General features: G+C 39.7%; 13 protein-coding genes and 1 pseudogene across 22 annotated transcripts; 5 read left to right on the top strand and 9 right to left on the bottom strand.

The window, feature by feature from the left end:
* Positions 1-26,138: 26,138 nt before the first annotated feature.
* LOC112177687 lies at positions 26,139-27,495 on the top strand (annotated as a pseudogene).
* Positions 27,496-38,358: 10,863 nt separating this feature from the next.
* LOC112176614 lies at positions 38,359-38,837 on the bottom strand. Its single transcript, XM_024314635.2, has one exon. The coding sequence runs from the start codon at positions 38,823-38,825 to the stop codon at positions 38,538-38,540; it is 288 nt and encodes a 95-aa protein (XP_024170403.1). The 5' UTR covers positions 38,826-38,837; the 3' UTR covers positions 38,359-38,537.
* LOC112176612 (phosphoacetylglucosamine mutase) lies at positions 38,757-44,542 on the top strand. 4 transcript variants are annotated; one of them, XM_024314629.2, is made up of 11 exons: positions 38,757-39,052; positions 40,576-40,618; positions 40,862-40,957; positions 41,039-41,301; positions 41,412-41,531; positions 41,613-41,755; positions 41,859-42,107; positions 42,711-43,129; positions 43,220-43,395; positions 43,619-43,715; positions 44,077-44,231. In XM_024314629.2, the coding sequence occupies exons 3-11, from the start codon at positions 40,897-40,899 to the stop codon at positions 44,229-44,231; spliced, it is 1,683 nt and encodes a 560-aa protein (XP_024170397.1). In that variant the 5' UTR covers positions 38,757-39,052; positions 40,576-40,618; positions 40,862-40,896. The 4 variants fall into 4 exon arrangements, with proteins under 4 accessions (XP_024170397.1, XP_024170396.1, XP_024170399.1 ...); XM_024314628.2 differs by lacking the exon at positions 40,576-40,618 and having other exon boundaries at positions 44,077-44,542; XM_024314631.2 differs by lacking the exon at positions 38,757-39,052 and having other exon boundaries at positions 40,608-40,672.
* Positions 44,543-44,718: 176 nt separating this feature from the next.
* Positions 44,719-53,178, bottom strand: LOC112175511. 2 transcript variants are annotated; one of them, XM_040510318.1, is made up of 2 exons: positions 52,791-53,178; positions 44,719-45,090 (listed from the first exon to the last, which is right to left on the bottom strand). In XM_040510318.1, exons 1-2 carry the CDS (start codon positions 53,114-53,116, stop codon positions 45,081-45,083), a joined length of 336 nt encoding a protein of 111 aa, XP_040366252.1. In that variant the 5' UTR covers positions 53,117-53,178; the 3' UTR covers positions 44,719-45,080. The 2 variants fall into 2 exon arrangements, with proteins under 2 accessions (XP_040366252.1, XP_024168948.1); XM_024313180.2 differs by lacking the exon at positions 44,719-45,090 and adding an exon at positions 50,793-51,119 and having other exon boundaries at positions 52,791-53,177.
* Positions 45,097-49,738, bottom strand: LOC112176613. Of its 2 annotated transcripts, none has more exons than XM_024314634.2 (2): positions 48,961-49,738; positions 45,097-48,019 (listed from the first exon to the last, which is right to left on the bottom strand). In XM_024314634.2, exon 2 carries the CDS (start codon positions 47,943-47,945, stop codon positions 46,491-46,493), a length of 1,455 nt encoding a protein of 484 aa, XP_024170402.1. In that variant the 5' UTR covers positions 47,946-48,019; positions 48,961-49,738; the 3' UTR covers positions 45,097-46,490. The 2 variants fall into 2 exon arrangements, with proteins under 2 accessions (XP_024170402.1, XP_024170400.1); XM_024314632.2 differs by having other exon boundaries at positions 45,097-48,102; positions 48,961-49,737.
* An 8,307-nt stretch (positions 53,179-61,485) lies between the features above and the next one.
* LOC112177686 (zinc finger MYM-type protein 1-like) lies at positions 61,486-65,472 on the bottom strand. The gene is made up of 4 exons (XM_040511403.1): positions 65,281-65,472; positions 63,546-64,939; positions 62,813-63,389; positions 61,486-62,016 (listed from the first exon to the last, which is right to left on the bottom strand). Exons 2-4 carry the CDS (start codon positions 64,876-64,878, stop codon positions 61,524-61,526), a joined length of 2,403 nt encoding a protein of 800 aa, XP_040367337.1. The 5' UTR covers positions 64,879-64,939; positions 65,281-65,472; the 3' UTR covers positions 61,486-61,523.
* A 1,848-nt stretch (positions 65,473-67,320) lies between these two features.
* Positions 67,321-68,111, top strand: LOC112175505 (DPH4 homolog). The gene is made up of 2 exons (XM_040511402.1): positions 67,321-67,468; positions 67,566-68,111. The coding sequence occupies exons 1-2, from the start codon at positions 67,427-67,429 to the stop codon at positions 68,109-68,111; spliced, it is 588 nt and encodes a 195-aa protein (XP_040367336.1). The 5' UTR covers positions 67,321-67,426.
* A 1,272-nt stretch (positions 68,112-69,383) lies between these two features.
* Positions 69,384-72,517, bottom strand: LOC112180330 (eukaryotic translation initiation factor 3 subunit B). The gene is made up of 4 exons (XM_024318858.2): positions 72,330-72,517; positions 71,981-72,221; positions 70,978-71,121; positions 69,384-69,780 (listed from the first exon to the last, which is right to left on the bottom strand). The coding sequence occupies exons 1-4, from the start codon at positions 72,515-72,517 to the stop codon at positions 69,613-69,615; spliced, it is 741 nt and encodes a 246-aa protein (XP_024174626.2). The 3' UTR covers positions 69,384-69,612.
* Positions 72,518-73,119: 602 nt separating this feature from the next.
* On the bottom strand, positions 73,120-76,870 carry LOC112180331 (vacuolar protein sorting-associated protein 55 homolog). The gene is made up of 5 exons (XM_024318859.1): positions 76,678-76,870; positions 74,078-74,209; positions 73,926-73,965; positions 73,682-73,763; positions 73,120-73,573 (listed from the first exon to the last, which is right to left on the bottom strand). The coding sequence occupies exons 2-5, from the start codon at positions 74,174-74,176 to the stop codon at positions 73,381-73,383; spliced, it is 414 nt and encodes a 137-aa protein (XP_024174627.1). The 5' UTR covers positions 74,177-74,209; positions 76,678-76,870; the 3' UTR covers positions 73,120-73,380.
* Positions 76,871-82,575: 5,705 nt separating this feature from the next.
* On the bottom strand, positions 82,576-83,909 carry LOC112177792 (transcription factor MAMYB). The gene has a single exon (XM_024316047.2). It carries the CDS (start codon positions 83,877-83,879, stop codon positions 82,929-82,931), a length of 951 nt encoding a protein of 316 aa, XP_024171815.1. The 5' UTR covers positions 83,880-83,909; the 3' UTR covers positions 82,576-82,928.
* Positions 83,729-87,674, top strand: LOC112177790 (pentatricopeptide repeat-containing protein At1g32415, mitochondrial). Of its 3 annotated transcripts, XM_040511108.1 has the most exons (3): positions 83,729-83,932; positions 84,064-86,538; positions 86,979-87,674. In XM_040511108.1, the coding sequence occupies exon 2, from the start codon at positions 84,197-84,199 to the stop codon at positions 86,276-86,278; it is 2,082 nt and encodes a 693-aa protein (XP_040367042.1). In that variant the 5' UTR covers positions 83,729-83,932; positions 84,064-84,196; the 3' UTR covers positions 86,279-86,538; positions 86,979-87,674. The 3 variants fall into 3 exon arrangements, with proteins under 3 accessions (XP_040367042.1, XP_024171814.1, XP_024171813.1); XM_024316046.2 differs by lacking the exon at positions 83,729-83,932 and having other exon boundaries at positions 83,969-86,538; XM_024316045.2 differs by lacking the exon at positions 83,729-83,932 and having other exon boundaries at positions 83,969-86,538; positions 86,957-87,674.
* A 168-nt stretch (positions 87,675-87,842) lies between these two features.
* Positions 87,843-89,610, bottom strand: LOC112177793 (expansin-like B1). Its single transcript, XM_024316048.2, has 5 exons — positions 89,403-89,610; positions 89,198-89,304; positions 88,839-89,020; positions 88,580-88,712; positions 87,843-88,242 (listed from the first exon to the last, which is right to left on the bottom strand). Exons 1-5 carry the CDS (start codon positions 89,548-89,550, stop codon positions 88,039-88,041), a joined length of 774 nt encoding a protein of 257 aa, XP_024171816.1. The 5' UTR covers positions 89,551-89,610; the 3' UTR covers positions 87,843-88,038.
* A 19,110-nt stretch (positions 89,611-108,720) lies between these two features.
* LOC112180161 (mannose-6-phosphate isomerase 1) lies at positions 108,721-111,857 on the top strand. Of its 2 annotated transcripts, XM_040512083.1 has the most exons (5): positions 108,721-108,855; positions 109,724-110,086; positions 110,185-110,352; positions 110,731-110,943; positions 111,027-111,857. In XM_040512083.1, the coding sequence occupies exons 2-5, from the start codon at positions 109,751-109,753 to the stop codon at positions 111,612-111,614; spliced, it is 1,305 nt and encodes a 434-aa protein (XP_040368017.1). In that variant the 5' UTR covers positions 108,721-108,855; positions 109,724-109,750; the 3' UTR covers positions 111,615-111,857. The 2 variants fall into 2 exon arrangements, with proteins under 2 accessions (XP_040368017.1, XP_024174435.1); XM_024318667.2 differs by lacking the exon at positions 108,721-108,855 and having other exon boundaries at positions 109,288-110,086.
* Positions 111,858-113,151: 1,294 nt separating this feature from the next.
* LOC112180160 (disease resistance protein RUN1) lies at positions 113,152-118,108 on the bottom strand. 2 transcript variants are annotated; one of them, XM_040511591.1, is made up of 6 exons: positions 117,917-118,108; positions 117,359-117,886; positions 115,918-117,025; positions 115,152-115,418; positions 114,063-115,028; positions 113,152-113,974 (listed from the first exon to the last, which is right to left on the bottom strand). In XM_040511591.1, exons 1-6 carry the CDS (start codon positions 117,937-117,939, stop codon positions 113,399-113,401), a joined length of 3,468 nt encoding a protein of 1,155 aa, XP_040367525.1. In that variant the 5' UTR covers positions 117,940-118,108; the 3' UTR covers positions 113,152-113,398. The 2 variants fall into 2 exon arrangements, with proteins under 2 accessions (XP_040367525.1, XP_024174433.1); XM_024318665.2 differs by having other exon boundaries at positions 117,359-118,107.
* Between the last annotated feature and the right edge of the window lie 23,975 nt (positions 118,109-142,083).

The raw sequence follows: 142,083 nt of genomic DNA, 5'->3' as shown, positions 1-142,083 counted from the left end.
CTGGTTCCCGATTTACTTTCCCTCGATCACTACTGTGACCCTCGGTCCTCAGACCCTCAGTACAAAGACCAAAACATTTAAATAGATCACGCAAGACCCAAAAATGTTACACAAATCACAAGTAAATTATTTTTACCACTCCCGGTCACAGTATCGGTACGAAGACCAAAATATTTAAATAGATCACGCAAGACCCAAAAATGTTACTCAACTCGAAGCTCTTTTTCAAAGCAATACAAATCACCTACAATATATTGCTTTCCTCAAAAAGTCAAGTCTCAATATATTGCTCTCACCCTACAATATATATATATATATATGTATATATATATATAGGGTTTAGGTATATCTTGGTGAATTTGTTGTGCGGTGAAAGCAATATTATTTTAGTGAATTTGTTCATATTATTTATATATATATATATATATATATATATATATATAAACCCTATTTAGGTATATCTTGGTGAATTTGTTGTGTGGTGAAATATATATATCTTAGTGAATTTGTTGGTGAATTTTGTTGTGTGGTGAAAGCAATATTTTAGTGAATTTGTTCATACACGTAAACAAATTCACTCAGGAGTGTCTTGGTGGATACATGTGTCTGTGTGTACACACGTAGTCATCCACTCAGGAATGTTACTAGTTGAGACCACCCAAGGTAGCCGCTGACGTAGTTATTCAACTAGTCATTCACTCAGGAATGTCACAGTTAAAATGACAAAGCAATAAAGTAACTCTGTTCATAAAAGAGCATCGTGAGATTTACTCACCTCAATATCTCGCTACGTCTTCACACAGAATGAGATAACTTACATAACACACTTTGTTAAGCACCTGATGAAAATAAGTTCAGGACTCAATACATCAAAAAATAAAGCAATTTAAAGTTCGAATTCTGCATTTGAACTAAAAACGGAAAGTTACGCCAATCGGGACGAATCTTCATCCGAGACCACCCAAGGTTGGCCTGGATCAGACTAAATAGCCGCTGAAAGCTAAAAACTTCAAATCAAAAATAGGAGCTCCACAGATTGAATCAAGCTTCAAGACTGCTATGGTTGGAATCAGTAAGAGGAGAGCTTTAAAATCCTGGTGGTTTCGAGCCTTATCATTGCTGAAATAGGCCAGAGCAACGTTAGTGGTTCTCTGCCATTTTTTGGCCCTTGATCTGTCGTGTACGGTGCGATTCGGCAAAAACTAAACCGATAAGGAGGACGACGAACAAGTCTGGGCTGGAGGCATTGCCGAAGGACCCCAGACGGCGAAGATGGTCTTGGGTTGGGTCAGACGGGTTCGGGTCCGATTGCCTAGATTCTAGAGAGAAAATAGGGTTTCTGATTTGGGAAACTTTCCAAAAATGGCAACTCTGATATTTTTTTTTTCTATTTATAAGAAATTTTCTAAAATTGTAAAAACTTTTGCTAACCATAACTTCTTCATACGATCTCCTATTTTCGTGTGCCACATGTCCACGAACTCGTCTCTACGCGCTCTATGATTCTATGGAGAAAGTTTCCACAAAATTGTAACGAATAAAAAGTCAACCTTTGAGATCTCGAAAACGAAGAGTTGCGAGTAATTATTTGTCCGAAATAAATCTATTTCACAAAAACAAGGCACAAGAATAAGAATTAGTACGAATTGATCCTTTATTAATTTTGAAAAATTAATAACAAAAATCAAGGTCATTGCACAAAAATAATAATTTGTACAAACTGATCCTTTATTAATTTTGAAAAATTAATAACAAAAATCAAGGTCATTACACCAGAAACCTCAAAGCAAAACTCTAACATATAAGGAGCAAAAACCTAAACGAAAACAAACGAGAAGTAGCAGGTAAAGAGATAAGATCTTTGTGCTAGCTGCATGCAAGAACCACAAGTAGTGAAGGAAATAGCTCAAAGCTCTTGGGGGGCAATTACATTCTTGTTCAAAAATTTCAGAAAAAATCATAAAAATGTCATCCTATCAAAGTAAGCCATATGAAGCTTGGGGGTTTCAGGGTCACCTTGAGCACCAAGGTGGCTCCACCACTGACTATAAGAGAGGTAAAATGGAGAACTCGATTCCCCATAAAAAGTACTCATCTATGTGATTGTGATATATTATATACCTCACAAGAACAAGGAAGAAAGAACACAATTTCTTTTGTATTGAAGAAAGTGCGCATTATTCAAGTACTAAGTATGTGCGCGATGTTGTAATCAGGGGTTTTGACTCAATATCCCTCCCTTATATTTGACAGTTTCATTAATCAAGTCTTGAGGGCAGTCGTACCACCCTTTATTCAAAAAGAAAAAGAAAAAGTATGTGCGCGATATTAGTAAAGTTTTATAATTCCATAAATCAAATAAATTATGAACTTTAATTTCAAACTCTGACATTTTGTATGAGAGTAAACTTTTGAGAAAGAAAAAGTTTAATTACGTACTTTAGTTTCTTTGTCTTCTAGGAGGATTTTGATTTAGAATTTGAGATTTAGATTATATGGTAGTTGATTCCGAAAATGCTATTTTCATATTCTAAGCCATTCTACTGATCATTTTCAATCTCTTGTTTTGATCTTCAACTTTTGAAAATACAAGGACAGAATATGATTTTTTGGAAAACGGGGATTGCAGTGCACTGATCAATCCTTACTGGGCAGCAGAAACCAAAATAACAAACTAAACACCAGATTTTGGTTACGCAGTGAAAACGTCAAGTATGAGATTAAAAACACTGCGGGGCTCTTACTCTTGAGAACCCAAAATAGAGATCATCATATTGAAAATGATATGTTCTTTTACAAACTTTGAATAGCACTAGCTCGGCTATAAGATTCACACAAAATCTAATACAAAGTTTGTCTTCCTTCTAGAACTCCTTCACTTGAACGATCTTCAAATCTTGTTCTTCTTTCTTCACAGTCTCCCTACTGATCTTGAGAGAGTATTATGCATATGAAACTATGATCACAAACACTTATACATGGACCAAGTGTTTTGGCTCTTTGTGAAGACACAAACTCAAACAAACATGCAAGACTCAAACCAAAAATTCTTGCGTATATCAAGTGCCCTTTTGCCGAGTATATTCCTGCAATTTATATTCAACCAGCGGCTACCACTCAAACAAACCAGAAACAACCCTAATTAGACTTCTATTAGGAAAGAGCTTTTATTCCAAGATATCCACAAAATCCTAAAAACCCTAGGGAATCAAATACACAATTTCATAAACAGAAAAATATCTTTAAATAAAGAAAGTTAAACCTCAAAGATATTTTCCCGTTTTGTATGGAATGCCAACACACTAAGTTAATCAAAACTTGTACCTACAACTTTCATTTGAAAATATATTTATAATAGATTTTTCAATTTTTATTTGGATTTCTAATCAATCCTCTCCCTATTTTCTCTCTTCACCTATTGCAGGGCATTTTTCTTTCTCCACCTTCATCATCATCACATGCCTTTTCCTCTTGAAAACAAATAGATCAGGCGTGAATTTTTTTTATTTTTTTTTAAATTAGAAAGCAGTTGAGGGTTGAAATAGGAATATAAAAATTTTCAAAAAAATAGGATATGTTAAATCTAGTAAAAAGGGATGTGTATATAAAATTTCTCATCAAAAATTAAAAAATGACTAGTAATTTATACGAATTTATAGTAATAACTTTAAATTATAAACAAAATAGGCACTTCCTTAAAAACTGATTTCCTATTAAACTGTTCCAATTAAGCCTTCATTTTCCCATCAATTCTCTTTCTGCCCTTAAACTCCAGCCCAGTGCTATAAGCCTAATTTTTGGTGCATTTGATGACCAAACTACCCTTAGTTCTTAACCATCTTGCTCTGACCACCTCGACACCAACACAGCTAAGTCAAGCCGAGTCAAAATGGAGGAAGATGATCTCACCCGACGAAATCACTTCCTTCAGCGGCGGCAAGGCATGGCTTGAGAATTTCCCTCCTCGACGACGATTTTGGTGAGGCCTCGAGGAGCAACGCTAGACGAAGATGCCTTCCCTAGATTAAGTTCCCGCCCTAGCTGATAATCCTGATTCACCAGCAAACCGAGACGAACAAGATAGCGCCGTTCTGGCGCGGGCACTTGCAGAGGCTGAGGACAATGAATGCGGTGGCGATAACAACACTCGCGACTCCATGATTAGGTGCTGAGAGAGAGAGAGAGAGAGAGAGAGAGAGAGAGAGAGAGAGTTCGGTTAATGTTGTTGTGGTTTCAATTTCAAAAGGGATTACTGCTAGAGTAGTAATAATATTGCCACATCTGATTATATGGAAAATTTTTGAAACAATACATGAACTTTTGGCCACTGATAATTATGATTCATGAATTTAGTCAAATAACACTTTGTACCTGGATTACCAAACCTGACTCAATTTAAATACACGCCGTTAATGACTCCATTAGTTGGCATGTCACCTGGCATATTTTCACTAAACTTGTCTTTTCAGATTTTTACTCTAGACACCCATCTCTTTCTCTCCTACTCTGGGCACCCAGCTCTCTCTCTCTCTCTGACTATTTTCTTTCTTCTTCATCTATTTCTCTCTCTTCCATTTTTCAAAACTCCACCACCAGACGAACACCGAACTCCACCACTTCCGATTCTTGATCAAAATCCAAATTCCTTCTCTCCTACTCTGGGCACCCAGCTCTCTCTCTCTCTCTTTCTGACTATTTTCTTTCTTCTTCATCTATTTCTCTCTCTTCCATTTTTCAAAACTCCACCACCAGACGAACACCGAACTCCACCACTTCCGATTCTTGATCAAAATCCAAATTCTTCAACACCATTGGAGATAAAACCCTAACACCCCCATTCAAGTCCCAAGACCCCTTTCTAGTTGGCTTTGAATTTGACACTTGCGTTTGTCTATTTTGTCTTCTCCCTTGTCTCAGACTTATCAACGGCTCCGGAGTACCTATCAAAGTGTGGTAGCTCGGGAGTGGCTTAGCCCTTTTGACCATTGGAATCGGCAACGCTGGCTCCAGCTTGTCTAGGCTTCAATGTTGGGCCTACTGCCTGACCCTCCTCCTTTGCCTCAGCTGCCATGTGGTCGTCATCAACATGCCCTTCCAGACCCATCAACTACGGCTTCCTACCAGAGATAGCAGCAGCCGGCCCAGCAACAACACCAACTTTTCCTCAAGAAAAACCAAAACCTTGAAGGTGGTGCCCATTTGATGGTTTAAGGTGGTGGTGGGAATTTTGGTGCCTCGACGGCATCAGCATCGACATTGGCATGTTGCAAGAGCCATGGTATTGATTGTGCCATGGATGTGAAACGCACGTGGGTCCCAACAACTAGACGGGGGGAGAGAGAGAGAGAGTGAAAATACCAAAGTACCCTTTGAAAGATGAATAATGACGTAAGGTTAACGGAGTCATTAATGGCATGTACAATAATTGGGTCGGGTTTGGTAGTTCATGTACCAAAGTGTTATTTGTCTAAATTCAGGAACCTTAATTATCAGTGGCCGAAAGTTCATGTACTGTTTCTAAAATTTTCCCTTGATTATATGCTTGGGTATTCTGTATCGCATACTACCCATTGCCTAATACTGATGCAGATGTATTTTATTTTATTTAGTTTTTCCAGCTAATTTAGATTTTTTAGTTCTCCACTTTTTTCAATAACTTTATACTATTAAAATATTGATATACACTTCCATACTTGTCATTTTTTTCTTTCTTAAAAGGAGTAAAGAATGAAATAAAATAAAGGATTAATTTCAGTTTAGTACCCTGTGGTTTGGGGGTAACATCATGTCAGTCCCTGCTCTTTCAATTTGATCAGCAACACCCCTGTGCTTTCAATTTCAATCAGCCGTACCCAAATTTTACTTTGTCAATTCAGTCAAAGTTAACGTTCAAATTGGATGGAACAGTAAAATTTGGGCACGGCTGATTGAAATTGAAGCACAGGGGTGTTGCTGATCAAATTAAAAGAGCAGGGACTGACGTGATGTTACCCCCAAACCACAGGGTACTAAACTGAAATTTATCCTAAAATAAAATAGGAGAAGTGCGATGCATGTTGGAAATTTTATGATTTAAAATTAAAATATATTTTATTTATTTCTTTATTTATTTTGGGAGTTATTTTCATTTTGTGTTTATTAGTCTATTTATGGTTTAACGGTTTTATGTTTTAAATATATGATTATTATTTGACCATTATATGGTAAATGAGGCTATTGATGGTATGGTAAGTGTGCCCTATATAAGAGTACGTGCCTATGGTTGGAAGGCATATGGTGAGATATGAAACATGCACATGTGTGAGAGTTTAGATTGTCGGATAATGAGAGTATACATGACGGTATAATCCACCATAGTGCAACCACTCTAGCTAGCACAACACCCTATCCACCTAAAGTCTTATTCCATATTATACATATATCTATTTTAAGTATATACCGCTTTGAGTGCACGGGTGATAAAGGTTCAATGGGGCTTCTTAGCTGCACGACAGAGCTCGAAGAGTTGTTGTATCTTGGGGGAAGTTCGTCATTCAACCCTGTGCAGAAGGGGACGAATCTTCTCTTAGGACAGTGCGCTTGCACGCCTCGACTCGATAAGTTTTCCTATATAAAATCTATATATTATCTTATTTTCTTACTTTATTTTATCTTCTCATCTGTATCATTATTCTTATTTCCCAAGATATTATCATATTATTTTGTGTTTTATTTTACAGGAATTTCATCCCATATTTTTTACTACAATCTAAGAGAAGATTCGAGCGGAATTTTTGACAAAGACGGACAATATGAAGTTCGAGGAGTCATAATCAATATCGTACATTTGGCTTCTTCTTTATTTCTCAACTTATGAATACCTTAATATTTTTCTTTCAATTATTAGTTTATATTGGCCTTGAATATGCTAATTGCATTTTGCTTTGCATGTATACTAATTAATAGTTGAATATCAACTAATTCTTGATAGGAAAAATCTCTCAAATACCAAAGTTGATGGAGGAATTAGTGACGCAATATACATACACTAGCCTCTACCATGACGAAGGAATCCTAAACCACTTCTACGGCATAACTAACTTTTGTTCCGTAAGAAATATATCTTTTTTTTTTTTTTTCATATTATCATTTTGTAGTTACAATTATATCATTCGGCATATAAATTCATATTTAATGCATATGAGTTCTTTCCCATACATAAGCAAATTAAAAGATCGTGATTAAAATACATATATGTTAGTAGCCAACAAGCAAGTACGTATATGTGCATGTTACAGTTAAGTATATATATATATATATAAGCTTATTTTCCATCAAGTCATATTTGCAAATTAAATTTGCTTTCAATGACAATTAATCTGCCATGAGATCAGGTTGGCTATACTTATGATTTGTTGACTGTTATATGAAATTGATAATGCCTATAATATATAAAACGTTGTTACTTGAGGTACATACTTGATTACTGATTTTATGAGTTATTCCATTGTATTTATATACATACTAGTAATTGTTTTGCTTACAGCGTACCATTGAAAATATCAATTATATTATGAATGCAATAGAATGCAATTGACCTTAAAGTCTATTGCAGCGCTTTATATGTTATCAGGTCAGTTACAAATGACCTTTAATTTGCCTTTTGTTTCTAGGAGAAGCATATATTTCATTCGAGTTGCATATCATAATTAATGATTACTTATCTTTCTTTCATATCTAAAATAATGCTGCTTCAAATTGTGGTGATACTATTAATTTTGTCTCATTATTAAAATTTAGTTGATGTCACGCCCCTGATTTTTAATTAACACAAATAAAAATCGATATATAATCTCATAATTACATATGCGTAAACGTTCAGCCATCAATACAAATACCTAGAAACCTTTTTCCATTTAACCCAAGTACAAATTGATGCCTTGAACCCACTATGTCAATATTGACCCGCCCACAGAGCAGACCCGGCCCTAAGGGCTGCTGCCTGAGGTAGCCGTCTCAGGCCACCGGTTTCCGGGGGGCCTTGGAGAAATTTAATTATGTATATATGTTATATATAGTATATATATTTTCTTTGCTATCATGAACCCAAAAAGATGTGTTGCGCCAGCGGCAAGTTGTTTGTCTCTTTCTAAGCCAACCAGGTTTCGAACCTCCTAGGCGTATTCTAGTTTCACTTCTTCTTTTTTTTTTTACCTTTTCCATATAAAAACTGACAATTAATAATTGTCTTTTCCTTTTTCATATCAATAATTCATTTCTTTCTCCATATAAAAATCTTTTCCTTATGAAAACTGATTTTTTTTTCTTATCCTTTTTCATATAAAAACAGATAATTAATTCATTTCCTTTTCCTTTTTCATATAAATAACTAATTCATTTCCTTCTCCATATAAAGATTTTGACCAAAAATCCTAGCCTATATATTAATTATTTTTAACTACTTTTTGTATTTCAGAAATTTATATACGAATCAACATTCATATATTTTTGTTTTGTTATTTATTCTATACAAATTTTTTTACTGCGTTTTGGCGATACACACACACACACATGAGGGGCCACATTTTATTTCTTCGCCTCAGGCTGTTAGAGTCTCAGGACCGGCCCTGCCACAGAGTCATATATTACATAAGCTTACGAATTAAATTGTCAACAACAAGATAAAACGTAAAAGCTTCTCAGAGTTTACTATATAGCGGAAGTCATAACAATGGCAAAGCCAACCAAATTTGCTTCCTACCTGTTATGCTGCCAACAAGTTACCTCATCTTTAGTCACGATTACCCTGACCTGCAGGATTAACCCCTACACCGTTTGAATAGTGCACCGGATTGTCACACAACAAACCCGGTAAGCTTTTGCAAGCCCGTATGAGTAACTCAAAACAACTCACACCAAAATTACGGATGAACCCGCACGTTTCAATCAAGAAACCAAATCACGCTTTGATCCCTTAAAACACGAAATAAAGGAGAACAACTCACACTTTAATTTCCATTCAAATCGAAATAAAAGAAAGCAACTTACACCGTGGTTTCTTTTAAAACAAAACATAGAAAACAACACACTCCTTGGTTTCTATCAAATATAATATAGAAAACAACTCACACCTTGAATTCTATCAAATATAACATAGAAAACAACTCACACCTTGAATTCTATCAATCGTACCAAATCGTATCATAGAAAGCAACTCACACCTTGATTTCTATCAAATATAACATAGAAAACAACTCACACCTTGAATTCTATCAATCGTACCAAATCGTACCATAGAAAGCAACTCACACCTTGATTTCTATCAAATATAACATAGAAAACAACTCACTCCTTGAATTCTATCAATCGTACCAAATAGTACCATAGAAAGCAAGTCACACCTTGATTTCTATCAAATCGTTAATAAGGAAAAAAACTTGCACCTTGTCCCCTTAAAAACCATTAATAAGGAAGCAACTCACACCTTGTTCCCTAAAAACACGTAATGTCATGAGATATCAATAACCAATTCCCGTTACCCCATGAATTACCTATATGGCAGACAGACTAGAGCTCTAACTGAAACGTAACCACTCGTCCGGCCAAAGACTTGATTACCTGATATTCTGCCCAAGGTCATAGACCTTCGTTCCTTGGGCCGCACAGTCCCTTGGAGCAAATCATTAAAGCAGTCGCACAGGACTCAAAAACATTACATAAATCGCAACGCTTTTGAAAACAATCGAAATCAACATTTCCACAATCATTGTTTTCCGAAAAGCCAAAACACAAACAATAAAAAGCATCATTCCATGCATATTGTTTTCATACACAAATCTCAACACTTTTCAAAACAAATTTTCCAAAAGCCACAACCCAGAACAATAAAACGCATCATTCATGCCTATTGTTTTCATAAATCCACAAAACCCACAAATACATATATATTTCACGTAAATATATATATATATATATATATATGTAGTCATCCGCTCAGGAATGCATACTAATACAAACTATAGTTTGCAGTTAAATAAATAACTCTTAAAACGATAAGGGTATTTGGTTCATTAATGAACCTTGTGAGATTACTCACCTTGAAACTCCCGCTGCGTCTTCAGTACATAACAAAGCATCCAAACCACCCAAAATAGCTGTCCAAAGAATACCTCATCACGTACCTAAGGAATTACAGCTCTGATTCAGTCAACGAATCACAAGGAATAACGTTCGAAACCCTAAATCGAACCAAAATTCCCAAGGTGATGCCAACTGAGGCGAAACCACATCTAAGACCACCCAATGTCTCTGGAATACTTATATGATCGATATGCCAAAACCACAAGTCGATCGGATAGTCGGATCCTCACGGATCGAATCATCGAACGGTTCGAAACCGTAAAAACCTTAACATGTTCATATGATATCCAAAAATTTCAAACAATATATCGAAATGCTCGTATCGACGAGTAGATCGAACTCAGGAACAGAAACTATCCCTGAGGTGGCCGAAAACCACCGGAAAACACCACCACTGTGGCGGCGGCGGCGGCGGCCCAAAGTTTGAATTTGACAAAACTTCCAACACCAAAGTTCTTCATCTCAACTCCAATTGAAACTTTCAAAACTAACAAAAAGTCTGAATCAAAGCCATTTGGCCGGAATTTACCTCACAAGTTTTGAAAACCGATGAACCCTAGATTCCCAATCTTCCAAATTCGAGCTCCACAAGTTGAATTGTTGCAATCCACCTTGGGAGAAGCATCTACATCCTCTAGGCTCCAAAAGCCCTCAAGAAACACCGACTATGGTGGTCGGAATCAGAAGTTTCGATCTGGGTCGAAGCATCGCCGCCGCCAAACTTCCCAGCGTTGTAGCCGTCTACGGTGCTTCCCACGACGAATCACCACCACAGACGTGTAGGGGGGACTAAGGAGAGCAGGATTCCCTTTGGAATCGAAGCATTTATATGAGTTTTTCTATTGGAAATCTTTAAATTTACTCACTTACCTCCTATATTTTTTTAGTGCGGCTATTGTCACCCTACTATTTTCTTAGTTCACCCTACAAACATTTGAATTATTGAAAGACTATATTACCCAAATGCAAAATGACTAATAAGTACACTAATTTTATAAAATCTAAATTTTTAAAGAAAACTAAATACATAACCGGTTAATTAAATACAAAAAATACTTAATTTCTCATTGGATAACATTAATCTTCTTCTTCTCCACCTAAATTTGAATTTATTGCTTTTTTTTTTGTTTTTTTGGTCTCTCCTCATGGTTAATTCGTTATTCAATTCACAAAATCATTAGTGTTAACTTTATCAAAATCTTTGAAATATTCTTTATGAACACTGAAAGTAAAAAATTAAAACACAAGAAAAAAAAATATTTTCTTCGTTGCTCATAGTTGTTAACTCACTAATCTTTTTTTTTTTTTTTTTTTTGAAAGGGGTTTGGAACCCAGCCTAGCTGGGAGGCTCAGCCCCACGCCCGGTTTCATTTATTATATTAATATTAGGGTTGTGCATCGGGGGGACATAAAACCTGAACCCCGAGCTACATAGAAATAGTTACATTGATTATCGTAGAGAATATCCTGAATGATTACAGGCATCTCATCTAACCACAAATCATCAATATCACACCCACTAGCAAGGTGAGCAAGCCTACCTGCTACACCATTTACTTCACGGTAAATATGTCGAACTCTAACTGATTGAAAAGCACACAAATACTCTTTACAATCATCTAAAACTCGACTTACCTCAGAGAAAATTTTCTCTTCACTGTTGAGAACAGCAATCAGAATGGCAGAGTCGCTTTCAATATCAATGTCAGTCCAGCCTTGGTGAATACCAAGAAGTAAACCAGCTCTACACGCCTCCGTTTCCATATTAAGGACCGAGTGTGCATGTAAAAAAGGCTTAGCCAACGCAGCAATACCCATACCAGTTTCATTCCTAACTACTACTCCAATACCTCCACTCCCATCTTCAGCTCGAAAAGCCCCATCCACATTAATTTTCAGACGACCACTAGGAGGATTTTTCCATTTGGTCTGAGGTCTCCTCTGCTTCCTCACCGTCTTCGGATGGTATTTTTGGAAATTTTCTAACAGTTTACTAGTCCATTGAATCATGTTCATAGGTTGAAAACTTGCACCCTTCCAGATTAAATTATTACGCTCCGTCCAAATTGCCCATAAGCTCATGAAGAAAACTAATCTTTTTATATAGATTGAAATAGACGAACATTGAAACTGAAAGAAAAAAAAATGGAGGTAAATCAAATTATGATTTTAGGAAACTGTACATACATGTACATTTGCAAACATAATTAGCTATAATGGGCCACGCTCATTGTACCGCCAAAGGTACTAATTCCAACTAAAGGAATGACACGCAGACACACCGCCAGGAAAGCTACAGCCTCAGCTTCGGACCACCTCCAGATCACCGTCGACGGGCCGCCACGCGCCACGCCACGATGGCATCAGAAGCTTCTGAAACTGGGAACTGAAGTATATCAGTCCCACATCGAAAACAAAGAGAAGATCAACCTCTTCCTCACCTATAAAAGGTTCTCTCCTCTCTCCTCATTACGGACGCATTCAATACTTATCTACTGTTACTTTGTCAACACAAATACATTGACTAACTTAGGCATCAGAGAGGAGAAGACCGCCCGACGCGGTCTCCCTCTGACGTCCGTTGTATTTCACTTGACAGGTAACGGGAGCTTCGAGAACAACACAAGTACCAATCCGTCCACCGGATCAGCGTTAGCTAGGGTCCAGTTACCGCTGGACCTTCAGATATCAACATTGGCGCCGTCTGTGGGAACCCTTGAACAGAAGGTCATCCCGCTACAATCACCATGACTAACGGTAGCGGGGGAAACGCTGAGGAGCAGGTAGAACACCCCGCCATCCCCCAACCCTCCGACCCCGCGATCGGCGTTAACCGCGCACTATTCACAACCCCGGCCAACCCCGGCGGTGAGGCAAATCCAGGCGGCAGCCGTCCATCAGGCCAAGATCTCATCACCATGTACGAGCTAGCACTGGCGGATCTTCATAAGGCAAACAGAGAACGTGAGGAGGAGCGCAGGGAAAAGGCTGAAGCCCAAAGACAGGTGGCTACACTAATGACACGTTTTGAGGAACTAAAGAAGACGCTGGCGGCCACCGACCGCCCAGCACAGAGAGAGCAGTCACGTAGCACCAGGCGTAGTCGACCCAGCACCGGAACATTGGTACCAGGGCCGGTCGTACAGATGCAGGTACCGCTGAACCCACCTGAGTTGTTGGGAATGGGACCGTCGCCCATACCTCAGCTAATGTTAGAGCAAGTGGCGGAATCACTCCCGCACACCAACCGCTCAGAAACCAGGGCGAGGACAGAAGGTAGTCCGCCTGTGCCGAGGTGCAGGCCAACCCAGCGGATCATCCAGACCGATTCCGCCGACGAGGCAACCGCCCAGCTATTGGAAAGGATGCACCAACTGGAGCAGAGATTGATCCGAGCGGAGTCGGGCGTCCCAGCGCCAACTCGGAATCCGCTCTTCACTTCCAGACCCGAGCCCTTTTCTGCTGCAATTCTGCAGGCTGTCAGACTAGCATATGCAAAAACCCCAAAGATGCCGCACTACGGCGGAATGTCCGATCCCTTCGTCCACATGGACACCTTCAAGAAGGTCACCAACAACAAGGGTTTCGACGACGCCACCTTGTGCCATTTGTTCAGCGAAACGTTGGATGGCGAGGCAATGAACTGGTTCTTTGAATGTCCGCCAGGTTCTGTCGGCTCATTCCATGCACTATCACACACTTTCCTCTCCCGTTTCATCTTATTGTCCGCTGGGCATCACAACACAAGTCAGCTGTTCAGCGTTAAGCAGGGGGAGGACGAATCACTGAAGGCCTTCGTCACAAGGTGGCGGGCGGCAGCGTCTCAGTGCCGCGACCTAGACAAAACTATGGCATCAGCGGCCTTCAGGAAGGGACTTCTCAAGGGACCGTTCCTCTATCACCTCAACTACAGTCATCCCAATGCGACGTATGACCACGTCATGAGTGAGGCGGTCATTCACACCCAGGCAGAATTCATCACATATGGAGAAACCCCACCACCACCAGCAACGCCAACAAAGTCAACACAACCATCCTCCAGTCACCAGGAAACCGCTAACAAAACCCCCCCAGCACCGCCAACTGACAAGAAAAGGGAGTGGCAGCAGGGCCACCACCAGAACAAGCGGCAGAAGGACCAGCATTACAACAGGGGAAACCGCCCAACCCATGGAGATAACCGTAACAAGCAGGCGGAGTCCTCGCAGCGGTATGCAGTTTTCACGGTCTTAACGGCCTCGTATGAAGATATCTATAATCAGTGCAAGGATCAGATTCCGCCGCCACCCCCTCCAAAGTACCCAAAAACGGGTAAACCCAGGAACACCGGCAAGTGGTGCAAATACCACGAGGACAGCGGCCACAATACCAATAGCTGCAATGCTCTCAAAACAGCCGTTGAGACCTTGTACCGTGACGGCAAGATGGAATAGTTCAGGGTGCGCCAACCACCACCAGTAATTGCCAACGTCGAGACCTTGGGCCGCATCAACACCATCGATGGCGGTGCTCCAATCACCAACATGTCCCACAGGGCAAGAAAGCGCTATGCACGCGCTAATCATCCGAAGGAAGTCTGCAACATCCGCTACGAAAGATCCGCCAAACTCCCAAGATCAGGTTGGGAACCTATTACCTTCTCAGAGGAGGAGGAACGCGGAGTGCATTTACCCCATGATGACCCATTCTTGGTCGATGCCATTCTTGGAAAATTCTCAGTGGGGAGAATCTTAGTGGATAGCGGATCCGCTGTCAACGTTATCTTCAGCGGTTGCTACGACCATCTCAAGCGAAACAAAAAACTACTCCAGGATCACGAGCCACTGCTCAGCTTTTCCGGTGACCTCACACAACCGCTAGGGTCGGATTACATGCGCTTGGTTATTGGCACTAGTCCGTGCATGGCGGAGGTGCATACGGAGTTCATTATCGTCGACTGTGTCAGTTCATACAACGCCATCATTGGTCGACCAGCGCTTAACAAGCTCAAGTGCATCATTTCCGGGTACATGCTTCTCATGAAGTTCCCCACACCCAACGGCACGGGCTGTGTGAGGGGAAGCCAGCAGCTGGCACGAGAATGTTATTCAACGACTATAACACGGTCAACGCGCCGCCATGAAATTTTGACAGTGGGTAATGAGGCACCGCCACCAAACATCTTTGAGGATCCTAGGGATGAGGAGGAGAAATATGTAAGGAAGGAGCCGGTCAACCCGGGCACGTCGTTAAAGGTTGTCTGCATCTCAGACGAACACCCTGAGCGAACAGTCCGCATAAGCGCCCAACTAGATCCAGAGGTGGAGGCAGAACTCACTCAATTCCTGCGTGACAACGCCGCCGTCTTTGCATGGTCCTACGCGGACATGCCAGGTATCTCCCCTGAAATTATCACTCATAAGCTGACCATCAAGCCCTCCTTTTACCCTATCAAGCAGAAGCGGAGGGCCTTTGATGAGGAAAAATACTGGGCAGAAGCTGACCATCAAGCCCTCCTTTTCCGCTGTCAACGTTATCTTCAGCGGTTGCTACGACCATCTCAAGCGAAACAAAAAACTACTCCAGGATCACGAGCCACTGCTCAGCTTTTCCGGTGACCTCACACAACCGCTAGGGTCGGATTACATGCGCTTGGTTATTGGCACTAGTCCGTGCATGGCGGAGGTGCATACGGAGTTCATTATCGTCGACTGTGTCAGTTCATACAACGCCATCATTGGTCGACCAGCGCTTAACAAGCTCAAGTGCATCATTTCCGGGTACATGCTTCTCATGAAGTTCCCCACACCCAACGGCACGGGCTGTGTGAGGGGAAGCCAGCAGCTGGCACGAGAATGTTATTCAACGACTATAACACGGTCAACGCGCCGCCATGAAATTTTGACAGTGGGTAATGAGGCACCGCCACCAAACATCTTTGAGGATCCTAGGGATGAGGAGGAGAAATATGTAAGGAAGGAGCCGGTCAACCCGGGCACGTCGTTAAAGGTTGTCTGCATCTCAGACGAACACCCTGAGCGAACAGTCCGCATAGGCGCCCAACTAGATCCAGAGGTGGAGGCAGAACTCACTCAATTCCTGCGTGACAACGCCGCCGTCTTTGCATGGTCCTACGCGGACATGACAGGTATCTCCCCTGAAATTATCACTCATAAGCTGACCATCAAGCCCTCCTTTTACCCTATCAAGCAGAAGCGGAGGGCCTTTGATGAGGAAAAATACTGGGCAATCGGAGAGGAGGTCGCCAAACTACGGGACATTGGGTTCATCCGCCAAGTCATCTATCCCCAGTGGATCTCAAATTTGGTAATGGTAAAAAAGCCCAGCGGCAAGTGGCGGATGTGCGTCGACTTCAAAAATCTCAACAAGGCATGCCCAAAGGATAGTTTCCCGCTACCTCGTATCGATCAGTTAGTCGATTCAACTGCCGGACACGAGCTCCTCAGCATGATGGACGCTTTCTCCGGATACAATCAGATCAGGATGCACCCCAGCGACCAGGAATGCACCACCTTCACCACCGACAAAGGCCTCTACTGCTACAATGTCATGCCTTTCGGTCTGAAGAACGCCGGTGCAACTTACCAGCGGTTGATGAACGCCATGTTCGCGGAGCATCTGGGCAAAATCATCGAGGTCTACGTGGACGACATGCTAGTTAAGAGCATAAAGGCCAGTGGGCATGTGGCAAACCTCAGGATCATAGTAACCATCCTCCTGGCCTATGATATGCGCCTCAACCCAGAAAAATGTTTCTTTGCAGTCACCGCTAGCAAATTTCTCGGTTACATCGTTAGCGAGCGAGGTATCGAGGCTAACCCGGATAAGGTACAGGCCATCCTTAACCTAGCGAACCCCGAGTATAAGGTGGACGTCCAGTGCCTCCAGGGCAAGTTAACCGCCCTTTCTCGATTCATCTCTTGACTCACTGATAAGTGTGCCCCATTCTTCAAACTACTCAAAACAACTCACAAGAAGGTCATTGACTGGAACCCAGAGTGTCAGGCGGCGTTCCAGGGCCTAAAGGAATACCTGGCGGCAATCCCTCTCCTTTCTGTCCCTGTGCAAGGAGAAACACTGTTCATCTATCTAGCGGTCTCGGCAACGGCGATAAGTTGCGCCATTGTCCGGCGGGAGGGCCAGGATGAGCTCCCAGTGTTCTACGCCGGCAGAGGCATGAACGGAGCAGAAACAAGATATACACCGTTGGAGCAACTGGCCCTCGCACTTATCGTTGCCGCCAGACGCCTCCCGCAATACTTCCAGGCTCACACGATCCATGTGTTAACCAATCAACCGCTGAGGCAAGTGATGCAGAACCCTGAACACTCGGGGCGCCTCAGTAAGTGGGCCATTGAGCTCAGCGAATTCGACATAGAGTACAAGCCAAGAACCGCCATGAAGGGCCAGGCAGTGGCGGACTTCATCGCTGAACTTACTGAGCGTCAGCCGGAACCCGGTACTCAAACAGAGCCCGGAACAGAAATAGTAAACGGCAAGGAGACAACTCCCCTACAGTCAGATTGGAGCCTGCATGTGGACGGCTCCGCTTGCGCCAAGGCCAGCAGCGCCGGAGTCATCTTAACAGGACCCGGGGGACTGAACGCGGAGTACGCGTTGAAATTCAACTTCAAAGCTTCAAACAATATGGCGGAATACGAGGCACTTGTCGCCGGTCTACTCCTTGCCATTGACTCAGGAGCTAACAGCGTCAACATATTCAGCGACTCGCAACTAGTCGTTAACCAGGTCAACGACAGCTTCCAGGCCAAGGACCAACAGTTAGCGGCATATTTGGGGTACGTCAAAACCTTGCTAAAAAAGTTCAAATTTCACACCATCACACAAATCCCCAGGGAAAAGAACACTAAGGCTGATTCACTGGTGAGACTGGCAACCGCCCAACCACATCAGAGTCCAGCGGACACAAGGGTGGAATACCTTGACAAGCCAAGTATCACAAAGACCCTGGCGGAGATTTTAAACATTCAGGTCAATCCCAGCTGGATGGATGAGATCATTGCATATAAGCGCAGCGGCACATTGCCAGAAGATAAGGTACACGCAAGACAGCTCAAGCGCAGGGCAACCCGCTACAACATCCAGGACGGCAAGCTTTACCGCCAGGGATTCACCCATCCCAACCTCCGCTGTCTAACCCCAGAGGAGGGAAAGGTCGTCCTATCAGAAATCCATGGCGGGGAATGTGGAAACCACTCGGGCGCCAGATCCTTGGCCAACAGCACAATGCGACAAGGTTACTTCTGGCCCACGCTTGGTGATGACGCCCGGCGGATTTCGAGGTCTTGCCACAAATGCCAACAGTTTGCAGATCTCCCACACGCACCGGCGGAACCACTATCGGTCATCATCGGCCCATGGATTCATTCCACGTGGGGCCTTGATTTGATGGGAAAATTCCAAACCGCCAAGGACCAGTTCAAATACATCATTGTCGCCATCGACTACAACAGTAAGTGGGTAGAAGCGGAGCCACTGACAGCAATAACTACCGCAAAGGTAATTCGCTTCCTTTGGAAGAATATCTACTGCCGCTATGGCGTCCCACATACAATCATTACAGACAACGGCACACAGTTCAACAATAAGGTACTCATCTCATTTGCCGCCAACCTGGGCACCAAGTTAAGTTTTGCATCTGTCGCCCATCCCCAAACCAACGGCCAGGTCGAAGCAGCAAACAAGATAATCAAGAAGCTGCTAAAAAAGAAGCTCGACGACGCCAAGGGTTTGTGGGCGGAAAAACTTCCAGAGGTCCTATGGGCCATCCGGACCACTCCAACTACCGCCACTGGCGAAACCCCTTTTTGTATGATGTTCGGCACAGAAGCTGTCCTTCCTATTGAGGTAACTCAGCCTACCGCTAGGGTTAACGGCTACTGCCCAGAGACCAACAGCGACGACGTCAACTTGGACAGGGACCTCCTAGAAGAAAAAAGACACAAGGCCCATTTACACAATTTACAAAACAAACAACGGGTATCGCGTTTCTACAACGCCAGAGTCAAGGCCCGGAACCTCCAACTGGGGGACTCGGTCATGAAGGAAGTCATCCCGCCACCAACAAAACTCCGCCCAACATGGGAGGGCCCGTATAGAATTGTGGAAGTCGTTAGCCCAGGCACCTTCTACTTAATGGACAAAGACGGCGTCACATCGACCCACCCTTGGAATACTGAACACCTTCGGTATTACTACAAATAGTCAAACCGCTACCCAAGAGCATCTTGACTTAGCTAAATTTTTGTTCAAATATTTAGCTAAGGGAAGCTACCCAACGGGTACTACCCCACTTTTGTACACTGATCCGTCAGCTATCAATGAAACGAGGAATTATTCAAACCATTGTTACCAAGTCTAGCACTGAGGGCAATTGGCAACGCCAGCAAGCGTCGGCGGACCTCGTCCGCTACGTGGTGCACTTGGACCAATCTTAATTCCTTTAATGTTTCATTGATCGACAGAAATATATATAACTCAAAACACTAGCACTGCAAACACATCATGGCAAACCAATTCAGAAATTTATTTCACTTCCCAACATTCTTTACAAACTGTTGTGCCTCAGCGGCCACAAAAAAAAAAAAAAAAACAAAGGTAGGAAAGTCTCCAGCGGCCTCGGCCGGCTTCAGGGGTTGCCTTCGACATTCTCTGCTTCAGCGGGTGGCGGCACGATCGATCGACTCGCTTGGTCGGACCCTCGCGCTGTCGGACTGGGGGTCTCCATGGTACCATCCGCCCGGGTGTGCGCCTCCAGGAATCCAGCACGTGACACCTCCGACGGGGTGGGGTGGGGAGTCTGCTGGGACCCTTCCGCCGGATGAGCGCCACTTTCTCCGCTGCCCGAGCAAGCACCTCCAGCTGGGGCAGGCACAACGTCTGTCTCCGGCGGGATACTCTCAGCCGGCGGCGCGTCAGGCTGTGACGCTTTGGCGAAGTCAATGGCGCCCTTCCGCTTCAGCATATCTATGTTTGCTCGGGCCCTAGCCTTCGCCGACTCGGTCATCGCCTTCTTAAACTCCGTCGATTGCTTGAACGCCTCAACGGCGGCGGCTGCAGCGGTACTCCCTTCAGCCCTCAGCCGGGTAACCTCACCCCCCAGCCGCTTCACTTCTGTCATTCTTTCGGCGGACTCCCGCTGCACAATAACGAGTTTTTTATCCTTGGCGGCTATCCGCTCCTGCAGCAGGACGATGTCTTGCTCCAACTTGGAGACATATTCATTCCTCTCCAAGTCCCGCTCAATGGCTACGTTGAGCTTACCGCGGACGTCGACATAGTCACATTCCGCCTTAGCAAGCCCCTGCTCTGCCTCCGCCAGCCTCTCCTTCGCCTCCGCCAACTCCCCTTGGAGACCTTGGATTTCATCCCTGAGCTCCTCCTCAATCAGGGGCCGCTTCGACGCCGCCACGAAAATGTCGTGCAGTCCCGCCGATATCTGACCAAACGCCGAGCTGAAGGGCGATTGGTCAATTGCCGTGGGGCGCGAGATACCCGCTAGGCCGCCGAACCCTAGCCGTTCGTATAGATGGAAGAGGAACTCCCGCTCACCATCTGTCATGAACGCAGCATACTCGCCAAACGAGTCCAGGTCACTAGCGGCGGGCGCCTCTCCATCCACCGCAACAGTTTTCGAAGGAACTTGTCGAGCCTTCTTCTGTCGGCGGGCCCCAATCACCTCCACCTCCTCTCCCTCTTCCTCGTCAGGAGAATCAACCTGCCGACGTTTTCTTTCCAGCTCCTTTTGGTTCCCGGCGGCGGTCCTCGTCACTCTCACTGGCGGCTCCTCCCTTGTCACAATGACACTATCCGCCGCTTGCACCACCTTTCCCTTTTGGAGGCCACGCCTTTGGGCAGGCATCCGCTCCTTCTGTTGCCCAGCTGCAACGCTCCCCCTCACCCCGCCAGCAGCTTCGGTCCCCGCCTGTACTTCCGGCAGACCATCCTCACCAAGATGGGAGTGGTGCGGCATAGGCAGCACCACAGGAACCTCGGACTGACTCAGCGCCAGTGTTTCGGGGTTCACCAGTGTCTGTTGGGCCGCCAGACCCTCGGCGTACATGGCCTCTAGAAAGTTGTCTATCTCGGCGCGGTCCATGGCCTTTTCAAAAGCGTCGCGACTTGATTTATTACCCGGCGGGGTTTCTAAAAAAAAAAAAAATTTTACCAGTCAGTCCGGATCACACTTACAAAAAAAAAAGAAAAAAAAAAAGAGAAAACTGCCTGGCGGAGATTTCTCACCAATGGAACGCGTCAACCGCTGGTCGACCAGCAACTCCCAACCGGTCAGAAGTCGGAAATCTAGCAAGTTGAGGTTCCGCCAGCAACCTCTGATCCTCGCTACGCGACACTCTTCTTCGAGCGTTAGCGTGTACCGCAGTCCCGCTGCACAAAAACGGTAATCATTAGTGATAATACAAGTGAAAATACGTAAACCCGCCAACTACGTACAGCGGAAACCGGCTACCAACCTCGAATGGGTTGGAACTCCGAATTAATCCTAAATGTCGGCCCTTCCTCGTTCGACCTGGCATGATACTCCCAACCCTCTGTGGCGACGCAGAAGGTCCCCCGCCAGTAGGACATTGAGTCCCTTAGATTCTCGATCAGCTTGGGCGCTCCCTGCCGGCGGCTCAAGTTCACTTGCCCTTTGCAACCTCGGCGCTTCACATACACCAGCTCGTAGAAGTGAAGCACTTCCACCACAGTAGGCCCCTCGCACCCGGACAACCGCCAAAGTGAGTTCATGGCCAACATCAACCGCCACATGTTGGGGCAAATCTGACCAAAAGCAAGGCCAAAATCGCACACCAAGATTTGGAGGTTTGGCACCAGCGGGAATGTCACTCCTTGGCGAAATATCGCCTCGTGAACGGCAGCAAATCCCGCCAGGAGAATCGAGGCCTTCTCATCCGCTGTCGGCGGGCGCAGCTTCACGGAGCCCGGCAACCGAAACGTCTGCTTCATTCGGTTAACAGCGGCGGCGTCCATCCGCCCTCCTGCCTCGTTGACGGCGGTGCCATCCGAGAAGAACCACGCCGACTCAGCGTTCTGCCCTGCTACTTCTCCTTCTCCAGCGGAGCCGCTAGCAGCACTATTGCTCGCCAAACGCTCATCGCGCCTAGCTTTGGCAGCAGCGGCCTCACCCGCCATTGAGCTCTCTGGACGCGAACCACGACCCATAGCTACTTCCCAGGGGATGGTCTGGAGTGGCTCAACTTCTAGCGGTTCTGGCAGTGAGGTTCCTGCATGGGCAGACGGACGCAACGAATCAATAAAAATCCTATCCGCCGCGCTGAACGACACGTCAGACCCGGAATCCTCACTGCTCGAAATCTCTATGACTTTAGCCATCCCAAACCCTAAAACCCACATCAGTTAGCACAAACACAGATCTAGCCTATTCTCACATCAGTTATAGCCAAGGATATCAAGAACAAAACCCAGAAAATGCCAAAATAAGAACAAACACACTCAACCCAGATTCGGCCATCTAAATCCCTAAACACTAATGCTTTGCCAACCACAATTCAACCCCCCCCCCCCCCCCCCCCCCCCCCCAAAAAAAAATCTCATTTTACACCTCAGAACACGCCCAACAAAACCAGCAATCATCCCAGAAAGACAAAAACAAGACCCAGAAAATAGCAAACCCACTGAAACAAAAAATAAAAGAGGGGAATCCAGGTACCAACCTCGGTGATGAAGTATACGACACGGTGGTGCACGGTAATCTTAGGGGGCTGCGATCGTCGTCTCTCCGAGAACGGTATCCCCAAGCTTCGGCAAACTCCTTCGGTATCGGACAAACTGAGCTTGAAGACGATGACTAGGTTTTCAAATTTTCACAGTGGTGAAATCTCCCAAAGTTCCCCCCCCCCCCTTTTATGTCAACATCAACGCGTCCTAAGCCGTCCGCTCTATAACGACATCACATACCAGCCGTACACGTGTCGTAAGTCTCTACTCACTCTCCGGAGTACCCGAGGCGTCACCTCGGTTACGAAACCCACATTTACTATCATTAAATGCAAGAAGACGGACAGGCTTAGGAGACAAGCCTACGCACGCTAACCCTCTATGGGTTCGACGCGTGTTAACCACCACGGGGACGACTTCACAATACCGTCTGAAGTTTCCGCTGAGCGAAACCCCGCCAGCGGAACTTCTCACCGGTTATCTTCCGGGTGATGAAGTCTCCGCTGAGCGAAACCCCGCCAGCGGAACTTTTCACCGGTTATCTTCCGGGTGATGAAGTCTCCGCTGAGCGAAACCCCGCCAGCGGAACTTCTCACCGGTTATCTTCCGGGTGATGAAGTCTCCGCTGAGCGAAACCCCGCCAGCGGAACTTCTCGCTATCTTCCAAGACACGAAGTCTCCGCTGAGAGAAACTCTGCCGGCGGAACTTCTCCCTATACCGTCCTGCAAGCTGGGTATCTTCCGCTGTACAACTCTGGCGGAACCCACGTTCATCTTGCAAACTGTGTGCTTTGTTTAAACGCAATGTCGTTCAAACAAAATACCGCCAGGCACGTCTGACGGACGCTGCTTCCTGCTACATTTAGCGGGGGGATATCTGCCAAACCGCGTATCCCAAGGCCACGCCTCTCTGACAACGACCGCCATGCGGCGTTACCGTCAGACCGTCCCTACGGGACACGGGGACTAGTCAACAGTCTACGACGGCCCTGATCAGGCACGTTGACCCCCGTCATCTGGGTGCTAAACGTTGGGCTCGCTACCCAACACCCTCTGCTCCGTTCAGCTCCCCCTCAAAAAACAACTTGCCGACCATCCGGAGGTCTATCTTCGCCGGGGAGTGGGGGACTCCCTGGGGGGCCCAGCAGGGGCCCACCCGAAAGGGTATAAAGCGTTTGCTCAGTAAAACCAACGGTTGACAACGCACTGACGCTAATTATGCTCTTGCAAAGTCTAGCGGAAGAAAACGCTTCAAACCGCCGAACAACTCCCCAACCAAGATTGCCCTCCTTGACTGGGGACTTGGGGGACTTGTACATACATGTACATTTGCAAACATAATTAGCTATAATGGGCCACGCTCATTGTACCGCCAAAGGTACTAATTCCAACTAAAGGAATGACACGCAGACACACCGCCAGGAAAGCTACAGCCTCAGCGTCGGACCAACTCCAGATCACCGTCGACGCGCCGCCACGCGCCACGCCACGATGGCATCAGAAGCTTCTGAAACTGGGAACTGAAGTATATCAGTCCCACATCGAAAACAAAGAGAAGATCAACCTCTTCCTCACCTATAAAAGGTTCTCTCCTCTCTCCTCATTACGGACGCATTCAATACTTATCTACTGTTACTTTGTCAACACAAATACATTGACTAACTTAGGCATCGGAGAGTAGAAGACCGCCCGGCGCGGTCTCCCTCTGACGTCCGTTGTATTTCACTTGACAGGTAACGGGAGCTTCGAGAACAACACAAGTACCAATCCGTCCACCGGATCAGCGTTAGCTAGGGTCCAGTTACCGCTGGACCTTCAGATATCAACAGAAACTTTAATATATTTTAGTTTTGTTATTGGTATGAACTAAATGAGAGATTTTCGTTAAATTTTTTTTAATTGGATATGTCATATAAGGATATTTCTGGAAAGAGAAATGAGTTAGATAAGTAAACTTAATAATTGAAATTAAATGATAAGGTGGCAATAGCCGCACCCTACTTTTTACACATCCTATCAAGTTTTCAAATACTAAATTTACTCACGAAACCTCACTCAAGTTCCTTAAATAACCTCACTCATATAATTGCAAACAAACTATTATCTTTAAAAATTTGGCCATTTCAATGATTTAATTATTAGATCTTAATTATATCTCCATTTATTAATCAGACAATATAAATCTTCTATCCAATAAAAAAAAAATCAAACACAAGCTATTGGGTTTTAAAAATTAATTTCTAATTAACAAGAAAATGCTTTAACATGAATTATTTTGTGTTTTTTTTTATATTTTTTATCTTTTAGCTGTGCAAAAGAAAATGAAGAGTAATTATTTTTTCTTAATGTTTATTTTTGGGTTATTATCACAAATGGTACCCGAACTATACCTCAATTTTATAGATGGTACCTGAACTTCAATTTTTATCACAACCAGTACCTGAATTTTTCGATTTCATTTTAAATGGTACCTAGAGCCACCTCCGGTCACTATTCCTACTAAAAACGGCATGGGAGGGGATCATAGTGATGATTTTTGATGATTTCAAGGGTTGCGATCATATATAGTGATGATTTTTTGGTAATAGACTTGGCTTGAACTTGTTTTTTTGCTTTTTATTTTTTAGATTTGGGTTTTTTTGGCCTGAATAGTGACTGAAGGTGGCCTTAGGTACCATTTAAAATGAAATCGAAAAGTTCGGGTACTGGTTGTGATCAAAATTGAAGTTCAGGTACCATCGATAAAATAGAGGAAAAGTTCAGGTACCATTTGTGATAATAACCCTTTATTTTTTTTTCTCTACCTCATGATTAATTATTTGAAATTTCTTTAATTTTTTTGTTGTTGCAAATATAATGAATAGACTTAGATTTATGTCATAATAGGATTTCTTTTGTTCTCCCTCACCAATATCCGTTCAACGTGCATGTATGATGATACATCATAATTTTAATTATTATTAAATATATATAAATGCTTTAATGAGTATGTAGTGAAATTGGAAAATGAAAATAGATAAAGAAACTAATAAAGAATGCAATCTAATATTATTGAATTGGAAAGTCTACAAAAAATAAATATAAGAACTTATGGTATAATTATTATCCTTAATAGTCATTTTATAGGAGGTTATATATGTTACTTAATAATTCATATTAGAGCAAAGTCAAGTGAACAGATTTGAAGGTTTCAATAGAAATTACTTTATTTATATATCCATGGGTTGTTCCAAATAAAGTTTATGTATGCTTGATTGTCACATATGAAATTCATGCATGTTTGGTTGTGGAATTTGGCATATATGCTTGGTTATAGCAAGTGGTGTGCATGCATGTTTAGTTGTCCCAAGTGGCGTGCATGCATATTTGGTTGTCCGAGGTGGCATTCATGCATGCTAAGTTGTCTCACGTGGCGTCCATGCATATGCTAGGTTGTCTGAAGCGGTGTCCATTGGTTGCATCTTCAAGAAAGTTTCTCAATAGAATATATATATGTCACTTCATCCCCATTAAAACTGAATCTATCAATGGCTTGTTTTGCACTAAGCATTGTTATTTTCAGCATACTAACTTGTGCATGGAGAGTGCTGAACTATGTGTGGTTAAGGCCAAAAAAACTGGAAAGTTGCTTAAGGAAACAAGGCCTCAAGGCAACTCCTACAAGCTTTTGATCGGAGACATGAAAGAGAGCTTTATAATGCTGAAACAAGCACAATCTAAACCAATCAACCTCTCATCCTGCCATGATATAGCACCACGAGTCATCCCTTTTGTGCATCAAACTGTGAAAAACTATGGTATTCATGCTAATATTTCAACGAATTATTAGTCGGTTCTCTTCTTCTTTTAATTAAATAATGCCCCAGATATGGTTGGGTCTGTGTGCACTATGCAGGTAGGGATTCTTTTACTTGGAATGGCACCATACCAAAGGTGAATATCACCAAGCCAGAAGATTTAAAAGAAATCTTCGAAAAACATGATGATTTTCATAAGGTCGTAAGCCCAATTACAACTTTGCTAATATCAGGTTTTGCAATCTATGAGGGTGAGAAATGGGCTAGACATCGAACTATTATCAACCCAGCATTTCATTTAGAGAAGCTAAAGGTAGTACATTCACACTCTTATCAATATATATTCATTTATTTTCCTTAGATTTAGCACTAATTTAGGAATCTTCCTATGATTTAATGTCGTATACATCAACGCATATGTGGTGTGAAGCTACTCTTGTTGATCTATAAATATATATTTTCTTGTTTGGTGAGATGCTATAAAAAAAGTGGGAATTGAAAATATATTTATAGCTCAACAAGAGCAGTTGATGGTACAAATACTTGAACTTGTACGTGATTAACTTTAAAAAAAATGATTCCCCTTTCTTCTGTCTTCCTCTTGTTTTGTATATACAGTCGTATAGCATCACTTGGTCTGGACTTTGGAACACAAATACTAAATATGGAAAAAGATACATACATATTTGGACATATTCATTTTGAGGAGAAACATGTCAATTGATTGAATATGATATAGTAACACACCCTTAGAGCATCTTTAGCAAACTCTCTATCTTGGCTCTTTAGCTATTTTAAAGAGCATGTTTAGCTTTTTATCAGTTTTAACTTTTAACAGCTACACCAAACTCTTAAGTAGCTCCATTTTAACTTTTAGTTATCTCGCTCCTAAATATAGAGAGCGAGATGAGACTCTATTATTTTTGTAAATTTAAAACCTTCATTTTAAGTTATTCTGTGTAATTTATAAATGCATTTAAACTTATTTTATTTAATAAATAATATAAATTTAAAACTAGTTAAAATAGAGAGAACTGATACAGATGTATTTCTAAAATAGCTAGCCAAAATGACTTTTTAGCTACTTTAGCTAAAATTTGACTAAAACATAGCTAACATTGCTAAAGATGCTCTGGCCTCATTTGGTTCACGAAATTTGAGCATTAGGAAAGACAATACAATCCTTCCTTATATTAGGGATGCAAAAGAAATGAAAACACTTTCTTGAAGGAAGGGAAAGACAATACAAAGAGTTTCTTCCGCGCCCCTAAGGAATTCATTATCTCTCTTCTTTTTTTGCATTTATCACTTACATTTTCTTGCATTAATTACAATTTTTTTTTTAAATTTTCTTGACAATAATACAAACATACATACATAATAATAATAAAAAAACCACTGCAAGTGGCCTAGTGATTTTTGCCTAGTTGGGTGTGCTCCCCAACCTAGGTTCGAACTCTGAAGCTGTCAAAGTGGCCAGACACTGTGCTGCAATGCATAGTTGGAACATTTCACATGCGCTTAAGGGGTTTATCTTGGGCCTAGGAAGCCTTTGGGTTCCCCTTGATAAAGTAAAAAAAAATAGAAGCCTAGAGGTCCCACTAAATAAGACCCCAAAAGAATGCCATAATAGGTTAACATTATAGCACTATACAATATACACTGCCCACCAGAGATGTCACGCCTCTGATTTTTAACACAAATAAAAATCGATATACAATCCCATAATTATATATGCATGATCGTTCAGCCATCAATACAAATTACCTAGAAACTTTTTCCCTTTTGACCCAAGTACATATTGATGCCCTGAACCCACTATGTCAATATTGACCCACTCCACAGAGTCATATATTACATAAGCTTACAAATTAAATTGTCAACAACAAAATAAAACGTAAATGCTCCTCAGAGTTTACTACAATGGAAGTCTTTATCAACGGTAAAGTTACAAAAATGGCTTCCTACCGTAAAGCTGCAAAGACGCTACCTCAGCTTCAGCCCTGATTATCTTAACCTGCAGGATTAACCCCTACACCGTTTGAATAGTGTACCGGGTTGCCACACAACAAACCTGGTAAGCTTTTGCAAGCCCGTATGAGTAACTCAAAACAGTTAACACAACTCACATCAGAAATAAGGAAAACAACTCACGCTTTGATTCCCTAAAACATGAAATAAAGGAGAATAACTCACACTTTTCCTTTCAAATCAAAATAAAAGAAAGCAACTCACACCTTGTTCCTTTTAAAACAAAACATAGAAAACAACTCACGCTTTGATTTCTATCAATTATACCAAAATCGTACCATAGAAAACAACCCACACTTGAATTCTATCAATATAACATAGAAAGCAACTCACTCCTTGATTTCTATCAAATGTACCAAAATCGTACCATAGAAAACAACCCACACTTGAATTCCATCAATATAACATAGAAAGCAACTCACTCCTTGATTTTTATCAAATGTACCAAAATCGTACCATAGAAAACAACCCACACTTGAATTCTATCAATATAACATAGAAAGCAACTCACTCCTTGATTTCTATCAATTGTACCAAAATCGTACTATAGAAAGCAACTCACACCTTGATTTCTATCAAATCGTTAATAAGGAAAACAACTTGCACCTTGTCCCCTTAAAAACCGTTAATAAGGAAGCAACTCACACCTTGTTCCCTACAAACACGTAATGTCATGAGTTATCAATAACCAATTCCCGTTACCCCATGAATTACCTATATGGCAGACAGATTAGAGCTCTAACTGAAACGTAACCACTCGTTCGGCCAAAGACGTGATTACCTGATATTCTGCCCAAGGTCATAGACCTTCGTTCCTCGGGCAGCACAATCCCTTGGAGCAAAACGTTAAAGGAGTCGCACTAGACACAAAATGTTACTCAAATCTCAATGCTTTTGAAAACAAATCGAATCAATAATTCCACAATCATTTGTTTTCCAAAACAGTCACAACCCAAAAAAATAAAAAGCATCATTCATGCATATTGTTTTCATAAATCCACAAACCACCAAAACATATATATATTTCATGTAAATATATATATATATATATATACGTAGTCATCCGCTCATGAATGCCTACTAATACCAACTATAGTTTGCAGTTACTAAATAACTCTCAAAAATAAAGGTATTCCGTTCATTAATGAACCTTGTGAGATTACTCACCTCGAAACTCCCACTGCGTCTTCTGTACAAAATCGAACTAACACTCACACCAATAACTCGTCCAAGAATACTTCGCCAAGTACCTAAGGAAAGTACAACCTAGATTCAGTCACTAAAACATAAGGAATAACGTTCGAAACCCTAAATCGAATCAAAATTCCCAAAGTGACGCCAATTGAGGCGAAACCACATCCGAGACACCAACAACAAAAGCTACTATTACCAACAAAACCTATGCTCCCCAAAACCAAAAGCTACTATCTTCACCAACAAAAACTACTTTCACCAACACCAAAAGCTAATGTTACCAGCAACAAACGCTACTGTCACTAACACCAAAAGCTACTGTCACCAGCAACAAACACTACTGTCACCAACACCAAAAGCTACTGTCACCAGCAACAAATGCTACTGTCACTAACACCAAAAGCTACTGTCACAAGCAACAAACACTACTGTTACTAACACTAGAAAACTACTCTCACTAGTAACAAAAACCAAAATAAAAATGCTACTGTAATAGAGAACATAAAACATATTCAATGATACACAAAATATGCAGGATTCAACAATGATATAACTATGTAAAAAGCTACTTCCGTAGTTGTAAAAAGCCACTAGCATAGCTGTGAAAATCTAGTACAATAGTTACATAAAGCTACTGTCAATGTTGTAATGCTACTGTCATTTTTCAATGGTGATGCTCTAAACTCATAGACATAATTCTGCCACCTTCAACACTTCTTGGTTGGCTGAATCATCTCTTGGTCAATGGAGGCTTCAAAATCCAAATTCACATGATTTTCGAAATCTACTACTCACCTATTTCATCAATACAGCTCTAGTCCAAACTCAAACAAAACTAAGCAGCACTGGAAAACTACCAAAGCTATAAGACGAAGTAAGACTAAAAAACGATGGTATCCGAAGCTTCTCATTCAACAATCACCACCAATTTCAACTCGAAAAGTGAAATTGAGCTTGAGTGAGAAGGAAACTTTACCAAGTGAATGTCCCTTTCGAGTGGGCCCGCCTTCGCCTGATCGACAGTCATCCTCTCCATGCGCAACATCAACGACTCAATCGAGCCTTCCCTGCCGAAACCCTAGCCTCCACGGCAGCTCCCATTGCCAGAGCTTCTAGAAAAAACGCAATCGCAGCTGTGGATTGAGACGGGTTCAGTGGCCGCCGTTGGAGGCGAGCTGAAATTACAGGTGTCTGAATCGAGGTGAGAGCAATGGAGGTGAGGCATGGGAGCACGAGAACGCTAGGAACGTCAATGGCCGAACACCAAGAAACGCCTATAGTGCTCGGATCTACACCGAGAATGAGATCCGGAAGCACTCCAACACCAAATTCAGATGACATCGACGTCGGCCTTGTTAGTGATGGCGACCGAAGCTTGCTCGCAAACCGTGAACATCAACACGCACTGGTGGAGTGACGCGAGCTTGTTGGCACCATGGATCTTCGAGTCGCAGGTCAGACACAGGTAGGGCGGTGCCGTTTTGAGGTTTTGCAAGCTTGGATCGATTGGAATCTCACCAGATCGGAAGCGGTGGTCACCGGAATCAGAGGGAGGAGTGTCGTGCCAGTAGTCGCCGGAATCGGAGGCGGAGAACAAAGGCGTGAAATTCTGTGGTTGAGGAGAGAGAGAGAGAGACTGTGATCGGAGAAAGAGAGGGAGAGAGGGGGGGGGGGGTAAGGGCGTAGACCGATGGGAATTAATTGGGTTTCTTAAGTGAGAGGGTAAAATTGTCAGGAATGAATTAATTTGTGGAAACAAGTGGCCTTATGTGTATAAAAAAAATTAAGTGGCCTTATCACTAATTATAGTTTCAAAAGATCACTTGTGTGTAATTTTCTATATAATATATTCGAACATCTCATATGCAACATCGACTTGTTTTAATAACATCTCACTAGAAAAATGCTCAAACAATAATCCACGCTCCTCCTAGATTTGTACCGGCCGGTATTGATAGCGAGACAACAACTTGCTCTATATTTGCAACTTCTACTTTGTAAATAAAATTAAGTTAGTACGTGAGAAAGAAGAGATGGCACTGAGCATGAATCCCCAAACAGTGGCCAAAATACCAGTGGTAGATTTCAAAGAGGACTGCTTGAAGCTAGGGACAAGCTCTTGGCTCTCGGCACCAAGCACTCGAACAGCTCGGCTGTTTCATTGTAACACTTTCTAGTAACAAAGTTTCTTTGGAGCTTCACAACACAATCTTCAGAACGTTGAACGAGTTGTTTGATCTCCCGATGGAAATCAAAGTGCCAAATACTAACAAAAACGACGGCGGTGGTGGCTACTCGACTTTGCATCATGCCCATGAAAGCTTTGGGATTGTTAATAGTACGAACCCGGAAGAAACATAGAAGTTCACAAATCGCTTTTGGACTAATGGAAACGATCAGTTTCGGTATGGTTGTTTGATTTACAGTTGGTTAATTAGTTTTCATGGTATCTTTTACCTAATGCCTAGTGCTTAACATATTGTCGTTTCAATTTACTTTCATTAACATGCCTTATATATGCTTCTTTGCTGGCCAGTGAGAGTGTTGATTCAGTGATGGCAGAACTAGATCGAGCTGTGACAAGAATGGTATTCGAAAACTATGGTGTAGACAAGTACCACGATGATCACGTTCAATCGACTTTTCACGGTCTCCGATTTAGTAAATACAAAGAACCCAAGAAAACTGGAATTGACGTCGGTCTAGGCAGTCATACAGATAAGTCCTTTACCACCATCCTCATCAAAATCAAGAGAATGGTCTAGATCGAGATAAATACAAAGGACGACAAGTGGATACGTTGTGATTATCCTCTTCCTTCATCCTTCCTATTCCTAGCAGGCGATGTATTCCAGGTATGCTACAAACTCAAGATGATCGACCTCTTTCAAGTCATTCATGGATATATTTAGCTTATAACGTTTACATTCTTGTTTACTTGGTTAGGTCTGGAGCAATACAGAATACGACCTTGTAGACATAGAGTCAGCTTGACTGAGAATAACGTGAGATACTATTTCGGACTCTATTCGATCAAGGAAGGAGTGACAAACATACCGGACGAGCTTGTGGACGAGGACCATCCCCTACGGTTTAAGCCATTGAATCATATAGAATATGCTTGAGCAAGATATGACAGCAATAGGACTGACTTGGGCGTCAAGTCATATTGTCGCATTTGATACTTGTGCAAATATTGCATCATCTTGTTTATGTTTCTTGTAAATTACGTATAAGTGCATCTTTGAATGTTTTTTTAGCAAATTACCACTACCTACACTTTTAGTCCATAAATTACCATTAGCAGGCCTGTTTTTTTAAATTCTCATGCGGTACTGTTCATGGCCCATGCGGTACTGTTCATGGCCCATGCGGTCAGATTCCTTCACTTTTTGAATTATTTCTATTGGTAAGTAATTTACGAATCTGCCCTTGTGAGTTTGATAATGTGAATTAACACTGCTGAATGTTAGTAGCATTGTGAAGAAATAATATTTCTATATTCCATCTTTGTTTTTCTTATAAACAACTCATTTATTTAATAATTCCAAAAACTATTTATAAATATTACAATATGAAACTTGAACAATATATCACCTCTTCTCATGGTGAAGAAGTTTCTCCAGCAGAATTTCCTGGAGTACTGACCCTCAGTAGTATATTGACCCCAGTAGTATACTAGCCCTAGTAGTATACTGACCCTCAGTAGTGTACTGATCCCCAGTAGTATAGTGACCCCCAGTAGTATACTAGCTCATTCATCATTTTTCTGATCAATGAGCACAATTGGAGCCTTCTTTTACTATCTTATAAACGCAATGACAATTACATGATTAATCGAGGCACTTTATGTCAAAGTTGGATGCAAGAAAAGAGTTCAATCTTTTAGGAGCTAATCATTTAAAGATGCCAATGAATCCCTTTAGCAAAAACAAGCATGTACAGGGCAGAAAATCAGTAAGCAAAAAATTAGACATCCTTTTCCTCTATTACACATGAAGAAAGATTTCAGAAAATAATATGCATAAAACCAAAACAGAACAAGAAAAAAAAAATCTGTAAAATCTTGAATTTTAAATGAGGTTATAATTAATTAACCCTCCCATTCGTCAGTGAGAAAAGAAAAGAAATATGCAGAAACTTGTCGCTCATATTTGAAAATCAAGAGAAAGCAACACCACGAAAATGACAGTAACAGAACCCAGTCTAAACCCTTCACCACAATCCAAACAAGAAATTACTACAAACCAGAGCCAATATCCCCAAACAAACAAAAAAAGTTAATCAAACTTTGCGAGCATTTTGAGTGAATCTCTCAGGAAACCGAATAACGTATAATCATGTTTGCATTTCCATACCCTATGAACAGTGCATTAGCCTAAAATCACAGAGAAACCAAAGGTCAAAATCACACCGTAGAGACGGCTAGAATGAGAGAGGAGCTCCGAGACAAAGCGTTGAAGAGAGTGAAGTGTCTTCCTCCGGCGGTGAGAGCGAGCGAGTTTGCTGACCTCAGCCCTTGGTACCTTCCAATCTCCACCTTAGGCTCCCGGAGCACCGCCATCGTCGCAGCTCCGAATGCCGCCGCTGTCGTAGTCGTCGTCGTCGTCCTCATAGCAAATCAAAACGTCGCCGTATTGTTCGTGGCTTTCAGAAGACGAACTGAGAGAGAGAGAGAGAGAGAGAGAGAGAGAGAGAGAGAGAGAGAGAGAATCAGAGGAAAAGGGGAAGAGGGGAAGAGGGGAAATGAGCTGGGTTTCTTCGCAGCCTTGCTTCGCCGGCTTCGCAGCCTCGCTTCTCCTGATACGCAGCCCCCCTTCGCCTGTTGCTTCACCGCCTCGATCCGCCAGCTGCTTCGTCCCCTACCTTCGTCGGAGCCCTAGATCGATTTAGGGAGGATTTGGATTTTGGGATGGTTTCGATTTTGGAACCATTCTGATTTTGAGAGAAATGGGTTATGTGAGTCTCAGTGGCATGTTTCGTAATTTTCTTAGTATTTGAGTGTTTTTTCTATAAAATGAGCTGACAGTTTGTTTCAATTATTGGCCGCATGGGCTATTGGTTTTGGAGTCTGCTATTGGTAAATAGTAGTGTCATTTTGTAGTTATTGGTAAAAAGCTCATGTTTTTTTAGCCATAAGGCCACAAACTAATTTTTTCCCTCATAAGGCCACTAAATTTAAAATGATGTTATATTTTGAATATAAAAACTAACATATTTACATAAATGCCATTAGAGTAAAAAATCAACAACCATTCTCTCTCTCTCCTCTCCGGCGAGGTCTCCGGTCAACTCCGACTGACCTCCGGCAAAACTCCCCGAGACTACAAAATTTACTATCACTAACACCAAAAGCTACTGTGGCTAGCAACAAAAGTTACTCTGATGAGATTTCCGGTAACCTCCGATGAGGTCACAAAAGCTACCGTCACCAACAACAAAAGCTACTGTTACCAATAAAAGATACGCTCCCAAAAATCAAAAGCTACTAACATCATTAACAAAAGCTACTGTCAAGGACACAAAAAGATACTCTCACTAGCAACAAATGGCTACTATCACTATCACCAGTAACAAAAGCTACTTTGACCATCACTAAAAGCTACTATCAAGCAAAACAAAAACTACACTAACCAACACTAAAACCTACTCTCACAAAAACCAAAAGCTACTACCAAGTAGAAAAAAAGCTACTCCCATTAATTGAGAAAGCTATTCTCAAAGTCTAACAAAACTATGAAAATAAAAAGCTACTTCTACAGTTTTAAAAATCTACTATCATAGTTGTGAAAATCTATTACAATATGTGTAGAAACATACTGTCAATGTGCTAAAAAGTCATTATAACAAAAGCTACTAACATCAGCTTAAAAAGATACTAACAAAGACATAGAAAGCTACTATCACCTTGTTGAAAAACCACTATAACAGTTATAAAGAGCTACTAACGTGAAATCTATCAAAATGAAAACAGAAGCTATTAACATTAGTTTGAAAATATACTAGCATAAGAAAATAGAAAGCTACTATCTCCATCGCAGCGCCTGGAATCAGATTTGATTTTGGAGGATAAAAGAGGAGCAAACGGTAGGGATCCATTTAGCTTTTACTTTTCTGATTTCTTAGTAAGGCCCAAATCGCACCTCTGCTTCTGGCAAACCCAGTCTCTCCCTTTCTCTATATCTCAGTGGTAGTTGTTGTTGGCCTAGGTCTCTCAGAGCTCCGAACAATGGTGAGAGGAACTCAAGCACCTCACTTCTTACTCTCTCTCCATCGTCGGAAAATGGCAGCAGCAACAGCTCCGCCGCCTCAACATCCACGAATACCAAGTATCTCCCTCTCTCTCCCTCTCTCTCTCTCTCTCTCTCTCTCTCTCACTCACTCTCGCTTTGACTCTCTTATCTAGCCAATTTGATTCTACTTTGACCTTAACTCGCATACCAGATCCATGACCTGCGCTCGCATACCAGATCTTGTGGATGACAAGGATGACAATCTGGTTGAGGTGGAAGATGGAGGAGACTCTGACAGTGGTCGATGAAGCCATTCCCTCCGGTGATTGATTTGATTTCTCCGATCTGCTTTGAATCGGCGACGAGATCAGAGAAAATGTGGAAGAAAGATGAGGAGATAGTGAAACGATGCCGTCTCGTTTCGCTCAGATCTGCAACAAGGCTTGTCTCTCCGTCGACATCATCCGGCCAGTGCTGAGCTTCACTATGCAATAGTCGATTGACTCTGAGGGAGAGCTTCCGACGTCAGAGAGGTTATTTGACGGTGAGAAGCGAATGAGCTCGTCGGAGAGAGAGAGAGAGAGAGAGAGAGAGAGAGAGAGAGAGAGAGAGAGAGAGAGAGAGAGAAATCTGATTCTCATTTCGAGAGACATATATTTTGATCTGATTTGGGCTAAGGGCAAAATTGGTATAGTAAAATCAAAATATGTTGTATTATAGCCTCAAGTGGCCCTATGTGTACAAAAAAAATTTAAGTAGCCTTATGACTAATTAAAGTTTCAGAATGATACTTGTGTGTAATTTTCTATTTTTTTTTTTTTTAGTAAATATGTTATGTACCCAAATAAGTGTTTCAAGGACTTCGTATGAATGGATCATTTCATTTTCTCATTGGATCTTAATGTCTCGCACCTTTGGTTAATAGTCTCGAGGGCTCAAGTTTGTGTCTCCCACTCCCTTTTGTAGTTTTGTTGCTTGTACTTTCCTAGTTGATGAAACACAAACAAGGGGGCGAGGAAAGCTCTTCCAATGGCTCTCTTGTTTCGAAAAGAGTATGCACCGGAGTTGATCAACTTGTGTAATTTAAGCCCACTTAATCTTCTAATTAATATAAAAGAAGAATGGTCTAGTATCATTTGGTTTAGTGACATAAATCTCTTATTTGTAAATGAGAGATCGTGAATATGACTTACAGAAGACTAGTTGTTATAATTATAAGTGAGTCGAACATTCCTTTTTCTTATCCATCAATATACTTCTATACACGCTACACTGATAGTTGCCATCTAATAGCTAGCGCTATTCCAAAGACTTGGTGAAGTTGCTCTGTTCAAACAAAGTAGGGTTCTACCAAAGGAAAAGAAAGAAAACTTAGGGCTCCTTTGTGGAAAACGAATATAATTCGGCACAATAACCTCCTTATATGTAATTTCTTCCATCTGCAAGTATATAGATCTTTCATAAGGCTTGATATATAGAACACACTTGCATAACAATATGAAGATGCGGTAATGGCCAACAGAAACGGGCAAAAGCACAAATCCACTGTCTCAAACCCTCCCTACAAGCTTTTGTGATGGCATTCTGGTTTTGTAGAACAACATTCAAATTCCCAGAAAATGGCTTTGACCGGAAATGACCAAGTACAAAAGGGATATTGGATACCATGCAACATCCCAACTCATGCTATTTTTTCCACAAGTTGATCTAAGAGATAAGCAGACAGAATCCATTCTCTCATTTCCTACAACATATCTATAAGCTTTCGCCGAGCTCAACTAATTCTCAAACTGTTAGCTTTACCAGGGTACTCAATCATACACTCACACTCCAATATAAGATAACGAGTTCTAAGAACATTCAAAAGCAACTAAGTCAGGCGACAAACCTGTAGGCATCAACACCCAACTATGCTGGCTGTTGGATATATTAGCGATATCGAAATAGGAGATGCTGAACTACAACTCCAAATCCTAATCCATTCTAAAATGACTTGACAAAGTGCCCTTACACATCTCCCTCATTATGCCACTCAACTTTTCCAATCACATTTCAAATTCCAACTACAAATGAGCTGCATTGCTACTTCAATGTGAAATTATTTCATGTAATCCGAATATTAAAGAGAATGCAAAGTGAATTCTGCAAGCAATAACATGAATGCAGATTCCAAGCTCTATTTTCACACAAAACTACACATTTAAGCTAGGCAGTTCTCTAAAATTTTCATCCAAATTAGCTCTTAAAAAATTGAAACCACAAAATCAAAAAGTTGGGTTCTTAAAATTACCATGTAAATCTCACTGAATTGTCATTTCCAAGCTAAAATTTCTTTTAGTTCCACAGAAGCTACACAAATCCAGCAAAACCCTAAACTCCTCATAACTTGAAATTACAGCAAATTAAACCTCAGAATCCGACAAAGGCGACTCCTTTACAGCTCTCAGAACACCACGCGGAACTGCGGCGCGTCGGAGCCACTCGCGGAGAGGATCTCCCAGCGGCAGGGCTCGAGCTCCTCCGAGACGGGGCAGTACCCGGCGAGAGTGACCTTATCTGCGGAAGCGGCGACCGACCCGAATTCAAAGACGGTGACTTTGGCGGGCCGTGGGACCTCAACGGCGCCGTTCATGCCCGGAACCTCAACCGGTTTCGGATCCGGGTTCGGGTTCGGGTTGGGCTTCGTTTCGGCTTTGGAGTCGCTGCCTTTCCGCCAGAAGAAAAGACCCATTGTGAATGTGGGATTGTGCTTTGCTGCGTTTGGGGGTTTGTTTTAAGTAATAAAGCAATAAAGAAGTGGGCTTGGAGTTTGGAGGAATTACAGGTGTGCCATTTATGCTTTTTTAAGGCACTTTGGAAACAGAGCAGAAGAACAATTCTTACAAATTGAATAGAAATTAAGGGAGGAGAACAATTTTGGAGGGTTCAATTCGCACTCTTTCTCTCTTCTGCATTAAGGTTAGCGTTAAAGTTTTAATCTTTTTCTTGTTCTATTTGTTGTGATTCAGGTATTGTGTATTGGTGATTCAGATGTGAATTGGGTTGTGTGTGATTTTACCATTTTGTTTAGTTGTTGTGTGATTTTGGTGCTAGCCTTCATGCCCATGTTTGTGATTGTGCTATCTTTGGTTTCTTTTACAATCAGTATTCTTTGTGTGGGAATGGATTTAGTTCTAAATGTCAGTATTAGAGGACTCAGATCATAAAGTGTTAGACTGGAATTGCAGGTGCTCTGTTTTGTTGGTGTTGTTCATTGCAGATATTTTCAGTGATTGTTTATATTGAGTTGGGTAATGCATCATTTTATTGTAGAAGCGATTTTATGAAGTTCATGGGTCAGTTGATTGTGAGAATGTTGTTTCTGCTATTATTTTGGGGTGTTGAGTGAATGGGAATCATCAGATGGTACGTGAGATCCTCTTGTACTGGCGATGGTATCGTAGCTGATGTTGTATGTTTAGAAAGCCTTGTTAGCTTGCGCTTTGAGACCGTATGATGCAGAACAAGCCTGGTCACCTGTTAGTTCACTTTAGCCTCGAGTCTTACACCCAGAATCCTGAACTTTTTAAAACCAAGGCTGGCGTATGACTAAATGGAATCGTCTGATTAGCCAAATGCACAACCCACAAAAGTTTTGGGAAACTCAATCCACCAATCCTCGTCACAAATAACTCTATCCAACCTTTTTCATGACAAAATCCCCTACTTTCCCTTTTGCAGCCAAGTACACCAAGTCAGTCATGCCCTGAATGTTAAATCAATTCCTGAACCTTTTGCTTCTACCAAGAGACTTTCCTAAAAATTTTATAGGAGAAGAAAATCTGATCATTAAATTCACCCACAGTAACCCACGTCAGATTGTGGGATTTCCAACTCTTTCTAAAGCTTTGAAAATCTCCACTCTAGCTCTTCTGATGACTAAGCTTACCATAAGCAGCACTATATATCCAAGCCTTGCCAACCAAGACAAATATATTTGAATATAAATTGTCTTTTCATCATTCCACAGAACACATATTTACCTCCATAATGACCTACAGCTATAGGGAAACAAAGTTGATCAAGTACTTTCTTGGTTGTGCTTTTGCTTATTCTTTGCTCAATGACAACAAAGCTGGCAATTATATTCATCTTACTGAAGTCTTTAATCGTAGCATCTTCAAAATGCAGGTTCTACATATGAACTCAATCCATAGATGATTATTACATCTTGCAAAAGTTCTGTGTTATACAGTTTATCTTTACCATCTGAGGGCATGGAAATTGGGTTATTTGACTTATTTCTGTATATCTATACGGAATGGTTTGGTGATTACTTTTGGTCAACGTCTGCTAAGTGACTTTGGTAGAGTAGTTTTGACAAGTTTGGCTTTGTTTTCTTTTGTTCTCAGTGAACTAGTTTCTGGTCTCTATAAATTAGTTCCCAGATTTTGTCAATTTCACTGTCCTAATTGGTCCCATTATATCATTTTCATCTGTAGTGTGTGGGAGTCTACTTGGTGTGCTGATGATGTATAATTGTTGGTACTTGTCTTCAGTTTCAATTCAAGAGGATCAATTTCTGCAACTGATCACATGGTTGCATTTGCGGTGACTTTTTATTGTCTATTTGGGCATCTGGAGAATGAATCCAAACAATAGGAATTTAGAATCTGATTCTGCAAAAAGACAAAGAAGAGAGAATAATAAGAATATTTGCTGTTTATTGAGTTCCTATACATGCTCTCAATACCAACCGTTAAACTTATTCTTTTAAATTTGAATCAGGGGCATCTTTGTTGAGAAATTTTTGTTTAACAACCATGAATGAAGACCAACGCTCACTCCTCCTCAGCTCCTCATCTCGCTTCCCACCTCCACAAGGTTCAAATTTTCTCAAACATATTTATTTATTGTCCACAAAATGATGTTTCTGGGTAGTCACTTGTGGAATTTTGGAGTCAGGAGTGAAGCTATCATATGGAACGGCTGGGTTCAGAGCGGATGCCTCGATTCTTCAATCCACGGTTTACAGGGTGGGAATATTAGCAGCTCTTAGAGCAGTGAAGACCCAATCAGTAATCGGGCTGATGATCACAGCCTCTCACAACAAAATCTCTGATAATGGAATCAAAGTTGCTGACCCTAGTGGTGGAATGCTTTCTCAAGATTGGGAGCCCTTTGCGGATACACTTGCCAATGCCTGTGATCCCCAACAACTCGTTCAGGTCGGTCTTTGATATCATCATTGTGTGTGTGTGTGGTTGTATGCATGTTTTTTTTTCCCTTCTTTCTATTTTGGAGATACTCACAACATGTGTTTTATGACATCTGACAGTTGATAACTGAATTTGTGGAAAATGAAAAAATCACACTTAATGGAGCTAAGTCGGTGGAGATTTTACTGGCAAGAGATACAAGACCCAGTGGTGAATCTCTGCTTGAAGCTGCTAAACAGGTACCTTCTCTTTCAAGAGGTTTTGAACATTCAGATTTTGATATCTTTTTAGGAATCTTGATTTAAATTTGCTCCATGAAGGGAATCAGTTCCATTATTGGAGCAGTTGCCCTTGACATGGGAATTTTAACAACCCCGACACTCCATTGGATGGTTCGTGCTAGAAATAAGGGTGCCAAAGCATCGGAAATGGATTACTTTGAGCAGCTGTCCAGCTCATTCAGGTTAGTTTTCAGCTAGAGGTTGGAGTATGGCCTAGTTTATTCTAAAAGCAAAACATATTGCGTTTGAATGATTTCTTTTTAAGAGCATTGTGCGGTTTTTCAGGTGCTTGGTTGATCTGATTCCTAGTGGATCTAACACCAGAAATGAGGCAGACAAGTTGGTTGTAGATGGGGCTAATGGTGTTGGCGGAGAAAAACTCGAAATCTTGAAGAAGATGTTGACTGGTTTGGTTATTGATGTTCGGAACTCTGGAAAAGAAGGAGGTGTACTCAATGATGGAGTTGGTGCTGATTATGTGCAGAAAGAGAAGGTTGCTCCGTCTGGTTTTGGTTCACAAGATGTCGGGATAAGGTCGGCCATCTTTTGATTATAAATTAATTATGAATATCAAGTATGCTAAAAACGTTAACTGTTCTTCACAAACTTGCTTGAAATGCCTGCATCATATGGATATTACTGGACAATGACTGAAAATCATATTTTCTACAAGTTGTTTCAATATCTATGTTTAGGGTTACGAATGGAAGGGACATACTAGGTCAATGTGAGATATTGCAAAAATTTAAAAGACTTTGGTGGTTTATTGGCTTACTGATGTGTTTCATAATAGCAAAACTAGTGAAGTTTACTGCTTTTAAAAGCTGGAATTTTTATCCGAGTTAAGATAACTACATGGGGTCTAACTTCTAAGACTGCTTTTTATAGGTATAATATAAATGATGGTTGGCTTGAAAACAAGTATAGCTTTTATTTTTTTCATAATGTTCTCTAAAGCTACTTTGAGTGGTTTACAAAAATTGGTGTGCAATGGTCCATGCATTGCTCTTGGGGTGTCAGGTAGGTCAACTTCGCCATGTAGTCAATTTTTAATGTTCAATTGAGTATGCAAAACGTTTCAACTTGCACTGAATGATGGGAGTGGAATTAACTGTTTGGATGGGTCTAGTTTTTCAGGTGTTGTAGCTTGGATGGTGATGCTGATCGACTTGTATATTTTATTGTGCCATCTACAAGTAGTATTAAGATCGAACTTGTTGATGGGGACAAGATATTATCGTTGTTTGCTGTATTCATCAAGGAGCAACTAAGCATCTTGAATAAGAAAAGAGATGTTAATGTGAATGATGATTATCAATGCTGTCTTGGTATTGTGCAAACGGCCTATGCAAATGGAGCATCCACAGATTATCTTAAACAGTTAGGCCTGGAAGTCATTTTCACTCCTACAGGTGTGAAGTACCTGCATGAGAAAGCAGCACAGTATGATATTGGAATATATTTTGAGGCAAATGGCCATGGCACCATCTTGTTCTCAGAAAAATTCTTGTGTTGGTTAGAGGCCAAGAATACTGAGTTTTCTGATGTAGCTAAAGGTTAAACCTGAGAGTTTTGATCTATTGTAGTTTTACTGTCTTCATTCTGTATTATGTATCTGAATGAAGGACATGATTTGTTTATTTCAGGTTCGGAACCACATAAGGCAGCTATGAGACTCTTGGCGGTCACAAAATTGATTAACCCGGCTGTTGGAGATGCTTTGAGTGGGATGCTCTTGGTTGAGGCCATTTTACAACATATGGGATGGTCAATAGAGAAATGGAATGAGCTTTATCATGATCTACCAAGTAGGCAGCTTAAGGCAAGTGTCCTTGATTAACTTTTCATGAGAGTCTCTTATGCTCATATATGGATACTTATCATCTTTGTATTTTACCTCAAGGTATATGATCTTTATAGTTTCCTATTTAGGATTGGTCATCCATTCTCAAAATAGTTAATTTTTCTTATTTTTGGCAGCTTTGCACATATGTGCTTTTGCACTTGTCCTGTGCGATTAAGAAACTAACAGTGGCAATTATCAGGTCAAAGTTGTAGACAGAACTGCTGTTGTCACAGCAAATGCAGAAACTGTGGTTGCGAAGCCCCCTGGCATTCAAGAAGCTATTAACGCTGAAACTGGTAAGCAGTGTATGAGACCCTTTTTGTTCCCTTGTGTCTGGTATACTGCACATCATCTTTTCTCTGCAGAATATCCTTGATCATTATCGATTAGTGGTGAGACACTCGGACCCAAGAAAAATTCCCTTTGAACTTGGTTTGGCCAGCTCTTGCACAAACTGATTCAGTGGTCCTTTGTGTTTTGTGTCTCTTACCAAAGAATTTCATGTGCAGATATTTCTCATGTTTTACATTTAAGATATTAGAGCTGTGGTAATTCTTTCTCGAGGGATTGCCACTTTTCCTTTTTTTTTTGGTTGGTAAATTCACAGTACCAACAAATTTCTTAGTTTTTCTATTTTTAATTTATTTTATTTTGCAGCTAAGTACCCTAGAGGCCGGTGTTTTATACGACCATCGGGAACAGAAGATGTTATACGTGTATATGCAGAGGCATCCACAGAGAATGCAGCGGACAGCTTAGCCAGTTCTGTGGCAAAACTTGTACACCAAAAACTTGGATCTGGCACCTCATGATGATCTATCCAACTTGTCTTTCCTCTCAAATCGAAGCTGGCAAATTTAACATGTAGATGAGAATTAGGCTTAGTGCCGATTGAATAACAGAGACTAAGAACTTCGTGGACGTAGAAATTGTGTGGTTATGTCCAATTCTATCTGAAATTGATTTTGGATTGGAATAGGTTCTATTCAATTTCACCATGCTCATGGCTTATATGAAATGACTACTCATCATTCTTGTTCAGATCAGAGCATTGTACCATTTAGTCCAAAGTTATGTTACAGCAGTTACCATTTTAGAGCAGCAGTTTGAGAATGGCATCAAACCTTTGGTCTATTAACAAGGTAGCCGGAGACTTTTTTTTTGAATAAACTAGCCAGACTCTTTAGTAGACCATGAAGCTTTTGATTATTCATCTCTTACTTCATTCATGGATAACTGGTATTTTCAAATAAAAATTCATTTGATTTACATCTCTGAATTAAATAAAACAAGACGAGAAAGAAGATAAAGAGATAGTAGATATCCAATATGCGCCAGTTAATTAAATTCTACATAGAATAAAGCTTCTTTCAGAGTCCCTTCCCAGACGATTCCATTTTCTTTTATGAGGCAGACCTTAAATTATGACACATGCCATGTCTTAAGATCCCTTCATAGTTCATACACCACTTAATTCCAAAATTGATGCAGGATTACAACAGAAACATGAACTTTTAAAATCCCGAGTCAAATATACTCGTCTACAAAAAGAGTGGCAGTAGAAGCTGCCAAGCAACCAGATGAAAAGCGGATGCTGCATTGGCCATGAAATTCCAGAAGAGAAAGTATACATGTGCCATCCAGAATGTGCTTGAATGATCTTACAGGCCTCTGCAACAAGAGAACAGGTATATAATGAGAAGCAAATACGAGGAGGAATCCTCCCATAAGAGATAACATTTCCAAAAAAAGGTTCTTTTTAAACATACTACAGGAAAATATGGTGCAGCAGTAAATTAGACAAAACCCAAAATGGAGTCTGCGTACTCCCAACTCCATATATAACCTTTGTAACGACATGGTACTTGTTCCGTTTGACCTTTGATCCTTGTCTACAGTCCAAAATCTAACATTCTACTGAAAAGCTAGAACCTGCTCTCCAATTATGTATAACATTTGTAACTCAGGACAAAGGGATTGGCTTGGATTTCAATGAAAACCAGAGAAACAAGAGATAATTCTAGGCTTTTTTTGGTTTTTTTTTTTTGGAAATGAAACAGATTTTGTTAAGAACAAAACAAATATAAAAACAAAGAGTAGAAAAGAAGTCCACAAAACAGAAGCTCAAAAGAGAAGCAGCAAAAACCAGTCAAAGAGATAGAAATTCCTAAAATACTGCTGCTCTCCAGTCCCTCAAAATGAAAGAGAAGCTGTAATCTTTAAAGGCCATAGAGGCTGAAACTCAAAGACCAACCACAATCTCGCTCGCTCCCAAAGCTCCTCAATCTCTGCTCCTTAGACTTCAAAAATTCTTCTGTTTCTTTCCATCCACAGCATCCAAAACACGGCCAAGACACCACAGGCCCCCAACACTTTGGCTGTCATCCCTTTTACCAAAACCAGAACAGTTTTGAGGAAACAAAGCAGAAATCTGCACTGCAAACTGCCCAAACTTAGTCACTTGGTTAATTATTGTTCCCATGAGTTTCTGACTCTATGAGTCAAGTCTCTTGACAAAGTATCAGAGGTAATGAAGAACTATTTTTCCTTCTCTTTCTTTATAGGATACTTGTTTACTTTTAGTCATAACCAATGACAGGAAGTCAAAGGATTTAAACTTTGCTTCTTCCTTTCCCATTCTCAATGAGTAAACTAAGCAACTGGTATATCAAAGAAGTGCTCAATGAGTAAACTAAACAACTGGTATATCAAAGAAGTGCTCAGGCAAACACTGCCTACTTTGAAGGGTAAGATTTCAAAGTTCTCTTCTTCCAATGATGGTTAAGCATAACTGGACAATAGTTAAGATTTCAAAGTTCCCTACTTTGAAGTGTAGCTTTTCAAAGGCCTCTAAATTTCTTTTCCTAACAACTTAGATTCACAGAATAACACATTCGGGCCATTTCCATTCGAAGCTTGTTCCTCCGTATTCACCCACCAAAACCCTTCAAACACGACGCACACACTCTCAGATATCTCTGATTGATTCAGTCTCCCAACCCAAATCAAATATGAACTCTAGATGGGCCGAGCTACCTATATATTACATGCATATATATATATATATATATCTATTCCCGTGAGAGATTGGGCATATCAACTCCTTCATTTCCCATTCCCACATTAGTTTGCATCTCTTGCCACCGATGCCTTTTCTTTCTAGGCTCAACTCCATTGGGCACAGTGCTGAAACCAGTATTAGGAGATACTGTAGATAAGAAAGGATCTGGATTCTCAAAAGCATGAAATTTGCACTGATGGGCCTCCTTATATGGAAATGACACTTCATGCGCTCTATTCAATTGCCCGAATGCTGGATGAGCACTACCTGCAGCTTGACTAGAACTGAAGGCTGTTGTTTGCATACTTTCAGCAGTTGCTGAGTTGAAGCATAGACCAGAAATTCCTGATGATCTCACATCTCTAGCGGCAGCATGTGTCCATCCAGGAGCAAGCATTGGTTTGTCGACACCAGAAATTCCTGATGATCTCACATCTGCAGCCGCAGCATGTGTCCATCCTGGAGCAAACATTGGTTTGTTGACACCAGAAATTCCTGATGATCTCACATCTGCGGCAGCAGCAGGTGTCCTTCCTGGATCACAAGAGTTATTGGGAATGGTAGGCTGACTAGGTATTTGTTGCTGAGGGTCAAAAGGCCTTGACTTTGATGCATTTTTGGGGGCTGGTATCTTATGAGCTATAAAGTGATTATGGCAGTTGTGACATTGAAGCTTGTGGGTGAGAAACATTCTAAGATACTCAAAATACACCTTGCAACAACTGCAAATGGTCCAAAATGTAGTTTTCCGACCTTTCTGTGGACGAGAAGTTGTCAAAGGCTTGGTAGGAGTAGCATTCCTCTCATCCCTTGTGTTTGAATTATAATTGTTGAACTGGAACTTATTCTGAGTAGTAGGCATCGATGATTTCCCATCTGGCATGGTAGGAGTAGAACTCCTCTGGTCCCTTGTCTTTGAATGATAACTGTTAAACTGTGTAGTAGGCATCGATGATTTCCCATCTGGCATGGTAGGAGTAGCACTCCTCTCATCCCTTGTGTTTGAATGATTCCTAGTAAAGAAATCACAGAAACCATACTTTGTAGTAGGCATCGATGATTTCCCATCTGGAACTCCATCATGCGTAGAGCTTAAAATCTGCTTCCGGTCATGAAGAATTCTCCTGGCATCGGATATAATCTTGAACGCCCCTTCAGCACCTGCAGATTTATTTTTATCTGGGTGAAGCATTAAAGCCAGTTTCCTGAATTGCTTTTGGATTGTATCTTCATTAGCCAAAGGTTCCACTCCAAGGACCTTGTACCAATTAACTTCCCCATTTGGTCCCTTCTCAGCAGAGGTGTAGACATCGAGAGTTGCCAGAAATTGAGGAAGACCATCAAGCTCAGGATACAAGTTTTGAGCTTTTAAAGCAAATTGTTTAGCCCCAGCAAAGTCAAACCCTGCAACCTTCAACTCTGCTATCTGTTTGGCCTTAAAGGCCTCTTCTTTGTTGCATTCCATATTCACAATGTTGGTGACTCTCTGGATCAGTACCTATATCTCCTAGTTTGCTTATTTTGATGTGTAGGTCACTCCTATACGAACCACAATCAAACCAAATATTAATTCTATCAAACACCCGAAATTAATAAGTTACTTCTGATTGTGGAAGCTGCATCTGGAAAACAGAAAAACCGTGATAAGGAAACTAATTCAATTCCGATATTAAATAAAAGATGTGAAGATTATACCAACCAGCACGGCCATAGTTAATCAAAGGCAACAACTTCAAACATGGAAAAAAACACTAATGAATGCTTCCTCTCATATATCCGTTACAGAATCTTTAACAACTCCTTACCTAGATTTTTCAATTCAATCATCAAGCGAAATTACGCGGGAAACCAACAATCCATGGAATTTAACAAGTTAAAGCGCTGAAATTCCCAAGTAAGCGCAGGATAAATTGACAAAAGCACATTGATCAATAATAAGATTGCAATGCCAGCCATCACATTCATACTCAATCATAAGATCACGAAACAAAAATTTAAAAAAGACCCATCTTGTTCCCAAGAAATGCTGGTAAAACTAATGACTGCAGGGTGAATGGCTGTTGTTGAATTCCAAGTTCACTTTTATAACAGTTCCCAGAAACCATAAGTACAATCTCAGTTATCATACACTTTCAAATAAATAACCAATCCAAAACGGTAAATCATAATCCAAATTTGGAGAACCAAGAACATAAAAACCAGATAACCCAGTTCTCAAATTCACTAACATTTAACAACCTAAGCAAACCCCCAATCTAATAGGCATACAAAACCATTTGAATTAGCTTCCAATAATACTTGAAATTCCACATAAAACATGCTCAATTAAGTAGCTTTGGGTAAAACCCTAGAAGTCTAATAGCATTAGAGACAATCAAATAGAGAAGCAATGACAGAAGAATAAAATTCCAAACAAGGAAGAGTGAAAACCATGTTGAGTGAAACTGACAAAATAAAAAGAGGGTATCAATGAAATTTACCCCTTTCAAATATATAAATTGCAGATGAATTCCCAACCAAATTCTTGTGGTTTCCCTCTATCGCCACCCTGATCAAAATTTTAGACAAAATCCCTATTTCAGGGGTTTTTACTTTTTGGTGAAATTCTTTCAACCCCTCTGAAAAGAATTTGTATAATTGTATGATATTATGTAACCTATATATCAAAAGCACTCATATAATGCAAAGGTAATATTGGTTTCGATGCATTTAAATACTGATTTTTTTGCCCAATGGTTAAAATCTAACCATGGTTAATCTCTACCTCTGGTTTAGAGGATTTGTGGTTCTGCTACATTTGCCAAATTTTCCCTAAATTAGAGGATTTATTTTTTTTAATTTTGTCATATGGTTTTATGACTTTTATCTCATTATTTCTTATGCATTATTATTTTGAGAGAATCACCTCATTTCTAATTATTAGTTTAGTGGTATTACTCTAAGTTTGAAGAAGTCGTAACCATGCATGAAGTTCTTAGTTCGAGTGCGAGCGCATTCGTCTTTTTAAATATAAGTTTATCGTTGTAAGGAACGTATTGTTTACGTAAACACAACTAATTTAAAAATATGGAGGATATATTAAATTCACTCTGATGTCTTTCATTTTTGGCTGTAACAGCAGTATTAAATTCTGGGGGATAAATCATATTCATATCCAGGTATTTAGATCCTTACCATTTTTTGCTGAGGAATCTGAGATGTTGGTTTGACAGATAAAATCCAATTCATGCACCATCATAATTATACCAAAAATGCCCAAATGCAGTCCTAATCACCTAAATGAGTCATTCACAGATACTGATTCAATGTGTTTCAAGTTTTGACAGTGTGACAGTTAACTACTGTAGTACTGTAGTTAGACTTAACCCAAAATTAGCATTGACAGATTGAGTGTGAGGATAGAAATTCTCAGTACACCAGTACAACAATACAATATGCAAAAGAATATTCTTTAGACATCAGATTTATTCAAATCATGTAACCGTGTTGCTCACATAGCAAGAAACCAGAAAGGAAACAACTGCTTTGAAACATTATTCATTTCTCATTCAATTGTAATGTAATGTCTGTACTGGCATATTGTAATGAATGTTCTGATATATAATGAACTGACAAATAGTAATTTAGACGTGCTGGGGGCTGGTATGAACTTTTGTGGTAATTGGTGAAGTAGAAGTGTGTGCTCAGACTTCTTTACCTGAGCTAAGAGCACTGCTCCAGATCATAAGGATGAAAAGCTTTTCAAAAATTATTTTGCTGATTATAGAAATATTCACTTGCTCTTGTCTTTGCATCTCAATTGTTCGGATTCCTATAGAGTTGTGTGTAAACCCCCGTTCGATAGACTACAATCATCCTTCCGAAAAAGAAAAAAAACTACAATTGTACTTGATCCTGCTGCAACAATGCATAGTGCTGATAGGATTCCAAAAGTGATGGAATAACATACTGTACCAACACAAGAGAGGTCATCATTATCCCTGAGGGGTTTAATGAGCATAGAGCAATGAACTTGGATCTTCTTGGTGTCCGAGAGCAGCTTGTTTTTCTGCATATTTTCTATGAGCTTTTTCGATATCTCTGCTTGGATTGATTACAGAGAGAACAAAAATACTTGGTCAATGTGAGATAACTAGAAGACTTTGGTGGTTTATTGGCTTACTGATGTTTTTCGTAATAGCTAAACTAGTGAAGTTTGAAATAGCATTCTGACTTCAACTAAAGAAATGTAATTGGGCAGCTATAGCATTCTCACGTAAAGTTTGAATTAGCATTCTCAAGCTTTTGTCGATCTGGTTAGATATCCAATATGCGCCAGTTAAATCAAATTCTTTATAGAATAAAGCTTCAGGGTCACTTTCCCGACCATTCCATCTTCTTTTATGAGGTAAACTTTAAAATAATGACACATGCCATGTCTTAAGATCCCTTCATACACCACTTAATTGCAAAACTGGATTACAACTGAAACATGAACTTTTAAAATCCCGAGTCAAACATACTAGTCTACAAAAACTAGAGTGGCAGAAGAAGCTGCCAAGCAACCCGATAAAAAGCGGGTGCTGCATTGGCCATGAAATTCCAGAAGAGAAAGCACACAGGTGCCATCAAGAATGTGTTTGAATGATCTCATAGGCCTCTGCAACAAGAGAACAGGTATAAGGATTTATATTAGAAGCAAATATGAGGAGGAATCTAGCCATAAGAGTTCCACAGAAAGGTTATTTAAAAATACTATGGGAAATACGGTGCAGCAGTGATACAACTATTAGACAAAACCCATAAATGGAGACTGAGTAGTCCCAACTTCAAATATAATCTTGCACCAAGATGATACTTGTTCCGTTTGAACATTGATCCTTGTCTACCGTTCAAAATTTAAAGATTCCACTTAAAAGCTATTAAAAGCTATAACCTGCTCTCCAATTATGTATAACATTTGTAACTCAGGACAAAGGGATTGGCTGGGATTTCAATAAAAACTAGAGAAACAAGAGAGAAAAAGATAAGACTAGAAAGTTTTAGTGTTTTTGTTTTGTTTTGTTTTTTGTTTTTTTATTTTTATTTTTTTATGGAAATGAAACAGATCTTGTTAAGAACAAAACAAATACAAATTCAAACAGTAAACAAGAAGTCCACACAACAGAAGCAAAAAACCAGTAACCCCCAAAAGCGACAGAAATTCCTAAAATACTGCTGCCCTCCAGTCCTGCAAAATACAAGAGAAGCTATAATCTTTAAAGGCCATAGAAACTAAAGCCCAAAGACTCAACCAAGATATCACTTGCTCCCAAAGCTCCTCAATCCCTGCCCCTTAATAGACTAAAAAATTCTTCTATTTCTTTCCATCCACAGCACCCAAAACACGTGCAAGACGCCACAGCCCCACAACACTTTGAATTTCGTCCCTTTCATCCCTTTACCAAAACCAAACGGTTTTGGGAAACCAAAGCAGAAGTATGCACACTGCCCAAACCTAGCCAATTGGTTATTTATTATTGTTCCCATGAGTCTCTGACTTTATGAGTCCAGTCTCTTCACAAAGTATCAGAGGAAATGAAGAACTAATTTTCCTTCTTCTCTTTCTTTATTCGATTTCTTTATAAGATACATGTTTACTTTCACTCATAACCAAAAACAGGAAGTTAAAAGCACTTAAACTTTGTTTCTTCCTTTCCCATTCTCAACGTGTATACTCAACAGCTGGCACATCAAAGAAGTGCTCAGGCAAACACTTCAAACATTGAAGGATAATATTTCAAAGTTCTCTTCTTTCAATGACGGTTAGCATAACTTGAAGTATAGTCAAGATTTCAAAGTTCCCTACTTCGAAGTTCAGCTTTTCAAAGGCCTCTAACTTTCTTTTTCTAACAACTTATATTCACAAATAAACACATTCGGGCCATTTCCAATTCCAAACTTGTTCCTCCTTATTCACCCACCTAAACCCTTCAAACTCGACACACACACACACTATCAGATATCTCTGATTGATTCATAATCTCCCAACCCCAAATCAAATGTAAACTCCAGTAAGGGCCGAGCTACCTACACACACACACACCTATCCCCACGATATTCAAAATTTCAAAGCTCTCTACTTTCAATTGCCTCTCCCAATTCCAAGACACAATTAAAACCCCTAAACCCTAAACCCCAAACAAGCAACAATGTAAAGAAGCTAAACAGCACAATCATAAACTAAACATCAAACCTATACCCTAAATTTGAAATCAGAATCCCCAAATTGGGACTCAACCCAATTCCCAATCCATCCGAATGGCACAAAGCAAAACAGTAAATCGCATACCTGACTTTCTTGATGAGGATGGACTGGAGCTTGCGGGCGAGGTCTTGGGATTTGAGCTTACGCTCGAGGTTCTTGCGTGCCAATACGCGCTTCTCGGAGTTCTTGATGTGGTGGGTCTGCTCGCGCTTGATCATCCTCTCGATCCCACTCGACTGCATCTTCCTCTGCATAAACGTCAGCGCCCACTCCAAGTTTCCGTTCAGAACCTTCACGCGAATCCCTCTCACTTGCTCGTGGCGGTGGTGAGTCGCCGGACTCAGTGACTCGGCGAGGCCCTGACTCGGCCGTCGGAACAAACTCCAGGCATTCCTCGCCGCCGGGTTCATTTTTAGGGATTCAAAATATTAGTGTATGGGCGTTGTGCTGTGACAGTAGAAGTGTCGAGGCTTCGGTCCCCTTAAATTAACATCTCACCCAATTAATTACCGAGAGAGTGAGGTGTGTTTTTTTACAGGTGCGTGGGTTTAATCGGTAATCATCTCCCCCTTGAAAATTGGTAATTACTAATTAGATAATATTAACCGCTTGCAAAGTAATGTTGGTCGAGCCACTTAGCATGAAACTCTCGTGTGTAGCATTCGAGTCCTCAACTCTTAAGTCCCACCAGACTGTGACTAGCAAGTTTGAGGGGCTTTCGAGTTAGTGCCATAACTATTTCTTAAATTTTTCCTCTTCCTAACCATTTTGTCCTTCCACCTTATCAACTAAGTAAAGCGATTGAAATTTGAGATTCACAATAGATCAATCGTCCCACTCTAATTTCGAACTTGTGAACCTCATTATTTTTGCTCCAATTCTTCTACCACTTTTCAATTTTGTCCTAGCTCGCAATTGAAGTTATTTACCGCATCCTTTCTGCTCCAATTCTTCTCCTATTTTCCATTTTCCCCTAATTTGTTTTTTGTTATCTCCCGCATGTAATTCTACTCGAGGATCTTCTTTCATCGTTGTTATTCATCAAATCGCTTAGGTGAATTCATCGTTGTTCTTCGTCAAATCTCTAAGGTGAATTCATCGATGTAAGTAACTTCCTCTTTTCATTTTGTTTATGAATATTAGTGACACTAGTGAGTCTCTTTTTTGATTTTGTGATTGATCATGTTTGAAACTGATTTCAATTCATTATGAATTCCTCTCTTGTGTTTGTTTTGTGATTTTTGTTTTGGTTATGTTGTCAGACTACGTGCAAGGACAACCATCATCACGTTGATAATTAAAAAGAACCGACAATTGAGCACATAGTCCTCATGAAGATCACCAAAGAAATGACACAGCACCAAAAACAAGACTCCCAAACTGTAACTTGAAAGAATAGACTTATTACTAGAGCTTAAAAAAAAAAAAACAAAGAAAACCCTAAAACGAACAAAAAAGAAAATAACCAATCAACTTTCTTTCCTCATAAAGTTACCAATTACCAAAATATAAGAAATATCAATATTTACAAAAATACTAGCACACTTTTCTTTTCATTATTTAAGAAAATGTCATTACGTCAAAATAGCTACTATCATTAATTGAAAAACCATTGCCAATGAACAAAAAAACTACTTCAGGCGTTCAAAAAAGCTATTGTCGAATAATCGACGAACCGAAAAGCTATTGTCAACAAAAGTTATTGTCATTCGTTAGAAAAGTCACTATCATCATTATCAACTAATTGATAGTTATTTTTTCTGAAGAATAATGATAGTAGATTACCGGTTCATTAACACTAACTTTTCGGTTTATTGGCAGTAGTTTTTTTTTTTTTTTTTTTTTTTTTCGTTCGTTGCTAATACCTTTTCAATTAATAACAATAGTTGTTTGGATGTAATGATATTTTCGTAAATAATGAAAAATAAAAATGCGGTGGTATTTTTGCTATGGTTTTAATACTTCAAATTTATAGAATTTTTTTATAAAACTTTTTAATGTTGATTGAAATTTCGGTAAATATTTGTGTATAATGGTCTGCAAAATTTTAGTTTTGAATATACTATAGATTAGTGATGATCACACATAAACTAGGTGACAAAAAAAGTTTGTGATCATCCACATTTAGATTTAATTTTAAGGGTTCAAATTAAAACACTTAAAATTCATTATTTTAATCTCAACCCTTGATATTAAATCTAAAGCTGAATGACCACAAAATCTTGTGACCGTTTGAACATTACTCTATTTTAGATATCATTCAAATATCAATAAAGTTAAATTTTAATAATTTCAAAAAAAAAAAATTTAAATCCTTAATCCAAAGAGATATCTCTTGGATAAGGGCATCTCCAACAGACTAGCTATTTCAACAAAAAGTTATAAATTTAGCTAATTTGAGATAGTTTAGCACTCCAGCAGAATAGCTATATGAAAGTCAAATTTGGCTTTTGCTAAAATCTCTAGCTAAATTTAGCTAGGGAGGAGAGAGAAAATAACAAAAAGCTAAACACTCCACATTCAATTTTTTTAGTTTAGCTAACACTGCTGGAGGAAAAGCTAGAAATTTACTACCTAAATTTAACTTTTAGATAATTTAGCTAAAAAAATAACTTTTACTGTTGGAGATGCTCTAACCGTGGCTAATAATCTCTTAGATAACCATTACACATACTAAATGATGATTAAGTACCAAGTTATTTTTTTTAGAATGATTAAGTACCAAGTTTATTTCAATATATAATGAAGAATTCATTATCTCTCTAAACCTTTAGAAAATTACATGCGGGAGAAGTTCAGGTAATCTACTGTAATCAAAATTGAAGTTCAGGTACCATCGATAAGATAGAGGATAAGTTCAGGTACCATTTGTGATAATTACCCTAAATTCTAATTTGACTTATAAGAAGTCCAAGTCATTATGTGATTTATGTCACCAAGTTTCTTCCATATGAACAGGGAGATGAATGATTCTCATTCTGAACTTGTTTAAGAATAAACCGAATAAAAAAAATATATTAATGGTTACAGAATTTGACTTATTTTACACTAGATTTATTAAATTGTTTCAAAGATAGATCATTAACCAACAAGGTAAACAAAAAGTGTTCTTTTTATTTTTTCATCTCAACTTAAAAAAAAAGTTTCCAATATAAAATCATTGAGGGAGCCCTTCTATTGAGGACCACTAAAATGAGGAATAGTTGAAGACTTTCTAATCAATGGTTTGAGACACCTACTTTTCTATTACGTTACGTCAAATCAACCATTAGATGTTTATGTATGCATATCACTTCTGAAATTTTTTTGCCAAATTGCTAATTGTTAAGGAACTGAACTACATCAAATCAATAGACGAACCAAATCTGTCAAACATGAACTGTTCATGTTTATAATTGATAAATCATTAGTACCTTGGCACAACACAAAAACTCAACTTGACATGATTCATGGACATTAGCTGTGTACCCAATAAATACCTTAATGCATGTACCTACCACTATATCTCATCCTCGATTTTTCAATTTTATCCTCGCATCAATAAATTAATAGGAACAACTAAATTGCACCATCCTTATTTGTATGTTTCACAACACAATTCCAGGATTTTGAGCTAGCAACTTGAATTTTCACATAATACTCTGAATCAGTAATCATGATCCATCCACCTTCACCTAATTAATTTTTTGCAATTGAGCATGTTGATTTGGCATCATTCACATATATCCAAATTGTTAATCATTAAGGTACCGAACTAGCTAGATCAAATCAATGAACGAACTAAATCTGTCAAACATGAATGTTCATGTTTATAACTGATAAATCATGATTATGAATGTCTTAATGTTTTCCAATTGGGTTGAGAAAAATTGCAAAAATGATCTGCACATAAATATCTAAACATCTAACAGTTGATTTACGGAAATGTGATCGAAAAATGGATCTAACATAAAAGTCATCATATTAGTGGTCCTCATTAGAAGGGCTCCCAAATCTTTGATGTAGTGGCCCAATTATTGACGGATTAGGTGTAGGATTCCCTATAGCTCTTGAGTCCTAACAAACTTCTCATTTTCAAATCTTGCAGATTAAGACTCATCACAAGTTTGTATGTCGGCACCGCCAAGATGGACAAGATCACCAAGGTGATCTTATGTTGACTCCATATGTGCATCATTTGATGGATTCTCCTCCTATAAGTATATAGGATTTCTTTTCAAGGGTGAATTATTCCTAGTTTGACCAGGAATATCAAAATTTGGAGAAAAAAAACAAAAAATGACAGGTATTTTTGAGATTCTAAACCAAAATGTTTCCTAGTCTAGCTAGGTCCAAACATGGACTTTGCGAGGGCGGGGAAGAGGAACCTATTACATGAGCCTAACTTTTTTTAATAAATTTTGAAGGGTGGTTCTAGTTGGACCTCCTAATTTGCTATTTGGACCTCCCATCCCAATTTTTTTCAACAAACTTCCTATTTTGTCCTTGTTTGTATTTTTTTTTTTTATACCTCCTATTATGATACATGCAGTTCCTTTGAACATCAATTTTTTTTTTTATCTTTGTCCGGTAAGGAACTATATACATAGAGAGGAGAAAAAGAATTAATATATGACCACACTACTAACTTTAAAGTCTAAACTCTATACATGGCGTGGAGGGTCATCGACATGTTCGTCAAAAGGGATAAATACAACCATATAGCTGAGTATTCAATTGAGAACTACAAGTGCAATTGTGTTGGAGTATAGAAGAAGGGCCAAGCTGGAGGCTACGTTCTCAATCCAAAAACCCACAAAATTTTTTGGGTTCTTGCATAATTTAAAACCACCTGCACATCTCAAATGATGTAATCTGATCTTTACTCGTTCTTCTTTTTCTCTTTAATTTCTCATGGCTACGAAGTTATGAAGTGCATGACAAATTTTGAATAAAAAAATAAAAAATAAAAACTCTATGATTCATATTTGTCAATTGGCTAAGAACAATTGCGAAGGAAGAGAGTGTTTTTAGAATAATGACTCTTGCATATCAATGGTATTCATTCTATATATTCAGTTTTTTTTTTTATTATAAAAGAGGGTTAAAATAGGGATTAAATTTTAAGAAAAATTTAGATAGGTCCAAAGAGCAAATTAGGAGGTCTGAATAGAACCGCCCAATTTTGAAACGTGGAAAAAAAAAAACAAACAAACAAACAATCAACTTTGATTTTCAAGATTCCCAAGTGACAATATTTCCTTGTTTACCCGAAAGCTTCTAAATTTAGATGTTATGGAAGTCGGAGTGCGAGATTTCTCGTGTAATTAAACCCAGACAGGGACACAAGAGGCATCGAACTATAAAAATTTGGAAGAAAATATATATTTGATGTTTAAATGGAAAATCTTTCCATTGATATTTCAAAAATCATTTTGGTAAATTAGGTTGTCCTTAAACCATTTTGTATTTTTATTTATCTTTTTGCTATAAACCATCTTAGGCATTTAGGTGAGAGGAATTAATCAAATAAAAGGAATAAAATGTACCCAAAAAATAATAACTCCACCTCTTCAAGAAAGTTACTAATTTAGGACTTCAATTCCCAATCTTCTCCGCTTCTTCCTCTCAAGACCGGAGAAAGCTTAATTCTTCTTTTTCTACTTGAGATCGTCTGATCGGTGTAGAGATGTCGGTGACCACGGATGAGGACGTCGGTGGGGTTGCAACGAGTGAAGCTCCATTGGTGTACGGAAATAACGACAACGAAGGAGCAAAGAGGAGATGTAGGGCTGCGCAGCAAAACAAGGAGAGTAAGCAGGTATGTATATATCTACTACATTGGAGATATGCCACTCCCTCTCCACCTGTCTTTTAGTTCTTCTTGAGCTTGCCGTGGAGACGGACACCATCGGGAGAAAGAAGGTATACGTGTGTGGACTGTGCGCTCTGATTCCTAAGTGCTTTGTCAATCAGGATGCACTGGATGCACACAAGCTCGATAAGCACTGATGCCGGCCTGTTTAGATCTCTTTACTCTTATTTTAGCTTAATTGTAAAAATTGAAGAAACAAAAACAAGCTCTGTTTTCAATTTGTAGCTAGATCGATCTATCCCTAGGCGCACTTTAATTTTTTGTAGTACGATCAACTAGAGTTGTGTGATTCCATTATGTAAGCTTCATTTCGAACTCCGGCATCGAAGTTTTGGTACATTGCAGTGATCACGATCACGGTGACAGAGAAGGAGTTGTAGTTCGATGGTATGTGATGACATGGCAGGATGGGTGGTCCACAAAATCCTCTTCCACTTCTTACTGTTTTACCACCTGCTTTAACCTTCTTCGTTTTTCTTTTCTTTTATGTTAAACTCTTAAGTAAATAAATGTTCAAAAAAAGAAACAAAACACTTAAATGAGTGTGTTTATCTTGGATTGTGAATTGAATTTAATTATCACTTTTTAGTGTTTGCTTGCTAAACGTAGAATGTTAATTAATATGACTATATGTGAGTAATGAACTAAAGGGCACTACTACAAAAAATGGATTTAAGGACGTTCGAAAAACGTCCTTAAAAATATTAGATGACGCTTAAAAAAAACGTCATCTATCAAAGAGTCATAGTAAGTCATCTTTTAGGACGTTCAAAAAACTTCATTAAATATCTATAAGGACATTGAAAAAGTGTCCTTGTTCTATTCACAAACGTCCTGTAATGTCTGCAACGACACTAGAAAAACGTCATTGGTGGAGCGAGGCTCTCTTAAGTACCATTAATCTCAATGACTTTCGTAGACATCATATTTCATTGGGTGCACCACATAAGAAAGAGTTTAATACAATTGTCATTTATTGACTAAGGAATATTGCCATTACAAAAATTCTTGGAAAATAAAAGGACTAATCTAATCAAAGTCTGCGGCATCCTTGTGCACTTCATCGTCAGCTTTGAAGTCCTCTATAGTGAGATGGATATCTCCACCATTTTCTTCTTCTTCTACAAGGTACACTTCTTGCTCCCTCAGGTCCCTGTATGCCTTGTATCTTGAAGCTAGTTGCTCGCTTGCCTTGCATTGCTTGAACCAATGCTCATTTGATCCACATCGATGACACATTTCATTGTGGTTGCCTCCCTTTAACTGAGGTGCATGTTGTGGGCGTTCCCTAGGAGGGTTGGTGCCACCACCACGAGCCATGGCGCCTCTACCATGAGCCATGGCGCCACGACGACGACCAGGGATACCACGATCACCTCTCCCAAGTGTCGCATTGCCACCATGTGTATCCGCACCAAACCTGCGGTTTTCTTCCTTGTTAGGGTGGTTATATGGACCCATACGTCCCTCATATCCCTTATTCTTAGGGTTCCGCTCCTTGCGCCCTCTTTTGGGTGCATTATAATTTGCCTCATGAACGCTTTTAGTTCCAGTGGGCCTTGAATTATAATTCCTCACGAGTATGTTATCATGTTTCTCAGCTACATATATGAGATTGATAAGTTGATGAAACCTCGTGATCCGTCCAGCATTGACTTCAGTGTGGTATTGCTTTGATACCACAATGGCTGAAACGGGGAAGGTGGAGAGAGTTTTCTCAATTAGCTCTTGCTCTAGGACATGTTGTCCACAAAACCTCAACATGGACTGTAGGCGAAGAGCTTCTGAATTATATTCCGCAACAGACTTGAAATCAGCAAAGCGCAGATTGTTCCATTGAACCTTCAAGTCAGGGAGGAGGGAATTTTGGACATTGCCAAAGCGCTCTTCTAGCGCTACCCATAGCTCTCTTGCATCCTTGATCGACATATACTCCAATCTGAGTGGCTTGTCCATATGGCGTCGCATCAAGATAACTGCTTGAGTATGCTTTGTAGGTGTTCGCACGAACACACGATCCGGGTTAGGTGCATGGATTATGGGTAATATTCCCTTTGAAGTGAGGTGGTTCTCAACATCGGTTACCCAACTATGGTAATCCTAGCCTGTTGAGTCAAGCATGGTAAAGTCGAGTCTAGGTTCATTCGACATCCTGAAAATAAGAAGAGAAGATATATTAGTTTCGGAGCTAAACTTTCACAAAAACTAAAATAATAAGATTTCCGAGCTATGCTAATACCAAGAAAACAATTTCCAAGAATCCCTTTTGGATTAGACCAAACAATAATGTTTTAATATGGTCACAATTTGATGCTTACGGACGCTCTTAGTCCGAGCATTACGAACACTCTTAGTTCATACGAACACTCTTAGTTCGTTAAGCGTGAATCCCCACAATTCCGCTTTATTAAATAATCGAACCCACGTTCATATATTGAAAATCCTGCAGAAAATAAAATAATTTAAAAGACAAGAAAGCAGGAACTCTTATCTTTAAAACTTGTTGAAATTTGGAGCAGATTTGCTTCTGAACAGCTCCCACTTCGAATGATGTACAGATCTCAAAATGACTCCAATAGAGCTGAAATTTGGAGGTCAGATAGAAGAGGCAGAGACGAACAACTTTGACGAATGAAGGATTTTGATCTGAGGTCCCGATCAAGACGTTTCGGGGCGTGCAAACAGGCTGATCTGCACAGGAACTAGTGTGCTGCTGGGCTGCAGGGGCAGCAGGAGGCACACGGGTGCTCAAGGACTGCAGGAGCAGTGCACGGTATGGCTAGCAAGGGTTAGGAGCTTGCGGCAGTTTTTGGAGAAAGAAATTTCGGGTGTTAAGAGTTTTTTTTTTTTGGCTAGGCAGGGCCGGCCCTGTGAGTTTAGAGGCTCAAGGCGGGAAAAAATTTGAGGCCCCAAAATAAATGCTCAAACATTACAAAAGAAAACAATATCCCAATTTCAAAGTATCACTGAAATATGACTCGTCTTGCATTTTTAGATGCAAAGGTACTAATCAAATTTACATAATCAAGTTTTCCAACAATATCTTTTTCAATAGATATCATAGCCAAACCACTCAATCTCTCTTGTGACATAGTAGACCGAAGGTAAGATTTGATCAATTTCAACTTTGAAAAACTTCTTTCTGCAGAGGCAACTGTGACTGGTATAGTTAGCAAAATCCTATAAGCAATCCAAGCATTTGGATAACAGCCATCAACTTCTTTTAGATAATTCAACACATCAATAGCTCTTTTTGTTTCATTGGGTAAATCTTCACTCAACATTCGTAAGTCATGATATAGATCATCTTCATTAAGATCAGAAATCTCGCCATGCTTCAATAAATTTGTAAGGTTAGCACAAAAACTCTTCAAACTATCTCTATCTGCAGACCTTAACTTGTCCAAATCAAACAAAAGCCCAAAATTCTCTTCAAAAGTCTTAAATTGCTCAAACCTGGTTTAGAAAAGAAGAAGAAGATGAAGTTCAATAAACTATATAAACATGTCACACCCAAAACAACGGCTTCTCTGCTTGGATTCTCTTTGCTATAATCTGCTTAGATATCATTAAGTTGGATAAATCAAGTGGTAGGTACAGAGTTGTTCAATTTGAAGAAACTCACAGCTATGATCTTGTAATACAAGAGTATGTTCACAGTTACTTGGTCAGTGACATGGTCAGTTACGTGACCAGTTACAGTTACTTGGTCAGTGACATGGTCAGTTACGTGACCAGTTACATGACCAGTTACAGTTACTTGGTCAGTGACATGGTCAGTTACATGACCAGTTACAGTTACTTGGTCAGTGACATGGACAGTTACTTGGTCAGTGACATGGTCAGTTACTTGGTCAGTGACATGGTCAGTTACATGGTCAGTTACGTGACCAGTTACATGACCAGATACTTGGTCAGTGACATGGTCAGTTACATGGTCAGTTACGTAACCAGTTACTTGGTCAGTGACATGGTCAGTTACATGGTCAGTTACTTGGTCAGTGACATGGTCAGTTACATGGTCAGTTACGTGACCAGTTACTTGGTCAGTGACATGGTCAGTTACATGGTCAGTTACTTGGTCAGTGACATGGTCAGTTACATGGTCAGTTACATGACCAGTTACATGACCAGTTACAGTTACTTGGTCAGTTACATGGTCAGTTACGTGACCAGTTACATGATCATCAACTTGCTCAAAACATCATGCTTATTAACTGATTATATTAAATTTGAATGAAATTGTGCTAACCTGGTTTTGAATGAAGAAATAGCTTGATCAACTATGTAGAGAAAATAGTTGACTTTAAAGGATTCTGCAGTTGATTGTGTCACCGCTTCGCTAGAGCTTTCACCAAATTGTCTCTTTTTGTGAATTGTCCGTTTTTCCATAAATACCGGTTCAATCCCCATCTCACTTGCAATCTCTTTAGCTTCAATCAAGGACTCCTCAAATCCAGTTTCTCTAAACTTTTGAAGAAAGGAAAGAAGACGTTCCAATTCTTTGATGGCAGTATCAACATGCATATCTTCAGTTTGCAAAACTTTGCTGACATTGTTAACAGCATGTAACAATTCATACCATATAATCATACCGAACAAGAACTCAAAATTCTGAAGATTATATGTTGCTAAAGTCTCAGCATCACTTTTTGTCTTGACATCTTCTTTACCATTCACCAAGTGGATCAAAGCTTCTCTTATTTCTGGAGCTTGATACCTTATTGCTTTAACACTCTCCACACGACTTTCCCAACGAGTTTCTGATAATGGCTTAACGGTAAGACCTGTCACATGCTCTGTAAAAACCTGCCATCTCTTTGTAGAAGCTGAAAACAAGGAATAGATTCGTTGAATTACACCGAAAAAAGACTCAGCTTTGGGACAACAATGAGCCATATCAGAAAGCACAAGATTTAGAGAATGACAAGCACAAGGTGTGTAAAATGCTTTTGGATTTATTTCAAGTAGTCTACTTTGCACACCTTTGTTTTTTCCTTTCATGTTGGATCCATTGTCATACCCTTGTCCTCTTATATCATTAACATCAAGTCCAAGAGTCTTCAATGCAGTTAGAAGTTCATTAAGCAGTCCAAGACCTGATGTGTCAGATACCTTTAAGAATTCTAGAAAATATTCTTCAACCACAATAGGAGTAGCCGAAACATTGACACTTCTTAATACAAGAGACATCTGTTCCTCATTACTTACATCTGGAGTACAATCAAGTATAACTGAAAAATATTTGGCTTCTTTGATTCTACTAATAATTGAGCTTTTCACCTCCCCTGCCAACAATTGAATCATCTCATTCTGAATTTTGTGACTCAAATAATGATATTGAACCTCATGTTTATTAATACGTCGAACATGTTCTTGCATAGTCGAATCAAATTCAGCAAGCAGTTCTATCATCTGTAAGAAAATGCCATTGTTCTCCTCATATAGCTTTTCACTATCTCCACGAAAAGCTAAATTATTTTTCCCAAGTCTTTTCACAACTGCAAGAATTCTCTCTAATACTTGCTTCCAGTGTTCCTTTTCTTGATTGATTTGTTCTTGTAGACTTGCATCAATTGTTAACTTCAATTTCAGCCTTTTTGCCAACTCCATCCAACTTGTCATTGAGCCAATGTGATACCTACTTCTTTCATGACTTTTAAGTCGATCAGAAATATTGTGCCAATCATTCACACCTTCATCAGCTAATTGCCCCACAAGATGTTTCTTTGCAAACAATTTACAACAAAAGCAAAAAACTTTATCCAAAGAAACCGAATATACCAGCCACTTTCTTTCTTGCTTCTCTCCATTTGGTAATTCTCTGAAGTAATGCTTTGAGGAAAAACATCTGTCACATTTATCTCTCGGAAAGATGACATTATTGTCTCTTTTTGGGCCTCTTTCAACCAAGAAATCTGTAATATTTTGGTCTGTCCTGTTCCAATTCAGTGGATCATCCATGTCAAAAAGAATTTCCTCAGTTGAATTTGTAGTGTGAACATCTTCATTGATAATGTCATTAATTTCCTCATTCTCTGACTGATTTGGCTCTGCATTGTGAACATCTTCATTGAGAATTTCATTATTTTCCTCATTCTCTGATTGATTTAGCTCTTCTGCCTCTTCAATATGATGATCATTCACCACCTGCTCTGGTTCCTCACTTGTATTCTCATTCACAGCTTGACATGCCTCTTCTTTGTTGCTACTAAAATACTTATTAAGAGAACCAACTTGAGTTTTACGTAAAGCTTCTCTCCTCTCTTTCTCTTTTCTTTTCTGCGCCCCGGACTTAAACTTTCTAGTAGGAGCCATGATAACAACTTCAAATCCAACCAACAATCCAACAAATTCAACAATTGAATGATTTGAACCCCTAAAGAATATCATATAGAAAGCCTCAGGCATATAGCAAATTTTCAACAGAGAATGAATGAAACAGAGACGAAAGTTGAAACATGCATAACTGATAACTCTAAAATCCCTAAAAACAAAGATGAAACAAAATCATTGTTCATTGTTCTGCAATATATTAAATAGTTCACAAGTCTTAAATTTTCAATAAATGTTATAAATCATGATTTCATAATTACATGTTTCAAACCAAAATTGAAAAGGAATGGAATACAAGAGGCCAAGAGCATCAAAAACACAAATAGAGAACGAAAAAACCAAAATTTCTTCAAAATTGAAAATAAAAACCTTCAAAGATCTTACCTTTTTGCGTTTTTGGAAGATAAAATCAACTCTTCAATCTCTTGAATTTACTTTTACATCTGATCCTCTCAATCACAATTGGATTTTCGATAGCCACCGAGGAAACCTTCTGAGATGTTCAATCACAGTTGGATTTTTGTCTTGGATTGAGAAAGAGCTTCAAAAACTTGAACTTAGAAAGAGGAAAATCATCTCACATCTGCTGCTTTGCGTCTCAATCTGATGGAACTATGGAAGTATTGAAAACAGAGAGCCATGTTGCGTGTACGAAGACACAAAGTGGTTTAGATTGATTCTTTTTTTTTTTTTTTTTATCTGCAGGCATATATAATAAAAAATTTTGTGGCCCCTAAAATATGAGGCCCTAGGCTTGGGCCTGCTTCGCCTAGCCTCAGGGCCGGCACTGTGGCTAGGGCTTGGGTTAGAGTATCGTGTTGATAACGTGTTGTAGAGAATTGGATAATTGTATAGTATTCATCTCACCATGAGGTTTATATAGGGTTACATCATGTATACAAAATGCAATACATAATAGCTATACTAATCAATCGCACATTACAAGTATGTTAATCGCATACATTACGAGTCTGTCAATCGCATGCATTAAGCAATACCTATTGCATGAATAGTCATTATTATTTACAACACAATGTGATTGCGAAACTTACCCCACAAACGGATGAATTAGTCTCTAAATAAGTCCCCATGTCAAGTGTAGCAACTAAACTGCCAAAGGCATCATACAGGCTTACTGATATCTTGCAGTTACCGAACTTGCATCCATCTCTCTTGCTCCTAGCAAGGGCGCCTTCCTACAAAGGCAATCATCAAAAGATGAGATGACAAAGAAATTCATACTTCTGTAAGCATGATTTTGCTATTACACGAGCTATTGGCCAAACCTTATATATGATCAATAAACCAACTAATATCACCCTTTCATACGAGTTACTGTTACTATCAAACACTACTGGCAAATCAAGAGGACTTGGATAACCATATCGAGTGCACGTGACGTGCTCTGATTTATTAACCCCGTTTGCACCCAAACACATTTACAACAACAGAGCTATACCATTTTCCCCCCTTTATGAAAGACATACAGATGTTTTATTAGTATGCTATGACTCAAAATTCAAAGACAGCGAGGACAAGCTTTCCACTCGGATTCATAAAAGATTCACTACTCAAAACAGCTCATCTAAGCAAAAGAGAACTAAAGAGACCGCGTTTGCATTCTAATTCCTAGATGAATGAGGAAAACTCGTTTTACCGAAAACAAGAGAAAACTGAAGACTACCAAGGAACAAACTTCATTTTGTTTTTATTTCATCCATCCTCCAAGGAACAAAGCTAATATACACTTAAACAATTCCCCATTCTTGTCTCGAAGAAAATGGAGTTTTATGAACTCTGCATTGTTCTAAGCCCTACACTCATTCGCAAGTTTTCATATACAATCTGATAACTATAACCTGTAGTCTACAATGTGGAAACAGAATGTAGTGCACTCTATCTATGCTACAGAAACTAAACCCCTGTATCCCTGTGAATTCTTTCACAACTGGGTTATCAAATTCAAGTGAAATTCAATTCCATAAAACAAAAACCATAAAAATTCACTGTATTACACTAAACAAACCCAAGAAACAATTGAAACTAAAACAGAGCAGAGGAATAAAGCAACTACCTGACGAGAATTGAAACAATGACCCAAGGTTTCTTGGCTGCTGGGGTTCACAGGCATCGAAAACCCATCTTCTTTAACAACACCATGCCAACTTCACTAAACACACACTCGAATTTCGCTTTCGAGCTCCTGGGCCATCTCTGCCTCCACAATGGGAAGGTTATTAACCACGATCACACTCCCAAACTCAATATTGGGGAAGAAACCATTGTCATCGTAAAACACTTCTTGGCATTCACTGTGAACCATAAAAACGAATAAAACCCAGTCACGACCCAACTCTACCGTTTTTTTTTTTTTCCAAACCTAAAAAACCCAGCCCAAAAATTCACTTTCATACTTACATATTTGTTAACTTTGAGTCTCCCCGTCGCCCGACTTTGAGACCTGTCCGCCGAAAGCAGAGAGAGAATTTGGTATTCCACGATTCCGGCCCTGTCTATTTCACCGGTGGCAATGTCTCCAGATCGGAAACTCGAGCATGTCGCCGTGAGATGGGTGAGCTTGCTTCACTTTCATCCTTTCGGTTTTACTTGAATTTCTGCATGACTCGTTTGTAATTTGGTTGAATCTGGTTCTAAAGTTAGTCTGATAGCAAGCAGAGCTCCCCACCATGGTGCTTAGCAATAACTTCATTCGCGAAACTCACTACGACATACTATCTGTGAAGGAAGATGCAAGCTATGAAGATATCCGAACAAGCTACAGATCTGCCATCCTTAATAGTCATCCTGATAAACTACAACCTACATCCGAGTCAGGAGATAGATTCTTGAAGGTGCAAAAGGCTTGGGAAATCCTCAGTGATTCGAGGTCTCGTGCACTTTATGACAACATGCTAATAGCTTCTAGATATGACACTTTTGTAGCCGATGATATCAGCTTAGAAGACGTGATGGCTGAAGATGCAGGAGACGTCATTCAACTCTTTTACCAGTGTCGATGTGGTGATTACTACTTCGTTGATTCTTCGGAGTTGGAGAAAATGGGGTATGCTTTGTTAAGAGATGGTAGCAAGCTATGTTTTGAGGCACAAAATGCTTTGCCAGCATCACTGGTCCTTCCTTGCGGGTCTTGTTCTTTGAAAGTTCGTATATTGATCAAGCCAGACGATTTTGTTTCTATTGATCATCATCACTGAATGTGGTGATATGTTTAATTATTTAGCTTGAAAGGCTGTAAATACAAAATCCGGCAGAATTTCGAATGGTTTTTTTGTCACCATTCAAACAATGTGATAAAAGGATGATGATGAAGATGAGGATTATAACTTCTAAGGCCTTGTGGAATGTAAAACTCTCCCATTAATAACCATGTGAAAGGTGAAATTTGACTTATAAGCCTCTAATATGGTGAAAAAGATTTAACCCATTGCTTAGTCCTTTTTCTTTCCTCAGCTGAAAGAACATATGCGTGCTCGTCCAAAGGAGAGCAAGAATGCCAAAGGAACCCTCCAAAGTTGTTCTGTTTCTTTTACTGCATCTAATTTCTACTCTCTTCTTTTTTCCCATGTTACTTGAGCGTAATGACACACCTGTAAATATGTAATACTAATTTCGGAAAAAAAACACAAGGCCAACCATTTATTTTCCTTGCAACTACTATAGTGGGATAGGGAGTGGAAATCCTGTTAGTTATATATGGTTCTTCCCCAAATCCAAATCCCCGCGCCTTTTCACTTTGAAAATTTAGACAGAGCCTTGATGATGAATCTCCAATTAAATTCGGCAATTACTGCAAATTAAACAGAGTGAATCATCATCATCGTTTCTATAAGGGCAGCAGGACAGCACAGTATTACTTCTATTATGTTAGATTACTGCTCTTATTGCTGTGCTTGTTGTTTTGGTTTAGATGTTTCTTTGGCACGTTTACTTACTTGGAATGAAAAATAATCATGAATCGGAGACAACTAGAATGGGAGAGAAAAAAGGAATCGGTATTGATTCCGGAGGAGTTAATTTCTAAACCCATCTCCCCCCTTCGTAATCAAATTCCTGAGTATTCAGAAATTGATTCCTTATAAGGAGGTGAGACCTACACCTATTCCGATTCTTTCATGTGTTAGTAAACACATAAATACTTTTACCCAGAATCGGAAACATATGAATGATTTTACCCCGTAATCGTTCCCTCCCATTCCAGAGTAAGTAAACGTGCCCTACCATCAGAAGCAAAAGAATTAGCTATGCTAGCTGCTTTCAATGTGACGAGCCTTGGTGCAAAAGCAGATGGTCAAAAACGATGACAGCAATGTGCGCATCTCAATCTCAATTCTTTCCATCTCAGTTTCCTTTGATGAATGATGAATCCCTAAAATGTGCACATTATACATAAATTCCTTCACTTTCTTTTTTCTTGAATTCTCCATCATGTCGTTGATTATCAGATGTCAAAAGGAATTGAAGAGCTATTTGTCCTTCCGATAATAAAAAAAGGAGGATACTAGTTTTCAATATTGATGGCACAAACTGCATAACAGCATCCTTACAAGAATACAATCATTTCCTACTAGTGGAGGCAGGTCAAATGTTCCAAAGAGTGTTGGAAAGTTTGTAATCAGATCCAGCACAAGACAAAATGAGCATTTGTAACCTAATCAGTTCCACCGCATATCCCCATTAGGAATTGTGATCATATTTCTATTCAATGACTTCCCTAAATTCCTCACTGCTCATATAATTGTCTTGCTCACTCCACTGCATTATGTCATCGTGGTCATCTGCACTAGTTTCATCACTATGAACGGGTTCTTCGTCTTCCTCTGTTACAGGACTAAGCAAGGAAGGAGACCCTGGATACCTTGAGGACTGCAGCATAAAAGAGTAAATATCTGAGCAACGAATACTTCAAACATAAATTTGCTAGCAGAAACGCCAATGATCAAATCTGGCAAACAATTGTCCGATGATGCAGCATAATATCAGTTGAAGCACCAAGCAACATAAGAATGGTTCAATGGAATCTGTAGTGATTTGCAGAGACTGAATCCTCTGTTAAGTGAGGATCATTTGAGCAGATAAAAATAGACCATCAGAAAGTTATGATGCATCTAACACATTCCGCCAACATAAGAACTCAAGATACTAGATGAATGCATTATTGTAATTGGTACATGGCAATAGAAGATCCCACATATTAGAGACTAAGTATCAGTATTTCATGCTCCAATCCCTTCATGAATCAAAAAAATACAGCATGATAAAGGTGGTGTGAGATGTGATAAGATGTTCAGAATAATTTAGATCCTGAAGAACACTAACCTAAGCAATTATTTAGTATTGCCACAGGTGACCACCTCTTGCAGTGAGTTGGACTATTCAGATGTTTTTTGCCATTGGACTTAACAGCACAAGGTGTCAGGACTCAGGAGTCAAGAGACTATTATGGTGAAAATAAGTTGAGATAACAGGAATCACTAGTATAGTTGGATGGTGGGCCACTTAACTGCCTTATGGAAGAGCTATGAACTTAAACTGCATAATGATGCAACTACGGGAACAATCTTGTTTGTAGCACACTAATGACATGGCAAGTTGTAAGTGGTCTCTAATAATGTGAAGCCAAAGTAAACAGCTTGTTGGATCTAGTAGTTACTGTTTTACCAATACTTTTTGTTCATGCTATTCTCAACTCAATGACGAGACGTGCTACCAGAAATTAATATATATATATATATATATATATATATATATATAAAAGAAACGAAAGGAAGTTGATTTACTTCGTGAAAGAAGGTAAGAAAAACACTTTTTTAACATGAAATGTAAAATGAAATGTCTCAATGAGTCTGCTTGTTCTCCTTTAGTTGAAGTTTATTATAGTATGCATACATTTCAACATACACAAGAGAAAGTAGATGGAATTTAGTATTAAATAACATGATAAAAATCATAAGAAACATTACTACTTGCTAAATCTAACAAGGACGGGATGATAGACAATATAATGGAAAAACAACTCAAAAATATAAAATTCAAAAAATACAATGTGATTGCGAAACTTACCCCACAAAAGGATGCATTAGTCTCTAAATAAGTCCCCATGTCAGGGGTAGCAACTACACTGCCAAAGGCATCATAGAGGCTTACTGACAACTTGCAGTTACCAAACTTGTATCCATCTCTCGTGCTCCTAGCAAGTGCGGCTTCCTACAAAGGCAATCATCAAAAGATGAGATGCTATTACACAAGATAATGGCCCAAACTTTATAAACGAATAAACCAACTAATATCACCCCTTCATACTAGTTACTGTTACTATCAAACACTATCATTGGCAAATCAAGAGGACTTGGATAACCATATCGAGTGCATGTGCTCTGATTTGTTAAACTCACCCAAACACATTTACAGCAACAGAGCTATACCATTTTTCCCATTAATGAAAGACACAGATGTTGCATATGCTATGAGTCAAAATTCCAAGACAGCAAGGACAAGCTTTCCACTTGGATGCATAAAAGATCCTTAACCTCAACATCATACAATGATCAATAGACCTGACTACACAAAACAGCTCACCTACGCCAAAGAGAACTAAAGAGACCATGTTGCATTCTAATTCCTAGATGAATGAGGAAAACTGATTTTACCGAAACTAAGAGGAAACTGAAGACTAACAAGAAGCCTAAAACCATTCCTTGTTTCAAAATTCATTTTGTTTTTATTTCATCCATTCTCCAAGAAACAAAGATAATATACACTCAAAATCATTCCCCATTCCCTGTCTCGAGGAAAATGGAGTTTATGAACCCTGCGATGTTCTAGGCTCTACACTCATTTCCAAGTTTTCATATACAATCTGATAACTATAACCTGTGTAGTCCACAATATGTAAAATGTTTAGTCTATGCTACAAAAACTAAACCCTTGCATCCCTGTGAATTCTTTCACAACTGGGTTATCAAATTCAAGAAAAAACAAAAACCATAAAAAATTCAGTGCATTACACTAAACAAACCCAAGAAACAATTGAAACTAAAACAGAGCATAGGAATAAAGCAACTACCTGACGAGAATTAAACTCTATGAAACAATGACCCAAGGTTTCTTGGCTGCTGGGATTCACAGGCATCGAAAACCCATCTTCTTTAATAACACCAACTTCACTAAACACCACCCGAATCTCGCTTTCGAGCTCCTGGGCCATCTCTGCCTCCACAATGGGAAGGTTATTAACCACGATCACACTCCCAAACTCAATATTGGGGATGAAACCGTTGTCGTCGTAAAACACTTCTTGGCATTCACTGTGAATCAAAAAACAAATCAATTATAAATGGAATACGAGTTTGGAGTTTGAAGTCGCAAAGTTGAGGAACTGAAGAAAAAAGGAAGAGTCTTTTGTGTTGGGGTACCTGAAATTAAAGTGAGGTGGGTGTGCAGAGTTCAAGTCTATGGAGGAGAATTGGATACCGAGCTGCTCGGCCTTGGCTTCCATGTCTTCCATGGTGGCGCTGTCTACTGTCATGTTGGTGCTTTTGCTTTTTGGGATGGAGAGTTGGAGACTAGTCCTGTTGCTTTTGTAGGATGCCAAAATTCCCATTCAAGGATGTTTTATTTTGGGATATTTTACATATTAACTTTACAAAATACAGTATGTCTTCAAGTATTTGTACTGAATATACAATTGCTATACGGTTTTTAATACCATCTCCAAACAGTTGGCAGAGGGCTATAGCCGAAACTATGATTACAACCCGAACTAAATTGGTCAAAGTTGAGAGCTAAAGATCATGGTTACAATCCGAACTAAATTGGTCAAAGTTGAGAGCTGAGACTGGAGAGAATATATTCATGTTTTCTTCGTCTTTCGATGACGACCCAAATTGAATACATTCTCTCCATTTTTCGATGATGAAAAAGCTATGACATCTAGAATAAGAGTAGGCAATTGCAAGGAATATACCATCGATAAGTAGATTCGAGTTTCCTTCACATCCACCCAGAATTCGGTCGATCACCCTAAACCTCACCTAAGGATGAAGTTGGACTCACCCATGGTTATGTTACTATTGCATTTTTGCTTTAACTTAAGCTCATTTCAGTGATTTCACCATGATGGGCAAGCTTAATGCTAAGCAAGCACAACATGCTTCAAGGCATTGGGTTCACTTGCAACCCTGTTTTAAGAACATTCACAGTTCATACTAGAAAATGTGACCAGAAAAAGGCACCTTACTCTGTCAATACAATAGACCCCATAGTTTGTTATGAGAGGTCAAAACATGTAATATTCAAAACCCCACTCAAATACATGGACAAAGAATCAAACCGAAAATGTTTTCTGAATCTATAACAGGCTTATAGTGGTGATCATCGCACACAAACAGATACAAATGCCCTATATTCCTATTGCAACCTATGACACCTTTACAGAAATCTGGTGATCTCCTAGAGAGCCATATCTCAGATTGAACTGTAGCTGTCGTCTTCATCTGACCGTATGTAACACATTATTGCAAGTACAAATACAAAAAAGGATGAGAGCTCCAAGGCCAGGGCTCCCCAACCAATAACACCAGCGTGTTTTAAGATGGCTGGTATTGCAATGCTTCCAATGGCTGAAGCTCCAGTCATGAACTTGGTTACATTAACCCAGCTGTTTCATCAGTTGTTAGGAAGAAAGTACGAAGCTGATTAATGCTGATGCAGCTTTAAACTACAAAATATATGTTTCAGCTAATCAGTTCAAAAGAAAAAGAAGTACCTATTATCAGATTCCTGGAAAACAGACAAATCAGTTCCCACGAAGAACAGCAACGGCATCGGAAGAAGCACATACATTATTACTGCAAGAGAGCAATGTAATTACTAGACCATATGAAAATCATTGAGCAACTACAAAAAGGAAGTTCTTGCAACCTTATCCTCTAGAGGGGATGAAGTTTTAAAAAATATCATTTTCTCAATGACATGAGAAAACTTAAAGATACAGAAGTTCAGTTCCTTACCAGTTAGCATCGGCCACCAATTATTGTACAAAGCACATGCCTGCCTCAAAACACATGACATGAGACCATAGTATTGATAATGACCTTGGAACTAATACAGACTCAACAGTTACATTTAACTCGAGCAAATAGAAAAGAGAACAAGGACCCACCAAAATTTGCAATACAATCCCTCCAGATACCAAAATTGCCAAGAAAGCAAGTTTCCCAGATTGAAAGCAAAGCCGTAAATAGCGTGGTAAGTCAGCCATCAAGTACTTCCCTCACCTCATAGATTGGAAAAACTGAAATTGTGAAGTGATTACAGTTATTACAGCGGCCATATTCTGGAAGCCGGGAAATTCAAATAACAAAAAGCAGTCCATTGAGATTAGAAAGAGCTAACGACGTTCAAGAAGTCTTATGACTCTCCACAATGATCAATAAAACTGAGGAAGAGACTCATATACATATTTTCATTTACTTCACATTTAACAAATGACATCCTATTCAAGCCATGTTTGAGGCAAAATCACAGTATAAGCCACACGTAGAAAAGCCATGCAAAATAGGAGTCACATCCACTTGAATGTAACTTAATGTGAAACAGAAGTCATGGCTTGTAAACTGACATATCACCACACTGGACTTAATTATTATAATGGTAAAGAAAAGAATTGTAGCAGCCAGGAAATGATTATTTGTTTGTCAGCATACAAATGACTTTGACTATTCATACTTCCATGTGATACAACTTCATATGACTAAAACATCACTACAAAGCAGCTGTATACACTGCATTGAAATTGGACAAAGGGAAAAGTTCTTCTGTGTGCACAAAACAATTAATAGATACTTTTAAATAAATGGACTCAATGTCGGGTTTAAGTGTATTCTCCACCACAATCTAAATATAGTTTTTTTTTCTTGTTAAATTGAGGTTGACTGATAGAAGAATAACAGCTGCCTCTTATTCACCACAAATTGAGAGGCAGACTAAATAACTAAATAACTAAATAACTAAATAACTAAATAAGGAGAAACGACTCAAGAGGGAAAATGTTCAAAGACATTTAGTGACAATTAGGAGGCTCCAATCTAACTACTCTAGACACTCTTTCTTTGGATATGGCTAACGTTGTACCATTGCGGACAAAGGAAATACAAACATTTCTAAGAAGCTGACTTCTTGCACATTTTTCAAGTTAAATATTTTTATCAGTAAAGCAAAATGATTTGTTATTTAATGGAGAATGTGCCCAGAGATTGGTACTTTAAGGTACCTACCCTGCTATTTGCTGGTGCTTCCTATCTCCTAGAGATTTAAGCTTTGGCTGGAGGCCCTAGTTCCAAGCTCAGACCTGCAAAGTGGGGTGGTGTGATTTCCGGGTATCAAAGGATATTGGGTGAGGAGGTGGTATCGACTTGAGACCTCTTCCAACAAAGTGGATAGAGATACAACTAGACACAAGATAATTGGTAAGAAATGATTAAATTAATTGGAGAAACTCTACATAACTGTTATTGCGCTAGTTGTTATGAGAAAATGTTGGGATTAATACAGAAAATATGCATTCATGTTTCAGGAATGAGAGTGTTGAGACGAATGATAAGAGTGACTTAAAAGATTAACCTAAAAAGCCTTTATTATAGAAACATTAGGAATCAAATCTAATTGACCATTTATAATGTAGACAGCTGAATGCATGGAAAAGACCAAGAGACCAACCAGAAATGACATGAGAACTAACCTGAAAGACTAAAATTTGAATGTAATAGGAGGTGTTACATATGAAGAAAAGAGCAAAGGATTGAGCTGATCCCATTTGATTGGTACAATGTTACGACAATGAAATTATAACTTCTAAGGTAAATTGATGATGTTCCTTGCATTGACTCGAGTATTCTGACATCTAAACTGACCCTTATGTGTTCACTCAATCTCTTCATCTCCAAAGGCCATTCGATACATTTAGTGCATTAATTCTTTCACTAAGGGAGATTGATGATGTTCCTTGCGTTGACTCAAGTATTCTGACATCTAAACTGACCCTTGTGTGTTCAGTCAATCTATTCATCTCCAAATGCCACTAGATACATTTACTGCATTTATTCTTTCACTATGAGCACAACTCCATACTTCTCTAGGAAACATTTTAAAAATATTTTACAACACCTAAAACATGGATCGCAAAATCTACAAATGCAGATCATTTGTTCCACGGAGCACTTCCATGCGCATATTGAGTCCAACTCTTGATGCGTGACGACATCGTCCACAATCAAACCATTCCTTGAATAACTTAAAAGAATTCCGATTTACGAAGCAGTTAAAGAAGTAAGTCGAGCAATAACATTCCAAACTTTAAGTAGAAACTAGGAGCAACTTTTCCTAACTGAAAATCAAGACTAACTTGGGAACATTGGAGCAGTTGGTATAAAGTTACTTAGATCAAGAAAAAGCCTTTCTTATACTTCTTGGGTGGTAAAAAGCCATGGAATCAATTACCCAATTGGAGCAAAGGAAATGAAATGAAGACAATTAACGACGAAAAAGGATGAATTTCAAAGCTCATTACAAACAAGAATTACTATCCACCCATCAAATCCAACAAAACCATCTGAATTCCAACCCCAACAAAAAAAAAAAAAACCAAAGCATTTCACAAAGTTTCTAATAAAGACTCGAAATTGTGAACTTTCATAGAGATTTCATCGCTCCAAAACACGCAGTTTGAATCTGAAAGATTTCATTTTGAAGAGGAAGGCGTACCAGAGGTGGGTTGGAGGTGAGAGCCCGAAACGCAGCGTTGGGAAACGCGTGGCTGGATCGGGAGATTGATGATGGTTGCTGCTGCTGCAATTCTACAGCAACATTTCCAGAAGAGACCAAGTAAACAGTTAGGCTAGGCAGCTCAAGAATGAAAACAAAGTTGGGAGTTTTGGAGTGGGAGTGCTGTGCCAGATATTATTATTATTACCCTTCTTTTCTGTTATTGATTGTGATTTATTATTATTAATTATTAATTCAGTAAGAAACAGAGAGGTAATACTATGTGAGGCATAGCAGGGGACTTTGGTACGTCCATGCTTCATGAATCATCATGATCTATTCATACCATTTGTAAAGTTTTCATTATTATGGGTGAAATTTACTTGATTTGATCAAAAAAAGAAGAAGAAAAAAAACACAGACCAAGAAAAGTATTGTTCGAGATACACGACGGCAGGAAAAATTTTACGAAAATTTCATTTCTTACAGGTACAACTAAAAAGAACAAAATTTTCGAAGAAATGAAAGTTTATCACATGCAAAGATGGTATCATAAAATTTGATCTAGAAGCAGCCACAAAGAAACCTTGCAAAGTACTAGCCTCGGCCGAAGCAGGCTGCCCTTAGGTATACAACTATACATAATTGCGGAAAAGGGCTTCCGGACCATATCTACGTATGCAATTGGTGTGAAATGGTAAATTTTGTTAATTTAAGCAATTACGTAATTAATTCCTTGAAAATGTGTGATTAAATTGAGGGGATGATGGACGATTGTGATTCTGTGGGAGTGTAATATGTGATCAACCGCAGTTGCATGAGATAACTAGTGAAAGTAAATTGTGGTTGGTAATCGAGTTTGAAAGACTAGTTCAGCGGCCAGTCAAGCTTGTAACCACCAGCAACCTTCCTTCACAAGAATCCGAATTTGAGGAAGAAAATGTAGTCTGCTCAAGGCACTCACATCAAGCACTCGCTGCAAGTTTTAAACTGCTCATTGGGATAGAACGTATGACTTGCCTTCAATGGTAAGGAGAGGTCTAGTCTATCACTATCTCGGGGTCCTTTTCTGTTCTATTTACCAAATTTGTTGCTATCAATAACAGTGCTAATAAGGGACACTCCAAAACGTTAGCTATGCAGTATTGTGCTAAATTGATTGGTGCCACATTTCATCAAATGGAGGGGTTATCGACATATAATGTTGTTGGGTAGAAAATAGAATCTGTAAAACGACTAGATACAATTTTGGAAACATTGGAAAGTCAATAAAATGCTGTGGCTTGGACAACTACAACAAACTGTGCAATGTAAATATCAGTACCCAACAAAGAAAATATCTTGCCCAATTCAATTCAGTCCATTCAAATGATAATAATCCACTCCGGTAATTTTCGTTTTAACAGTAGTTAACTAGTTACTGATTTAATCCATTGGAAATTCATTCTCTATAGTCTATATATACCTCAGCAGTGTTGCGCAATCCATTTCCCATTCCTTGGTGGCAATAATGCAAATATCTCCTTTGAATACCTGATCAATACTTGTGGTGGATTGAAGATCGAGCTGCAAGTCAAGTTACTGCATTGCACTGAATAGAAAAGGGTAAATAAAGAAAGAAGTTTCTGTATTAAAGGACACACCATTTAATAGTTGATGCATTGCTCTAATTGCATTTACAGCCTTATCAGTAATCACATTTCCCATACATATCACAAATCTCATTTATGAGTTGTCACTTGAGAATATTATCATGCAACTGGATAACGGATGCTACATTTCCTGGACACCCACATAGGGATGGCAATGGGGCGGGTTGGGGATGGGATCACAATACCATCCCCATCCCCGATGTCATTCTCTACCCCCATCCCCGCCCCAATCCCCAATAAAAATATATTGGGGATTCCCCGTCCCCACTGGGGACGAAGCCTCTAAACCCGCCACAAATCCTCAATAAGAATTTAATAAATAAAACATTTTTTTCTCATATTGCATTTTTTAAAATCAAAATCTACAACAAATAAATTTAAAACATGATTAAATTCATAAATCATAATTTAGTGAGTACAAAAGTCAAAACACCGTTAAAGTAAAGTAGTAAATGTATATATTTATTATTTATATTATAAAAAATAAATTAAAATATAATATATTGGGGCGGGTTTGGGGATGGGGATCACAATACCATCCCCGCCCCATCCCCAATCTTAGATAGCGGGGATTGGGGAGGTTCTGGTCTCCCACAAAAAAAACCCTAAAAGTTTAGAACGCGCCCCACGCGCGGAGAAAGGAGTCAAGAGAGGTTCTGTGCAATCTCTCCCGGCCGAACGCCGCCGGCACCCACGCCGCCACGTTCTGGTCCGGGAGAGGATGATGGTCTGGTTTCAATGCGAGGTTCTTTGGCAGAGGTTTGCTGCAGGTGTGGAACTGGGTGGCTCGATCTTGGTTTGGGCAGATCGATTCCGATCTGTTCTTCCCGGATCTTGGGCGAGAGCAGACGAGGTGCAGCGCGGGGGTGGCTCGCCAACTGGTGGCTCTGGTGGTTTCGATCTGTGCTGTGACTGGGATCTCCTGACATGGTTGGGGCTGGAAAAGTCTGGCTCTTTGTGGGATCCGGTTCCGGACGGTCGCCGGGTTTTGGTGGTTTACGACGTGGCGCGGCGGCGGGAGCGGTTGCCTGCTGCGTTTGCTCTTTGCTGGGGGAGGTGGTGTTTGGGCAGGGCCTCTGTTATTGGGCCTCTCTGGTGTTCCTTTGTTTCCAGTTGTTTAGGTTTTCATTGTTTGTTTACAGTTTTTGTCTTGTTGAAAATAAGTCCCTCCTTCTTTGAGCGAGGGTTTGGGTGTTTTAGTATAGGGTCGATGCCATTGTTCTGGTGTCATGGTCATTCTGCTGTGTCATGGTCTGGTCTTTTGTCGGTGCTTTTTGGTTATCAACGTGATGGTGAATCACCCTTACACGTGGTCTGGCGGTTTTGGATCGCGGTGTCCGAACGGGTGAAAACAGTTCATCTTAATGTTGGTGGCTGGGTTGTATCGGTATTGGTTTGGTTGTTACTCATTGTAGCTCGCGGGTATGAGCGTAAAATTTGGTTAGGGGTTGAGCCTTTTTGGCTCATGGAAGTCACTCATGTTGATGGTCCCATAACTACGGATCTAATGCTATGTAATCTGTTTGGTTATTAATGGAATTTTCTTCTTCTCAAAAAAAAAAGATAGCGGGGATTGGGGATCCCCATCCCCATTCCCCATTTGTCCCCAAATTCTCCCCCCATTAGGGGCGGGTATCCAATGGAGCTCCGCCCCGCTGGGGATTTTTGCCATCCCTACACCCACACAACAGACCTTCCCCCTCCCCCTCCCCCTCCCCTCACCTCACCTCACCTCATTCCCATCTATCTCCCAATCTGTTCTCCCTCCTCCACTTTCAACAACCACAATTATTCGCCATCTACACTTACGATCCAAACATCAATAGTTACTTACGATCCAAACATCAATAGTTACAAACTTACCATGAAACAACATCTCCAACTTAAAATGGTCAGCCATTCAGGTTCATGAACTTGAAGGAACATAAGCATGAAACAGTGGAAGAGAAACTTTTGCTAAATGAAATTGTTCAAGCTAGCTGATATGATGGCCAAATCAACTATTAAATCGAGATCACCATGTTTCATTTCCTATCAACTTACACACATCGTACGAAAAGCATTACTTGGTTTTCAATCTATGATGTTGATGACAGACCCAAATGTTCTACCATCTGGCTAGGTTTAAGAAGAAAACTACACGGTTCAAAAAAACCCACTGGATCTGTAATACAAGGTTCTGTAAAAAGCCAAGTAATGCCAAGACAAGCACATGAACTAAGGCCATATTTTATTTCTGCTATTCACAATGAAGATTTCCAAAAGAATCACACAACTTATCATTGGTATAACCAGTCCACTTTTAGTAACATGACTGAGAAAAACATCTCTTACCCCACCATTTCAGTAATTTTGAATTCTCACTATGCACTAGTTTCTTCGACTTCCAGATATAACCACTAACAGTCTAATTCATCAGACCAAACATAAACCCTAAATTACATGTTCACAAAGTGGCTTTATTTGGAAGATTGTCAAAAAACCTAGAACCTCTTCATGTACATGCCTAGTTATTTCATTATTAACAACTCAAGGATATTACATAGAGAATATAATCCCTTCTGTGTAATTCACAGAAATGAAGAGGCATGAAATGATTCAGAAAATATATGTTTTTATATCAACTATCAACTTTCATAGAAAATTACATTTTTCATGATTGCAGTCACAATTACTAGTCAAGGAAATATGATCTGACATCACTTATGAATTAAACAAAGACATTGATCTCTATTTAAAATATACAAACAAAGAAATCAATTACCTCCTCTAAGAAATGTGCATGCTGAATTCAAATGATTACACAATCTTTCATTGCTCCATCTGTCTTGAGTAGAAGGCTGCTCTGAAAACTCCTTTTCAATTCGGCCAATCTCTTCGTACAAGCCACATTTCACTTCCCTTGCAGAGCAGCCACAATGTTTCCCCTCCTCAACCAACTCTTGGTTCTCAGTTTTGATTTTCTAATCGCAAAGTAACAAGAATAGTGGAAGAGTAGGTTTTTAAAAAGATTGTTCAGACCAGTTGATGATCAACAGAGGCACATATGACCATAAATCAAGACCACCATTTTTTTTTTTATCTCCTCTCAATTTACTTGGTGCTTACAGTTCTGCATTCTCCAATTCGCATAGTATTGATTGGTTTTTTATCTACATCATTAATCAGTATGACATATCCCAAGGTTCTTCTAGTTGGTCACCTGGTTGGATTTAATGATAAAAGTCATAAAACAGACAGATACAAAATAACCCTTGGATTGGATGGATCATATTAAAAGTACTGCCAAGACTAGCAGAGTAGCCATATCTCATACATGAAAATCATTAAAAAGCAAATTCTCAAACTGTTCTAATGATTGGTAATTTCCAGTCCTTACTAGAGGAGCCATATCTTATACGTGAAAATCATTCAAAAAACAAATTCTCAAAATGTTCTAATGATTGGTAATTTCCAGTCCTTATCAATGCAATATTGTGCAAGACTATCCTAATATCACCACTGGTTATCTAATTCATCAGTGTTCTTTCTAACTTTCTCAAGTGAACCCCAAACAACAGGTTGACAATCTTCAAGGATAATACAAATCGTAAGTCAGTTAAAACCATTAAACAATCTTATCTCTATTTAAAGAATTGAAGCCATTCTATGTATTTCATATGAACGGTAACAATGAAAGATATTGATCAGTCTAGGTCATATGTGGAATTAAATCAAAATCACTATGTTCCAATTTTTATCAACTTAAACATATTCCTGATCTAAGCACTGCTTGGTTCTCCATTGTTGATCATAAACCGAAAAGGTTCTCCCATACGGATTAGGTATAAAGTAAAGCTACAAAACACAAATGATCATTGTACTTGCAATACAAGGTTCATATTAATAGCCAAGTACTGCCAAGAGGATCAAACGAGCTTTTTATCCAAAAAAAGAAGAAGAGCTAAATCCATCTTTTATTTCTGCCTTCGGTTCACCATAAAGAAGAGAACCACTAAACAGAACATTGGAGCAGTCTAGATATAACCGCTAATGGTCTATGGCCTGATGAATAAAATTCATAGTATTGATTGGTTTATTATCATTTACCGTTACGGCATAGTTTTAACTATAAAAGTTATAAAACTTATGGAAAATAATATAACCTTGGAAATGTAAATAGTACTGCATTACTCATATTTACTGCCAAGAAAAACAGAGGAGCTACGTCAAACTCCAACTGTATTTCATGTTCTAACCAATGCACTTGTTCTGAAGCCATTCCACACACTTCTTTTTATTTCTAGAATTTAAGCCATTCCATTTAGTTCATACAAATGATATTGGATGAAACACCCTATAAATAGATGCTTTTGCGTCAAAGCATGTAACTTGGTTTGTATTTGTAAAATTATTGAACATAAGACCAAAAATTTTAAACTAGTGCATTACATCTTTCATCATTTGTCATCGATTTACGCTATGAAACCGTCTATAACCGACTCAGACAAAGACCCTGATCTCAAATTCAACAAAAACAATAAAGAAATCAATGATTCATCAAAGTACCTCCTCAATTCCAAATCAAAATTGATCGGACAATCTTCCATTGCTCCAATTTTACTCTTCCGTAGCAGCCTTGGCGCTCCGAAAACCCTTCTTCAACTCAGCCACTCTCTTCATACAAGCCGCCTTTGTCTTCCCTGGCACAGCAGCTGCAATCTTCTCCCACCTCATCGACACCTCCTTCGGAAACGCCTTCAATGCATTAAGCAATGCAATGTCTTCAGTAGCAGCCCAACTAACCCCACCACTCTTGCCTTCAGCATTGCTCTCCTCCCCCATTTCCCGACTCTCACTCTCAATTTTCTTCTCATTGGGCTTCCTCTTCTTCAGAAACTCGGCATACGAATCCGAATCACTCACCTTCTTCTCCCCCAATTCCTTGGCCTTCTTGATCACGCTCTCCACCTTATGCCTCCCTCCAAATGCTTCAGCAATCACCTCCCACCGCCTCGGTTTCCCCACCGGGTTCTTCACCAGCTGCTTCTTCAAAATCTCCACATCCTCCTCAACCCAATCCCTCTCTTCCTCCAAAGCCCTAATTCCATTGCCATTGCCTCCCAAAGCCTCACTCTTTCTCTCTTCCCTCACATACCCATTACCCATTCCGGCCACCGGCGCCGAATCCACGCCGGAGTCATCAAACCGCCGCGGCTTTTGCCTCTTCTGCGATACCCTCTTCTTCGATTCATCTTCCACCTCCCCTGAAACCTCGGGGAACTCGACGATTGGGCCCTGACCGACCCTTATGTCACCGCCGGTGACCGAAGGAGGAGCGAATGGGCCGACGAGGATTGACAGAGCGACCCAAATCAGAAGCGATTGGTAGGGTTCCGATCCAAGAAAGAAGAAAGAGAGACCCAGCAAAACCAATGAGAGTAAAACAGTGAAGGCGATCAAGGGCTTGCTGAGATTCTTGTAATGAGGCTCGGCCGCTGTCGCCGATGACGTCACTGCTTTGGATTGGAAGAGGAACCTTGGCCTTGCGTCCTCGTCCAAAAACTCCATTTTTGAATCTGGGTCTGGATCTCAAACGCAGCACAGAAGGTTTAATAGGTCAGGTGAACGACGTCGTTTGAACTCAAAAGAAGTCAAAGTTGCTTTCTTTATTTAACCTCTAGCTCTTTTACGCCTAAAGCCGTTGGCTTTAGCTTTGTTTCGAATACTTACTGATGCGCGCCTTTTTTTACAGACCCGCCCAGTTTAGCCTATTCAAAACCGCAATCAGAGTTCCTTTTTATAGAACCCAGATTAGATTTCCTAACACCCAAAATGCAAAACTCACTTGTGATGATTCAAAGCTGCTTTACTATCTCTCACGACGTATGTTTCAAGATGCACGCCACCTGCTTGAGAAAATGCCTAGCAGAGATGTTCATGGACGGATTGTGCATTGGACTTGTTTGGTTACTAAGTACGCGAGAGGCGGTTGGGTCGATGAGGCTCGGGTGTTGTTTGATATTATTCCGGAGAGAAATGTGGTTACTTCTAATGCTATGTTGTCGGGGTATGTGCAGTCCGGGAGGTTGAGTGAGGGTTGTCAGTTTTTTGAGGAGATGCCGGAGAGGAATGTGGTGTCGTGGACTTCGATGCTGTGTGGGTTGGCTGGTGCGGGGAGGATTGAGGAGGCGAGGCGGTTGTTTGAGGAAATGCCAGAGAGGAATGTTGTTTCTTGGAATGCGATGATTGCTGGGTTGGTTAAGAATGGGGACTTGGAGGGAGCAAGGGAGGTTTTTGACCGGATGCGGATGAAGAATGTTGTTTCTTGTAATGCTATGATTGGTGGGTATGCGGAGCATTGTAGCATGGATGAGGCCAGAGCTTTGTTTGATGGGATGCTGGACAGGAATGTGATTACTTGGACTAGTATGATATCTGGTTATTGTAGGTCTGGCAATGTGGATGAAGGGTATGCTTTGTTTTGCAAAATGCCAGAGAGGAATGTTGTTTCTTGGACAGCCATGATTGGTGGCTTTGCTTGGAATGGATTTTATAAAGAAGCTCTATTGTTATTCCTTGAATGGAATGGGAACTATGAAACAAGACCAAATGGAGAGACGTTCATATCGCTTGTATATGCTTGTGCTGGTATTGGGTTGCCTCATCTTGGAAAGCAACTACATGCTCAGTTGATTGTCAACAATTGGGACCATGATGATTGTGATGGCAGGCTATCAAAGAGCCTCATTCACATGTACTCGGCCTATGGTGTCATGGATTATGCAGATTTTCTGTTTATGAAGCATTCAAATACTCGTAGTGTTCAGTCTTGTAATTCAATGATTAATGGTTACTTACAGATTGGGCAACTAGAACAGGCTCAGAATCTCTTTGACAGACTACCAATCCGAGACAAGATCTCTTGGACATCTATGATCACCGGGTATTTTAATGTTGGGAAAGTATCAAAGGCTTGTTATCTGTTCCAAATTATGCCAGATAGGGATGCAATTTCATGGACAGCGATGATTTCAGGGCACGTCCAAAATGAGCTTTTTGCAGAAGCCACTGATATCTTCTTTAAAATGCGTTCAGAAGGTGTTTCGCCTCTGAATTCAACATATTCAGTTCTTCTTGGAGTTGCTGGTGCAATGTCATATCTTGATTCTGGGAGACAGTTCCATGGCCTTCTGATAAAAACACATTATGAACTTGACTTGTTTATTAGTAACTCACTGATCTCTATGTATGCCAAATGTGGGGTGATAGATGACGCTTACCGTGCATTCTCAAACATGAGTTTGCGGGATTTGATTTCTTGGAATTCCATGATCATGGGGTTTTCTGACCATGGGAATGCAAATGAAGCTCTGAAGATCCTTGAAGCAATGGAACAATCTGGGGCTCCCCCGAATTCTGTAACTTTTTTGGGCATCCTGTCAGCATGTAGCCATGCAGGGCTAGTCCATAGAGGATGGGGGTTTTTTAATGCCATGAGTGATGTTTATGGAATTCAACCAGCTTCGGAGCATTGCATTTGTATGATTAATCTTTTGGGTAGAGCTGGGAAGGTAAGGGAAGCCCAAGAATTGGTTTGGAGGCTACCTTTCAAACCAGATCCTGCTGTTTGGGGAGCATTGCTTGGTATATGTGGGCTCGGTGAGACAAATGCCGAGGTTGCCAAATATGCGGCCAAACAACTCCTGGAGCTGGATCCCTTAAATGCACCAGCCCATGTGGTCCTTTGTAACATATATGCAGCAAATGGTATGCATATTGAGGAAAAATCACTGAGAAGGGAGATGGGGTTGAAAGGAGTTAGAAAGGTTCCTGGGTGCAGTTGGATTCTGTTGCAAGGGCGAGTTAATGTATTCCTCTCTGGAGATAAATTACACCTGGATGTTGAGGAGATGCTGTCAATCCTCTTTGGCACCATTGGTGAATCACAAAAACAGTTTAGTGTATGAGGAGTTGCAGACAGTACAGAGAAAGTGTCTACGTTAAATTTTACTTGGCCACATCATTGCATTTGGACTAGATATTAGAGGATATCACATCCTAGAAAGCACAATATTGACTTAACAAGCAATGGTGAATTAGAATGGGATTGGATTTAACTAATACTCGAGGTTTTGCCTTTATCTTGGACTAGTTTGTGGGATACCATATGACATTGCAGTTCAAAGCAGAAAGATCGGTGTGACACAGAATTGGCCCAGAATAGAGGGTAAACTTGCTCACCTTCTGATTTTCTCTCTCTCTTTGTTTTTTTTTTTTTTTTTGATTAAGTATTGTGACAGTAAAGTTAATCTATACCACTTTCCCATAAGAGTAAATTTGCCCAAAGTAGATGTATAGTGGAATCAGACATTCCAAACCTAGACTATACGTAAGAAAATGTAATTTAGTCATTATAAAACAGAGACAGTTCTTTCTGTTTTTCTTTTGGATGACAATGTGAAAGACATCCGTAAATTAATAATGATGCTTACAATAATCTTTCAGTACGTACAATATAACATACATAAATTCCACACACACACACACACACACACACAAGTATTTCAGTTATCTCATGCCCAGCAGGTATCTGAGAATCCTATTGATTTGGATGCCTATGGCGTACTAAATGTATGATCTAACAGGCCTGCTGATGAGAATGTGCAGGAACCCTCCCAGGTTTGCCTATACCAAGTGTGTCTTGAAGATTCTGGAAGGAAGAAATTATACTTGGTAGGAACATATGGAGTTGGTATGGGAATGTATTAGAGGTTGGTGTTGATGCTGAATTGTTTATTTTACTTGTTGAATTCACGTAAACCCACCAAGAAACCAGTGGTGCGTCCTATTTTATTGATTCATGAAGCAATATATACTTCCCGATTTCTGCATCTATATTAGTTCAAGATGACTCTTCATCTCCCTATTTTTGTCAGCATTGGCCATTTTCTGGTATGCTTATAAGAGTTCATAGTTATGTTGATTTTTATTTCTGAGTCTTTTACTTGCTTTTAAGTCTGTGATGAACCATTACATTTTGCTCGTACTTTGTAGCATTAACATGGTTAGCATGTAAATTTGGGTCTATTTTTGTATCGTAAGGACCTTATTTCTGTAGGAAATTTCAAAACTAAAGTCAGAAATTTTGTTATCTTCCAGATAAATCATGAGTAGAGTAATAGATGCCTCAACTCTTTGATCTCAGAAATCTGTGTGAGGATCGTGGATACATCATAAACTCAAATATCCATAAGCTTTTTCTTCCTTTTTTCCTCCTTCAAAATTTACGAATGCTATGATTTAAGCAGACATGTATGAAATCCTTGCAGTCTTAGTTGAGAAATTTTTAATTAGCTGTAGCAAAGACAGATTACCAAAAAGTAGGAAACATACCGTTTAAGAATAATGATAAACTAAGAATTCTGAAAAGTAAAGTTTATTTTTATAGTCCCATTTACAGCGGATATGCATCTTTCTGAAGTATAGAAGGAACTTACTGTATTAAAAGACTATGAAAAATTGATAATAGAATTTAGGTTGGAAATTACAAAATAATGTTTTCATTAAGGAATCCTGCTGATCTGCTAATCCTCTTATTCAAGCATATTTCTATTTGCAAAGAAAAACATTAATGAATGATGCAGAAAGATTACATAAAAAGAAATGACCGTTATACTCATAAATGAAGAAAAATTGATGGTCTATAACTATAGAATCTGCTGGATGTTTATATGTTAACTTGAACTCCCGAGTCATATGTTTGTCCAGCTTTCCAGTCTTGTGGTATGTTATTTACTGGAACAACCCAATTCTCATCACCATCATCATCACTGAATAACATCCTTATTTGCAGGGGTCCAGTTGGAGGTGAGTTAGTTGTCCAAACTGCTCCATAAGTCCGGTCCAGTAACTTACAGACAAAGTTTTCTGTCTGCAAATATTCAAAAATCGTCCAATTATATTATGAAGATCATGACATAAGAGTATATAAAGAAAGTGATGCTGATAAGAACAATAGGCTAAAAGGTAAGAAGATGATGAGTAACCAGAGTAGAAACTTTCTCCTTTGTTTTCTTTTCCTGGTTTAAACTATAACTGTGCTTGGGCTACAGCATGCAAGTGTTTACGGTGTTATAACAATAATCATTGTATGGAAAAAGTCAATAGTTGTTTTGGTTCATATAATGCTTGGATGATACCAAGTATTATCAAATAGTAATGATCGTATATAATGAGGACTATTACTTGTAAATAGTAAAATTAAATACCTCACAAAGCTGGACAGCTGTGATATCTTTCTTGCCTTGTTGGTACCATAGTACAAAAGCCAAATAATAAGGATAGTTACTGTTCTCATCGATCTTAATTGTGATATTTTTGTTGGGGTAGCTGCATGAAACACTGTTTGGGAAGGGAGTCAGAGAGACCAATACTTGAATTAGAAACCATCATCCTAATTAAGTCTACCACAAATTAAGAGCCAGAAGTTGATAGCTAGACATGTTGCTCCAGTATTTAGGCTCTTACCGTCTGTATTCAATATCAACTATACCAAGAGATAATAGAGAAGCAGCTGCATCAGTTGTTTGAGCCATCCGGGCAAACGCTCGTTGGCTGAGGATAAAGTCTGTGTGATCACTGCTGCCTGAATCTGTTATAACTATAGTTACTCCTTTGTCTGAGCAGTAGCCGCCGTTTGTGCACCTCACCTAGTGAGGATGAAGGAGAAAAGTTATCACCTCAAACAGTACACACACCATTGAGACTTGAGAATATAAAGATCATATTTTGGAATTCTATAGCCTTGCTTCACACTTTATTAAAAAACCCTGTATTACAGCACAGAAAAAGACACATCTCTAATCTTCATGGTTTAGCAGTCTTACCTGGTAACAAGCACCACATCCAACCCCCTTGCGATAGAGGTCAGAGGCTGCTGACACATCCCCACCATTAATTGTTGCTCCAAACGAACCGAACCCACATTCACCTCCTACAGTTCAATAGAAAAGGTATTAATAAGAAAAATCAAAATATGCTTTTCATTTTCATTTTTATTTTTTGTTCAAATGGAAGTTAAAATCTTCTTACTATCTGTTCCTTGTGTTTCAGAATTCGGATAATAAGCTGCTCGAGATTGAACAAAGCAGTCATTACAGGTTGCAGCCTTGCCGCCTAGTGTTTGTAAGAGAAGAAAAACAATGAAAAGGCACAAAGGTGATTGCAGACAGAAAGCCATTGTAGGACAGAAGATGAGCAAAATCAATGAGAGGTATAGCTGGAATGTTGCATGAAGCTAAATGGTTACACTAGTATTTAAAGTAACTATGAAGTGTATCTTGAATTTGGTAAACCTCACCAACTTTGACATTCTGCTGTTACTACGGTTCTCTCAGCTGCCTTCCTAGCTATTGGTTTGTTTACCTGATTTAGATTATTATTGTGGAAAACTTGTTTACAACTTTCTAAAAGTCGTCGTGAATGTGACTGCGATATATCTCCCCCTTTTGAATCTCTTGTATTAAATTACTAAAAGTCATCATTTTTTTTTTTTTTGAGAATGAGAAGGAGTCATTATTTAACCTGTATTCAAGTGTGAATCATTATAGTTACCAAATCCTAGTTGCAAAATCCAATGAGTGCATGCTCTATCTTTCTCTATTAGGCAGTCTTAAGACCGATAATCTCTTTTTCTCATATTTTGGTTGCTCTCCATTTGATTTTTCAAGTAAGAAGCAATAAAGCATGCATCTCGATAAGAACTTTTAGATGGGAAATATTTGATTCTTACAACGCGCGTAATTGAATTGTGTGTGCTGTTATTTGACCGTGGTAGGCATAGTTGAAACTGACTTTCGAAAACCAGAGAGAGAGGTCAGAATTAAAGAATGAGACCTTTGAATGAAATGAATGAATATGCAATGGATTTACTTGAAATAGAATTAGGAGGCAAGAGTTCGGTGTTTTTGCACTATGAAACCATATGTTACGCATCTATAATGTTCCCACGTAGTAAAAGTTTGCATTAATCCAGTTATGACTTCATTATGAGAGCATGCTTTTTTCATGTTCATTAGACAAAGATGGCTCAAACTATAAAAGGTGTTTGCCAACCACATCAAAGGAAAACACATTGTTTCCTGCACAACTATATTTTAATTTAGTGTAAAATAACCATAGTGGGTCACTATTCAATTGATGGTAATTATTGGATATCAGACATGGTATGGTAATATGTACTTAGGCTCAAAGCATCGTTCAACTTGTAAGATGTCATTGTTTCTTGAATTTGACTCCAAGCATGCCCCCAACAACGAACTTTTATGAAGTTAGTCTATTACGTATAGGGCAGGCATAGCACATATGAAACCTAGTTTGAAAATGCATATACTCATAAGGGAGAATGTTCATCATTTTCTCTGAAGTTGTTTATTTGATTGGCTGACCAAGACTATAAATATGTTGACAGGCTTGTGAAGATGCTTTACAGTTGCATGCCGAGGTAGACTGCCATTGAAGAAAAGAAAAGAAATCCATTCAATTACCAAATCAGCCATGACATGGAAACCACTTTGAGGGTTTCAAGGTCCCACCAACGACAACTCCTCGGTCTCAATTTGATCGGTAAGTAAGAGGTAAGAGCTGGGAATAGCTTGAAACGTTGCATCATAAGGTTGCAAGGCATTTTAGATTTTATACCGCAGACCTGCAGTTCCTTTCAACTGGTGGTTTAGTTTTTGAAGAAAATGGAAGTGAGATTCTATGTATAGACAGACTTGTGAAGATGCGTTACAATAGCATGCCGAGGTAGACTGCCATTGAAGAAAAGAAAAGAAATTCATTCAACCAAATCATCCATGACATGGAAACCACTTTGAGGGTCAAGGTCCCACCAACGATAACTCCTAAGTCACCTATTCAATAGGTAAGTAAGAGGTAAGAGCTGGGAATAGCTTGAAACGTTGCATCATAAGGTTGCAAGGCATTTTATACTGCAGACCTGCGGTTCCTTTCAACTGGTGGTTTAGTTTTTGAAGAAAATGAAAGTGAGATTACATATATAGACACCCTACAAATTGCTCAATATACCGTACGTTTTTCTTCTATGCAGTTTTGTGAACTACAGTAGTACCTACACAAAAACACTTTGCTGAGATGCTCCAAACTTCTTCAATCTTGATAACTTGCTTAAATATTTAAGAGATTCAAGCTGCTATATATGATTATGAAGCTACAGTTCATCAAAGCAACAGTAAAACCCAGACGTGATTCTTCAAAGGATTGGAAGGCCAAGTACCACAACATTCACTTAACGAGAAAATTTGTTGGCAGCCATGAAGGGTATCTGATGCAATGCCGGCTACAGAGTGCTGAGCTACATAATGGGTTCTGGAGAAGATTTTGGAACAATAATATTAGGTCAAAACATCAATTTCCATATTGAACCAAATTGTGAAAAACTAAATCGGACGTCCCATACTCCCATCATAGATGAAAAAAAAAAAAAAAACTTTGGTGTTTTAACATTCTGTGATCCAAAGTATCATCTATGTCCTGCCGGAACTGCCTATCAAGTGCTAAATATATTGTAACTGTAAACATTAGTTTTTATCGAAGTATGAACTATGGAGGAGTAGAGGCATAAGCATGTCAATACTTCTCCTGCATCTACAATCCAAAAAAGCTATACCATTACAAAGATATTGAAAGATTCATTTCTCCTGTTTCAATCGCCTTTATGAGACCTCATGAATTACTTTTTGCTCGTATTATTTTGAAGGTTTGCTAATGAGTTCAATAACTTACATATATGGGAACAAGCCGGAAAGTTATTGCTTCTTCTCAGCTATCAGTATACTAGTCCACCTGTCGATGCTCTTGCCAATCACGTTGCAAGAGCTATTAGAGCCGACACAGAAAGGATTGTAACAACGAGCTTGCATATCTGTGCAATCTTGTGCTAGCCGATTACCAGCAAGGAGTGGCATGAGGGGAACAATGATCAAAATATTGAGTTTCGAGGAAATATCGATGGTCTTGAAAATAGAAAGTTTGACGGAAATATTGTGAATATATCGATTTCGGTAAATAATCAAGAAAAATGACGAAAATTTAATATGAAAAAGAATATATATATATATATATATATATATATCAGATCCTATCCAGAGCCAGGCCTCGCTTTGAAATTTCAGAGCGAGGTTAGGGTTTATGATCACTTTTCAGTCGCATATCTACATCTCAACCATTCAATTTCTAGATACTAATGTATAGATCATCTATGCAAAATTTCACCCAAATTGATGGTTGTTAAGGCATTGATAATTGCCTTAAAGCTAGTACGGTTCAGGTTGGACAGATTCAGTTCGTCCATTGGTTTAAGCGAGTTAGATACCTTAACGACCATCAATTTTGGTGAAATTTTGCAGAGATGATTTATACATTAGTACCTAGAAACTGAACGGTTGAGATGTGGATATGCGACTGAAAAGTGATCATAAACTCTAACCTCACTCTGAAATTTCAAAGCGAGGCCTCGCTCTAAATAGGATCTATATACGTGTGTGTGTGTATATATATATATATATATATAGATATCATGTTGATTGAATATATATCACATCTAGAAAAGAATATATATTGACTGGACATTTGGATATATATCACATCTATCACATCTGGAAAAGAATATATATTGATTGGACATTTGTATATATATCACATAAGAATATACATTGATTGGATACATGTCACATTTGGAAAATGATATATATCACAATGTTGCACATATAACACATTTGCGGGTACAACAGAGATGGTAAGGCTTTTAAAGAAATGGATGCAACAAGGTTTGAATCTTGGTGCCTCCAATTTGTTTTTGGATTTGAACTTCAGTTGAAATTCAATTGAAATCATGTGTTGGGGTCGCTGACTTGGTGTTGCATGTGAGAATGGTCAGTTAACTTTGGAAGTTTCTGGAAAGCTCCAAAAAAATCACGATATGTCCATTATTTCGCAATAATTGGAAAATTTTGAAAAAATCAGACGAAATTCTCTTGGTAAGTAAATAACATATCGCCACCTTAAAAAAAACATTGGAGGGGAAACCTACTGGGCTTCGGTGTGGACGGTGGTTCGTATTAGTGCATGAGATGATTAAGTTCAATATATATGGTTAATGATCATCCAAAATAAATTTGCTTCGACTTTAGATAATTTTTTATTTAAGGCCTGGGTGTTTTAGCCCGAAAGTCCAGCTCGGCCCGTCTCGAGCCCGTACGATCTTGGCGGTGTTAAATATTGTGAGAAACGGTCCGGTCTCGGTGTGAAGAGTTTCAAAAAAAAAAAAAAAAAGAGAGAGACCCGTCAGGCCCGAAATATTGACCAAAAGGCAGGTGTCTTTATAATATTGGTCTTCATCTTCGGTTCTTCTTCACTCTCTATCAAGGCCAACGAGGAAGCCAAAATTAATTGAAAACTCGTCCTATAAATTTCACAGTCCAAAATTCTCAATTTAGGGTTGGGTTTTTCGGCAACAAGATGAAAGCTTCAGTCAAATTCCGGGAGGACCAAAAGCCATTGCGGAGGGTCAAAGTGCCTCTCAGCATCTTGGGCTTGCCATTCCAATTCCAATTCGTTGCCGGCTAGTCCAAGGAGCTCACTCTCAAGTCTCAACCTCGGCACCTTCTTCGAATACGATTTAGCTCGCCTACCGCCCCAAAGGCACGTGGAAGTGTGGAACCCCTTCTTCATCGTCATCAAGACGACATCCGGCCCGAAAGCCCGAAAGTCTACACCTCCCTATAGAGGTTTTAGCGGCTCTAAAGATAGAGCAACTTTTTGAAAGTGCGACTATAATAGGTACGAGTACTGTTCACAATTACAAACCATTTGGATTCTCACATTGTGAGATATGTTCATAGCAGGGCCAGCCTGATGAAACAAAAATAATATATCTGAAAGCACTTAACCAAACGAAGATGCAAAATGACCATCTTACTGAATCAAACAGATGACAATTAAGAAAAACAAAGACTATCTATGATTGTGCAAGTTAGGTTGAAGAAATATATAGACCGTGGGAGAGTTCTAACCCCTGATCATATCATTTAGGGGAACAAAGCTTGGTGTAAAGGCACATGCACTCGTAATCGTGGATGGCATCCCATTAGCCAATTTAGCCTCCTCTACCATCCAAGGCTCGCCGCAGGTTCTAAGAGTACAAGTAGAAGCATAGAATCCGTCCTCACGTAACAGCAAGTGCATAGACTCATCTTTGGGGGGACGCATTGGAGGAGGAGACAAGTGCATAGACTCACCAGTCATGGGATTGCATATGTGAAAAGGGTGACTGTAGCGCGATGAGTCCTTCAGACATACGAGGCCGTTGCATGAACCTACAATCTTTACAAAATCATATGACATGCCGTATGAGTCTGCGATTCCATCTTGGGGAAGCTTGACTGCTGCCAAGTTGTAGCTGCTGCTGCTTGAGCTATTAATGTCAATATCGACCAAGAAGTTTCTTCTGGGTCTGCAGATTGAGTACGGAAGCAAGCCATCCAGAGTGAAGCCGCGGATCAAAAAGCAAGTGGTTGGTGGTGCACGTGAGAATAGGACTTTGGTGAACTGAGGGTCTGAGAGATAACCACGCCATGACTTGCATACACACTTGCACTGAAGGAGTGTTTTGGCTGGGAGTCTACAAAAGATGTCTAGTATTATGTCGCTTGGCATTTGGAGAATGTAAGGTTCAAGTGGTTTCATGACTTTCATCTCACTTGCATACGTAACTAGTTGTTAGCTTAGTGTGGCAAATTTTCTAGGATGGATGAAGCTCGCTCTGGTTCTGTTCTATATTATATAAAACCAGAATCGATCTATATTATATAAACGATCTCAGTCTTTTTCCTTGTTGCTTATGGAGTAGGATTTACAACGTACAAGCTACAAGATTTTGGGGCGTCTTACAGGAATATTAGAATCATAAACGCAAAAGGATTCATTTACTTGAGAAAATTCTTTAAAAACAAGGTATCTAGCCGGCTAGAATATTAAGGGTTTGGGGTCATCCGGTGTCATATGCAACATTAATTTTGCTTCATGTGATGTGGAGTCAAGTTCCATGCACTGATAAATCTTGAGACAAGCTGTTGACCAACCAGATGCAAATGTTTAACAGGATATATATGACTAAGTTATTATAGTTGAAGGCAATTTTCATGTCACTTAATGGTGTGACCCTGATCTTGTCTGTATCTCCAAAATCCCAATTATATAAGTTCCACACTTCCACCTTTTCTTATACTAAGCAAACGTCCAATTGTAGCAGACATGAGAAACGACAATATATCAGTTCTTTTCTGAAGCTCTAGGGCTCTAATCGCCTTGATTAGTTTTGGAACATAGATATCTATTTAGTATAAGCTTTGAAATTTTCATATATTTTTAAAATCACATACAAAATGGAAACCATTTGGGTTCTCACTCTGTAAGATATGGTCTTAACAGGTCGAGCCAGATGCAACAAAATGATCGAAGACTAAAAATTTAAAAGTAATTAACCAAATGATGATGCAAAATGCCTAGCATCACTTAATCAAGCGGATAACGTGCAGTTAAGAAAATAAAGTAGAGTATTTTATGACATTCTTTGTTATTCAATGCATGTTTGAACACATCAGATTGGTGGAGGCTCGATCTTCTTATTATTCTCCTGTCAATTGCGTAAACAAGCATGCATCCGTAATGGAGTAATGGACAACAGCATCCCATTAAAATTCTCGTCTCCAAAAGAATCTATGTAAATTTGAACACTTATGCCGACGAATTTTTCATCCGTGAAAGTAATTGCACAATTTATTTTATTTAATCAAATAAAAATGTGTAAAAGTAAATAACCAATGTTGTAAATGATAATGACTATTTATGCAATAAGTATTGCTTAATGTATGCGATTGACAGACTCGTAATGTATGCGACTGCATACTTGTAATGTGCGATTGATTAGTATAGCTATTATGTATTGCCTTTTTTATACATGATATAATCCTATATAAACCTCATGGTGAGATGAATACAATACAATTATCCAATTCTCTACAACACGTTATCAACACGATACTCTAACCCAAGCCCTAGCCAGAAAAAAAACCCTAACACCCGAAATTTCTTTCACCAAAAACTACCGCAAGCTCCTAGCCCTTGATAGCCATACCGTGGGCTGCTCCTGCAGCCCTTGAGCACCCGTGTGCCTCCTACTGCCCCTACAGCATCGTCGCACGCCTGCTGCCCCTACAGCACAGCAGCACGCTCGTTCCTGTGCAGATCATCCTGTTTACAAGCCATGAAACGTCTTGATCGGGACCTCAGATCAAAATCCTTCCTTCATCAAAGTTGTTTGTCTCTGCCTCTTCTATCTGACCTCCAAATTTCAGCCCTATTGTAGTAGTTTTGAGATCTTTACACCATTCAAAGTGGGAGCTGTTTAGAAGTGAATCTGCTCCGAATTTCAACAAGTAAGTTTTAAAGATTAAAGTTCCTGCTTTCTTGTCTTTTAAATTCCTTTATTTTCTGCAGGATTTTCAAAATACGGACATGGGTTCGATTATTTAATAAAGCGAAATTGTGGGGATTCACGGTTAACGAATTAAGAGTGTTCGTATGAACTAAGAGTGTTCGTAATGCTCGGACTAAGAGCGTCCGTAAGCATCAAATTGTGACCATATTAAAACATTATTGTTTGGTTTAATCCAAAAGAGATTCTTGGAAATCGTTTTCTTGGTAGCATAGCTCGGAAATCTTATTATTTTAGTTTTTGTGGAAGTTGAGCTCCGAAACTAATATATCTTCTCTTCTTATTTTCAGGATGTCGAATGAACCTAGACTCGACTTTCCCGTGCTTGACTCAACAGGCTCGGATTACCACAGTTGGGTAACCGATGTTGAGAACCACCTCACTCCAAAAGGAATATTACCCATAATCCAGGCACCTAACCCGGATCGTGTGTTCGTGCGAACACCTACAAAGCATGCTCAAGTAGTTATCTTGATGCGACGCCATATGGACAAGGCACTCAGATTGGAGTATATGTCGATCAAGGATGCAAGAGAGCTATGGGTAGCGCTAGAAGAGCGCTTTGGCAATGTCCAAGATTCCCTCCTCCCTGACTTGAAGGTTCAATGGAACAATCTGCGCTTTGCTGATTTCAAGTCTGTTGCTGAATATAATTCAGAAGCTCTTCGCCTACAGTCCATGTTGAGGTTTTGTGGACAACCTGTCACAGAGCAAGAGCTAATTGAGAAAACTCTCTCCACCTTCCCCGTTACAGCCATTGTGGTATCAAAGCAATACCGCACTGAAGTCAATGTTGGACGGATCACGAGGTTTCATCAGCTTATCAATCTCATAACTGTAGCTGAGAAACATGATAACATACTAGTGAGGAATTATAATTCAAGGCCCATTGGAACTAAAAGCGTTCATGAGATGAATTATAATGCACCTAAAAGAGGGCGTAAGGAGCGGAACCCTAAGAATAAGGGATATGAGGGACGTATGGGTCTATATAACCGCCCTAATAAGGAAGGAAACCGCAGGTTTGGTGCGGATACACGTGGTGGCAATGCCACACGTGGGAGAGGTGGTCGTGGTATCCCTGGTCGTGGTGGTGGCACCAACCCTCCTAGGAACTCCCACAACGTGCACCTCAGTTAAAGGGAGGCAACCACAATGACATGTGTCATCGATGTGGATCAAGTGAGCATTGGTTCAAGCAATGCAAGGCAAGCGAGCAACTAGCTTCAAGATACAGGGCATACAGGGACCTGAGGGAGCAAGAAGTGTACCTTGCAGAAGAAGAAGAAAATGGTGGAGACGTCCATCTCACCATAGAGGACTTCAAAGCTGATGATGAAGTGCACAAGAATGCCGCAGACTTTGATTAGATTAGTCCTTTTATTTTCCAAGAATTTTTGTAATGGCAATATGCCTTAGTCAATAAATGACAATTGTATTAAACTCTTTTTTATGTGGTGCACCCAATGAAATATAATGTTTAGGAAAGTCATTGAGATTAATGGTACTTAAGAAAGCCTCGCTCCTCCAACATCTCTCTCTACTTTCCTGGTCATATTTGATTGGAGTTACCAAATGGATAGAATGACTACAATGTGTCTTAGTTTGATTTTATTTTGGATTAGACTTTTTGGGACCTTTGATGTAATCATTGGCTATCTTTATTAATAAAGTATCGTATTATTATTCGATGTCATGGACATGTTTTAAATCCGAACTTTATTACTTTTCAGTATGTTTCCTGGAGAGTTGGAATGCCTTGTTGATAGTGGCACCACACATACTATATTGCGACATAGGCAACTATTTCTATGGATGACGCCTAGTCGATCTTCTGTGACTACGATGGCTGAACCATCACAATTGATTCATGGTCGAGGACCAGCTCATTTATGTTGCCAAATGGCACAAGTATTAATGTCACCGAAGCTCTATATGCTCCTAGGGCTGGAAGGACCCTATTGGGTTTTAAAGATATAAGAGCCAATGGTTTTCATGTGGAAACACATTGTGAGAATGGACAAGAGTTCCTTTGCATCACCTCTAATGACTACGGACATAAATGAGTATTAGAGAAACTTATGTGTCGATCTAGTGGGTTGTATGCAACCACTATTCGAGTTATTGAATCCAACCATGTCATGAGAGATGACTTATGTGATTCTGACACATATAGGCTTTGGCATGACCGTTTGGGACACCCAGGTCGTGATATGATGATCCGTATATTAAAGACTTCACACGGACATCCATTTTTCAAAACGAAAAGAAGTCAGAACCAAAATTCGATCCAAGGTAGGGCTGGCGCCGACTATCCCGTGCGGCCCAAAAGTGGTATTGACGCCACCAATACCTCCTTGGTTCCTTTTTCTACTTCTAAAGTCAATTGTGACTTCGTGGCTCAACCGGATACTTCCCTGGTTGCTTCTAAAGCCCATCTTTCATTTTGCAAAGCCTGCTCTTTAACAAAATTAGGATCGAGACCATCCTATGCAAAGGACACTAAACAAAATATTCCATTCTTACAAAGAATCTAAGGTGATATTTGTGGACTTATTCAACCAACTTGCGGACCATTTAGATATTTTATGGTGTTGGTTGATGTATCGACACGATGGTCACATGTCATGCTATTGTCCACAAGAAATGCTGCATTTGCTAAACTCCTAGCACAAATCATTAAATTAAGGGCTCACCGCCCTGATCATCCTATTAAGTCAATTCGTCTTGACAATGGTGGAGAGTTTACATCAAAAACGTTTGATGACTATTGCATGTCCATTGGGATTGAGGTTGAACACCCTGTTCCTTATGTTCACACCCAAAATGGTCTCGCAGAAGCTGCCATTAAAAGACTTCAAATGGTCGCTAGAGCATTGGTTATGAGCACCAATCTCCCTGTTTCTGCTTGGGGCTATGCAATATTGCATGCAGCTGTGCTCATTCGTCTGAGGCCTACTGCCACTCAACCCTTTTTTGCATCCCAGATGGTTACTGGATTTGAGCCTGATGCCTCACACTTACGCATATTTGGATGTACAGTTTATGTGCCAATTGCGCCGCCACAGTGCACCAAAATGGGTCCTCAAAGGCGATTAGGAATTTATGTTGGATATGACTCTCCAACCATTATCTGCTACTTAGAACCCTTGACAGGCGATCTATTAACCGATAGATTTGCGGATTGTCACTTTGATGAGACAGTTTTCCAGTCATTAGGGGGAGATAGGAACAATAATGTTCAACAGTAACGACAGGAATTGTCGTGGTCTGTCCCCACTTTGTCTCATCTTCATCCCCGAACCGCACAGTCCGAAATTGAAGTGCGGAGAATTCTCGATCTTCAGAACGTAGCAGACTCTATGCCTGATGCGTTTTCTGATATCACTAAAGTGACAAGATCACATATACCTACTGCAAATGTGCCTGCAAGGATTGATGTCCCTAAAAATCATGGACATGGCGCCTCCACCACTAATAGTGATGGCAATGTGGCTCAAGCCGGGCTCCCAGCAAGGAAACGTGGGAGGCCCAAAGGTTCGATGGATTCTCTGTAACGTCCCGAACCTGAATTCACTGGTTTACTAATCATTTGGACGGTAAACGACCTTTATTTTCACTTTTACTGTCGTTTTAGTACTTTTAGTGGCCCAAAAAGTTGACTTTTTGTTTGGGTCAAAATTTGAGAAAATGTTCTTCATGGAAGTTGTAGAGGACGTTAAACTGAGCGAGTGCATATGTGGTACGTAAAAATCGGAGTTCGTATGTAAAAGTTATAATCGAAATACTAAAGTTACTGTGCATGTGGTAAGTTTCTATAAATAGCCAAATTACTGTGGTAAGTTTCCATTTTTGGAAACCTACCGGCTTTTCTCTCTCTCCTCTCCCCCGATCCTTTCTCCTCTTCGGCCCGATTTCTTCTTCCTCCGATTTCTTCCTCCTCCGGCCACCCCACGATGGAATCCGGGCACCGGCAAGCTCGCCTCTTCATCCTTGTCACGCCTGTGGTGGTGTTTTGTGGTGGCTCGGCCGGTGGAGCTCGGAATTGAGCCGTGAAGTTCACTGTAGCATTTTGGGAGTTTTGTCGATTTCCTGCGATTCCGGCCTTCTCCGGCCACCAAACTGGCGTCGAAGGTTCGGTTTTTGCCAAGGATCATTTCGCCCCTATCCTTGAGCCATGATTTACAGTGTGGAGGTCGAATCGACGATTTCAAATTCTAGGGTTCTTGGATTTTTCTGTAAAAATTTCACCAGCCAATTTGGAGCCCTTCGAGGTAAAATTGGAACTTGTTGTAGTATGAAAAATGTTGGGTCTGTTGTGTAGGTGGTGCTGCCAAAATTTGGTGGCCATCGGAGGTGGTGGCCGCCGGCGCGTGGGGCCCACGCACTGCCACTGTTGGTGGTGCGAGGAGGCGTGTAGGGCAGTGTTTTAATTTCGGTTTTTAGCCCATTAAATTGTATATATGTTGTAGAGCTTGTATGTGAAGTTTGGTGAATTATGGAGGAGTTTGGAATTATTTGTGAATTTCCGAAGTTTGAAGTTTTGTGATTGAATTGTTGGAAATCCGGCCGTCGGATTTCCCTCGTTTTCATTGTGGAATATGTAAATTGAGGAATTGGTGTTGTGGGTGTGATTTGGGTTGAATTTGAGATGTAATGGAGATAGGGATTTTAGAGGTTTCATTTAGGTTCGTATTTATTTTATCGGATTGCCGTTTACGGAAATATAATTGTGTACAGGGCAATGTCGCGAGCTACGGCTAGATGAAGGAACTCGTTTGCGTGGTCGCCCAATAGTACTGTGAGTGGACCTTTGCTTTTAAATATGGATGCATGCAAATGTTTTTCTTGAATTAATGCTTTATTTAATTATCATATTACATTTCGAGCATGTGATTTGATTTCGGAATTTGATTTCGATTTATCTCGTGGATTTGCTTTCAATAATGATTTTCATGAAGTAATAATGATTTATTCCGGTTGTGAATTTCGGACATTAATTAGTTATGCTCAGATTCGAATTTATAATTATTGTTGAATTTCGACGAATTATTTTTCCGAGGTGATTTCCCGAATTAAGTATATTTCTATTCGTTGTTTTGAGATTTTTGGAAAGATTTTCGAAATGGGATTTCGATGAAGTTATTTCTTATTTATCTATCGACTTTCGGTTTTGGCATTGGGAATGCCTTAATGATGATCTAATTATTCTTTTAGCGTGTGGGACACGCTGTTAATTTATGTGACCTTCTACGAGAATTTCCGGGTACGGTTGGGAATCATACCTGTGTTTTCTTTATTCGTGGGACTTATGGGGAAGCCTTACTGTTTTTCGATTTTCGTATGATTTTAACCCACCATACCTGGGTCGTCATATTTATTGCTAGCTAGCCTATTAGTACTCGTCCCTGCTTATTATGTGTTCGTGAGTGAGTAAGAGCAGAGCATGAGATGCTCCAGAGTGTGGGACACTCCGACCCGAGCCTGGGAGGCTCCATTCTTTCGTATGGTGAAACTTCTTCCCCATATCTTATCGTTGCTTGACTAGTGGGGCTAGTCCGATTTCCACTGTAACAGCGGGGCTGATCTTATCTTTTTGAGAAACGAAATTTCGGTTTTACGATATATTTTTCAAATGTTGTGACTAGCGAGGCTAGTCGGTTTATCGTTTGAAATTCTTGGATTTAAAGTTAAATGTATTTTCTAATTGTTGCATGCATCGGTTTTTAATGAAATGAACGTGAGAAAGTATGAAATCCTTTTTCTTTTAAATTGTTTATTTTTGTCCACTCACGCTAACGTTTTTCGTCTACTTTCCCCTAGGCCTTTCGGTTTCCAATGCCCAGTGTGCAGGCGAATTAGTGGAGGTCCGGCGTACATGGCATTTGAGGCATAGTTGTCAGTACTTCCTCAGTGTAGGATCCCTTGATCCTTTACTCTTCTTTTTATATCCCTGTGTATAGTAGTATTGCTCTGATAACCTTTGGGATTAGTATTGTTGAGTTTTGTGTTTTGTGAAAGTGGAGTTGTTGGTAATTGGGAGCAAGGTGGCTCCAGGAGTATAAGGTTGGTTTGCTTGAAGTGTTTTTGTGTGTTTTACAGGTTTTTGGGTAGTCCATTTTAGGGGTGACTCTGTCGAATTTTTGGTAGAGCTATCCCTAAGGTGGGCCCCACAGGGCCACCTCGGATTTCAGAGTGAAATTCGGGGCGGGTCTTGTCATTCTCCCCCGAGAAAGAAAGCGAGTTTGGCACTGAAAGATCCATTAATCATTGACATAAATAACCCGTCTCATGAAGATATTTTGGATTATGGTTATGTCCGAGAGACATCATTGGGGGACGCTCCAATGTTAGAACCAATTCTAGGGAATAGGGAGATCTCTAGAATTACACTAGTGTACATGAGACGTTGAATCGAGATTCTATTATCCTTGATGATGTGTTTGCATATTCTATTGCTCAAGGAATTATAGAACAAGATGATATCAAACCTCGCTCCGTTGAGGAATGTCAACGAAGAGCAGACTGACCTAAATGGAAAGATGCGATCCAGGTTGAATTGGATTCATTAACAAAGAGACAGGTATTTGGGCCTATAACGCTGACACCCCCAAGTATAAAGCCTGTTGGCCATAAATGGGTCTTTGTTAGAAAGCACAATGAGAAAAATGAGGTTGTTAGATACAAACCCCGCCTTGGTGCGCAAGGTTTCTCACAACGCCCTGGAATCGACTACGAGGAGACATATTCACCCGTAATGGACGTTATAATGTTCCGCTACCTTGTCAGTTTGGTAGTTTCCGAAAAAATTGACATGCAGCTTATGGATGTGGTTACAGCATATGTCTATGGGGATCTAGATTCAGAGATATATATGAAGGTTCCAGATGGACTTCAATTACCCAAGTCAAGTGGCTCTAAACCACGGAGGGCGTTTTCAATAAGATTGAGATGCTTACTATATGGATTGAAACAATTCGGACGGATGTGGTATAACCGTTTAAGTGACTACTTGATTGGGAAGGGATATGTCAACAATGAAATATGCCCATGCGTGTTTATAAAGAGGACAAGTTCCAGATTTGCAATTGTAGCAGTTTATGTTGATGACATGAACCTAATTGGAACTCTAGATGAGTTAAAGGAAACTGCTAAGTACTTGAAATCCGAATTTGAGATGAAAGATCTTGGGAAAACACGGTTTTGCCTCGGACTAGAACTCAAGCACCGTAGTGATGAGATTATGATCCATCAGTCAGCATATACTCAAAAATTATTAAGGCGCTTTAATGAAGATAAAGCAAAGCCTGTGAGTACTCCCATGATCGGTCGTAGTCTTGAGCCTGAAAAAGATCCTTCTCGTTCAAGGGATGAGGACGAAGACTTATTAGAGGCTAAAGTGGCATATCTAAGTGCAATACGCTCATTATTGTACTTAGCTCAATGCACAAGACCGGACATCTCCTTCGCAGTGAACTTGTTAGCTCGACACAGTTCTGCACCAACACGCCGCCATTGGATTGGCATAAAGACAATCTTTCGATACCTGAGAGGTACAATTGATATGGGCTTGTTCTATCCCTACAGAGACAAAAGAAATAACAGAAGTGTGGGATCGGACTCCACAAGGCAAAACACCACCTTCCGTGCTCCTCCTCCCTTCCATCAAAATGACAACGATGTCTTGATGGGTTTTGCTGATGCAGGGTATCTCTCTGACCCTCACAAAGGTCGCTCCAAAACAGGTTATGTCTTTACCATGGGAAGCACTGCGATATCTTGGAGGTCTACAAAGCAGACCTTTGTTGCTACTTCCTCAAATCATGTAGAGATTATCGCTCTACATGAAGCCGTGCGATAATGCATATGGCTAAGGTCTGTAGTTAGACACATTCGAGGAACTTGTGGTTTGAAGTCTACCACAGATGAACCTACATGCATTTATGAGGATAATACAGCTTGTATTGAGCAAATGAAGTTAGGTTTCATCAAGGGCGACAACACCAAGCATATATCACCTAAGTTCTTTTACAATCAGCAACAACAAACACTTCTAAATATTGAAGTGAATCAAATCCGTTCACAGGATAATGTAGCGGACTTGTTTACCAAGTCGTTACCTAAATCCACATTCGAGAAACATGTGAAAAGCATCGGATTAAGAAAGTTATCCGAACTCCCATAATTGTAGAAATCAGGGGGAGACCTTGACATCAGGGGGAGGTATGATGTCTACATGTTCGATCTCGAAGAGTGAAGGACGTGTTGTGCTCTTTTTGCCCTTCGACCAGGGTTATTTTTGTCCCACAGGATTTTTGTTACCTAGCAAGGTTTTTAGTGAGACAACGATCAAAACGTCATCACCGAGTTTGAGCGGCACAAGAGGGAGTGTGGAAGGATGTCGACTACTCCACATTTACATGCGTTGTGCTCTTTTTCTCCTTCGACCAAGGTTGTTTTTTCCCACGGGGTTTTTATTAATTGGCAAGGTTTTTGACGTGGCAACTTAGAAGCGCATAGTAAAGGCAACACTATTGACATGGAATATCCAAGGGGGAGTGTTGTAAATGATAATGACTATTCATGCAATAGGTATTGCTTAATATATGCGATTGACAAACTCGTAATGTATGCGATTGACATACTTGTAATGTGCGATTGATTAGTATAGCTATTATGTATTGCCTTTTTTATACATGATGTAACCCTATATAAACCTCATGGTGAGATGAATATAATACAATTATCCAATTCTCTACAACAACCAACACTTATTCTGACAACTTGTTTGTTAGTCAGATTAGTCTTCAATTGACTCAAATACTGAGTTTTTTCATTTAATAGAATGAGGGATTTGGCGATATTAACTTTTCTGAGACAGACAATGTAGGGAATATGTCACACCCTCAAATCCGAAGGTAAATGGTATGCCCCATGAATATTTTGTCGCTAAAAATAGTTCCATGTTTCATTTACCTTTTTTGTTTTTTTTTTTTTTTGCAATAACGCATTAAATTTTACTTAGCCAATGACATTCATTGGAAAAAGTAATTCTGCTCTCAATCAAACATTAGAAAGAAAAAAAAAAACCAATATTAGATTTTTTTTTTTTTTTTGGTCTTATTTCTTATTAGAAGTCAGAACCCTTTCTGTAGAAGGAAACCGATCCCTAGCTAGGATGGGAGGAAGCTCTTATCCTAGAATAGGTCATTCTCCAACTATATAAAAGGGTGACAAACTAACAATACTTAAGGTCAGAACATCGACCATGTTAAGCTTTACAAGATGGTGGAAAGCTTTATTACACTCTTGTCTTGCAAATTGCCAACCACAAACTTAAAAAGACTAAACTAACAACTAAATTTCAACCAAATATGAATAGAAGCACAACGCAGTTATGGTAGATTCAACTAAATCTAACTTCAACTTATAACCTATGTGCAAGAACAATTAGTGGAGCCAATACATCTCAACTCTTGTTCAGCTAAGAAGACCAATGAACCATACAAACTCACTTGTGCCAGCACTAACTCGTCACCCAGAGTCCACCCAACTAACCTTAATTTGATTGACCTAGCCTATACTCTTTATAACTCCGACTCGACCAAATTAGATTGCTAGACATTCAGATCTAGGACTACAGTAAAACCAGCACCGCCACCATCCTACTGTCAACACCATGCCATCATCTTTGTCTCTTCACCTTCATCTCCTTAGCCATCACCTACCCTCATTTGTAGCATCTCAGATATACCAAAATCAGATATGAAATTACTAGATACAAACCCTCTCCTTTGGCAGCTAGCATAACACAACTAGACAAAACCCCAACCTTGTGAATTCCAAACTCAATCCACCCTTGGTGACACCAACGTATCCTGGGATGCTTGCGAGAATAAGATAACCTCACCCACCAACCACTAGCCCACCACCGCTCCTTTTCGCTATCACCTCCGATCCAAAACTAGATGGAATCGACCATCCAGAAGGCCAGATTGATGATTGCCTCTGCCACAACTCGATGTGCTCCAGAACCAATGGCTAACAACTAAAAATAAAAATAAACCATTGAAAATAAACATAACACGAGCCAAGCCACCACATGCCTAGACTACGTGCTGAGGGACCCGACCCATAACCACCATCGAACGACGCTACTGCATTGCATCTTAGACCCCACCTAACATCAATGGCCGGATCACCATGGCGCCCAGAATCCAGCCCAAGAGCCATAGAGCCCACCAAGAAAGCTGCAACGACACCAACCCCCAGGAACCCCATCACCTCAGCCTCACCTCCGTCTTCCAGCCCTCGCTCGCAATCCCATTTCTAGTCATCGTTGGAAGTGCATAGACCACCCGAACCAGACCAGATCGGAGCCAATACAATCCAGAGGCACCATTCCAACCAATACGATCAGCAATCGAGAAACTTAACACCTTCTCTTATCCCAAACAAGGGAGATTGGGGTCGATTAGAAATCACTGGAGCCGTCAACCCACAACCTCTTTGTCAACTGCTTCTTCCTCGAAGCTTACCACCAACATCCATCATGCTCCCTTGATTTGCATATTAGTAAAAGTAATATTACCATGGTACGTTTATTCCTAATGAATGACTTTGAAGAAACTAACCTCATACATGTACGATGCACGTGTTATTGTTGAAAGAAAAAAAAGGTGAGAGTTTTTTTTCTCATTCAGTTCCTCAATTTTTTTTTCATCGAAATTTACCATAATAACAATTTTAGATAATTTTATTATGAGTTTTATTTTTATTCTAAAAAGTATTACATACATTTCAAAATTTGGTGAACTCTTTGACATTATATTTTGACTTTTGTTTATAGTAGTAGAGGTGGGTGTAATATGCTAATTCATTAAATTTGGTCTCTAGCCTGAGATTTCTGCCTACGCCACTGCTAGACACCCGTTAGGCGTATATAAAAAGGTTTTTTCCTTTTCTTCCTTTGGCTAAATTCTTCCGTGCAACAATAAAGAAGTTAGCTCATGTGAAGAGTTACTTTTTAGTTCTCTCATATTATGAATCCTAATTTTCTTTGATCAATGTATACCGCATGTTTTACATTCATGCAATGTATACTGCATATTTTTTTTTTTATGTGTTGGTAAAGTTGTGTGCTTCATGCACCACTTGTTGTCTTATCTCCAATTTTGATAAGTTCTCTATGTGTTTGTAAATTGTGTGTTTCATGCACCGGTGGTTGTCTTGTCTCCACTTTTATTAAGTTTCTATGTTTCTGTAATTGTGTGTTTCATGCACTGCTCGTTGTCTTGTCTCCAATTTTAGTATGTTCTCTTGCACAATAAGTCCATCTTCATGCCTCATTCTTCTATATATTCCTTTGTTTGGACTAAGAAAGATGTGAATGGCTTATGAAAATTGTGGAGTGTGAAAATTCAATTAAATGTTCAGGTGAATCAAATCTGAAAATTCAAAATACTGATTTTTAATTTTTTTTTTTAAATTTTATATGTATTGTATACATGTCCCCGCAATTTTCAATTACTTTTTTTTTTTAATATCAGTTCATTAATATTTGAGCCAGAGCCAGTACAATAATTTCAATTGAATCCCAATCAAAACCCAATTCGATGAAGTATGTTGCAGTTATACTAGACTTTCTGAAAAAGGAAAAATTAAAAATATAAGAATGGACGATAAGTCGATAAGTATGTGAATCCCACAAGAAACGCGTTGCAGAACACGTGTTAAAATAACAGAGTACCACGTCGACGGAGCAGTAGATTCGGTTGCTCCCTTTTAGAATTTCCTTTTCTCGGCGCTCATCCCCGTTGTAAAAACTTTCCTCTTTAAAAACAACCAACATGGAACCCTCTGTTTCTCTCACAAACCAACCCTAACTCTCTCTCTCTCTCTCTCTCTCTCATTCTCTCTCAGTCTCTCCCGGTGACCGTGACAGCAACGGCAAGCTCTTCTCACTCGGTACGCTCTTTTTTCTTCTTCTTCCCAGACCTTCACTTTCATCTTTGGTGGACGCTTGGGTACCGCTTGATTTGAATGGTGCTCAATGGTTTTGTCTTTTTCAATCAACAATTTTTACCGTTTTACTATTGTATGAACAGAAATAAAGGTAAACAAGAAACTTTGGTATTTCAACTTTGAATTGGCAAATTAAGTCTTGGAAAAGTCTTCTTCCATGCAAAGTGGTCGAGATGATCTAGACTATCATATTAGTAGACTAGTCCTCCTAATTTACCAAATAAGGAATTGAGTTACGATTAGCGTATTGATACAGCGATGTAACGAATGCGAGAATCTTATATAGACCGGATTGATTCTCTTATGTTAAGTCTTGTTGGGTTTTGATCGGGAAGCTTCCCTCCCTTAACCTAGAAAAAAAAAACCAAGATGACTAACTCATTGCACGAAATTCCCCTTAGAATTGTTCCATTCCAGTACGTTGGGAATGTAGGAAATTTCCTGCAAGTATGAAACTGAATAATAATAATAAGGTTGTGGATAAAGTCAGGTCATCGTCATAATCGAACCGTCCCCACCACCGGTGCCACTGTCCTCTCTATCTGTTTCCTTCTCTTAACTTCATCTTCACTCCCTCTCCCTCTCTCTTTCTCTATCTCAAAGTAAGTAAATTCCCCTCTCTCTGGTTGTACCTTAAATATTCAAACGCTTTTAAAAGCAGCAACTACCACATGATATATGCCTATGCTCACAAGCATCTCAATCTCTTTCACTTTGAGTGATATTTACAACCTTTCCTCTACAATTCATCTCCAGTCTAATATATTACACGGGTGTTGCTCTGTTTCTCACTTGCTAATTGCTTAGCCAGTCAATAACAGATTGCCCAGATTGATCAATGGAGAAGTCATTGATTCACAAATCAATGAAGCTGAGGCAGAGGAGTGTTCAGAGGCTGAGCTGCTCTGTTCAGAACTATGACTGGGGGAAGAAAGGCCCGGACTCTGAGGTGGCCAGGCTCTATGCCGCCAATTCTGGCTCTGAAATTGACCCGGAAAAGCCTTATGCTGAGTTATGGATGGGAACCCATGATTCTGGACCCTCATTCTTGATTCATCAGGATCTCAATGGCATGTCTATGTCCCTCAAGGACTGGGTTTCAGCCAACTCAAATGAGCTGCTTGGTCATAAAGTCGTCCAAAAGTGGGGCTCTGACCTCCCATTCTTGTTTAAGGTACTGTTGCCATTTCCGTCCTAATTAAGTTATGCATCAGAATCATCAATATATTCAAATCAAATATTGTAATGGTTTCGTCCTTGCTTGGGAATTAGGTGCTTTCTGTGAGAAAGGCATTGTCGATACAGGCACATCCGGATAAGGACTTGGCCAAGGTTTTGCACAAGTTTATGCCATGTGCTTACAAGGACGATAATCACAAGCCTGAGATGGCACTTGCTATAACACATTTTCAGGCTCTTTGTGGCTTTATCACTCTCGAGGTACATATCCTCATCCTGTCACTATCACATTTGTAAGATGTAAACAATCGACAGCCTTTGTTTTTCTCAGCATAGATATTCTTGCTAGCCGAATTGCTTGTTTCCTGATGATCCGATCCTTTTCGTGATAATCATTACTGCTTTCCAATGCTTACGTGCTTCCTCTGTTATCTTTTGTTTTGGTCATTAAACAAGTAATTGACTTGTAACTGTGATTGCCTAATTTGGGGCCCAAAAAATGTCATTATGCCAGAAATTTGACATAATGCTAAAAAGGTCAAAAAGCTTAATATCCAAGTGTGTGACCACAGACCACCCTTTATTAATATAAATACTGCAAAATAAATATTTCTGATTTAATTGACTAATAATTTCCAGGAGCTTAAGGGTGTGCTTGATAATGTCCCTGAGATTGTACAAGTGGTTGGTAGTGAAGTAGCAAACCAAGTGTTTGACACCACAAATGCAGATGGGGAAGATAAAGTCAAGTCTGTTCTGCGTTTGATTTTTACCCAACTCATGTCAGCAACCAAAGAGATTGTAACTACAGCAACAACTAAACTGAAAAATCGTTTACACATGGAAAATCAGGTCAGTAACTCCAACATTGAACAATCAGTGATTTTTTTTTTTCTTCAATAGTCGATTAAACTGTTTAATATTGATTTGATCAGGTGAGGCAGTTGACAGAAGAAGAGCAACTGGTTCTGGAATTGGAAAGGCAATATCCAGATGATGTGGGTGTCATGTCTGCTTTCTTTCTCAACTATGTCAAGCTTAATCCAGGAGAAGCACTATACCTCGGAGCAAATGAACCCCATGCCTATTTGTTCGGTGACTGCATCGAGTGCATGGCAACTTCTGACAATGTGGTCAGGGCCGGCCTCACTCCCAAGCATCGGGATGTGAAAACCCTTTGTTCTATGCTCACATACAAGCAGGGATGCCCTGAAATCCTGAAAGGAGTTGCCTTAAATTCTTATGTGACAAGGTACCTCCCACCTTTTGACGAATTTGAGGTTGATCGATGCCATCTTCCCCAGGGAGAATCAGTGGAATTTCCTGCAGTCCAAGGTCCTTCCATTTTCGTCGTCACTTTTGGGGAGGGAATCATATTTACAAGCAATTTTACAGGAGATATAAATATCACACAAGGAGAGGTTCTTTTCGTGCCTGCGGATACTGAGATTAGCATAACAAGTGCATCTGAGTTGCACATATATAGAGCCGGAGTGAACAGCATGTTCTTTCAAGTCCCATAAATTCAATTCCAGAATCCAGCGTGGCAGCGTCACATTTTAGCATTTTGGGAAGGCAAACAAGTTGCTGATTTAGCATCTTTGATAGTAATATGGAATACTATTAGCACTGTCATCTTGCAACGTATCTAGAATAAGTACTATACAAATAAGAATTGATCGATCTAAACTGTTGGTCAAGAATGTAATGTTCTTCAGGAGAGCCATACATTAATTTAAACTCAAACAGAAAGTTCTCACATCAAATCTGCAGTAGCCAACTTGATGCTTTACGACTTGATTATGAGCATAAGGAATAGCACATATTTTTCTGCAGTGGATCGTTGTTTCCCTTGAAGTTAGGCACTATCAGCTTCTAATTCTCAGTTGATCTCTGAAAGTTAATTTACATGAAATTATTCTATTACACAAGAGAGAGGATGCACGATTTGAATCAATGTGATAGGAAAACACCTCATACACTAATCTAATACCCTGAATGTCGCCCCAACTAGATTCACCCTGTTTTCATCACCTTGAATGTGTGTCCGTAGAATAAACAATTGTGATTTTTCCAGATCGAACTTGTTATTTGGTAAATGCTGCCAAAGATAGTTGATTTGGGAACTTATTCTGAAGGTAGACAATACAAGCTAGCCAAAACTAGTGTGCCTTGGTTACAGATTAAAATAACATCAATTCATCACTTTCGACTTGCCTATACTTACAGAACAAGCACCGCACAGTCAATCCTATTGCATTAGAGCCACTAATTTGATGCACTTGAAAGTAGAGTGCAAGATGATAGATATCAGCAATAACAGCTTAAAGGGAGGATTAATTCTGATTGTAACGCAATGAATTACAAGTTTGGATTCTCTTTCGACGAAACATCATAGACGTAGTAAGAGTTTATATACTTGAGTGCCTTTGCTGATTACAACTAGTACTTTTCGGCTCAAAATCTTCCATTCGTCAAACAGTACTTGAAAGAACTAGCCATTCACATTGTTTTCAAGGGTTGTTTTATTGGAAGGGTCTTTGGCCCTTCGAAACTACTATATCTGTTAGCGACTTTCACAGCATGATAAGAAAACAATACCAGTTTACCAATCATATTTACAGTCCTGTAGGACATTACCAACTAGCAATCGAAAGCATAAAACTGCTCCAACTTTAACTTTGACGGTTTCATCTTTGAAACATATGTAAATTAATGATAGTATTGACGACATTCAGAAATGCTAAGATTTAAATATGACATTTAATAAATCATTCACATGAACTCACAATATCCAAAAATTTTGAACTCCTAGTAATGCATATTTTTATGTTCCCATTTGCAAAATAGTATTAACTGATGCAGAATGGAAATGTATTGATACATAAAGAACAGCAGGAACTTCTCGTTTCCATAACTCAGCAAAATGGATACTCCACCAAACATATATATATAGCCGATTTGTGTCTTACTCAAGAATGCTACTACTTGCAAAAAGAAGATCGAAAGATTAATGCATGCAGCAGAACACACATACATCAAAAGAAATGACTTCCTGCATTATAACAAAGACAAATGGATAAGGGCTAATCAGTAAACACTAAAATCTATTAATGCGTGCCTACAATGTTCAGTTGCACTCCTACCATGTACAGAAACTAATGAGTAATGACCAACATCATGATCGCTGAATGGCATATATAGTCAATGGGGTGAGGTAGTTGCCCAAACTGCTCCACAAATACCTACAAGATTCCTCATGCCTCAATCTTGGTCCTCAACTCCTCATCAGGTGACTGCATCATCGTCATAACCAGCAAGGGGTCTGTGCCATATTATTATTGCCTCCAGCATATGGACAAGAAAAACACATCCCGTCTACCCGGTCAGTATCAACCCTGAACTCTGGCTGTTTGGTGTCCCAAACTAGACTGACCCCTGATTTTTGCACTTCGAATTCACTTTCTAACAAAACTTCAACAAAGTCGCCTCCTTCCAAATTGAACTTATAGCTGGGTAAATGTCCCAGCCAAAGAAACCCGACATAATTGTCATTGTATTCACCGCTTGATTTCACAGGCTTAATGGAAAATGTAGTGAGCTTGGTATGGTTTGTAACCAAAATGCCAATAGACAGATCATAATAATATAGGTCATCTAGGTCCAAATCATCCTCTGCTAAACCAGTGAAGCACAGAGTGATGGCTATTACATTACTCCCCGTAATTTCAGGCACATAAAAATTCATTCTGCCACCCTCAAAGACCCACTGGAACCACTCAGGAATGTCACTCGAAGGGAGAAATATGCCACTAGGTCCCGCAAACATGCACTCACCATCTATCCAACTATAATATCTGACAGGTCCTACGAAATTCCATCCCTATACAATGCAAGAAGCAAGAGCAAGATTATTTTGAGAGAGAGAGAGAGAGAGAGAGAGAGAGAGATAGAGAGAGAGAGAGAGAGACCTGTAGAATTTTTTCCTTGAAAGTAGCAGTGAGATCTGTGCACCCTGCCATGTCAAGCAGCCTCATGGAGCTTTTCAAAGATTCATCCAAGCCTACAACCTCAACGAGTTCGGCACATCCATCTAGATACATCTCTCTCATATTGGACATATCTGAGAAGTCGGGCATTATTTCCAATGCATTGCAGTCCGAGGCGCAGAGTTTCGTCAGACTTGTTGGTAAATCTGCGATTGCAACAAGGTTTGTACACCTTCTCAAATCTAGATCGACAAGCTTAGAAAGGCTGCGGAGGCTTGGAAGGCTACTGAAACTGTTAGGAAGGCTACTGATATGGTTACAAGATAGATCTAACGATTTCAAAGAGGAAAGACTCCCAAGATCCATAACCTTTATCAATTCATCGGTAAGATTGCAATCAACCAAGCATAGGTCTTCAAGCTGGGAGAGGCCTCTGAGGCTTGGCAGGCTTTGCAAATTACGGCACCTTATATCTAACCTTTCCAAGGAAGGTAGACTTCCAAGATCCTCGGGAACATTAGTTATAACGCAGCTATTGCCAATGCTTAATTCATCAAAATCATCAAGAGATAAACATCTCAAGTTCTTTAATCTCACAATGGAAGACGGCAGTTCTGTTATGGCTGTCTGATCTGCACTCAGAGTAGACAACGATGTCATGTCCCCTATTTCCTCGTCCAATTTCTTAAATCTTTTACAGACATCAATAAAAAGAGTTTCTACAGATTTTAACTTATAGAAACTCCTTGGAAGCTCCTCAAGAATTTTGCAGCCCGTAAGATCAACAAAAGAAAGCCTTTTGAGTTCTCCAATGGACTGGTGAACCTCTGGCAATTGCTCACAGCTTGCGAGGACTAACTTCTCGAGATTGGGAATAGTTGAAAAGTCAGGTGATTGTTTTAAGTACTTGGAATCACTCAGATCAAGAATCTTCAATTTCGCAAGGACCTGTTAGACAAGGTTAAAACAAAAACAGAAATCAAAATCCCAAAAGAAAAGAAATTAAGACAGCGTGATGTTGTGAACAAAACCAAGGAAAGAAGTAATAATTTGGTTGAGTAAATAATATACCCCAGAATCTTCCCAAACGTATCTGAGGTTGCTACCTCCCAGGTAGATAGCAACTGCTTCTCCTAGACTAAACTCTTTTGGTATGAACTCTAGAGGGAATCCAGTCCAGTGGAGCCATCTTAACTTGTTCGGGAGATATTTGTAGCCTCCAGTGAGCTCTACAAAACTGAGTTCGAGAAATCTCAGTCTCTTCATTTTTGCAAATGCTTCTGTCCTAAATTCTGATCTCCACAAGTCTAGAGTGAGTCCTTGAATTTCATCAGATCCCTGTAAACAAAAGGCATCGAGAGTATTATTTGCATGTGGAAAGAATTTATAACTTCCTACACATAAGCGGATTCATGAATGCAGGCAGGTCTAAACTACAAGAGAGGTACATGATCGACTTACATTATCGAGTTACGGATTACTTATATATTGTGCCAACCAGCGAGTATTTATTGATTCTCTGTCATTGGAGCCTTAAACCTTATTGAATGCAACGGCACGATACTAAGATGATGTGGAAAAAGAAACTGACTGCATTACATACACATTTCGGGTATTACCAGGAACTGTAAGCCCTTATTGCCCTCAAAGTACATTTTGCATTCAAAAGTATTGAATCATACAATCAGAGTTAAAGGCAATAACCTATGAAATTTTTTTATTTTTGATTTACGAGTTCAAACACAAATGGGGCATACTAATTTGATGACGGATGCCTATGCTACTATTGTAGTATATGCAATTAATTAACATGAAGTTTGATCAGGAAGTTACTCACAGATTCATCCCTCAATACCTCTACTGCATCTTCCGAGCGCCACACCCTACTCCATTTTCCAGGGTCGTCACGGCATTTTGCACGGACAATTTCTCTACCCATGTCGCGAAGCAAATCATGCATCATCAGCTGGTTTTTCTTATTTACAGTTACAAGGCAACGTTGAATGAGGACCGGAATTCCTGTATCTGGAAAAAGGTCACAACTATCCAATATTGGTTTGACAATGTCCATATGCTTCCCGATATGGAAACATGATATATCAAGGAATATGTCCCTCATTGTATCATCATTCAGCCCATCAAAACTTATTTTGAGCTTTTCATGAACTTCAGGCAGAGGAATTGTTTGCAATTTCTGGATTTGACTTTCCCAAAATCTTGTGGGTCGATCAAATAGAAAAGAACCTAGAACTTTAAGAGCTAGTGGCAAACCTCCACAGCAATGAACAACCCTTCTTGAGAGTTTAAGATACTCTTCATTAGGGGGGCAATGAGTTTTAAAGGCATGCAAACTCAAGAGTCTGATAGATTCTTCTTCATTCATCACCTGAACTTGATATATAGAATCCACTTGAAGTTGCTTTAGCAAATGTTCATCTCTTGTCGTTATAAGCACTATGCTTCCCCGGCCAAATGAGTCATGGTCTACTGCTAATTTCTTTAATTGCTCCACTCTGTCGACATCATCAATTACGACGAATACCCTTCTGCGTCCGAGTCTCTCTCTTATCACATTGATCCCTCTGTCAACATGACGTATCTCTTTCTTGCTTGTTTTAGAGATATCAGAACGAAGTCTTTCTTGCAAACTAACCATACCATTGTTCTGCATAGTAGTTTCCCTGACATCAGGAAGGAAACTTGAAGCGTCAAAGCTTTGATGAAATTTGTTGTAAAGAGCCTTTGCAAGTGTTGTTTTTCCGATGCCCCCCATACCACAAATTCCAACAATGCGAACATCATGCGATGTTCCAACATCTAAAAGAGAAATGACATCTTGCATACGAGAGTCTATTCCAGTTTCATAGTCTGCTACATATAAGCCTGTGTTATTGAGATGTTTAGTGATCTTCTCAATAATCTTCCTGATAACTTTCCCTTCATGCCTGGCAATAACAATAAGTCAGCACAGCAGAAGTAGACTCATCATCCAGCTAGAAGATCAATTTGAATTGATACGTACTAAAAATATTCTATACGATTACAGTTATTGCTTTTAAAGATAACATTTCAACAAAATTGCAGCTTAGAACTCAAAAATCAATCAATCAATCAACGTAGAAGATGTAAAGTGTCTTCTTGTTCTATAGTGATAACCTCTAGTACATAGGGGTTGAGCAAACCAAGTAATGAAAGCAGTGACTCAGCAAACGAGATTTGATTAATATAAGTTACGGATAATAGATAGCAATTAAGGTAGATCAATTAGTAAATATTACCCATCAGCTTTTGTCGTAAGATCCCAGCCAGCCAAATTTGCAGCTTCAGTAAGAGCAGCTCTCCACCTCTTGACCTTATCTGCATCTTTGTCTCCATGTTCCTTATCAAATGCCTCTCCAAAACTACCACTCAGATTTTGGACATGTGAAGGCTCAATATCATAGAATACTGGAAGGACTAGTTGTCCCAGTGTTGTTCTACACTCCATGATCTTCTCTAGCTCCTCAAGACACCAACTGGAATCCGCATACTTCCTTGAGAAGACGATGACACAGATTTTGGACCCTTGGATTGCCCGCATCAGTTCCTCATCTATAATCTCTCCCCTCTCCAGTTCATTGTCGTCAATGAAAGCATTGATTCCAGCATCCTTTAAGGCCAGGTAGAGGTGGCCCGTGAAGTTGTTGCGCGTGTCAGCACCCCTGAAGCTCAAGAAAACCTCAAAAATCCAATGATTCGAGGATGAAGAGGAGGCCTCATAAATCTTTTTTCTTTTTGAGGATGAAGAGGAGGCTTCATCGGCTTTCCTTTTTCTTGGTCGGGATTCATCGGCTTTCCTGCTGGTAGCCATTGGTAGCATGGACTGCAAAATGAAAATTGGTCAGAAGGAAAGAAGGCTCAGATGACTCACAGTTGTATTTTCCTTTTGGTTGTTCAACTTACTAAAGGCAGGCTCAATATATTTATAGCAAAAATGGCTGAAAAATACTAGAAACGCTCGAGTCTCCAGACCTGAGCTTAATGAAATAGGGAAGCAATTTCCAAACAAGAAATGCAAGACTTTTACATAGCGCGTGGGCCATTTTCCACGAGAGGAACGCGTTTTTTCCATGGAGGAGGTAATTGAGCGTGAGAAAGGGGATCTAAAGAGGAAGAGTAAAACAAAAAAGGAAGCTCCACAGAAATGAGAATTCTGAAGTAGTGAAGTAGACTTGTGATTAACACAGTACTAATAATGACGTATAAACTTAAACCACACTAATCTGCAAACACATACTCTGCATATATTTTAAAAAAAAAATCTTAAATAAAAAATAGTAAAAATTAATCAAATATTGAAGGAATATCGATTTAGTGTGCCTTATCAAACTAGGAGTAGCAATAGGAGAGAAGGTTCTAGATTTCCCAATCCTACACGGATTGGTATTCCTTGTAACATTAGAACTAGTACTTTGTAATCCCTATATATAGGGCTCCTATCTCAATAATATGACACACAATTCTCTCATCAATCTCTCTCAATACACATATCTTTAAACACGTTATCAGCACGACTCTAACCACAAAACAGAAAACCAAAACTCATTCACAAAGCAGCCCCTAGCCCGAGCTAGCCGAGCCTTCGCTGCAGCCCGCGCGCCCGTGCGCCTGCAACCTTGCACAGCAGCCCCTGCTGCCCCCCTTCCTGCAGCCCTGCGTTCCAGCCTGCTGCCATCGAAGCATCACTGCTGCGCAAACAAGCCAACGCACACCCACTGCATCTTTTTCCCGTTCCTATGCACATCCGTCTTCTTGCAAGCCTCGAAACGTCTAGTTCGGAAGCTCAGATCGAAAAACTTTCTTCATCAAAGTTGTTCGTCTCTGTCTCTTCCATCTAACCTCCGAATTTCAGCCTTATCGGAGTTATATTGAGATCTGTACACCAATCGAAGTACAAGCTGTTCAGAACAGAATCTGCTCCGAATTTTCAACAAGTATTCAAAAGAGTAAGTTTTGAAGTTCCTATAATTCGAAATTTAAATATTTCTTCTTTTCTCGGGGACTTGAAAACCTCCCTTCTTCTACATCCCACCTTTCTTATAACGTGGGTTCGATTCTTGAAAAGCGGAATCGTGGGGATTCACGCAATTAACGAACTAAGAGCGTTCGTAAGACTTCGGACTAAGAGCGTCCGTAAGCATCGATTTAACAAACTAAGAGCGTTCGTAAGCTACGGACTAAGAGCGTTCGTGAGCATAGATTTTGACCATTTAAACATCATTGTTTCGGTCTAATCCAAATATTCTTGGAAATCGATTTCTTGGTAGCATTAAGGCTCAGAAATCTTATATTAGTTTTCGTGGAAGCATTGACTCCGAAACTAATACGTTCTTGCTTTCCTTTTAGGATGTAAGACTTGAACGAGCTCGATTTTACTCCATTGGATTCAACGGGCACGGGATATTTATTTGCCTACAATCCAAGAGCCCTGTTCTAAAGGAACCGCTCAAGACTCACAAACTGAGATAGAAAATTCCAGGGCATTTACCCTGATGAAGCGCCACATGAAGATGACCCTCCAGTTTGAGTACATGAATGAGGATAACGCTAACAACCTTTGGGTTGCGCCTAGTGAACGTTTTAGTAACATTCACAACTTTCCGAACATAGAAGCACGATGGAATAATATCTGCTTCACTATAACTTTGAAAGAGTTATGAAATATTGTTCGGAGGCTCTCTGCATCATATTATTTATGCATGCTTGTGGAAAAACACAAAATAACAAATTGATTGAGAAAACCCTAACATGACCATAGGAGTCATGACGTTGAGGGTATAGGGTTGGACACCATGGCGCCATTTTTGGCCATGATTGCACTATTCCAACGCCATTGGTTCTAGGGACCATATGTATTGTGTCAATACACCTCAATCAAGAGAGCATCCTCTTCATGATATTTTATGGAGTACCTGATCAATGGTAATACATCGAGTTATAAAAGACTTTAAATCTGGCGATGAAGATAGAATGCCGCAGATTTTTATTTAGAATAGTCTTTTAATTTCCAAGAATTATGTAATGGCAATTATGCCTTAATCAATAAAATGACTTATTGGATTATCTCTTTTCTTCTAGGCGTACTCAATTAAGTATGATGTCTAGGAAAGTAATTGAGATTAGTGGTACTTAAGAGAGCTTTGCTCCACCGACATCTCTCTCTACTTCCCTGGTCATATTTAATTGGAATTACCGAACGAATTGAGTGACTACAATTTGTCTAATGTTTGATTTTTCTTTGGATTAGATTATGGTCACGAAACTTTGATGTAATCATTGGCTATTATTAATAAAGTATCGATTTATTTTATCTCATGTCATGGACATATTTTTCGAACTTTATTACTTCAAATATATAAGAGCCAATGGTTTTCATGCGGAAACGCATTGTGAGAATGGACAAGAGTTCCTTTGCATCACCTCTAATGATTACGGACGTAAAAGAGTCTTAGAGAAACTTATGTGTCGATCTAGTGGGTTGTATGCAACCACTATTCGCATAATTGAATCCAATCATGTTATGAGAGATGATTTATGGGATTCTGACACATATAGGCTTTGGCATGACCATCTGGGACACCTAGGTCGTGATATGATGATCCGTATATTAAAGACTTCACACGGACATCCATTCTTCAGAACGAAGAGAAGTAAAAACCAAAAATTGGTTCGAGGAGATGCACCTGCGCCTCATGGCTCCAAGACTGTGCAAGACCGGCCACTTAGGGCAGGCGCCGTCTACCCCCTACGGCAACAACATGGCATTGACGCCATGGATCATTGTTTGACTCCTCCTTCTACTTCTAAAGTCAATTGTGACTTCATGGCTAAACCAAAATCCTCATTGGTTGTCTCTAAAGCCCATCATTCGTTCTGCAAAGCCTGCTCTTTAGCAAAATTAGGATCGAGACCATCCTATGCAAAGGACACTAAAGAAAATATACCATTCTTGCAAAGAATCCACGGTGATATTTGTGGACCTATTCAACCACCATGCGGACCATTTAGATATTTTATGGTGTTGGTTGATGCATCGACACGCTGGTCACATGTCATGCTATTGTCCACAAGGACGCTGCATTTGCTAAACTCCTAGCACAAATAATTAAGTTAAGGACTCACCACCCTGATCATCCTATTAAGTCTATAAGGTTAGACAATGCTGGGGAGTTTACATCAAAGACTTTTGATGATTATTGCGTGTCCATTGGGATAGAAGTTGAACATCCAGTTCCTCATGTTCACACCCAAAATGGTCTCGCAGAAGCCGCCATTAAACGACTACAAATGGTCGCTAGGGCATTGGTAATGCGCACCAATCTCCCTATTTCTGCTTGGGGCTATGCAATATTGCATGCAGCTGTGCTTCTTCGTCTGAGGCCCACTGCCACTCAACCCTTTTCTGCGTCCCAGATGGTGACTGGGTATGAGCCTAATGTCTCACACTTACGCATATTTGGGTGTGCAGTTTATGTGCCTATTGCGCCGCCACAGCGCACCAAAATGGGTCCTCAACGACAATTAGGCATTTATGTTGGATATGATTCTCCAACCATTGTCCGCTATTTAGAACCCTTGACAGGCGATCTCTTTACCGCAAGATTTGCGGATTGTCACTTCGATGAGACAGTCTTCCCGTCGTTAGGGGGAGATAAGAACATAAATGTTCAACAAGAACGACAGGAATTGTCGTGGTCTGTCCCCACTCTGTCTCATCTTGATCCCCGAACCGCACAGTCCGAAATTGAAGTGCGGAGAATTCTCGATCTTCAGAACGTAGCAGAATCGATGCCTGATGCGTTTTCTGATATCGCTAAAGTGACGAGATCACACATACCTGCTGCAAATGTGCCTGCAAGGATTGATGTCCCTAAAATTAGAGGACATGACGCCACCTCAAGGGCACTTGAGCATGGCGCCAACGTCCACAGTGGTAGTGACGTTGTGGCTAGGCCCACGGCTCCTGCCAGGAAGCGCGGGAGGCCAATAGGTTCGATGGATTCTCTCCCAAGAAAGAAAGCGAGTTTGGCACAAAATAATCCATTAATCATCGATGTAAATAATCCATCTCATGAGAACATTCCGGATTATGGTTATGTCCAAGAGACATCATTGGGGGACACTCCAATGTCAAAACCAACTCCAGAGAATAGAGAGATCTCCATAAATTACACTAGTGTACATGAGATGATGGATAGAAATTCTACGGCGATTGATGATGCATTTGCATATCATATTGCAAAAGGAATCATAGAATATGATGATATCGAACCTCGCTCTGTCGAAGAATGTCAACGAAGAGCGGATTGGCCTAAATGGAAAGATGCGATCCAGGCTGAATTGGATTCACTAGCAAAGAGACAGGTATTTGGGCCTATAACGCAGACACCCCCAGATGTAAAACCTGTTGGCCATAAATGGGTCTTTGTTAGAAAGCGTAATGAGAAAAATGAGGTGGTTAGATATAAAGCCCGCCTCGTGGCGCAAGGTTTCTCACAACGCCCTGGAATCGACTACGAGGAGACATATTCTCCCGTAATGGACGTTATAACGTTCCGCTACCTTGTCAGTTTGGTAGTTTCCGAAAAACTTGACATGCAGCTTATGGATGTGGTTACAACATATCTCTATGGGGATCTAGATTCAGAGATATATATGAAGGTTCCAGATGGACTTCAATTACCCAAATCAAGTGGCTCTAAACCACGGAGCGCGTTTTCAATAAGATTAAAACGCTCACTATATGGATTAAAACAATCCGGACGGATGTGGTATAACCGTCTAAGTGACTACTTGATTGGGAAGGGATATATTAATAATGAAATATGCCCATGCGTGTTCATTAAAAGAACAAGTTCCGGATTTGCAATCGTAGCAGTTTATGTTGATGACATGAACCTAATTGGAACTCTAGATGAGTTAAAGGAAACTGCTCAATATTTGAAATCCAAATTTGAGATGAAAGATCTTGGGAAAACACGGTTTTGTCTCGGTTTAGAACTCGAGCACCGTAGTGATGGCATTTTGATCCATCAGTCTGCATATACTCAGAAAATCTTAAGGCGCTTTAATGAAGATAAAGCAAAGCCTGTGAGTACTCCCATGATCGGTAGTAGTCTTGAGCTAGGAAAAGATCCTTTTCGTCCAAAGGATGAGGACGAAGAGCTATTAGAGGCAGAAGTGCCCTATTTAAGTGCAATAGGCGCATTATTGTACTTAGCTCAATGCACAAGACCAGACATCTCATTCGCAGTGAACTTGTTAGCTAGACATAGCTCTGCGCTTACACGTCGCCATTGGATTGGTGTAAAGACAATCTTTCGATACCTAAGAGGTACGATTGATATGGGCCTATTTTATCCCTACAGAGAGAAGGGGAATGACGGAAGAATGGGATCGGACCCCATTAGGCATGGAGCCACCGTCCACCATGACAAGGTGGCCGGCCATGTTGCCGCCAATGCCGTCACCACCACCAGGGGTGGCTGGCCTCACCCTATCCCCCTTCATCAAAACGACAATGATGTCTTGATGGGTTTTGCTGATGCATGGTACCTCTCTGACCCTCACAAAGGTCGCTCCCAAACGGGTTATGTCTTTACCATGGGAAGCACTGCGATATCTTGGAGGTCTACAAAACAGACCCTTGTTGCTACTTCCTCAAATCATGCAGAGATTATTGCTCTACATGAAGCCGTGCGTGAATGCATATGGCTAAGGTCTGTAATTAGACATATTCAAGGAAGTTGTGGTTTGAAGTCTACCACAGATGAACCTACATGCATTTATGAGGATAATGCAGCTTGTATTGAGCAAATGAAGTTAGGTTTCATCAAGGGTGACAACACCAAGCATATCTCGCCTAAATTCTTTTATAATCAGCAACAACGAGCACTTCTAAAGATTGAAGTGAATCAAATCCGATCAGAGGATAATGTAGCGGACTTATTCACTAAGTCGTTACCTAAATCCACCTTCGAGAAACATGTGAAGAGCGTCGGATTGAGAAAGTTATCCGAACTCCCACGATTGTAGCAATCAGGGGGAGATATCAACATCAGGGGGAGTTATGATGTCTACATGTTCGATCTCGAAGAGTGAAGGACGTGTTGTGCTCTTTTTGTCCTTCGACCAGGGTTATTTTTATCCCACAGGGTTTTTGTTACCTGGCAAGGTTTTTAACGAGGCAACGGATGAAGCGTCACCATCAAGTTTGAGCGGCACAAGGGGGAGTGTTGAAGGAATATCGATTTAGTGTGCCTTATCAAACTAGGAGTAGCAATAGGAGAGAAGGTTCTAGATTTCCCAATCCTACACGGATTGGTATTCCTTGTAACATTAGAACTAGTACTTTGTAATCCCTATATATAGGGCTCCTATTCTCAATAATATGACACACAATTCTCTCATCAATCTCTCTCAATACACATATCTTTAAACATCAAAAAAAATGTTAGAAAATTATATGATAGTGGATTAGCGGGTAGTTATCTAAATGATCTGATAAGTACACATAATGGGTTGTTTTTTAATAGGACTAAATACTGTTTAGTCCTTGAGTTTTTGACCATAAAACACTTCAGTCTCTGACCTTCTAATTTCACACGTTTAGTCCTTGTACTTTAAAATTTCGGACCAATTGGTCATTGCCATCTAAAACCTCCGTTAAGTCATGGTGAAATGTCTATTATGCCCTTAGTTTTTTTAAAAAAAATTAATTAATTAATTTTTTTTTTTTCGAAAAGGAAATTTTTTTTTTCCCTTTCTTTCTGTTTGTTTCTTCATCATTCCTCGTAAGGGGTGGAGGAAAAGAGATAAAAAGAAAGAAAAAGAATAAAATAAACAAAAAATAATAAATAAAAAAAGAGAAAGGAATAAATTTATTAAAAAAAAAAAAGAATTGAGGGCATAATAGACATTTCGCCGCGACTTAACTGAGGTTTTAGACGGCAAGGACCTATTGGTCCGAAATTTTGAAGTACAAGGACTAAAAGTGTGAAATTAGAAGGCCAAGGACTAAAGTGTTTTATGGTCAAAAACTGAATGACTAAATAGTATTTAGTCCTTTTTAATATTTCAAGGTTATTTTGGTACATTTTTTTTTGTCAATTTTAGCTTACAAAGCCTTTATAGATTATTAGTTACTAGCCCCTTAAGCACATGTCAATTAGCTTTTATTTATTAATTTTTTAAATTTAAAAAGTTCCTGATTTTGGGAAACCTTCTCATTTTTTCATGGGAGGTATTGCATTCTTTTCAAATATGATATAGTCTATTGATTATCTTATCCTTGTATAGAAATAATTTGTTTACTAATATCTATATTATGTGAGGGCATACATGATAGTTAAAAAATTTAACAATTCCCTCAAGAATTGGCTTAATTATATAAGATTTAATATTTTTAATTAAATTTTTTATTATTCAAAAATCACTTTTGAATGTCTGAAAAATAACCTACTTTTTTTTATGACAAAAAATAACCTACTTTAATCATCTGAAAGTGAAAGAACATGTTAAGAATTTTCCACAAAAAGCCTCGGTGGATCTGTTGAAGTCACACAAGCAAGTGGATCAGAATTTTGACCTTTGCCAGCATATACTTGTAACAAGCTCATGATACTGTAATAATTAGGACAAGAAGTTAATGTTTAAGGATGTTGTATTCTAATGTGCCTCTTCAAACTAGGGTTTAGTCCTAGAGTTGTAATAAGAGAATGTTCTAGATTTCTTAGTTATGTTCAGATTCTATTACCTTTTATGTACTCTGTAAATCCCTATATAAAGGGCTCCTATTATCAATAATAAGACACAATTCTCTCTGCAATTCCAATTTACTTCAACACGTTATCAGTACGAGCCCTAACCCTATCCTAAAAGAAAAAAAAACCCTAAAACCAAAACCCAAAAACTACGGCAAACCCTAGCCATGCTAGCCTACCGCGCCGCAGTCCTGCTTCTCGTGCTGTCCCTGCAGCCTCCTGCCGCAAGTCCTCGCGTTCCAGCTAGCAAAGCCACCGACCGGCATCATCCGCAAACTGCTTCCTGCATCACCACCGAGCCATTAGCCAGGACCAAGATTGTAAACAAGTTACAATCCCAGATTAGGATCAAACAGCCACTGCAATCCTAGCTTAGGATTGAAGCAGCATCTGCAATCCCGACCCAGGATCGATAGAACGTCTGCAATCCTTTCACGGTTTCAACCCCGCAGCCCACTGCCGCAAGCCTTGCTGCTGCCCCGCGCTGAACCTGCTGCTATCGATAGCTGCTGCTGCTGCCGATAGCCGCTGTTGTCGATTATTGTTGCTGCTGTCCCAACATGCCTGCTCCAACACTCGCGTGTTCTCAAGCCCCGAATCATCAAGTAAGTTTTTGTGATTAAAGTTCTTGCTTTCTTGTCTTTTAAATTCCTTTATTTGCTGCAGGATTTGAAATATACAAAAATTGGTTTGACTATTTAATAAGCGAAATTGTGGGGATTCACGCTAAACGGACTAAGAGCGTTCGTAATCAATGAACTAAGAGTGTTCATAATAAACGAACTAAGAGCGTTCGTAATAAATGAACTAAGAGTGTTCATAATATTCGGACTAAGAGCGTCCGCAGGCATCAAATTGTGACCATATTAAACATCATTGTTTCGGTCTAATCCAAATATTCTTGGAAATCGATTTCTTGGTAGCATAGCTCGGAAATCTTATTAATATTAGTTTTCGTGGAAGCATTGACTCCGAAACTTATTTGTTCTTGTTTCACCCTTTTTCAGAATGTCAAACTCGAACATACTCGATTTTGTTCCATTGGATTATGCAGGCAAAAGATACCTTATGTGGGCTCAGGATGTTGAGCTTCACCTTATTGCCCATGACTTATTGCATACAATCTAAGAGCTTTGTCATAAAGGAACTGCTCCAAACCCTCAAACTGAGATCGAAAATTCTAGGGCACTTGCCCTAATGATGCATCACATGGATAGGGACCTTAGGTTTGAGTTCATGAATGAGGATAGCGCTATAAAGCTATGGCAAGTGCTTCATGAATGTTATGGCAACGTTCGTGACTCCATCCTTCCGAATTTAGAAGCAGAATGGAATGATCTTCGCTTCTCTGACTTTGATACAGTCATACAATTTTATTCGGAAGCTCTCCGCATCACAAGAATGATGCGCTTCTGTGGCAAGATGATCACAAAAGAACAATTGATTGAGAAAACCCTCAATACCTTTCCTGTCTATGCTATGAGGTCCTGTGATTTATTTCGGACTCATATAAATGCAAGACAGATCACAAGCTTTCAATAGCTTATTGAAGCTATGGAAATTGCTGAAAGGCAAGGCAATGAGCTTGTGAGAAGATAAATTGATAGGCTTCGAGATAGCTATCCAGAGCATCGTCCCATGGCTAGAGAAAGTCGCCAAAGACGTCATGATCCATATTATCGAAACGCTCATGAAGGTAGTCGCCAAAGGCGACAATCACGCCACCATAGGAGTCGTGACTTTGAGGGACGAAGGGTTGGAAACCATAGAGCCAACGTTGGCCATGGTAATAATTTTCCAACGCCTCCGGTCCCAGGGACCATGCACATTGGGCTAATGAGCCAATCAAGGGAGAATCCTCTTCATGGTGTCTATTTCTGATATGGAACGTCTTATCAATGGACCTGAGTTTGCAATGTACCTAAGAAGGTAGCCGCCTCATCGTGATCAAGACATCGAGTCAATGAAGACTTCAAATCTGGCAATGAAGATAAAATGCCACAGATTTTATATAGTATTTTATTTTCCAAGAATTATGTAATGGCAATTGTGCCCTAATCAATGAATGACATTTTGTTTTAGCTCTTTCTCACTGGGGTCACCCAATTAAGTATGATGTCTAGGAAACTAGTTGAGATTAGTGGTACTTAAGAGAGTCTCACTCCACCGACATCTCTTCTTACTTTCCTGGTCATGTTTAATTGGAGTTACCAAAATGATTGAGTAACTACAATTTTTCTTAGTTTGATTTTTCTTTTGGATTAGATTTTTGATTACGAAACTTTGATGTAATCATTGGCTATTAATAAAGTGTCGATTCTCTTATTTCATGTCTTGGACATACGTTAAATCGAACTTTATTATTTCAAAGATATAAGAGCCAATGATTTTTTTTATGTGGAAACACATTGTGAGAATGGACAAGAGTTCCTTTGCATCACCTCTAATGACTACAGACATAAACGAGTATTAGAGAAACTTATGTGTCGCTCTAGTGGGTTGTATGCAACCACTATTCGAGTTATTGAATCTAACCATGTCATGAGAGATGACTTATAGGATTCTGACACATGTAGGCTTTGGCACGACCGTTGGGGACACCCAAATCATGATATGATGATCCGTATACTAAAGACTTCACACGGACATCCATTTTTCAAAACGAAAAGAAGTAAAAACTGAAATTCGGTCTAAGGAAGGGCAAATGGGCCACACAGCGCCGTCCCTATGCAAAACCGGCCATCAATGGCAGGAGCCGCCTACCCCCTGCGGCCCAAAGATGGCTTTGATGCCACCAATGCCTCCTTGGCCCATTTTTCTACTTCTAAAGTCCATTGTGACTTCATGGCTCAACCAAATTCTTCCTTGATTGCTACTAAGGCCCATCGTTCGTTTTACAAAGCCTGCTCTTTAGAAAAATTAGGATTGAGACCATCCTATGCAAAGGACCCAATGGAAATATTTCCATTCTTACATAGAATCCAAGGGGATTTAGTGAACCGATTCAACCAACGTGCGGACTGTTTAGATGTTGGTTGATGTGCGGACACGCTGGTCACATGTAATGCTGCTTATGATAAAGTCCTGGCCCAGATCATATGGTACGGGCTCACTACACGGATCATCTCATTCAGTCAATTCGACTTGATAATGCTAGAGAGTTTACATCGAAACAATTTTCGATGACTATTGCTTATCATTGGGGATTGATATTAGGCATCATATTCCCATAAACACACCCCCATGGTCTCACAGAAAAGCCACCATTAAACGACTACGATGGTAGCCTGGACATTGGTAATGCACACCAATATTTCCGCTTGGGATTATGCAATATCGCATGCAGCTATGCTAATCCGTCTACGACTCATAGCCACTCTACTTTTATTTGCGTTACAGCTGGTGACTGGGTTCAAGTCTAATATCTCGTACTTATGCATATTTGAGTGTGCGGTTTATGTGCCAATTGCGCCGCCACAGCGCATCTAAATGAGTCATTTCAATGAATGCATATATATTTGTGTTTGGATATAAATCTCCAACTATAAGTCCGCTATGTAGAACCCTTGACAGGCAATCTCTTTTCCGCTAGATTTGCGAAATGTCACTTTAATGAGACATTCTTCCTATCGTTAGGGGGAGATTAGTACGTCAATGTGCAACAGGAACGACATGAATTGTCGTGGTCTGTCCCCACTATGTCTCATCTCGATCCCCAAAAGTGACGAGATCACATATACCTGCTGCAAACATGCATGCCTGCAAGGATATATGTCCCCCTTAAAGGACATGGCGCTACCCAAAGGAGCTGGGCACGGCGCCACCGCCATGGATGGTGGCATGGTGACGCGACAAGGTGGCATAATGGCATCATAGGCCATGGGTTTCGCTAGAGAGTGTTTGAGACCTATAGGTTCGATGGATTCTCGCCCTAGGAAGTGAGTTTTGGCACAACTTGATCCATTGATCATTGATACTCAAAATCCGTCTCATGAGAATATTTTGGATTGTGGTTATGTCCAAGAGACATCGTTGGGGGATGCCTCAATGTTAGAATCAATCCCTGAGAATATAGAGATCTCTACAAACTACACTAGTGTACATAAGGACGTGCAATTATTAAGACCAATGACATCGAACCTTCCTCCGTTGAAGAATGCCAATGTAGAGAAAATTGGCCTAAATGGAAAGATGTGATCCAGGTTGAATTGGATTCACTAACGAAGAGGAAGGATTTCAGGCTGGAGATGCTGATACTTCCTTATTGACATAAATAGGTCTTCGTTAGATAGCGTGATGAGAAAAAGAGATGGTAATCTCGCCTTATGGCACAAGGCTTCTCACAAAACACCTTGGAATCAACTACGAGAAGACATATTCTCTCGTAATGAATGTCATTGCACTCCACTATCTTGTCAGTTTGGTAGTTTCCGAATAACTGAACATGCAGCTTACGAATGTGGTCACTACGTACCTTTATGGGGATCTAGATACGGAATATAATGAAGGTTCTTGCGAACTTCATTTACCCAAGTCAAGTGGCTCTAGACCACAGAGCGCATTTGCTATGAGGTTGAAATGCTCACTAAAGTGACTACTTGATTGGGAAGGGATATGATGAACTATGTCCGCGCGTTTCCATGACAAGTTCCGGATTTGCAATTGTCGCGGTTTATGTTGATAACATGATTGGAACCTTGAGAGTTAAGGGAAACCGCTGAACACCTGAAATCCGATTTTGAGATGAAGGACCTTGGGAGAACACGGTTTTGTCTAGATTTAGAACTTGTATTCTGAGTCAATGTATGCTTTGACATTTTGATAAAGTCAAGATGCACTCCCATGACCATCTGTAGTCTTGACCCTAAGAGGGGTACGTTTCGTCCCAGGGATGATGACGAAGACGTGTTAATTGGCGAAAGTGCCCTACCTAAGTACAATAGGCGCATTATTGTACTTAACACAATATAAGACCGGACACCTCATTTGTTGTGAACTTGTTGGCTAGATGTAGCCTTGCGCCAACACAATGTCATTGGACTGGTGTAAAGACAATCTTTCATTACTTAAAATGTATGATAGATATGATCTTGTTTTATCCCTACAGAGAGAAGAGGAATGACAGAATTATGGGATTGGACCCCATACGGCCATGTCGCCGCTGCCACCAAGGGTGGCCGGCCTCACCCACCTCCCTTACATCAAAACGATGGTGATGTTTTGATGGGTTTTGCTGATGCAGGGTATCTCTCTGACCCTTGCAAAGGTCGCTCCCAAATGGGTTATGTCTTTATCATGAGAAGCACTGCGATATCTTGGAAGTCTATAAAGCAGACCCTTGTTGCTACTTCCTCAAATCATGCGCAGATTATCGCTCTACATCAAGCCATGCATGAATGCGTATGGCTAAGGTCTGTAATTAGACACATTCGAGGAACTTGTGGTTTGAAGTCTACAACAGATGAACCTACATGCATTTATGAAGATAATGCAGCTTGTATTGAGCAAATGAAGTTAGGTTTCATCAAGGGCGACAACACCAAGCATATATCGCCTAAGTTCTTTTACAATCGGTAACAATAAGCACTTCCAAATATTGAAGTGAATCAAATCCTATCAAAGGATAATGTAGTGGACTTATTTACTAAGTCGTTACCTAAATCCACCTTCGAGAAACATGTGAAAAGCCTCGGATTGAGAAAATTATCCGAACTCCCATGATTGTAGCAATCAGGGGGAGATGTCGACATCAAGGGGAGGAATGATGTCTACATGATCGATCTCAAAGAGTGAATGACGTGTTATGCTCTTTTTGTCATTCGACTAGGGTTATTTTTGTCCCACTGGGTTTTTGTTACCTGGCAAGGTTTTTAGTGAGGCAACGATCAAAGCGTCATCACAAAGTTTGAGCGGCACAAGGGGGAGTGTTTAAGGATGTTGCATTCTAATGTGCCTCTTCAAACTAGGGTTTAGTTCTAGAGTTGTAATAGGAGAAGGTTCTAGATTTCCTAGTTATGTTCGGATTCTATTACCTTTTATGTACTCTGTAAATCTCTATATAAAGGGCTCCTATTATCAATAATAAGACACAATTCTCTCTGCAATTCCAATTTACTTCAACAGTTAACAAAAATTTTGATTGCCATTTTACTGTATAGTTTCTCTGCTGCCAATCACTGTTTTTCAGTTGGAATGATAGCATATATAGCATGGTACTATAGAGCATTTAAACAATCTTTCACTACCCTATGATTTTCTATCTATTTATTTTGCTTAAACGTAACTTATAAATGCAACGCAAAAAAAATCTGTTAGTGATCGATCATACCTTTATTATTGGAAGAATAACCCCTCATTATGTGGGATTCACCTTTGCTCACCACCATACTTTGGTGGTGATACCACCACTCAATACAAAACTGTCATGTGTTATAAAACATAATTATAGTTAATCAAGATGTTTCATTAAAAGATTATATTTTTAAGCATTTAATTAATTATATATGACGTGACAAGTTTTCCACTCATTTTATATCCTATGGTTTTTTCATGGCACATTCAGTCGTTAAAGGAAGATGCAGTGGTTATTCTCTGTGAAAGTAGAGATCATCATACAGGTAAATTCGTATCAGAATGCATATAAATGTTGTTTAGAAAGTAAGATATAGGGAAGTGAGACCTGGGCTTGTGCTCCCAATCAAACGCATGACTACTTGCCCATCCTTTGCAAAAAGGAATTAATCTCCTAGTGGATGAGTGGCCGGCTAGAAACAGAAGTGGATGAAGCAGGCTTCCTGTCTATAAGCAAATTCCCTTTCTTTGATCTGTCATGATCGAACACCCCATAGCTTATCAAATGTAGGTGTGATTGACGCCTCAGATGCTTGCTCCAAATGTAGGTGTGATCGAACACCCCATAGCTTATCAAATCTGCTATGCTTGACTCAGTAGTAGTAGTTCAGTCTCACAGGGATGTGCCACAAACTCCCATGAACCGAGAACATTATGTTATGCCATAGCTACAGAGCTTACCAAAGTAGCATCGTATCTGCTTTACAACTGCAATGCCATTCTAGATACTTTGATCTTCAGTGTTATCAATTCTATATGAGATAAATATTTTGTTTTAGGGATAAAATCTGTTTAGTCCCTGTACTTTGCCTCTCTCATCATTTCAGTCCCTAACATTCTAATTTAATCTAAAAACTCCCTGACCTCACAATTTCCCTCAAATAGGTCCCTTCCGGGTCAAAGTAGGAGTTGACCTTGGGTGAAATGCCCAATATGCCCCTCTGTTATTTCTCCCTTCCTTTTTTTTCCTTTTTAATTTCTCTTTTTCCTTTTTAATTTTTTTTTTCCTTTTTAATTTCTTTTTTTTTTCCCTTTTTCTTTTTTCTTTTTCCTTTTAATGACCATCGTATCTTGCTGTATCGGTAGCGCCACGTCGGTGAACCAATCCAGATCGACCTGAAACCCCAATTCTTGTTCTCCACGTCGGCGGCCATTTTTCTTTTCCATCACTATTCTTCTTCTTCACTTCTGGTTTTGGTCAACTTGGCAGTCAAAAACCACCATTTCAACCAGACCCAAAATCCAAATCACCATTTTGAGCAAGACCCAAAACCCTCAGGGTTTGAAAAAATGGTAATTTTAAGTGAAAAGTTTCCAAATTGAGGTTTGATGTGGAGAGAGAAAGTGGGATTTGAGTGGGAGAGAGAGAGAAGTAGGCTGTGAAAACAAGAGGGGTGTAACGTCCCGAACCTAAATTCACCGGTTTACTAGTCATTGGGACGGTAAACGACCTTTACTTTCACTTTTACTTTCGGTTTAGTACTTTTAGTGGCCCTAAAAGTTGACTTTTTGTTCGGGTCAAAATTTGAGAAAATGTTCTTCATGGAAGTTGTAGAGGACGTTAAACCGAGCGCGTGCATATGTGGTACGTAAAAATCGGAGCTCGTATGCGAAAGTTATAAGCGAAATACAAAATTACTGTTCACGGTTACTGTTCATGGTAAGTTTCTATAAATAGCCGAGTTACTGTGGTAAGTTTCCATTTTTGGAAACTTACCCGGCTGTTTCTCTCTCCTCTCCCCCGATTCCTTCCTCTTCGGCCCGATTGCTTCTTCCTCCGGTTTCTTCCTCCTCCGGCCGACCCAGGACACAATCCGGCCACCCCCAAGCTCGGTTTCTTCCCCTTGTCACGTCTGTGGAGGTATTTCACGACGATTTGCCCGGAAAACCTCGATTTGGAGCAGAGGAAGCTGCGGTGGCAGTTGGGTACTTTTGCCGATTTCCGGCGATTCCGGCCACCTCCGGTCCCCATCTCGCCGTCGAAGGTTCGGTTTTCATCACTGATCATTTCCCCTATGGCCTTGTATCACGATTTGTTGTGTAGATGCCGAATCGACGAATTGAAATTCTAGGGTTCTTGAGGATTTCTGGGTTTTTGTTCATTGATCGATTTCGGCCGTTTTTAATTGTTATTTGGGAATGTTGTAGTTGAGAAGTTGAATCAGTGTGTTGAGAAGGTGCTACTGTCAAATTTTGGTGGCCATCGGAGATGGTGGCGGCGGCGCCGCCACTGTGGGCGGCGGTAGCGGCGGCTAGGGTAGTTTATAAATTTTAATTTTTAGCTAGTTAAATTCTATAATTATCATAGAGCTTATATATGAAGTTTGGTGAATTTTGGAGGAGTTTGGAATTGTTTGTGAATTTTCGAAGTTTGGAGTTTTGTGGTGGAATTATGGGAAATCCGGCCGTCGGATTTCCCTCGTTTTCATTATGGAATATGTAAATTGAGGAATTAGAATTGTGGAAGAGATTTGGGTTGAATTTGAGAAGTATTGGAGATAGGGATTTTTGGATTTCGTTTAAGTTCGTAATTATTTTATCGGATTGCCGTTTATGGAAATATAATTGTGTACAGGGCAATGTCGCGAGCTACGGTTAGATGAAGGAACTCGTTTGCGTGGTTGCCCAATAGTACTGTGAGTGGACGTTTGTTTTAAATAAGTGATGCATGCATTTATTTATTAAAGCTTGTTTTATTTTATTAACCTATTTTCCGAGCATATAAAGTTGATTGCGAATTATCTCATGGATTTGCTTTTAAGTAATGATTCTCACGAGTAATTATGATTTATACCGGTTGTGAGTTTCGGTTATTAAGTTGTTATGCTCGGATTCGAAATTATAAATGATGTTGATTTTCGACGAATTGATTTTCGATGTGATTTTCGAGATTTATACTGTTTATATTATCTTTATAATCGTCGATTTGAGATTTCTGAAAGATTTTCGAAATGGGATTTCGATGGAATAAATTCTTGTTTATTTATTCGATTTTTGGCATTGGGAATGCCTCATTGACAATCTACTTATTTCTTTAGCGTGTGGGACACGCTGTTAATTTATACGACTCTTTGAGTATTTCCGGGTGCGGTTGGGAATCGTACCCGTGTTGGCTTTATACGTGGACATGGGGAAGCTTTATTGATTTATCGGTTTTTAACCACCATACCCAGGGTCGTTATATATATATATTATATTACTGGCTAGCCTATTAGTACTCCTCCCTACTTACTATGTGTTCGTAGGCGAGTAGAGGAGAGCATGGGATGCTCTAGAGTGTGGGACACTCCGACCCGAGCCAATAAGGCTCCCTTCTTTTGTATGGTGAAACTTCTTCCCCATATATTATCGTTGCTTGACTAGCGGGGCTAGTCCGATTTTCACTGTAGCCAGCGGGGCTGGTCGTATTTTCTTGAGAAATGAGATTTCGGTTTTACGATATAGTTTTCGAATGTGGTGACTAGCGAGGCTGGTCGATTTATCGTTTTGGAATTCTTGGATTTAAAGCTAAATGTATTTTTTTTTCTAATTGTTGCGTGCATCGGTTGTTAAAGAGAATAAATGTGGGAAAGTATGAAATCCTTTTTCCTTTAAATTGTTTATTTTTGTCCACTCACGCTAACGTTTTTTGTCTACTTTCCCCTGGGCCTTTCGGTTTCTAATGCCCAGTTTGCAGGCAAATTAGTGGAGGTCGGGCGTACATGACATTTGAGGCATAGTTGTCACTACTTCCGCAGTGTAGGATCGCTTGATCCTTTACTCTTCTTTTATATCCCTGTGTATAGTAGTATTGCTCTGCATAACCTTGGGATTAGTATTTTGAGTTTGTGTTTTGTGAAAGTAGAGTTGTTGGTAATTGGGAGCAGGGTGGCTCCAGGAGTATAAGGTTGGTTTGCTTGAAGTGTTTAGTGTGTTTTACAGGTTTTTGGGTAGTCCATTTTAGAGGTGACTCTGCCAAATTTTTGGTAGAGTTATCCCTAACGTGGGCCCCACAGGGCCACCTCGGATTTCAGGGTGAAAGTCGGGGCGGGTCCTGTCAATTTGGTATCAGAGCATTAGGTTGTTAGGTTCTGTAGACTCGTTTCTATTCTGTTACCTTATATACTTGGTGTTGCCCAGTACCTCTCGAGTGATGGCCCGACTGCAGCGGTTCCCCATCGTGTGCTCTTCGGTGCTGTGGTATTCATCAAGTGTGTACGGTACAAAGTTAGTTGGTTTTCTTCTGGTGCTATGCCTCTTGTACGCCGACCTCCTAGGGTTTTCTTTGCGTATTCGATTGGTTAACTATCATGCGCCTATCCCTGGTGATGGTAGAGTAAAACTACTCTACAATTTCGAGTTGTGCTACGAAATGTGATTCGAGGAAAATGTTGTGGTTGTCTTTTCTTTGATGCCAACAAGTTTGTTGGGGTAGGGATTAAGGTGCGGAAACCAGAGTTCGAGTTGTGTTTGAGTGTCTGAGACGAGCGACAATAGCTTTAGGCTGTCTCTAGATGATATGATTGCTTCGGAAATCAGGATTGTGGGTGGAAATGGACTTGGTAATAATGGTGGTTTTGACTTTGAACCAAGTTTCGGGAAAGATATTTTGTGATGTGATTGGTTGTTAAGTAACATTTGAAATATTATAGGAAATTTTTGGTGGTTCTTTGGGAACCTCAGTGTTGGAAACCATTTACAGAGAAAATTGAATAATTATTCTGGGTTGTTATGGCTAGAGTCTTTGTTTTCAAGTGACTTTGGTCACTGATGATGGCAAGTGAGAGGTGATGACAGTAATTGAGAGATATAAGTAGGATGAGATTTTTAGAAATTGTCATTTTGGGTCGTTGACCTAATCAAGGTGTATGAGCATAGTTTTGCTCGAAATAAAAGAGATTGATTTTTGATACCACAACTTATAGTTTTGTCTTCCCGAGTATTGGATGATAACGAACTGGGAGATTAACAAGAATGGGCTTTTGCAGTTATGTACTTGAAGTTCGAGAATCGGAAGAATGCTTAAGGTTTTATAATAGAGTTACGACTTTGGTCGGAAAATAATTGGGAGAGTTGGAATCAACTCTTCGTATGTGGTATTATTCAAACGGATTCCTTTGTTTATCCATTTATGAGTGAAACGGTTGTACGTAATCTGGGGAATAGTGATAGTGACATAGTTCGGTGTTCTTAGAAGTTCAAACGAAATTACTTTGTGATACGGAATCTGATTTGAGTTTTAAATCGCGGAGCCTTGAAGGTTGAATTGTGATAGACTCTTAGTGGAAGTTTGCCGGACGAATGGGTTGTGATATTATATTAGTGGATGGTGGAAGGAATAACTTTAAGGAAATAAGTTTTCTGTTGGCTCTGGAAATGTTTTAAGTTAAGGCTTGACCAAGACTCTTGTTATCTTGGGTGGAAGGTATTGTAGTCTGTTTTAAGTGATGTACTTCAGTGATGATTATTTGAGCAAATTGGATCATTATTGTGGTGGGACCACGTTCGGATCCGGATATCGATTGGTGTGGCCCAAGCTGTTGGACGGGTGTCCTTTGTCTTATATTAAGGATTGTTCGGGAAAGAGCTTGTGAATTGTGTTAGCTACCTTGAGGAATTAGTTATTGCTTGAATTAAATATATTTAATGGATTCCTTTGGAGGGATTAAGCGAGTTTTGCCATCTTGGTGACCCTTAATTGAAAATGTATAGGAAGTTGGTACGAGTGAAATCCGGTCACCACTTGTCTAAAGGTAAGATGACTTGAAGAGGAAGTAGGAGTTGAGTTGGAATGAATTGATTGGGCTTATGCTCTATCATGGGTTCAATATATATTTAAGTACTACTTGTTGAGCTACTATGATTGAGTTATGTTATTGGAATAATTCTTAGTGAGAAGATTTGGAAAGTTTTTGGTGCAATTTTGGTTAGCACAGGAAAGTCATTGAGATCCTTGTTGTAACTAAAATTTTAGAAGTCAAGTGTCGATTGAGGAGTGGATTTGTGGTTATCTTATCCTCTTTTTGGTAAGGGCAATTGTTGTTTATCAGTTTTGGCCTTAAGTTAAATAAAAGGAGTTGGCTATATTCTAGTACTTGCAAGTTCAACGTTGTTTGACATGACTGATTTTTGGTGATTCTTGTACCATCAGATAATGAACTTCTTTGATATCTCATTTTCTTGTCTTGGGAATTAGATTTTCGTTTCTGGGGTACGCAAAATGTTATTTGTTTAATTAAGTGACTTTAAGTTTTTCTATTTGGGCTCTTATTCGACTTTCTCTCCAGGTTATTTTGAGCAAAAGAGTTTTTACGAATTTTTGCTTAGCAGTGGCTAAGAGTTATTGGTAATGCTTGAGGGCATATCTATACTTTAAAACTGTTGAGTCAGCAAGGGATGCTATTTTATTTGAATTTGATCGGAATTCCAATCAAGTATTGTTTTCGGTGGTGAGAATTATATTGGCATACGAAGTAGAATTATCATTTGTGGCGTAGAGGCCAGCGAAATTGACATGGATTCAACTAAATTTTGACCTATGACTAAGAAGTGTAGCCTCAGCTAAGAACAACTTTGGTGTGATGTATCTCCTCTTAGATTTGAATATTTGGGCTGGAATTGAGTGAATATTTATGGATTTTGCTTTGCATCAGGTTTCGGAAGATGTAGTACATAATGTGAGCAGTTTCGATTTTAGACATTGGTAATTGGTAGACTTCTTGGAATGCATGTGATTTAGAAGAATTTTATCCCCACATTATAGTTATAAGCAGCTTTCGAGGGACAATGCTAATTTGCCCGTTTGAGAGCTATAAGTGTGGCTCGCGGGATAACTATTAAATGAGTTTTCTTGTGACTGGGAATGTCATTTCAAGGCGTGATCAATGTTCCAATCAGTTGTCTGGGTAACAAAGAGGAAGTGTAGTGGTTCCATAACCTACCTGCTTAAGAACTTAAGGGTTTGTCCGAGGCTACCCTTTGTTATGCTTGACAATTGTGGGACCTTTACGTGAACGACATTCGATCATAAATTTTTATATAAATAAATGGAAGGAAGTGTTGTTGTGTGTGGTAGTTACGAAGATTACTTGTTTTAGACTTTTGGGTTTCTGTAACCATGTTGTGATGTCTTAATCGTGTTGGCTTCCCATTAACACCTGTGTAATTTGAAAAAGGTATTGTGTGTGGGGTCAATGACTTATAACAATGTTGGTGAACGGTTTGGTTCTTTACCGTATGAGTTATATGCAAGATTATGAATACGTCTATTCCAGTCAAGTGGCTTGTGACGTCAATACCTCGTGCTATCTGAATTATAATCATGTTTTGATTTGCTTGTGTAGTTGGGATTATAGGAAAAATCTTTGGGGTTGTCAAAGTAGTTGACTTGTGATTGTAAGAGAAAAATTTGACCAAGGATAAGTCGACAAGCTTCAAGGTTTTGGAAACATTGGATGAGATATTGTTTTGGTTAGTCTTTTGGGGACTATGAAAAGAAGTTCATTCTAGTTGTGGGTTATATCGTTATTTTCATATCTTGGTTTTCTTGACGGGCGAGACGATTATTCCTTATGCAGTATTCAAGATTACAGTGACTGGTCATATTTCTGCTTGAGGACTGTTCCTTTTTATATGTCGATTCCCTTATTTTATTTGGCCACCTCTTGGACTAGATCTAAAGTTAGTTTCTGCATGAGTTGAGCAGACTTGCATATCGATCGTGCGATATCATCCCCACTTTGTTATGATCTGAGTACTACCTTCGTTGAGGATGTTGCATTGCAGATTAGTACATGTGTGCTACCTCTACTTTAACAGTATGAATTTCGAGGACGAAATTATTATAAGGAGGGGAGATTGTAACGTCCCGAACCTAAATTCACCGGTTTACTAGTCATTGGGACGGTAAACGACCTTTACTTTCACTTTTACTTTCGGTTTAGTACTTTTAGTGGCCCTAAAAGTTGACTTTTTGTTCGGGTCAAAATTTGAGAAAATGTTCTTCATGGAAGTTGTAGAGGACGTTAAACCGAGCGCGTGCATATGTGGTACGTAAAAATCGGAGCTCGTATGCGAAAGTTATAAGCGAAATACAAAATTACTGTTCACGGTTACTGTTCATGGTAAGTTTCTATAAATAGCCGAGTTACTGTGGTAAGTTTCCATTTTTGGAAACTTACCCGGCTGTTTCTCTCTCCTCTCCCCCGATTCCTTCCTCTTCGGCCCGATTGCTTCTTCCTCCGGTTTCTTCCTCCTCCGGCCGACCCAGGACACAATCCGGCCACCCCCAAGCTCGGTTTCTTCCCCTTGTCACGTCTGTGGAGGTATTTCACGACGATTTGCCCGGAAAACCTCGATTTGGAGCAGAGGAAGCTGCGGTGGCAGTTGGGTACTTTTGCCGATTTCCGGCGATTCCGGCCACCTCCGGTCCCCATCTCGCCGTCGAAGGTTCGGTTTTCATCACTGATCATTTCCCCTATGGCCTTGTATCACGATTTGTTGTGTAGATGCCGAATCGACGAATTGAAATTCTAGGGTTCTTGAGGATTTCTGGGTTTTTGTTCATTGATCGATTTCGGCCGTTTTTAATTGTTATTTGGGAATGTTGTAGTTGAGAAGTTGAATCAGTGTGTTGAGAAGGTGCTACTGTCAAATTTTGGTGGCCATCGGAGATGGTGGCGGCGGCGCCGCCACTGTGGGCGGCGGTAGCGGCGGCTAGGGTAGTTTATAAATTTTAATTTTTAGCTAGTTAAATTCTATAATTATCATAGAGCTTATATATGAAGTTTGGTGAATTTTGGAGGAGTTTGGAATTGTTTGTGAATTTTCGAAGTTTGGAGTTTTGTGGTGGAATTATGGGAAATCCGGCCGTCGGATTTCCCTCGTTTTCATTATGGAATATGTAAATTGAGGAATTAGAATTGTGGAAGAGATTTGGGTTGAATTTGAGAAGTATTGGAGATAGGGATTTTTGGATTTCGTTTAAGTTCGTAATTATTTTATCGGATTGCCGTTTATGGAAATATAATTGTGTACAGGGCAATGTCGCGAGCTACGGTTAGATGAAGGAACTCGTTTGCGTGGTTGCCCAATAGTACTGTGAGTGGACGTTTGTTTTAAATAAGTGATGCATGCATTTATTTATTAAAGCTTGTTTTATTTTATTAACCTATTTTCCGAGCATATAAAGTTGATTGCGAATTATCTCATGGATTTGCTTTTAAGTAATGATTCTCACGAGTAATTATGATTTATACCGGTTGTGAGTTTCGGTTATTAAGTTGTTATGCTCGGATTCGAAATTATAAATGATGTTGATTTTCGACGAATTGATTTTCGATGTGATTTTCGAGATTTATACTGTTTATATTATCTTTATAATCGTCGATTTGAGATTTCTGAAAGATTTTCGAAATGGGATTTCGATGGAATAAATTCTTGTTTATTTATTCGATTTTTGGCATTGGGAATGCCTCATTGACAATCTACTTATTTCTTTAGCGTGTGGGACACGCTGTTAATTTATACGACTCTTTGAGTATTTCCGGGTGCGGTTGGGAATCGTACCCGTGTTGGCTTTATACGTGGACATGGGGAAGCTTTATTGATTTATCGGTTTTTAACCACCATACCCAGGGTCGTTATATATATATATTATATTACTGGCTAGCCTATTAGTACTCCTCCCTACTTACTATGTGTTCGTAGGCGAGTAGAGGAGAGCATGGGATGCTCTAGAGTGTGGGACACTCCGACCTGAGCCAATAAGGCTCCCTTCTTTTGTATGGTGAAACTTCTTCCCCATATATTATCGTTGCTTGACTAGCGGGGCTAGTCCGATTTTCACTGTAGCCAGCGGGGCTGGTCGTATT

The sequence above is a fragment of the Rosa chinensis genome, chromosome 7, assembly GCF_002994745.2.
Source record: "Rosa chinensis cultivar Old Blush chromosome 7, RchiOBHm-V2, whole genome shotgun sequence".
Taxonomy (NCBI): domain Eukaryota; kingdom Viridiplantae; phylum Streptophyta; class Magnoliopsida; order Rosales; family Rosaceae; genus Rosa; species Rosa chinensis.
The sequence above is the reverse complement of the archived record's forward strand: the minus strand, read 5'-3'. Positions and strand labels throughout refer to the sequence as shown.

What these genes read in the sequence shown, in the direction of transcription:
- LOC112180161 (XM_040512083.1), top strand. Translation starts at nt 109,751, where the DNA reads ATGGAGAAGTCATTGATTCACAAATCAATGAAGCTGAGGCAGAGGAGT. An exon ending in ACCTCCCATTCTTGTTTAAG is followed by an intron (nt 110,087 to 110,184) that starts GTACTGTTGCCA and finishes CTTGGGAATTAG; the next exon opens with GTGCTTTCTGTGAGAAAGGC. An exon ending in GTTTACACATGGAAAATCAG is followed by an intron (nt 110,944 to 111,026) that starts GTCAGTAACTCC and finishes TGATTTGATCAG; the next exon opens with GTGAGGCAGTTGACAGAAGA.
- LOC112176614 (XM_024314635.2), bottom strand. Translation starts at nt 38,825, where the DNA reads ATGGGTCTTTTCTTCTGGCGGAAAGGCAGCGACTCCAAAGCCGAAACG.
- LOC112175511 (XM_040510318.1), bottom strand. Translation starts at nt 53,116, where the DNA reads ATGAACCCGGCGGCGAGGAATGCCTGGAGTTTGTTCCGACGGCCGAGT.
- LOC112180160 (XM_024318665.2), bottom strand. Translation starts at nt 117,939, where the DNA reads ATGCTACCAATGGCTACCAGCAGGAAAGCCGATGAATCCCGACCAAGA. An exon ending in AGGTATTGAGGGATGAATCT is followed by an intron (nt 115,419 to 115,917) that starts GTGAGTAACTTC and finishes TTTTGTTTACAG; the next exon opens with GGATCTGATGAAATTCAAGG. An exon ending in ACGTTTGGGAAGATTCTGGG is followed by an intron (nt 115,029 to 115,151) that starts GTATATTATTTA and finishes CTTGTCTAACAG; the next exon opens with GTCCTTGCGAAATTGAAGAT.
- LOC112177790 (XM_024316046.2), top strand. Translation starts at nt 84,044, where the DNA reads ATGCGCGCCTTTTTTTACAGACCCGCCCAGTTTAGCCTATTCAAAACC.
- LOC112177792 (XM_024316047.2), bottom strand. Translation starts at nt 83,879, where the DNA reads ATGGAGTTTTTGGACGAGGACGCAAGGCCAAGGTTCCTCTTCCAATCC.
- LOC112176613 (XM_024314634.2), bottom strand. Translation starts at nt 47,945, where the DNA reads ATGGAATGCAACAAAGAAGAGGCCTTTAAGGCCAAACAGATAGCAGAG.
- LOC112175505 (XM_040511402.1), top strand. Translation starts at nt 67,427, where the DNA reads ATGTCTCCAGATCGGAAACTCGAGCATGTCGCCGTGAGATGG. An exon ending in AGCATGTCGCCGTGAGATGG is followed by an intron (nt 67,469 to 67,565) that starts GTGAGCTTGCTT and finishes TTAGTCTGATAG; the next exon opens with CAAGCAGAGCTCCCCACCAT.
- LOC112177793 (XM_024316048.2), bottom strand. Translation starts at nt 89,550, where the DNA reads ATGGCTTTCTGTCTGCAATCACCTTTGTGCCTTTTCATTGTTTTTCTT. An exon ending in TGAAACACAAGGAACAGATA is followed by an intron (nt 89,305 to 89,402) that starts GTAAGAAGATTT and finishes ATTGAACTGTAG; the next exon opens with GAGGTGAATGTGGGTTCGGT. An exon ending in GTTGATATTGAATACAGACG is followed by an intron (nt 88,713 to 88,838) that starts GTAAGAGCCTAA and finishes CTTCCCAAACAG; the next exon opens with TGTTTCATGCAGCTACCCCA.
- LOC112180330 (XM_024318858.2), bottom strand. Translation starts at nt 72,517, where the DNA reads ATGGGAATTTTGGCATCCTACAAAAGCAACAGGACTAGTCTCCAACTC. An exon ending in CCACCTCACTTTAATTTCAG is followed by an intron (nt 72,222 to 72,329) that starts GTACCCCAACAC and finishes TTTGATTCACAG; the next exon opens with TGAATGCCAAGAAGTGTTTT. An exon ending in TAGAGTTTAATTCTCGTCAG is followed by an intron (nt 71,122 to 71,980) that starts GTAGTTGCTTTA and finishes TTGCCTTTGTAG; the next exon opens with GAAGCCGCACTTGCTAGGAG.
- LOC112177686 (XM_040511403.1), bottom strand. Translation starts at nt 64,878, where the DNA reads ATGGCTCCTACTAGAAAGTTTAAGTCCGGGGCGCAGAAAAGAAAAGAG. An exon ending in CATGAAAGGAAAAAACAAAG is followed by an intron (nt 63,390 to 63,545) that starts GTGTGCAAAGTA and finishes CCTTGTTTTCAG; the next exon opens with CTTCTACAAAGAGATGGCAG. An exon ending in ATTTCTTCATTCAAAACCAG is followed by an intron (nt 62,017 to 62,812) that starts GTTAGCACAATT and finishes TTTCTAAACCAG; the next exon opens with GTTTGAGCAATTTAAGACTT.
- LOC112180331 (XM_024318859.1), bottom strand. Translation starts at nt 74,176, where the DNA reads ATGGCTGACTTACCACGCTATTTACGGCTTTGCTTTCAATCTGGGAAA. An exon ending in TTGGTGGCCGATGCTAACTG is followed by an intron (nt 73,764 to 73,925) that starts GTAAGGAACTGA and finishes GCTCTCTTGCAG; the next exon opens with TAATAATGTATGTGCTTCTT. An exon ending in TTCCAGGAATCTGATAATAG is followed by an intron (nt 73,574 to 73,681) that starts GTACTTCTTTTT and finishes CTGATGAAACAG; the next exon opens with CTGGGTTAATGTAACCAAGT.
- LOC112176612 (XM_024314628.2), top strand. Translation starts at nt 40,897, where the DNA reads ATGAATGAAGACCAACGCTCACTCCTCCTCAGCTCCTCATCTCGCTTC. An exon ending in ATCCCCAACAACTCGTTCAG is followed by an intron (nt 41,302 to 41,411) that starts GTCGGTCTTTGA and finishes GACATCTGACAG; the next exon opens with TTGATAACTGAATTTGTGGA. An exon ending in TACCAAGTAGGCAGCTTAAG is followed by an intron (nt 43,396 to 43,618) that starts GCAAGTGTCCTT and finishes GGCAATTATCAG; the next exon opens with GTCAAAGTTGTAGACAGAAC.